At 40.1% G+C, this 129,231-nt stretch overlaps 3 protein-coding genes across 8 annotated transcripts; 1 reads left to right on the forward strand and 2 right to left on the reverse strand.

The window, feature by feature from the left end:
- Positions 1-8,339: 8,339 nt before the first annotated feature.
- Positions 8,340-29,146, reverse strand: CXHXorf58 (chromosome X CXorf58 homolog). Of its 2 annotated transcripts, XM_057719147.1 has the most exons (9): positions 29,039-29,146; positions 26,403-26,538; positions 25,301-25,397; positions 23,697-23,791; positions 23,155-23,266; positions 16,381-16,512; positions 11,583-11,812; positions 9,104-9,266; positions 8,340-8,554 (listed from the first exon to the last, which is right to left on the reverse strand). In XM_057719147.1, the coding sequence occupies exons 2-9, from the start codon at positions 26,516-26,518 to the stop codon at positions 8,378-8,380; spliced, it is 1,122 nt and encodes a 373-aa protein (XP_057575130.1). In that variant the 5' UTR covers positions 26,519-26,538; positions 29,039-29,146; the 3' UTR covers positions 8,340-8,377. The 2 variants fall into 2 exon arrangements, with proteins under 2 accessions (XP_057575130.1, XP_057575131.1); XM_057719148.1 differs by lacking the exons at positions 9,104-9,266; positions 11,583-11,812.
- A 187-nt stretch (positions 29,147-29,333) lies between these two features.
- Positions 29,334-114,678, forward strand: APOO (apolipoprotein O). 5 transcript variants are annotated; one of them, XM_057719151.1, is made up of 10 exons: positions 29,368-29,563; positions 50,237-50,344; positions 51,615-51,734; positions 53,831-53,896; positions 54,478-54,532; positions 57,541-57,636; positions 62,862-62,953; positions 66,337-66,417; positions 77,415-77,480; positions 80,917-81,164. In XM_057719151.1, exons 1-9 carry the CDS (start codon positions 29,555-29,557, stop codon positions 77,448-77,450), a joined length of 663 nt encoding a protein of 220 aa, XP_057575134.1. In that variant the 5' UTR covers positions 29,368-29,554; the 3' UTR covers positions 77,451-77,480; positions 80,917-81,164. The 5 variants fall into 5 exon arrangements, with proteins under 5 accessions (XP_057575136.1, XP_057575134.1, XP_057575132.1 ...); XM_057719153.1 differs by lacking the exon at positions 53,831-53,896 and having other exon boundaries at positions 29,334-29,563; positions 80,917-81,172; XM_057719149.1 differs by lacking the exons at positions 77,415-77,480; positions 80,917-81,164 and adding an exon at positions 114,001-114,678.
- Positions 114,679-119,416: 4,738 nt separating this feature from the next.
- SAT1 (spermidine/spermine N1-acetyltransferase 1) lies at positions 119,417-122,520 on the reverse strand. Its single transcript, XM_057719174.1, has 6 exons — positions 122,231-122,520; positions 121,953-122,004; positions 121,775-121,858; positions 120,204-120,305; positions 120,071-120,111; positions 119,417-119,942 (listed from the first exon to the last, which is right to left on the reverse strand). The coding sequence occupies exons 1-6, from the start codon at positions 122,294-122,296 to the stop codon at positions 119,772-119,774; spliced, it is 516 nt and encodes a 171-aa protein (XP_057575157.1). The 5' UTR covers positions 122,297-122,520; the 3' UTR covers positions 119,417-119,771.
- Positions 122,521-129,231: the final 6,711 nt, after the last annotated feature.

The following is a 129,231-nucleotide window of genomic DNA, read 5'->3' on the forward strand; positions in this document are numbered from 1 at the left end:
TCAGGTTGTGTTTGATTCTTTCTTAATATTCCATGATGGATTGGTATAATTTTTGGTATTTATTTTTTTAGTCTGGTTCATAACCATCAGTGGTATCTTCATTTTTAGAAGTTTCTCATATCTCTGCAAATGTTGCAGAATATACTTTGACAGGTTAATTTTAATGCCAAAGATTGTCAAAATTTAATATTACCAGGGAGAAATGAATATTCACTTTTCCAAAAATACAGAAGGAAATGACTTACTCTTGGAGAACTTTAAAAAATGATACATATGAATATTTTAAACTTAATGTCATTTCTATGAATCATAGCTGAATATAATACTGTAAATTTACAGAGTAGGGTTGAAATTTTTTGGTATTTGGGCAATCTTCATTCTCTCTTACCTTTCTGGTCCACAAATCTGAGCATTTCACCTTACTTCCAAGCAAAGATTGAATAACAGAGGTGAAGTAAATTCTTGTTACTAAAACTTCATTAATTTTATAAACATAATATACACATGTAAAAACGTTCACTAGTACACTACAAGAATAAGTCACAAAACTATTAAACTAAACCACATTTTAAATAATTTAGCCTAGTACTGTTTATGAACAGAAAGGCTTGATGTTTGATTTAAAGCAAATCAACAGTTCCTCAAGTCAATATTATTCCAGAAATAATTAGTATTAGCTAAGGAGACTGTATTATTGGTTCATCATGGGGAAAAGTTACAGAGAGCACCAAGTTATAGCATCTTATTATTGTGTCTTATTTTATTTTATTTTTAAAAATTTATTTATTTATTGGCTGTGTTGGGTCTTCATTGCTACACTTGGGCTTTCTGTAGTTGCGGCGAGTGGGGGCTACTCTTCACTGTGGTGCATGGCCTTCTCATTGAGGTGGCTTCTCTTGTTGCAGAGCATGGGCTCTAGGCACGTGGGCTTCAGTAGTTGTGGCGTGTGGGCTCAGTAGTTGTGGCTTGCAGGCTCTAGAGCACAGTCTCAGTAGTTGTGGTGCACAGGCTTAGTTGCTCCATGGCATGTGGGATCTTCCTGGAGCAGGGATCGAACCTGTGTCCCCTGCATTGGCAGGCAGATTCTTAACCACTGCGCCACCTAGGAAGCCCTACATGTATCTTAATTCTCTCCTTCTCAAAAGGGGTGCCTTCTTTCTTAATTCTCTTGCATCTCAACCCACAGCAAAACTTTTTAGGAAAAGAGATTCTCTCATCTTTATATATATGAATAGTGGCAGAATAGAGAGAGATGGGGTGCGGAGAGAGAATCAGATTTGGTTGATTTAAGCCCATACTCTATGATACTACTCTGCCTCCATGAAGTGGATAAACAAACATCAATACAGCACTCACCACTCAAAAAGAGAATGGCTGGAAAACAACCTGCCAATGCCTATCAACAGCTATAAAAATGTTTAAAATCTCTGATGTGGTAAGTAGTACCAACTCTCAACATTTCATCCTCAGGATGTAATTCAACAGAATTAAATGACAATGTGAAATTTCACTTATGAGAAAATGGTAGACTAAATATTCAGAAAAACCATCCCACTGCAAAAATCACAGAAACCCTAGATAAAATAAAATTTAAAAATCTTTTAAAAGGTATAGTTTAGGGACTTCCCTGGAGATCCAGTAGTTAAGACTTTGGGCTTCCACTGCAGGGGGTGGGGCTTGGATTCTATCCTTGGTTAGGGAACTAAGATCCCACATACTGCGAGATGTGGCGAAAAAAAAAAAAAAGGTATAGTTGAGTTTGTAAGAAAGAAAATCCTCAGGAGTGAAAAATAAAGAGGGAGTTACACACTAGCACATTTGTCATTCCCAGGAACCTAAAGTCTCAGGCTGTTTTTAAAAATATAAATTTATTTATTTATTTATTTATTTATTTATTTATTGCCTATCTTGGGTCTTTGTTGCTGCGAGCAGGCTTTCTCTAGTTGTGGCGAGTGGGGGCTACTCTTCGTTGTGGTGCGAAGGCTTCTCATTGCAGTGGCTTCTCTTGTTGTGGAGCACAGGCTCTAGGCACACGGGCTTCAGTAGTTGCAGCACGTGGGTTCAGTAGTTGTGGCTTGTGGGCTCTAGAGCACAGGCTCTGTAGTTGTGGCGCACGGACTTAGTTACTCCGTGGCATGTGGGATCTTCTGGGACCAGGAATCGAATCGGTGTCTCCTGCACTGGCAGGCAGATTTCCAACCACTGCGCCACCAGGGAAGTCCCCTCAGGTTTTAATTTTATTTATTTATTTATTTTTGGCCGCGTCACAGGACAGGCAGGATAGAACCCCTGCAGTGGAAGTGTGGAGTCTTAACCACTGGACCACTGGGGAAGTCCCTAAAGCCTCAGGTTTTAATGACCTCATGTAAGTAGGAGACAAGATCTTGGGCTCAGATAAGGTTGGAAATGAGACCTCTTCATAAAGCCAGACTCTAAAAAGACAGTGAGGTGAAGCAAAATGGAGATAGAAGAGAGAGAATGTGGGACAATCTTCCTCAGTATAACTGAAAAGCACAAAATGCAAAGAGAAAATCTTAAAAGTTTCGAGAGAGAAAAGAGAGAGCATCTAAAAGGCACAACAACTAGACTGGCAGCAAGAGGGGAACAATAATTTTAGATTGCTGAGAGAAAACCGTTGTCAATGTAGAATTTGATAACTACTGAAATTATGTATTTAAAAATAAGGGTGAAATGAGGACATTTTCAGAAAACCAAAAAACTGAGTTATCACCAAATGATGCTCATTTGGTGCTTTTAAGACTTTTTTGCTTTTATTCATCAGGATAAAGAAAAATTATTTCAGAAAAAAAAAGTCTGAGATTTATAAAACAACAATAATGTCTAATTTGGAGATTAAAAACAAGGTGGTGCTAAAATATTGGATATCAATAACTTTTAAGACAAAAGGATGGCGATTAGCATTCTAAGACCCTTGGATAAATTTGGAGAGGGGGTGGAGCTATTGATTTAGATTTAAAGTACACATGCTAAATTTTAGGAGTAATCACTAAGAATAGAAACAGAGTTATAACTTCCAAAATAATAGAGGGGAATTAAAAGGACAATCGGAAAGAAAACAGGAACTGGGAGAAAAGACAGAAAAATCAGGAGAGATACAAAAGAAAATGGTAAAGATAATTCCACATATCAACAATTAATTAAAATCACAAAGTGTAAATGGTCTAAACTCACCACTTAAAAGAAAGACACCCTCGGACTGGATTAAAACAAAAGAAAACAAAACAATCCATATATTTGCTGTTATCCTAGAGAAAATCTAAAACACAAAGACATGGTATATCAGAATAATTAATGTTAGCTGCTGTAGCAAACCACTCCTAATATCCCTGGTGCTTAACACAACAAAGTTTATTTCTTGCTCACATCACAGTTCATCAGGTCAGGATGCTGCTTTGACTGTTGCACCTTCAATCGGTGACATAAGAATCTAAGATCTTTCAATCCTGGTTCTACCATTTTGGAGTTTGTTTTTTTTTTTTGCCTTGAGCCATGTGAGCAGCAGAAAGAGTACATCGAAATGTTATACCATGTATAACATTTCAGGGGTCAAGCCTAGAAGGGTCGACCATTCCTCTGGTGGTCCCAACATAACTGTAAAAAGAGCTGGGAAATGTAGTCCTGTGTTCCCAGGAAGAGGAAATGGAATTAGTGAACGTCTAGCTAGTCTCTGACACATACAAATATTGAAAATAAGAAAAGATGCAAAAGGATATCCCAGGCAGACACTAACCAGAAGAATGTTAGAGTACTCTGTTCATAATGGACAAGTCTGCAAAGAAAACTGTATTATTAGGAATAAAGATAGTAACTATAATACGTAACAATAACAGATTCAATTCGCCAGGAAAAGATGCAATTTCTGAAATTATATATGTACCTAATGATATTTTAAAATAACATAAAGCAAAAATTCACAGACTTATGAGGAGAAACCAAAAAGTCCACCACCACTGTAGGATATAACATATATCTTTCTCAGTAACTGATGTCATACAGACCAAAAATTAGTAGCATAAGCACCACCACTGGTGGTGCAGTGGTTAAGAATCCACCTGCCAATGTAGGGGACACAGGTTTGAGCCCTGGTCCAGGAAGACCTCACATGCTATGGAGCAACTAAGCCTGTGTGCCACAACTACTGAGCCTGCACTCTAGAGCCCTCAAGCCACAAGTACTTAGCCCACATGCCACAACTACTGAAGCCCGTGCACCTAGAGCCCGTGCTCCGCAGCAAGAGAAGCCACCGCAATGAGAAGTCCACGCACTGCAACGAAGAGTAGCCCCTGCTCTCCACAACTACAGAAAGCCCACGTGCAGCAATGAAACGCAGCCAATAAAAATAAATTAATTAAATTATTTAAAAAATTAGTAGCATAGTACAGAAAATATAAATAATAAAATTAACAAGCTTGATGTAAAGGACATGTATAGAATGTTGGACCTGACATAACTATAGAGAATGTACATTTTTCTTAAGGGTATGAGAAAGACTTATAAAAACTGACCATATACTTGGCTATAAAGCCAGTTTCACCAAGTTTCCCAGAATTAGTATCATACAAATCATGTTCTCTGATTACAGTGCAATTGGGTTAAAAATAAAGAAGACCGTGTATGAAGATGTTTACTCTAGTGTTAATTACCTACAATAGTGAAAAATTAGAATCACTGAAATATCCAATGATATGGGTATAGTTAAGTAAATTATGCCTCATCAATCCAATGGGGTAACATGTGGCCATTAAAAATTATTTTTTTAAAAAACAGACTATGTTTAACATGTAATATTAAGTGAAAATTCAGAATCTATATCTTACTTATGATTACAACATGGTGAAAATGTGTGCATTTAGACAAATTAGAATGATATGAACAAATGAAAACAGTTGTTATAGTAATGAGATTACATGTAATTCTACTTAAAAAAATTTTTTTTTCATGTGGCTTGTGGGATCTTAGTTCCCTGAGCAGGGGTTGAACCCTGGCCCTCAGCAGTGAAAGCACAGAGTGCTAGACACTGGACCACCAGGGAATTCCCTAATTTTTTTTATTGTTTATATTTTGTGTTAGTTGCAGGTGTACAGCAAAGTGATTCAGTTATCCATTACAGGTTATTACAAAATATTGAATATAGTTCCCTGTGCTATACAGTAGGTCCTTGTTGTTTATTTTATATATAGTAGTGTGTATATGTTAATTCCAAACTCCTAATTTATTTTAAAATAGACTATGTTTAAGATAGATTCTAAATTTTCACTTAATATTATATGTGTTACTTATGATTACAACTACAGTAAGTTCTGTTTCAAGAGCATGTTTGTAAGTCTAATTTGCTCGTAAGTCCAACAGAGTTAGCCTAGGTACCCACGTAACATAATCAGCTATATAGTACTGTACTGTAATAGGTTTATGATACTTTTCACACAAATAATACATAAACAAACCAAAAATAAACAATTTTAATTGTACAGTACCTTGAAAAGTACAATAGTACAGTACAACAGCTGGCATACAGGGGCTGGCATCAAGTGAACAGGCAAGAAGAATTACTGACTGGAGGAGGGAGAGGAGGTGGGAGATGGTACAGCCGAAGGATTGTCAGCAGTAGGAGATGGAGGGCAAGCTGCTATTTCATTCACGCCTGATGTTGATGGCACAGGTTCTGGTTCCTTGCCAGATTCAATTCTATCTACCCTCTTGAAAAAACATCCAGTGATGTCTGGGTAGTAGCTCTATTTTTCTCATCATAGATGACACGGTAGCACTGGGTTGCATTCTGAACGGCTGTTGCAACCTTCGTGTACCATTCTATGTTCGGGTCCTGTGCCTCAAAAACTAACAGTGCCTCCTCAAATATAGAAAATTCCCTTGCTGTTTCATGTATCGTGAATCTCTTCGATTTTTCAGTTACTTCTTCCTCTTTTCTCTCTTCGTCCTTTCTCTAGGCCTCCAATTTCATCAGGTCTTCATTCGTAAGCTCCTCGTGTTGCACAGCAAGGAGCTCAGTGAAGTCGTCCGCTTGCAGATCTAGCTCTAGCTTCTTGCTGAGGGTCACTAAGTTGCTGAACACCTCTTTGGATTCCTCATCCACTTTCTCAAATCCACAAAAATCATGAACAAACTGTGGGCAAAATTCTTCCAAACCCCATTCATGGTGACAGCTGTAACTTTATGCCAAGCGAAGTCAATGTTTTTTATGGTCTTGTAGATATTATAGTCCTTCCAAATTGTTGCAAGGTTGTTCCTGATTCATCACTCGCCTTTACTTCCTGATGAAAAGTGTGATGTAAATAATATTTCTTGACAGTCGCTATAACTCCCTGGTCCATAGGTTGGATATGTGCAACCACTTGTAGAGGATGTATGCACATGACAATGTACACCAGACACGTGAACTAACTTACGTGACTGGACATGCGAATGCACATTCACACCTTTGAAAGTTCCCAACTTGAAGGTTTGTATGTAGGGAACTTACTGTATGTGAAAATATGTGTGCGTTTAGACAGATCAGAAAGATATGAGCAAATGAAAACAGTTGTTATATTATAGTGATGAGATTATATGTAATTCTACTTTAAAAGGATTTTTGTGATGTGGTTACATTGTTTAATGTGAGTTAAAAGAATCAATAGAAGACACATCTCTGTCTGGCAGCTGATGTTAGTTATGCCTTAATATCCATTATCCCTTTCTTTCCTAACAATAGAATTTTAGTGGGGTACATAACTGCCCAAAACAAGAGTACATTTCCCATCCTCCCCAGTAGCTAGGCAATATAATGGGACGGAGTCATAGCTAATAAGATATGAGAAGTGGGTGCCCTTAAATGTAAAGAGTCTGTCCTTCCTTTGACCTTTTCCTTCATCTTGTTATCTGAAATCTTCCTAAGTTTTGTTATTGCACATACTATGGGTGGACTAGATCTGATATGCATTTGATTAGATGAGGGACTGCTTGCCAATTTAATGAATGAGAATATGTGTGACTCATGAGGACAAATAATGTGTTTTCTATTCACCCAGTGTCCAGTGCAAGCTCTGAAAACAACAGAATTATCCATCCTATTTTCGGAAATCGAATGAGGATATATTAATATTGAATAGCACACATTTATGTTAAATATATTCTAGTGGGAATTACATACAGTTACTCCAATATTCTTTATCATTTAAAAGAATGTTTTAGTAGAGGATGAGATCCATTTATAGGCTGCTTTGCCTGAGTTAAACCAGGAATCAACCTCCACATTCTAAATGTTAAGCAAAATCAAAAATAGTATTTTTTAAATTCAATAAATAATGCACTTTGTTTAATTATTACAGCCTTAGGTAAGGTTTGATATAATCTAATAGCCTGGGTCACGAAAAATATCAATAATTTGTACTACACCAGGAATGAGAATTTATCAAGTTAAAAGGAAATTGATAAATATTACTCAAAACAGCTTTTGTACTTAAAAAAATACAAAGTACAACATTGAAGCAGATGCAACGTTCTGCCCCAGGTGCTTACAATGCTCAGTAATGATTAGGTATGCTACATCATGCCTACTGTAGCAACAGATTCATTATTATTTTTATTATAATTCAGAATAGGTCAATCACAAGCTGTTCTGCAAAAACATGCTACTAAAAAAAAAGACACTGGAGGCTGACTCAAGAACAGCCTTTTATTCTGTGAATTCTAATATTTATGCTAAGCATGGCCTGTTCAGATAATTTTTTTTAAATGAAGGGAAATCACAATTGAATAAAAGTTCCAGGGACAAAATACTCGCCATTTCTTGAACAAAACTGTATATAGCTAGTTTGAGGGCATCTAGTTGAAATAATTTATTTAGATTAAAATTCTATCATTAAAAAAATACATGTACTGGGACTTCCCTGGTGGCACAGTGGTTAAGAATCTGCCTGCCAATGCAGGTTCACAGGTTCGGTCCCTGGTCCGGGAAGATCCCACATGCCGTGGAGCAACTAAGCCCATGCACCATAACTACCGAGCCTGTGCTCTAGAGCCCACAAGCCACAACTACTGAGCCTGAGTGCCACAACTACTGAAGCCCGCATGCCTAGAGCCCGTGCTCTGCAGCAAGAGAAGCGACCGCAATGAGATGCCCACGCACCGCAACAAAGAGTAGCCCCACTCGTCGCAACTAGAGAAAGCCTGCGCACAGCAATGAAGACCCAACGCAGCCAAAAAATAATAAAGTTCAGAAAAAAGTACTTGTACCTATGGTAATACAAAAAGGGCGGGGCTTGTTTATATTTTGTTTTCCTTTAATGCACATACTCATCATTTATAGACACACAAGCAGATTGTTGAATAACTTGGTTTTCTGTCAATTAGCTGTGCATCAACATGATAGAGAATTATTAATATGCAAGTCTTGATACCAGGCAAATAATTCCTTTTCCTCTTTTTCCAATTCGTCATCTGGCATGAGTTCATTAACTTTCACAATGTCAAAAGATGGGGTGGAGAAAACAATCGTCTCTTTTTGCTTTGTACCTGGTGTGTCCATTTTTGGTTCCTAGGTAGAATTATAAATAAAAGTGGAAAGTGTTTTATATTTGGTTTTTACTATTTTACATTTTTATATTTGACCGTTCATACTTAGCCTCTTCTCAAAAAAATGTATAGCAGATTTTTTTTAAATTACAAAGCAAAACATGCATACATGTTCATTGTAAATACTCGTGCAATGTAATATATTGAAGCCCACTTTCCACACTATAGTTCTTAATAAGTGTAGCTAGAAACGACTTCCATTTTGAGAAAAACACTATTAGAGATGTGCTGAACCAACAGTGTCAACGTACAGAAACAATAGGGTTTTTTGCCAACTCATGCTGATGTGGAGCCAAAATGACTGGTATTTATCAGAATAGCTACTCATATTGTCTAAGAATTTTTAAAATGTGTTACCAAGAGGAATGTAGCTTTATACTATCCAAGGTATATACCAAATGTATGTGTTTCATCCTTGAACTTGTTGATTAGGAAAATTCTACTTAAGGAAGTAGAATTACTTAGTTTGAATATTGTCCGAAACAATGAATTCAGTACAAGTTAAACTTACAGTCCCTGCAGAAGCATTTTTTTCTTTAGCCATCTTATAAGCTTTTTTCATTTTTTCAACTTTCATTTGCGCTTGCTTGGATCGACGACCCAGATGTTTAATTTGACTTTGCTCTTGGTAGGGCCGATATAAAGGTTGAAGACTTGATAAAGATGAAGGGCACCTAGAAAATATTTGTAGTATAGATAGGAAAACTGCACAAAATAAAATTTAAATGTAAAGCAATTTCCAAATTTTATTAAAGCATCCTCTAGAAAATATATCATAAACCTCAGTGCTTGGAGCAATATTGCACATAAGATTTTAGGCCAAAGTTATAATTTCTGCTTGAGTTACACAGCATAGTTGTTTGCCACTTGTGAAGGTGTATAGATGATGTTTATGATGATGATAATGAAAATTATAAAAATGTGGTATCAATTTAAAATCAGTCTTCCTGGAAAATACAGTGTAGTAGCCATTTGAATCTTTAAAAATATATACTATATGCTAACACCAAAAAGTATTACATTTCACAATGGCTGAAACAAGTTGTTTTTATCAGTGTTGGGACCAGACATAGTAGGTGCCATGCTCATAGTTCCCTTAGCCATAAGGCACATTGGCCTCACTTAGCCTGAGAGCTTTCTTATGAAAACAAGAGCCCATGTTCAGGGAAAGTGCCCCCAAATTAATACCTCCCCTCCTAAGCTACCCTTAACCAGTGACTGATGGGTGTTGGTGTATAAATATCCCAACTCCCTTGCCCTCTGTGGGATAACTTGAGTTGTGTGTTCTACACTGGCTAGGACATTCCCAGGAGGGAATAAGCTCCAGTTACCCACAGTGACAACTTGCTTGCTAACATACACTGTTTTGGCTGCCTTCACTTCCCTGTTTCACTTCTCTACCCCCTCTCATCAGTGGTTCCTGGGATCACCTCCCAAATAAACTACTCATACTCAAATCCTTATCTCAGGGTTTACTTCTGGGAGATCCCAAACTAAGACTGCATTCAAAGGAGCCTTTAAGAAAGTACTTTTCCCTCTTCAGTTGATTTAGAATTTGGCTACTTATTTTGTTCTTTAAGTGACTCATTCTTGGATAATCAGTAGCGTAAGTCTGAATAGCAGGGAGACTACAGTTATATATGGTGGCAGAGAGAATTACATCATTTATTTGACCTTGGTGGTAATAGGGTTAAGTTCCATATTCAATGCTTATATGGATGAGCTGGAGAAAATCTATTGCATGATGACAGACTGCACCCTTCACCAGGCCATCTGTCTGGCAAATGTATAGCCTTGATCAGAAAATAAATGGACTAAATTATGTTATTGGGTCAGCACCCACTCATCTCTACTCCTGAAAAAAACCCAGCGTGTTTGCCTGACAGTGGGTCACCAGTGTCTTTTCATGTATTAAAGGAGTATTTTTCATTTCAAATATGACTGTGTGAAAATAGACTACCAACAGGTCCTCTTCAGTCTTATTATCTCTTTTTCTTAAGAAAAGAAGCTTAATTTGTAAATAAGATGGGCTAGGTGAGACTTGGTAATGGAAAGAGAAAAGGAATATAATTGGGGCAGTCATAGTCTGTCCATGTTGTTTCAGATCATAATACAGTCTATTTTGCTAGAACATGTTTTTCTATAATGTGAATTGGCTCACATGTTATTGGTAAAGAAGGGAATAATGTCACTGTAATTTATATGCAATTTATCCTTTGCAAAGGGAGCCAGAATAGCAAGACTAGAATTATAACCTTCAGTAGAAAAGGAAAAAGTTCTCCTCTGTGCAGCATGGGCAAAGGGAGCCCTTTTGGTTGCATTTATGAAAACAAGAATGAGCACCGGCTTAGTTGCTTCACGGCATGTGCTATCTTCCTGGGGAAGGAGTCATGGGAGGGAGCGGATATGGGATTATATGTATAAATACAGCTGATTCACTTTGGTGTACAGCAAAAACTGGCACCAACAGTGTAAAGCAATTATAGTCCAATAAAGAGCTTAAAAAAAAAAACAATGAGCACCAGCACCTAGGGCTCTCTCCCCAGAGAGGCACCCCCAACACACACAATCCACCCTTACTGCCCTCCACTGTACTCCCTGCCTTGAGTAGTTCATGGTTCTTGGCAGGTCACACTGCCTCTCACGTCCCCTTAAAAGGCCACCACATTGGCCCAGGGCTCTACTTCCATCTGCCCTGTCTTGGTGCCCACTACCTGCTCTAACTAAAGAGTCGCCAGCATTTTCACTCTATTGTACGTTTTTTATATTTGCTGTGGCGGCCTGTCTGGTGGTCCAAGTTATCTCCCCAGGTACCAATTGTCCTTTTTGTTAGTGCTCTGTTTACAAAGTTGCATAAGTTTTGAGCAATCTGCCCCAACCCCTTTTTCCCCTTATGCTCTGTTATTATCTTTCATGAGCTATTTGGCAGAACATGAACAATCTCCAGAGATGCCCCTAGTATTGCAACCCCAGTGAAGGATCACTTTTACCTAACTTGAGAAACAATCTGTAGCTGGTGCTGATGCATCTCTTCTGTTTTTGGTCTTTGTAATAGATACTTCATTTCTTTTTTTAGACGGTTTGAGATTATTCCAGACTCTGCATAATCAACTATGTCATACATTATCATTGTCCTGGGAATGTTTTCGAGGTTCAGTCTTCGCCAATAGTTATTTCTGCCACCAGAAGATGCAGGGATCTCATCCAGAAGACTGGAATACTATATGGAAAAAACAACTAAGCATGATTGGCTGTGGTGCTCTAGAATGTTTTTAGACACATTTCCCAAGGATCTACTCAAATGTTACTTCATCCAAAAAGCATTCCTTGATCCCATCTCTGAACAGTATTGGTATCTCTCTTCTATGACTCTTATTACTGACTACTTGATGTCCTAGCTATCTGTGTATGTTTCAGCTCCCCTACTGTGACAAGGTAGGATCCTTGTCACACAGTATCATGCACATAGTACTACACTCATTAAATATTTATTTAATGCATAAACACTAAATCTTTAATGCAATTATAACTCAGATAAATGAAACTCAGGATGGGCCTGAAAATTGAAAATAGCTATGTGATCTACATACGTGGCAATGCTTGTTCATGACATGCTTGCATCGAAAGGACGTTTGCACAAATCTTTTTTAGAAATAATTAGTTCACCTCTGGTGCTAAGTGGCGAATTTCACTATTTTCATTTGGAGTATTTGTAGAAATCCCACTTTTCTTTTTTTTAAATTTAAAATATCAAATTAGGAATTAAAAATGTAAATAATGTAAATCAATTCAACCTTATAAGTGTTCATTCAAGAGGTGGGACTAGGGCAGGAGGAGCTACAATCCTGGCATCCAGGGTATAACACACACATACTCTCTCTCTCTTGCACTCTCACACTGCACGTATACAAGCAGTCCTCCCTTTGTATCATTTAGGCATGCAAGAATTTCAATCACCACCATTTAGTCAAATAAGTTCAGTCCTTCAACAACACAGTTCAAATTTCAGTTACCACAGTATAACTGAGTTAAATGCATAAAGTATTAACTCTGCTGCTAGCTCTTCAGTCCATAGATTACTACAAAAATAACAGATGTGCATGGTGGTAGATGACAAATCATGTCAGTTCTTTCAAAGTGTGTCAGTGACTGGTCACTGTGGATCTGCTTTTTAATTCACACACAGACAGTAAAGTATGTAATTATGTTGTCTCTTTGTCTCCCAGTAATAAACCTGTGTGACATTTTACAAATAAAGACAATCAAAAGAGGGAAAAGTCCAACAAAGAAACAAAAAGTGGTAAAGCTGGAAGTGAAATTCAAATCAAATGTAAATAGAGTTCTAGAAGAAATAGGTGACCATGGGGATGTTGACACTGCCATCATTCAAGACACTGCAGCTAGGCTGCTAGAGGAACTTGGTGAAGGTGAACTTATCAACATACATGGGGAAAATGGCAGTGATGAAAAGGGTAAAGTTTTCTCAGAAGAAGTAATGTTGGCAAAAAAGGAACTTCATGTTAAAGGAGCTCTGAAATATTTCACAACATTTAAAGTACAAAGGATAGGGAAATCCTTGGCGGTCCAGTGGTTAGGACTTGGTGCTCTTACTGCCAGAGGCCTGGGTTCCATCCTTGGTCAGGGAACTAAGATCCGGCAAGCTGTGTGGTGCAGCCAAAAAAAGTACAAAGGATAAAATGTTGGCAGGTGATCGAAACTTAGAAAGAAGTATGACAGTTTGCCAAGGCGTAGAGAAGATGCTCACGCCCTATTGTAAATTATATGAGAACAAGAAGGGAAGCACTGTCTAAACTGCTCTTGATAAAATGATTTTTTTACAGATTTATTGAGATTCACACCTCATATAATTCACCCATCTAAAGTGTATAATTCAATAGTTTTTAGTATATTCACAGTTGATAAGCTGTTTACAAAGAAGTACAACATTTTAAATTCTGAATTTTTTTATATTTATTTTTATTTATTTATTTGGACTCTGCCAGGTTTTAGTTGAAGCACGCAGGATCTTCGTTGCGGCATGTGGGCTTCTTAGCTGTGGCATTCGAACACTTAGTTGCAGCATTTGGACTCTCAGTTGCAGCATGCATGTGGGATCTATTTCCCTGACCAGGGTTTGAATCTGGGCCCCCTGCATTAAGAGCCCGGAGTCTTACCCACTGGACCACCAGGGAAGTCCCAAATTGTGAATGTTTCTAGTGTTTTAAATTATAGGGTACTAAATAAATGTTTTGCTTTTTTTCATTTTCCTATATATTTATAACAGAGAGTAAGAGAGTTTTTAATGTTTTGATAAGATTTTTTAAAGGCACGGAACAATCACGATTTTTCCCACTAATGATTAAGTTTGCCCTGCAAGGTTTCCGCTTACATGGTCATTTTCATGGCCCTGCACTAACGTGCAAAGTGAGGACTGCCTGTGTATTTTATTTCTCGAGAGTAGAATGGTAAAATGGGTAAACATCTCGGTATTGTCAATGATTTGCTCTGTACTTATTAGCCACATGACCTTGGGTAAGTTTTAAAAATCTCATTAAGCTCCATTTTTCCAATCTGTTAAAGGGTCACATAATTTACAAACTTGAAGAGTAAAGGAGATAATAGGCATTTAAAGAGCTAAAAACAATGCTGTGCCCCTAAAGGGCTCAATAAATGTCAGCAGTCATCATATCTCTTTCAATACGCCTATCTGGGAACTTCTTTCTGTGGCACCAATTCTTGGCATAGTTACAATCTGCAAGTATGCCACCCATGTCCTTAGCAAAGAGAGTTGACATCCCCAAGCTCTACTTATTTCCAGGTTCAGTCCCCTAATCCTCTAGGTTAAAGCTCTAAAAGAAAGAAAACACAATTGGGAGTCGCTAAAGCACTGCATTAATTTCATATTTCACATGGAAGCAACTGAATGAACAGTTAAGGCCATTTTTATTATTATTATTATTATTATTAGCTAGAATTTTGGGATCCCTTGTTTCTTTAGAACCTATAAAACAAGGGTAATAATAGTACCTACTTCTTAGGGTTGTTATGAGAATAAAAGGAATTGGTATTACATCAGCATTTGCTATTATTACTACTCAGGTATCTAGTTTAAATTTCCTCATTTAGCACTGCTGTCTGAATAGTTATGCAAACCAGAAACCTAGAAGCCATGTTGGACACTTCCTTTAGCTTACCTCTCTGTCCTCAAGGCCCACTGCTTTTATTCTCTAATTATCTCTTGCATCTGCAGCCTCACAGCCCTAAACCAAGATACCACCATTTCTCCTAAAATATTGCTGGAACCTCCAAACTAGAAGGCTCTTGGTGTCCTTTAATCCCTTATCTATAATAGATTGTAGCCAGACGGATCTCTTCATGTATTAGATTAGATCACCTCATTTCCTGAAACACTGCACCAGCTTCTCATTGCACACAAAATCAAGGAAAAAAATAAATAGCTTACTATGGTCAAAAGCTCTGCATGATGATCTCTTACCAGCCCTCTAGCCTGACTGCATACCACACCTTCTGTGCTCTCCCTTCTCCAGGCCCACAAACCTGCTCTCGGGCCCTGTAGTTTGTCCTGCCACAGAGCCTTTCCCTGGGGTGCACCACCTGCTCAGCCATAGACTGAGGCTGTGACACATTGTTGATTGCCTGCCTATCAACCATTTCCCACTTCTCGCTTACTTATGGAGCCCTGATTTTTTTTCACATATGGAACAGACATATGCTCTGGGAAGGAAGGCCCTGGCACCTGAACCATGATTGTTCTAAGTTAATCATGGGGAAATGATCCCGTTTCCCTTTACAACGATTGGTTTAGGGGGAGCATGTGATCTAGTTCTGACCAATGGGACCTGAGAGGAAGTCTGTTGGGGGCTTCTGGGAAAGATTTTTCTTGAGATAAAGAGAAAAAGATGCTGACTCCTCTTCTTCCTGCCTTTGAATGTAGTTGAGAATGTGATAGTCATCTTGTTTCTATGTGAAGGAAGCTGAGAGGACTGTAGAGAAGCTGATCAAGAACACTGATGTCCTTGAGCTGTGGCACTAGCTATCCCAGGATGCACCCATCCAGGGACTTCCTAACATGGGACAATAAATGTCCTTTATTGTTTAAGCCTCTTATGGTTGCGGATATTCTGTTACTTGTAGCAGAAAGCATCGAAACAATAATAGAACCCTTCCTTACTAGGTCAAATCTCTGTCATGTACTCTTTTTAGTACCACATATTTACTTTTGATTTTTTGATTTTTTATTGAGATAAAATTCACATAATATAAAATTTAACATTTTAAAGTATAAAATTCAGTGGGTTTTTTTTTTTAGTAAATTCATGATATATATCACTACTAATTCCAGAAACGTTTCTATCACCCCTGAAAGAAACACCACATTTCTTACCTAACACTCCACAGACACAATAAGCAATATATCATATGATTCCATTAATATGAAACATCCAGAGTAGGCAAATTCAGAGAGATGGAAAGCAGATTAGTGGTTGATAGGGGCTAGAGTGATGGAGGAATGGGGAGTGACCGCTTAATGGATGTGAGGTTTCCTCTGGGGTGACAAAAAGGTTCTTAAACTAGGTGGTAGTGATGTTTGCACAACACTATGAATGTACTTAACGCCATTGAACTATACACTTTAAAACGGTACGTTTTATATTGTGTGTATTTTACCACAATAAACTAATGTATGATTCTTTCTTCCTGGAGGATAGGGTCACATGGCTTATTTTGCTGTTGTTTGTTTTCAATATCCAAATCTGAATTCCTTACTTGCATGTAATCTTGCAGAGTGACGATATCTATTTCATCAGTTATTCTGAACTTCTGGAAAAGACATTCATCTTCCATAATTTGATGATAAAATTTCTTTTTCCCCATTATTTTGCAAGCATCAACCACAGCCTATAAAGAGAAAAGAAAATACTTTCATAATAGTAGTATAATAGCAATAACTATCAGCACACAGTTTACATATTTTTGAGACAAATACATCAAATATTGTTCCTTTCTCTAGTAGCTTGCTATTCAATAAAAAGACCGTATTTACAAAAGAAGATTATACAGATTTTTAAACCACTTAAAATTTGTTTCCATAACCATATCTACATAGTTTTAAAATGTAGCTAGAGGAGTAGCTGAGTTGACAACCCTCAGAGGACCATAGTTTTGTTTTTTGTTTTTTCATCTGTTTTTTCCCCCTTAAAAAATATTATTTTCCTTTAAAAAACAGAACAAACCTCTAACATCATTCATGCTGTCAAGGCAGAGAAAGTTTATCTGGTTATTAAACAGGTTGCCCTAGGAACCGCAATGAAAGGTACTGGGGCCAGCTCTCTTTCATGTGGTAGTTGATATGTCGCCCCCAAATGGAAACATGTATGTTTCAGAGTGCTAAGACCTCCCTCTCCTTCAGGCTTTTTTCAGTAGCAAGAGTAGCAAACAAAGGTTTTTTTTTTTTTTCTCCCAAATGTCAACATTTTGTACTCAAGGAAAGCATCTGAGAGGGCAGAGACAGAAGAATCACAGAAAGCGTGGAGGCTTGAATCCAGTCTGGCTGTATTTACACCATACCCTTCCACATATACCTCTCCTTGTGCTAAGAGCTATACATAGACTGTGAATAGAGACTTAAGTGCTCCTCACCCTCCTTCCCAACCCCAAAAGTATGTGCTGACTCTTCTAATACATATTTATATTACATATCTGTGCTTCTGGCCACAAAGGTTATGCTTATATGAAGGGAGACTGGCATGGATGAAAACTCAAGCATCGTTTGATTCCAGATCAGTTTACTTTTTCCTTAGTATCTCAGAATGTGATACTGTGAAAGTATGGGAACTCTGTGCTTTAATGCTGATATAAGGCCATAGAATAGTGTTCAAGACAGGATTGAAACTCACTTAACACACAAAGTAATAGCAAGCCTTAATGTATTTCTTATTGTAATTCTCACTTCTGTTATCCAGAATATTTCCTATTTATTTCTTTATTTAAATTCCAAAGCTTAGAACATAGACACATAGGGAAAGTGAAAGAAAATATTCAAATGGTTGTAGTTTAATTCCTAATGCACTAAATCAAAGGGACGGAAACAGTTTGCTAAAAATGTGATGGAACCTTCCTTTAGGCAGATCATTTTTGCTTTCTGTTTCATTAGTTTCTTTAAACACTATGCATCTAAAGAAAAGGCAGTATTGCCACATATCCCCATTATGCTTTCTTGCAATTAATTTCCTGTGGGTTCTAACTAACCATCCCCACAGTGACACTAAAGGTAAAAGCAAACAGTTGTACACTGAACAGGTCTGAAAACCATATAATTTCTGCCTTGAGAATTTCTTTAGATATAACTATATTTTACTAGCTCAAGTTACTTAGAAAGGGTATTTCTTGTCAGTTCCTCCCTACTCTACTCCACTCAGCCACCACCACCAATCTCTCCAAGCCCCAGTTTCCTTATTCATAAAATGCCTCAGCTGTGTGGCTCAGGTGTGTCAAGCCCATCCCTGTCTCTCAGCCAAAAAATCCCCATGCCTGGCAGCACGGGGCAGGCTTGTTGCCCACTTGTAACACGGGTTTGAAAAAAGTTCGCCCTCCAATGGCCAAGATATTCTTTCTCAGACATTGGCCGTGTATGCCCAGATTCAGGAAAGTCCTTCTGGATAGGAAGGGATGGGAATAAAGAGCCCAGCCCCAGGAGAAAGGGAAGGCTGTAAACTAGGCAATGATTCCAGGAGAGCAGCCAATCAGACTAGGATTCAAGAGGCAGGTTCCATTCTTGGTGGGTGACTCAAAGGGTCAGAGGGGGGCATCTCTAAATTTAACACCTCCCCTGATAGCTAGCATCACTGTGGCCTAGGAGCCCCAATAGCCCTGTGGCTACTTGCTGGCCGAGATCCACAGCTGGGCTTGTCAAATGGAAATATGGAGAAGTGTTCAAATCTCAGTTCTGGCCCTGACAAGCCTCTCCAAGTTCCAGCTTCCACACAGGCAAAATGCGAATGACACATACATACCTCACCAGAGTTATCAGGGGGCCATATAAGAGGCGTGTCTAGCGGGGTTCCTGACTCAGAAGTGGTTAAGAGCATGGGCTCTGGAGTCAGGCTCACTGGGTCTTGATGTCAGTTTGTAGTTGTGAGACCTTAGGCAAGTTACTTAGTCTTTTTAAAATGAAGACAATAATGGAATCTATACTCTAGAGTTTATGAAAATTAAATGACAATGCACATAAAATGTTTAACATCATACTTGTTCGTGCTCAGTAAGGGCAGCTATCACTAACAATGTTTTTCCTTTTTACATTAATGCCCAGTCCTCAAAAAGAACAGGGATCTTCAATTTAAAATAACAATTGCTGGATGTTAATGTTTAAAAATTGGCAATTACCCAGAGGTGTCCACGTCATGAGGCAGGACACCTTTAGGACAGTGCTTGTCAGACTATATTGTGCCTACGATCACCTGGGGGTCTTATTAAAATGCAGAGGCTGATTTAGTGGGTGTGAGGTGGGGCCTGAGAGCGTGCATTTCTAATAAGCTCCAGGGGATGCCATTGCTGCAGGTCAGCAGACCACACTTTATTTTATTTTATTTTATTTTTTAAATATTTTTTGTTTTGTTTTTATATTTTTATATTTATCTTTGCAGACCACACTTTGAGTAGCAAGGCTTTAGAATATTCTAAATATAGTTGGTGGACTACTACAGTGACAACCTTCTTTAAAAAAGAATTGCCCTATATATATACAATGGAGTATTACTCAGCTATAAAAAGGGATGAGATGGAGCTATATGTCATGAGGTGGATAGACCTAGAGTCTGTCATACAGAGTGAAGTAAGTCAGAAAGAGAAAGACAAATACTGTATGCTAACTCACATATACGGAATCTAAAAATGGTACTGATGAACTCAGTGACAAGACAAGAACAAGGACGCAGATGCAGAGAATGGACTAGAGAACTCGAGGTTTGGGGGTTCGGGGGGTGAAGGGGAAGTTGAGACGAAGTGAGAGAGTAGCACAGACATATATATACTACATATATATACAACTGTAAAATAGATAGCCAGTGGGAAGTTGTTGTATAACAAAGGGAGTTCAACTCGAGGATGGAAGATGCCTTAGAGGAGTGGGACGGGGAGGATGGGGGGGACTCGAGGGAGGGTGGGGGGGGACTCGAGGGAGGGAGGGAATATGGGGATATGTGTATAAAAACAGATGACTGAACTTGGTGTACCCCCCACCAAAAAAAAAAAAAAAAAAAGAAAAAAGCATTGCCCTGAAAATAGATCATCGAAGTAGGTAACTGAAAAGAGATCTCTTTTTTATAGACATGGCTATTCAACTGTTTTAGCACCATTTAAACTGCCTTCACAACTCTGATGAAAATCAGTTGATGATATATGTGTGGGTCTATTTCTGAATTGCCTGTTCTGTTTCGTTGATCTACACGTTCTGTCTTTTTGCCATCACTACACCATCAGGATTACTGTAGCACTTTAAGTCTTGAAATCAGGTAGTGTAAATCGTCTAATTTCGTTCTTCTTCTCCAAAGTTGTTTAGGCTATTCTACATCCTTTCAGTTGTTTTTGCTCGTGTGCATGTGTGTGTGTGTGTGTGTGTGTGTGTGTAAATACATGAGAAATGCTGTTGCAAAATGATAAGGAAATGAAACTAGAACTGGATATAAGAACGAGGGAAAAGATGGAACAACAAAAAAGAATTGGTGAAACTCCCCTCCTTCATAAGTGAACTTAGATTAAACATCTGAATGGACTAAAACTGACTTATTTCTTTCACATTGAGAAATAAATAAACTTAGTAAAGTTGTATCAATTTGCTAAAGACACAGTGCCTACATTCAAAGAGCAAAAACATTGAGTGAACTTAGACTGAGAAAATTTCCATTTCTACAAGTTTTATATTAACTATGAATCCACATATTGCCAGAGTTTGTTTTAAAGCTGAACTAAAGGGGAAAAGGAACCCCAAACTGTTCTCTGCAAGTTGAGTATGTTCTGATCATTTAAAACCCCTTATAATGTTTAGTGAAAAACTCATGCTGAATAGTATAATCACATTTTAAAAATAAGAATGAAAAATTTAAAAATATATTTATGTGTGTATTTTTATGAGAAAAAAAATGAAGGATACGCAACAAACTATTAACAGTGATCACCCCAGGTGAATGAAAGTTTCAGCACAAAGAAGAAAGGCATAAAGGCATATTTTCCTTTTTTTTTTTAAATCTCTGTGCTATTTCCTTTTTTTCAATAGTTACTTTATAATTAAAATAAAATTTAAGTTATTATACAGCATTTTAATGCATTGTGGTATATACACAGTGTTTCCCAGTCATGGCCTCTACAGTTCTCATTTGCTCCAGCCTGGGCATAGCAGGGTGTGCCAGGAGCTGTCTTGGGAAAACTTCAGTTCCTAAAAAAGTCCCATTATGTAACCTCAGAAAAGCAACAACTGACGACATTTTATAGGGACAACTATAAGCCTATTCTGTAGATAAATGTGGCATGAATTTATCTCTGGAATGGAGAATAAGTATGAGGGTAAGTCAAAAATTATCTCCACTCCTGTTATATTAAAACTTCTGTTGGGCACACTGTCTTATCAGCACTTTCCGTTCAAGGCTACTGTGTCCACAGTCACTGCTGTGCAGGTGTGAACATGTCACAGCAGTTCATTTGTAACTGTGATGTGAGCAAAAATGGATGCCCCACTTGTGATTTGCACAAAAGAAGAGCAGTGTGCAGTGATTTGTGTGTGTGTGTTTGTGTGGCCTGAGGGTGCACCTGGTGCCATTATTTATCGAGGACTGTGTGCAGTATGGAGAAAGTGTTTTGTCGCGAAGAAGTGTGTATGAATGGATAGAGAAGTTCAAGGAAGGTCGCACAAATGTTAGCCATCAAGAAGGAGCTGGACACCCATCTACGTCCATGACTGATGACAAAATTGAGTGTATATGTGAAATGATTCTGTCGAATAGACAAGTGACGGTGGATTATGTTGCAAATTATTTGCAAATCAGCCATGGTTCTGCCTATGAAATAATCCATGACAGACTTAGGTTTTGAAAAGTTTGTGCTGAAACCTAAACTTCAGATTAAACGCAGAGGACTGCTATTCAAGGGTGTTGTGACCTTGCATAACAATGCACGTCCACACACTTCCGTCCACACACTTCCGCCCACACTGTCGACACTCTGAAAAAACTTCGTTTTGAGGTGTTAAAGCATCCTCCCTAGAGTCTGATCTTGCTCCATCGGACTTTCACCTGTTTGGTCCCCTGAAAGCAGCCTTATGAGGACCAAGATTCACTTCTGATGAAGAAGTGAAGACAGCGGTGCATTTGTGGCTCTCAGCTCAGCCTAAAACATTTTTTTAATGAGGGAACACTAAAGCTTGTTGACAGATGGACCAAGTGTATTGAAAAGCAAGGAGATTATGTTGAAAAATGATTTGTCTTTTCTAAAAGTTAATTAAACTAAATTCTACAGCCAGCATGTGAATAATTTTTGACTCACCCTCATATCTACTTTCGCACTTGAAGTTATTCTATACAAATGAACAAATATTAGTGTTTCTGAAACACCATAGCCCACATGAAATCACTAGTCCTTTTGATACATTTATGAAACCAAGCTAAATTTTCTCTGATATTGCTTGAGAAGACATAGAAAAGCAGTCTCTTTTTCTTTGCTAATATTCTTCAGAGCATACATGCTGCACATGCTGGATCTGGTCAGAAACTGCCAGGTTGTGTGGTCGTCTATCCTCAATACGTTCCATTACTGATGATTTCAGGTGGGCCATACTTTTCATGTAAAATATTTCCAGAAGGCTACAAAAGAATAATCTTTGATATACGGTTTATAAAAGGTTAAATAGGAACAAAATCTATGCTGTCGATCTTCGCTATTGAAAAGGCGGTACATGGATCAGCAGCAGTGGGAGCACCTGGGAGCTGGGTAAGAACACAGAATCTCAGGACCCACCCCAGATCTACTGAATCAGAACCTGCATTTTAATAAGATCCTCAGGTGAGTCCTATGCTGTAGACACAATTATGATGAATGTTCCTGAAAGTTAACAGTACAAGAACTCATGTAAAAAAGGATAAATATTTTAAAAGTTGCTTTTCAATACTCTAGCACACTTTTTCTAAACATGCTATCGGAATCAAGAAAACAATGATAAAATACCATTAAAACAAAATTGCATCAAATGTTCTGCATAATTAAAAAGCCCTGACCAATAGGCCACTGTAATTCATTATTAACAAACCAACATTTTCATACAAAGGAAACCGATGGATATTTTCTATGGCCTTATATAAGTAATACATTCCAAATATTTTTTTAGCTAATAAACGGAGACACTTTGAAACATGATGTTTAAAAAAAATACTACCTGCCTGCTGGGCTGTTTAATGGCAAAATAATGCAGTCTGTATACTTTGAATGCAATTCAGATACCACATAGATGTTAAGAAGCTAAATTAACACATACTCTACATCATGAAACATCACCTCACTTGACGGCTTTAATAAATTTTTTCCGCTGAAATACTTGTAACCGTGGCCTTCAGTGTGAAGAAAAATTTTAAACACGATGAAAGGTGGAAATGTTTCACCACTAAATCTGAAATAAAGACCAAAATTAGTCACCTGGCATCAGGTTTGGGGCTCAGTTGCTTCTCCCCCTTGTACTTAAGACCATTCCCATAGTTTCTCACATGCAGGGTAAAGGCTATACCAGAGCATAAAAAGAACTGGTAATGAAACGGATCACAGAGGATGAAAGAGTCACACTTTTGCATGTGTGCTCACAACTATTCTCATATAAACTGAACTGAACAAACTGAACACATCATGGGAGATGAGAGCTACTCTCAAGGCAACTTTTGGCTTGAGAGTCATGCCTCAATTTCTTCACATAATAAATGTAAACAAGAACAACACATTTACTTTGTAATTATAACTTGAGAAGTTATGACTTAAGAAAATAAACTTCTAAGATTTCTTCATATTAACTAAGTACTTCTTGAAATAAATCAGCATAAAAACATTACCTGAATCTAACTTTACACTTCATGCAAGGATCTTTAACAAGCTCAGCCTCTAAAGGGCTTACTTTCTTCAAAATTTCATGTGTCACGTGATGTTCCTGAAATAGATGATAGTGTTATAAACAGAATGCAGTACCCTGCCCAGGCACAATTTACTGAAAATAACAGAGGGGACATGGCAAAGTGAAAGTACATCAGACTCGGTGTTCTAAAGATCTGAGTTCTAGTCTTGGCTCCCCCACTTACCATCTGTGTAGCCTTGAGTTAGTTGCTTTATCCTTTTGGCCTCCAAGTTTGGGTATGTGTCCTTCCTTGAGATCCCAGGCACTGTTCTTTCCCTAAGACAGCACTTTTCACAATGTGTTGTAACTAACTATAAATATGTTTGTGTTTCTTACTAGACTGTAAGCTTCATGGAGGTAGGGGCAGTGTATTTCTTCTTTACCGTTGTATTCCTAGCACCTAGTACAGTGCCTGGAACACAGCAGGTGCTTAAGAAGTATTTGATGTTGAGTGAATCATTGTAAAATGAGGATGATAATAGAAATGTTACCAGATTTTAAGTGCCTTTTATATACCACATACTACGTTAGGTGCCTTATACACATAACCTCATTTAATCCTTACAACTCAGCAATATTATTTGAATATCATCATTCCCATTTTACAAATGAGCAGGCTGAGGCTCTGGGAGTGTCTGTAACTCATCCAAAGGCATAAAGGTAGTAAACAAAGAAGCCAGGATTGAAACTTAGATCTGTTTGATTCTAAAGCCCCCACTTTCCCCCCCATATGACCCTGCCCAACCTTTATTCCTATGACAATCACATAAAAATGTACATCAAAGGGCTTTTAAAATGACAAAGCATCATTAATATAAGGCAGTAACTTGAAGTGTTAGGATAACAGATTAAAAAAATAATTAATTTCCTTCTTTCTGTTACTAAAAGTCTAAAATTATGACAAACCAGCATTATGATAATTAAATACAAGTTTTATATATGAAGACAATAGACAATGGGCCTGAAAAGTCACGGGTTTACCTGGGTGGGTTTTCTCTGAGGTATTCTGCTTTTACTGACATCAGAAATGGGTCTGGGGACTTCCCTGGTGGCACAGAAGTTAAGAACCTGCCTGCCAATGCAGGGGACATGGGTTCGAGCCCTGGTCCGGGAAGATCCCACATGCCACAGAGCAACTAAGCCCGTGCACCAGAACTACCGAGCCTATGCTCTAGAGCCTGCAAGCCACAACTACTAAGTCCACGCGCCACAACTACTGAAGCCTGCATGCTTAAAGCCTGTGCTCCGCAACAAGAGAAGCCACCATAATAAGCCCGCGTACTGTAACAAAGAATAGCCCCTGCTTGCCACAACTAGAGAAAGCCCATGTGCAGTAACGAAGACCCAACACAGCAAATCAATCAATCTTTAAAAAAAAAAAATCCAGAAATATTCATTTAGGGTTAACCAAAGAAGAAATCCCACAACCCCATGCAATATTATTAGATTCAAATAGAAGAGATTTTAAAAGGTTATATAGTCTATCTTTAACACACTTTTTACCTAATTATATCTGTCAAAGCAAACAAAAAGCAAAATACATACCGCTGCACAAATTGTATGCTTAAGGAGCTGAAACATTGTTTTGTCAAGATAAGATAACCAAGCTCTCTGTATCCTGTGAGCTGAAATATCTTTATTTCTGAGAGGAAAAAAAAAAGAGCTTAAGATTTGTGAAGTAGTTTTCATTTTCCTAAAATCTTGGGGAACTCTGAATTTATGCTTCCTCCTCTTGCACCTCCCCATCCCCCACCCTAAGGCTGACCTAATGAGGAACATTTGGATGTGGTAATTAGAACTGGTCATCTGCAGAATCTAGTCAGAATGAGGATATGAAATACTTGAGAATATTTCCCTTGAGATTAAAAAAAAAATCCTGGCTAAAACTTTATCATAAAAAAATGTGCTTTCTAAAAACATCCATGACCTAAAATGATTCCATTATAGTTAGTTCTTAAAAACGCTCTCCAACTAGTTCAAGCACTAAGAAAATAGAATGTAGAATAGCTGAAGTTACAGAAGGCCCAATTTTCTTCTGGGAGTAGACGACCATGCCCTAGGAAAAGAAACTCCCTTCTCTGATCTATGTTTGAACCAGGCACATCCCAGTCAGACCAGAGCATTATTCTACCTATGATCATGTCCCAGCACTGGCAGATTTTAGGGATCTCACTTTCCAATAACTGCTCCCCCCAACCATATCATTACCCCTCACAGGGCTACATGCAAAGAGAGGCAGATACTCCTGGATAATGCCACAGTTGGCTGGCAAAGTGCAGACTGTAAGATGTAGAGTAGAAAAGGCCTGAAGTATGGAAATAAACCCTTGAATACTAGCTGATGCTATTTATTAGCTGTTTAACCTTCTGCAAATCACTTACCTTCTTCCAGTTGCTACTTCCTCACTGATAAAATGTAATAACAAGACTGCATTACAGTGTTGTGTCAGGATCAAAGAGATGTGTGTTAACATGCTTTGTCAATTATGAAATATAATCATAATTATTATTCAATTCAAAAGTAATTTAAAAACACACGAAAACCCTCTAATTTACAAAACAAGAAGTGTTTGATGTTAGCTGGGTAAATACCATACGGAAACTGTCCAGTTGTGGAAGATGATACAAGGTGAAAGATGGCTACTTACTGTTGTTTTCCCTTTGTCTTTACAGTATTTGACAAGTGTACTTTGTGACCTTTTCCCAAGCATGGATTATCTGATTTTGGGACACCATTCACTGATGTCTTCAGGGAATGACTCATTTTCCTCACAATGAAGTATTCTGAAAGTACATAAATTAAACATTTGAGGTCATAATCTATGTTATCATACTGTCTGGATGAGACAAGCCATATGATTGTTGCGCTAATTCCAGAACCCCTGAAAAAGGAAGGTTTCACAGATCTCTTAATGTTGCTTACATTCTTTGTGTACTACAAATATTACGAGGTATATGGGAAAGACAAGTGGATCTATCCATAGCCTTCTAACTGGTCTCCCTGTCTCCAGTCTCTTCATCCTCCACACTGTAGCTGGAGTTAATTTTTTAAAGCAATAATCGAATCTCATCATTCTTCAACTTAAAATCTTTCAGGGACACCTACTTTCCTCCAAGCTAAAGTCCAGACTCCTTAGAATTGCATTCAAGTCTTTTCACAATCTAGTTCCATTCTCTTTCTCAAATCTCAAAATATCAGCTTTCCACTAGCATCTCTATACTCTGTGAGAACAAGAACTTCTTGCCAAAATCAATGTTTTACAACTCTGTGCTGCTGATCATGCCATTTCCTCTATCTGGAATGACTTCCCTACCACCAGCAAACATCAATTCATCCTTCAAGACCCCAGCTAATTGATGCCTCTTCTCTGAAGTTTTCCACTGTCTTTTTTTTTTTTTTTTTTTTTTTTACGGAACTACTTACTACTGTCTCCAAGGTCCCATAATACTGTATATGTTTTTCCTTTACAGTATTTCTCATATTGCATCATAATTTGGTTTCTTGGCTGTCACCCCAACAAGCTTGTTGAAGGCAGGAGGCATCTTGCTAACTATGGAATCCCCAGTGTGTATAAGAGTGGAGGGTTTTTACACACTTTCTAAAAACTTTTTATCCTAGTTTTATCATGGAATAGCTGTGAGACTTCGGGCAAATCCCTTAACCTCTCAGTAGCTCAGTTCCCTCCCTGGTAAAATGAGAGGATGTGGGGTAAGTGATTTGATTCCACCTCTGATTTCCTATCCTTTGACACATTACTCCAGTTTGGAAGCAGCTGCCAAATTCTTAGTCACTGCTTAGTGTCTTGTACTAAACCAGGGCCTCTTTATCTTTTCTTTTGGTGCCATGGGCCCCTACAGACAAATTCCTTCTAAGAACTATGTTTTTTAAAATGCATAACATAATATATATGGGATTACAAAAGACTCCAATGATATTGAAATCATTGTTGAAATATTTTCAAAACCCAAATTATAGAAATGTCTTCTTTATGCATTAAATAATATGAGAGCTCTAATAATTACTGTACTTTTGAAGTGGTAATGAGTAGAAATGATATTTCAAGAAATCTGCTGTGAGTGTAATGTGATATGAAAATACTGTGCTTTCAATTGAAGACAAAGTCACAGGTGCTGCTGATACTACTGTGGTTTGTTACCTACACTATAATTGAAAGAAATGATAAAGTTCAGTTAGAGGTTAGTGAAAATAAAGTTGCAATTTTTCCCAAGTTCATGTACCCCCTAAACTAAGAATTTCTACCCTAATTTATCACTTATAAGTCACACTTTTATATACATATGACATTCCATTACTGATGCAGAGCCTTCAGGGTCTCCTTAATATTTCTCCTTAGGGATGGGAGTGGGGATGGCCTGGAATACACTCTTCCCTTGAGAAAGAGAAAAGCGGTCCTTAACATCCAGAAGCTGACCTGGCACTTGCAGCTGGGCTTTGGTGTTAACCCTAGCTTCCTAACACCACCGAACCGAGAGCAAAGCCCTGCTTCCTTGAACCTGCCCCAAATCACTCAACCAAGGCCCTAATCCTAGAGTAAATCTTTCTAACACTCTCTTACTGAGACGCCCCACTGTTTCCCAAGGTGTGTGTTTTCCTAGCAGCAACAAGAAATAAACCCAGCTTGTTCAACTACAGATGTGCTCCTAGTGGTCTTTGGCTGGAGGGCAGTGACACAGAACCACACAAATCCCCCAAATCTTCTGGATGCCTGCCTGGATGGGCTTACGCTTGCTATAGGGTTAGAATATGAAATTCAGAATGAAACATGAAACACAACCCCATTATGAGCCACTATAACAATTGTTTAGGTGAGATCACAGGCTTTAAAGGCTGACTACTTAGATTTGGATCCTGCCTTCCCACTTTCCTTCTGTGTGGCCCTGCACATATCACTTGTCTACGCCTCAGTTTCTTCATCTATTAGATGGGAAGTAATAATCGTGCCCACCTACTTGGGTTGTTAGAAAGAAAAGACGGCTACGTGTAAGGAGTTTAAGTCAGAGCCAGGCATATAGTAGACGCTGTTGGTGGTGGTTATTCTTGTTAATAACATAATTATTGTCATTATTACTTATTTCTACTAGGACTAAGGGACAAACGTTTGATTCTCAGTGAGGGACAGAAGCTTAAGTATTTTAAAAAGGAAAAAAAAAATGTCAGGTCTTTTGAGATTAAAGGACGTGGCAAATTAGTTTACATTTAAAATCTTAGAAATGTCCAGCCCAGAGTGAAAAAAAAAGAAAAAAACCCCACAAAACTAAAAACCTTTTGTGAGGTAAATCCAGGCCCCTGAGGTCGGCGGCTTGCGACTGAGAGGCTTTCCAAGCCTACCGAGGCCTGTCGAGCGCCCCCGTCCGGCGGCCCTCGCACGCAGGATTCTCAGCCCACGCCACCCGGCGCCCAATGGCAGCGACGAAAGCCGATTCCCAGCGCGGCCCAGGGCCGGGCGCCTCCCTCCTCGCGCCCCCGCGTGCCGCCCACACTGAGCTGGCGCTTTCCCGCCGCCTAGCAACCGCCGGCGCAGGGGCGGAGCCTCACGGAAGGCGGGGCTTGCGTTCTCTCACCGCCTGAGGCGCGACGCGCTGCGGCTCAACGACGCTGCTTCCAGCCCAGGCTTCCCAGCTGAGCCTTGGCCGGATTGAATTGGTTGTACCGCCGTCATCCGCACCGCGGCATTTGCGATCGGAAGAATCGGGCCCTAGCCGGCCGCCGTAGCCACCTCTCTGTAGTGGGCGGGGCCAAGGCTGGGGTGACCCCGCCGGAGCCGCCGCTGCCAGCGACATGTTCAAGGTGAGAGAGTGGAGCCGGGTCACAGCTGTCACCGCCCCCTCCCGGCCTCCCGGAGCCCTCCCCGCGCTTTCGTGGGCCTCTCCGGGGAGCAGGCCCGGCTCGCCCCGAGGTTTTTCCCGCCTCCGTGCCGGCTGCGTCCCGACCCCGCGGTTCATTCACTGGTCCGCGTGGAGCGTGCGGCTGCCGGGCGGAGGCGTGAGACCCGGGGGTGGGTGGGGCCCTTTGGGTTGTGCTCTTGTGAATAAAACACTTAAAAAAACAAAGTACCCCTCAAAGTATCCAACCTCCGGCTGGTGCCCTCTTGGGTTCGTGAGTAGGGTTAGGCCACCTCGGGGCACTGCGGGGTTCGGCTTTGGTCGCCTGACAAGGTCAGGTTTCAGGACGTGGTGTATGAATAGGAGAGGGTCACCTTCGAAAAAGCTGCTGCAGGAAGTCGGGGAGGCTGGCGTGGGAATGGCTGAGTGAGAGGGAGAAACTGGAACTTCTCTAGCCTTTCCAGTGAACATGATATAGTATGGATAGGTCGACCCCCTTCTTTACATTTTATGCACTCGTGTCCTTTGAAAGAAATAGACTTTTATAGTGAAGAGTGTTTTGAAAATCTGCATCTTAACATGGAGGCATTATTCTACTTTAAAAAAAAACGGATGATGTTTTCTATCATGAAAAACATCATAGGCTACTAAAAAGGACTCTACAAAATCAAGTCTTAAAGAAGCAGTGCACCCATAAAATAGTGCTAATGAAATCTGCACTACTCATTTAACTTTTATTGAGCTTCTGCAATGTGCTTTGGCTGCATTAGGACAGACTATAAAATCAGAACATGGTTTTGGCCTTCCAGTCCTGGCATTGCCACTTTCTAGCTGTGTCACCTTGGGCAAGTCACTTAACCTCTCTGAGCCTGTTTTCCTATTGGGGAAATGGGGGAAATAACATCTACCTCGTAGGGTGGTTATAAGGGATAAATAAGTTAGTATGTGCAAAGCACTTGGAAGAGGTCCTGGCACATAGAAGTGACATCCAAGTATTTGCTTTAATTTTGTTTTCAGGCAGCTCAGTTTAGTTAGGACAACAGATCCCATAAGCAACTTGTGTTCATTTGATAAATTTGTGTTGAACACCTATTATGTGCTAGGAGCTTGGCTCGTTTTAGGGTTGCAGCAAGAAAGGATATGCTGTCATAAGTTTATATGGTTATCAATGTACTGTGGTAGTAAAAAGGAGAGCAGGATCTGTCTTACCAGGGGTTTGCGGTTCTTGGCCCCTCAGAGGATCTGTGAATATAATTCAGGGGGTCCCTGAACTCTGATGGGAAAAAAACAATCTTTTTCACTAATCTTCCACTGCAGTTTAGCATTTCTTTCAGTTACACATCTAGGTAACTGTTTAAGTTATCTATTTCTGGATAATGACTTTAAAACAACAATGATTTATTATTTCTCACCATCTGTAGGTTGGCTGGGCAGTTCTGCTGGCATCTCCCAGTGGCTCAGTTCAGCTGGTGGCTAGACTATGAGGTGGCTTTACTCCCATATCTGTGGGCTTGGGACCCCTCAGTGTGGCTGTCTTGGGCTTCCTTACATGGTTACTGGGTTCCAAGAAGGCTAGTCCCGATGCATAAACACCTGCTTGCATCAAATTTGCTGATGTCAAAATGAGTCATGTGGCCAAGCCCAGAGTCAGTATGGTGGGGGACTACACAGAACATGGATATGAGGACATGTGGTTCATTGGGAGCAATTCATTTAATAAGCTACTGCAGCAGCAAACTACAGTAGTATTAGCAGTACCTGTCACCAGTTGAAGTCAACACGACCAATGCATGTCACAGAGATTTTCATATCCCATTATAGTTGTTGCAGATCTCTAAATATCATTTATGCTCATCTCTACATCAAAGTTATAGTAGTTATAAGACTCACTACTAGATCTTTTTATTTAATGAGGTGGTAAAGAAGCACATATTACTGTATCACGTTTGGGGTCTTAAAAACAATCATATTGCACTATAATTGGCATTTTATGCAATTAGTAGCATTATTTTGAGAAGGGGTCCATAGGGCTCACCAGACTGCCAAAAGAAGTCTGTGGTGCAAAAAAGGCAAGGAACCCCTGGGGACTTCAGGGGAGGCAAGTTTTGAGAGACATGAGTTCCTCAGGTGGCTGAGCTGGGGAACAGCAGCAGTGGTACTCCATTGGGGGAAGTGCCAGCAGCTCAGTTGTGCTGTGTCAAGGGAAAGATAAAGAGAGCTGAAATTGTCGAAACACATACTTTGAGTAGAAAAACTCACAACAAACCTTGATGGATACCAAAATGTAAGGAGGAAGAAGAGAGGAGGCCAGCGATTTTCGAGAAGCAACTTTTGATAAGTAGAAATAGGAGCACAAGAGTGATATTTAGAAAATTAAGGGAGGAAAGTTTCAAGGACAGGCTATGTTAGGATGCTTCCAGTTGGGAAAACCCAATTGCTTAAATAGTAAGGAAAATTATCTCGCAAAGTCCGGAAGAAGGGTGGACTCCAGTGGGTCACCAATGCCTTCAAGGTCCCCATCTCTTTTCTTGGCTCTCTGAAGTAAGATTGGTTCCCCTTGTGGCTGCAAGATGACTGCCAGGAACACACGCTTTCCCATCCAATAGAGCAAGAGAGCAGACAAAACTCCCAGGCTTGGATTACACTCTCCCTTCATTCTGATTGGAGCAGCGTAGGTCAGGTGTCTGCCCTGACCAATAGCCAGTGCCAGGGGAATGCCATGCCCTGACTGGCTTAGACTAAATAGGGTCAGCTCAGGATGGGGTCCCTTTACCTTAATCACCTGGGAAAGAAATGAATCCATGAACACAGTTGGGGAATGGAGACTGGATGTGCAATGACAACGTCTATTACAGAAACGTGTTAGATGGGTTTGGAGAAGTGTTCACTGATTTGGGCAATTTGATCGGGAGGCTTTCATAATGTTTATACATGTGGGTTTACTGATGGAAGTGAAAGCTAGATTAATATGGGTTGGTAACTGAAAGATGAGTAAATGGGGTTTGTAAGCTTGACTGTCAAGGGAAGGAGGGAGAATATAGTAACTAGAGGGACGTGTTTGGTCAAGATTCTAGAGTTGTTTTGTGGTTGTTCCAGTATTCAAGATTTGGCAATGTTTATGACCTCTGGAGCAATGTCAGGAGGGAACTTTTATAAAAGAATCCCTTAGCTTTGAAAAGGAGGAGAGATTGTCCCCTGAAGGGAAAGAAGGATGGCAGTAATTGTAGACTAGTGGTTCTCAACTGGATGGTACCACCTGCCTCAGGTATGTTTTAGAAACTTGGTTGGTTTTTCATGTCTTTAATTTAGTTGTGTTGAATATTCATATGCTAAAATATAATGCTTATGTCTTTCCTTTTTGTTCTCCATTGAGTTACTGTCAAATCAATATGCTGGTCTCCTTTTTTGGACTTATGTGTGTAGGTGGGTGATGAATTTTACTTCAAGATAGCAAGAGTTACTTAGAAAATTATTTGTCATAAAATGGCAGTGTCAGGTCTAGTAGGTGAGGACCAGTGTTTCTCAGGCTTTAATGTGCATGCAACTCTTGTTAAAATGCAGATTCTGATCCAGGAGGTCTGGGTGGGGGCCTCAGAGTCTTCATTTTTTAACAAGCTCCTGGGCGATGTAGATACTGCTCATCTTCTGTCATACTTTGAATAGCAAGAACTGAGGCAAATTGGTAGATGGATGGTTTCTTGTGTTTTCCAGGTGAGTGATTTTTATGAGCGTGATGGGATTTGGAAGAGGCATTGACCAAAGAACAAAAAAGATAAGTGACAGGCTTTGAGGGCTCTGCTGAGAACTGCTACTGGCCATCTGTCGTGATTGCAGCCTGGAGTGGGGATGAGCAAATGGTAGGGCTTAATCAGGTTTGAGAATTATCAGTTTGGGTCAACTAGGACTGGAGGACAGAAGAGTTGATAGTATAGGTGTTGGTGGAAAAAGTACAGTTTGTGTGGCTAGTTATGTGCTTATACAATGAAAATATTTAAACTCTAACCATTGTTTTGATTTAGCTATCCATCTTCAAGTCAGTAGGGGGCACTGGTGGATTACAAGACACATTTGAAAAGCTGCCCAGTATTTGCATTCTACTGCAGGAAGCAGCTTTTCCAGCTACAAGAAGCTTGAATATTGACTACATGCACCCAGTCTCCAGATTCATGTTATTAGATTTCATTCGTTGCACAAGTGTTTATCACAGTTCATCTATGGGCTGGGCACTCTGCCATACCTTGGCAGGTATAAATGAAAAGACCCATTTTTTCTTAGGAGAGAGTCCCCCAGTTTGGCCGCATATCAGAATTATTTGTGAGACAGTTTCCAAGGCCCTGCCCATGGGTCGGATTTAGTTTTTAAGTGAGGTCCAGGAACCTCTAGTTTTGAAAAAGCCCCCCAAGTGACTGTGAAACTTGGGTTTCAGGAGCTCACTTAGGTCATTAGTGGCAGAGACAGGAACAGTTCACTCAGATGCAGTGGGATAAGTGCTCTGATGTAAAAGGGTTGGGGAAATGTAGAGCAGTAGGTCTTTACCTCGACGGCACATTAGATTCACCCGGGTAGCTTTTATAAGTCCCTATGCCCAGACTGTATCCAGACCAATGCCATCAGAATCTCTGGGGTTGAGATCTAGGTATCTAGTTTATATGGCACGTAGCTAACCTTGAGAACTACCAACTTAGAGGAATGAGAATCAGCAGGGGGCATCAGGAGACTTGGTAGAGGAGAACATGCTTGTCCTGGCCTTTGAAGCTGAGCAGACAAGGTTCATAGGGCCTTCCAAGCAGAGCAGAAAAGCTCATTCAAGGACACAGAAGTGAGAGTTCAGTGCCAAGTTAAAACCTTGGGCTTCACCGTGTTACCTAGGGTGAGATACTAAAGTTCTCTGTAGCTATGTCTTCATCTGTAAAACAAGGATAAGACTAGTACCAACCTTAAATTGTTGCATGGATTAAATTAACTCAGACTCAAAGTTTAGCGCAGTGTTTGGTACAAAGTAAGTGCTCTGTAAACGTGAGCTGTTAATAACTTTTAGTTGGTGTCTTGTAGGAGGCTGCTACAGCAGTGTTATGATGGTGCACAGTCTTGGGACTTTAAGTATTTTTTAGTGTCAAATCTTGGTAGTTGATTGGTGTGGCAAAGTTTGGAATAGGAGAATTTAAGGATGCTGCCCAGGCTTTTGGCTTGGAAAATTGAGTGGCTGTTAGAACTATTGATTGAGATGGGAAAGTGGAAGAAGGCTGAGTTCGGTTTGAGGGGAGGTGATGACTTGCTTTTAAACAGGTTCGACTTGCAGAAGTATCTGTGGACATTAAGAGGTGGTAATCAGTTGACATGGAACCCAGGAGTGAGGAGTTTTCTTGAGAGAGATGTGGGCTGGAGATAAGAGGAATCAGATGCTTCAGGGGCCGGAAGATGGCCTAGTGAAAGCTGGTCTGTGTCACTTCCTTCCTGAAGGACAGAGATGTGACCTGTACTCAGAACTCACTGCTCAGAGGAGCCTGAGGTGACCGTATCCTTGGCTATGAGGCATTATTACCTTGTGTATTTTTTTTATTATTTATTTTTTATTTATTGACTGCATTGGGTCTTTGTTGCTGCGTGCGGGCTTTCTCTAGTTGCCGCGAGCACGGGCTACTCTTCGTTACGGTGTGAGGGCTTCTTACTGCAGTGGCTTCTCTTGTTGTGGAGCACGGGCTCTAGGCATGCAGGCTTCAGTAGTTGCGTTGCATGGGCTCAGTAGTTGTGGCTTGCAGGCTCTAGAGCGCAGGCTCAGAAGTGTGGTGCACGCAGCACGTGGGATCTTCCCAGCCTAGGGATCGAACCTGTGTCCCTTGTATTGGCAGGCAGATTCTTAACCACTGCGCCACCAGGGAAGTCCCCCCTCGTGTATTCTTTGTGGCTGTTTGGTCTTCATGTAATATCTTTATTGCTTATCTTTCTGAAATAAATTTTCTTATCACGAATAGTATGTTACTAGTACAAACTGTGGGAGAATTACACTGATAAAAGGAAAAGGAAACTCATCTTTAAATTGGAAAAGAAGTACTGTAACTTTATTTTACTTGAGTATTATTTTAAATGTCACATATTTTGAAAGATAATAAAGAATTTTTTTGCCCTTACAGTTAAAGCATCTCTGACGGAATGCTCCTTGAGGAATTATAGTTTGCGTCAGTTAATTTTCCCCAGTAATGCTTAAGTGGAAATTTATGGTTAGTGCATACAGCATGAAACTTTATGTGGATATTTTCAGGGGGAAAAAACTCAGTCTAGAGATATAGTTCAGAATTTGAAAGCTATTTGTTTTTCACTTTTGCTGAATTTTTCCTGATTTTTGCATGGCCTCATGCCAGTTTTATTAGAAAAACTTGAACAGTGCCAGTTTTTTTTTTTCAGATCTTTATTGGAGTATAATTGCTTTACATTGTTGTGCTGGTTTCTGCTGTACAACAAAGTGAATCAGCTGTATTTGTACATATATCCCCATATCACCTCTCTCCTGAGCCTCCCACCCACCCTCCCTATCGCATCCCTCTAGGTCATCACCAGTCTTCGCGTTGATCTCCCTGTGCTATGCAGCAGCTCCCCACTAGCCATCCATTTTACATTTGGTAGTGTATGTATGTCAATGCTACTCTCTCACTTCGTCCCAGCTTGCTTTCGGCTTTTGACTTGTTCCTGGTTCTATGTATTTGTTAGTTTAGTTTTTAGTGCATATTTTTGTATGTGGGTTTGTTTATTGGCTTGGTTGCTCTCTTGTTTTCTCTCTCTCTTTCTCTTTTTCTCCTCTCTTTTTTTTTTTTGTGAGTGCATGTGTTTACATATCTTTGTGTGATTTGGTCTGTTTAGTTTTGCTTTTACCATTTGCCTTGGGGTTTTGTCTGTTCTGTTTCTTCCTTTCTTCCTTTCCTTCTTTATTTCTTTTTTTTTTTTTCTTCCCTTCTGTGCTGTGCAGCTTGCAGGGTCTTGGTGCCCCTGTTGGAGGTCGGACCAGCTTCTTAATGTAGTGGGTTTTAAAACTTGTGTTCATTGTACACTAAAACTTGTAGAAGGAAGAATTTAGAGCAAGGGTTGTAGAGTTTTCTTTATGCCGAAAGCCTATAACTTTGAATAGTAAGCTGTATTTTCATGATAATACCATTAGAGACAGTAAGTTGTATTTTGAATGAATATTATTTTAAAGGCACTTTAAATACAGTCACCCTTTGTCTTCCTACTTCATTCTAACTCTTTGAAGCAACACAGTGTGTTTTGTTCAAAGCCCACACTGGCTCCAACTTAAGGACGTCTTTGTTTGGTTGGGTGAGGATGAGGAGCCCTCTGTGGGAGCTAGAGGTAGGTTTGCAAGTGCACGTTCATTGCTTTAGTTGGGAGGGATATCTAGTGGTTTCTTTTTTTCAGATGTTCCTGTTCATTCCTTTGAACAGTCTTTCTAAATAGGATATATGAAAAAATAAAGGTTCGTTTTTCTTTTCCCCTCCATTCCATAGACATCAGTCTTGTGAAACAACAGCCTGCTTTTCTTTGTGCTTCCTGAAATGAATCTCCCCTCCCATTAGAGGTGCTGCTTCCTGTGTCATATTATGACATGGGTTAAACTGGTGAGTGAGTAAGTAAGCACCAAGTGATACGAGGACTCCAACAAGTTTCCTGAATCGTCTGTTGATGGCTTACCTCACTTGGCAAATATTGACTCTGAGCCTGTTTGTGGAGTCACATCGTTCGGGAGCACTGTTAAAAGTTGCTGTGTTTAGTCCAAATATTGACTTTTCATGTTTTTGTTCCTTATTTTTTCGCAGAGATTTTCATTATGAATCCAGATTGTTATCAGCTGAATTGAGCCTTGCACATGGTCTTTTTTTCCAAAAGAATTTTGTAGTTTCCTTTTCCTTAAAGAAGGAGAAGCCTGTAACTAAGATGAGGTTGAAGGCAGTTGTTTTCAGTGAGTTCAGCATTCTCTGTGCACACAGTGGTCTGTTAGGAAACGAAACTTGGGTCTAGATAGACTTTACTTTGACAGAATACCTCTTCCTCTTAGAAAGTAGAATTTTTTTTTAGTTGTTTGGAAATGTAGAAGCACTTGAAAAGCAAATCTTAAAATAAATGTTCCCCTGTGATTTTTTTTTTCCTGCCTATATTTCCTTAACTTAGAAAAGATTGAATGGATCTTGGGATGCCATTCCAAGAGAGAAAAGAAATACATATATATTTTGGAGTTTTAGGTCAGCACTGTTAAGTTTCTGTTTGAATGAGGAAGTTCAAAATGAATTTGCAACATGGTAAATTATATGTCATCTGTGTTCCAAGTCTGTGAAACCAGTACAGCCCAACCAGATGACTCAAAACCTGCCTGAACGAACAATTATCTCACTCTTTGGCTTTGAGATTTCCTTCCTGTTTATCAGACAAGTTTAAATTATTATTTTTTTGCATGAATTAAACAAAATCCAATCATTATTTTTAAAGATGAAACAATTGCAAATGAAACATACTTGCTTTGCTGACCTAATTTTGTGGTGAATTCTGCCCTCCAGAGATAAAATGGAAGCTGGTTTTCTCTTAAAAAAAAAAAGATAATGGTAATCTTGAAAACAGCCTCAGTTTTTTTTTCTTCACTTATCTCATTAGATCACAGTGTCTTTATAGTGGATGAGAAAGAACTAGGAAATATCAGTTACCCCAATACAGAATTACAGAATTGAAAGTTTCTCATAAGATAGTTCTATGTTTGGCATAGTTGGAAGATAGTTTTTCTTTTCGTTGGTTAAAGTCTGAACTCTTAAAATATTGGCTTCATAATTCCTTCACTATGAAACAGATTGAAATGATTGTGGTTTGTCTTGTTGTTGAAGTGTAAGTGCTCCCAGATTCATACATCCAAATGAGTGCCTGTCAAAACAGTCGTTATTGAGAGGACAGATTTAATTATCTTGTCAATACATCTCTTCCAAACACGCCATCACTGATCAATATATTTATTCCAGAAATATCACCCCTGATCAAAACATTTTGTCTCTTTTCATTTGGAGTTACAGTCATACTCTCTGGCAGATTCTTTTTTTTTTAACAGATAATAAATAGCATATATTTAGAGTGTACAATTTGGTATCCCAATCTCCCAATTCATTCCCCCCCCAACCCTCCCCGCTTTCCCCACTTGGTGTCCATATGTTTGTTCTCTACATCTGAGTATCATCAAGAGCCAGCTATTTTTGTTTCTTGCATGTTACAAAACAAATTAATATTCATTGCAAAAACTTCAGGAAATTCGGTTAATACTAAGGAATCACCCTTAATCCTACCACCTGTAGATAACCACTGTTAACATCTTTCTCGGACTCATTTCTGGGCGTACTTATATAGACATCCTCAGTTTGACATTTTCAAAAACCTCACAAATCCTCCCCCCCCCACCTTTTAAAAACAATCTAATTTATCTCATTTTCTAATCTGCTTTTATTTCAAATATATTGAGACTGATTTTCTTATAGGCTTAAAATTTGATGTGAAGACATTTAGAAATGGAAGCTGTATGATCACATATTAAAAGTAAATTTACTTTATTAATTTATTATATGTATAGTTACAATGAGTTCTGATATGATCTGTCAAGGTTACTACTTTGGAGAGAAAATACTGTACTTACTTTTGAGGAGGAGGAGGCATACTGTTTATTTTTTTTTTCTGGCTGCATATTTTTTTTAAGTTCCATAGTTTTTAATTATGGTGATAAACCCCATATAACATACAAGTTACCATCTTAACCATTTTTAAGTGTACAGTTCAGTTGTGTTACATATACTCACATTGTTGTGGAAAAGATCTCCAGAACTTTTTCATCTTGCAAAACTGAAACTCTGTACCCCTTAAACAACAACTCCCCATTTTCTCCTCCCCCGCAGCTTCTGGTAACCATCAGTCTACTTTCTGTTTCTATGAATTTGGCTACTTTAGACACTTCATGTAGATGAAATCGTATAGTATTTGTCCTCTTTGACTGACTTATTTCAGTTAACATAATATCCTGGAGGTTCTATATAATATTCCATTGTATGTATATACATTTTGTTTATCCATTCATCTGTCCATGGACACTTGGGTGACTTTTCACCTTTTGGCTGTTGTGAATAATGCTGCTGTGAACATGAGTGTGCAAATATATCCTTGAGACCCTGCTTTCAGTTCTTTTGGGTGTATACTCAGAAGAGGAATTGCTGGATCATATGGTAACTCTATTTTTAATTTTTTGAAGAACCTCCATATTGTTTTCCATAGTGATTGCACCATTTTATAATCCCACCAACAGTGCACAAGGGTTCTAGTTTCTCTATATCTTCTACAACACTTGTTTTCAGGTTTTTTTTTCTTGATAGTAGCCATCCTGAGGGATATGAGGTGAGAAAATACCTATTTTAAAAATTGTGTAAGTAATGCTGAAATATCTTGTAAAAAGTCAAACAGTACAGTTATGTTAATTATCTGTTTCCCATCATCTGCTTCCCTCTAATCCTCTTCTCAGAGAAGGCCTCAGTTACCAGTTTGGTGTGTGGCCCTCCAGGTTAGAAAGGATTGCTGTAGAAAATGTAGGTACTGTACTGAATGCTCATTATGGGGGGAGGCATATTCTTCTGAAGTTTGGAGATTATGGACTCATTTGGTTTCTCTGTATTAATTCAGTTTATGACACATTACTAAGGGCAGCAGTGCAGCCTGATTTGCGCAAAATTGTTGATTGTTTTTAACATTATGTTTTATCCTAAATTTCTTTACATAATTTATTTTTTGTTGTATGTTCTTTTTTTAGAACAAGAATAACCTTAAAAGTGTTGTCAGTTTTCATAGTACTTTAAAAAAATCCCTATCAGATTTTTACCTCTTAAACAATTGAAAAGAATCAAAAGTATTTCGTTTTTAAGTGAAAAATGCTTTCAGATGGAAATTTTTGCTGAAAAGGTTGATTGCAGATCAAAGAAGCAGTGTAACATTTAGGGAAAAAAATACATAATTGTGCCTCATTTCCTGTAAATAGAGGAATATCTAATTTTAAATGGCATTTACTTTTAAAATATCCCCAAGTGCATTTATTTTCCACCCACGGTGATAGGTGTAAGAATGATGTTATGCAATAACTTTGGAAATATCTGTACATTTTGGTGTACAGGTTATGTGACAGCTAGTTATATAATAGCTAAAATGCAGTAATTAAGACATTAGATTTATTTATGCAGGTTTTGATACCAAGTTAGAGTAGATTATCTTTGAAACCCCATCTGATCTTGATATTAAAAGGGAGCTTGTGGATTGAGAATGTTGATATGTAGCACTCATGGTTTATGGTTGCCTATGTTTACTCCATCTGGAGATTGTAGCTACTTATGAGTGTAGCTGAAAAGATTGTAGTGTGTCACAAATCATCCTCATGTTCCAAAGCTTTGTTTCTTTTGTTATTGCTCTTTACAGAGACTGTTCCTAGTGACACTGAGTCTTAACATCAATCTGTTGGGTGACTTTGCTTAAAAAAGGAAGGCAGGAAGGCAGGCAGAAAGGCATAAACTTTGTTGATTCTGCCTTCTCTCTATAGTCATTTCCCAGAATTTCCAGTTGTGGTACATTATTCCTTTCTCTGTGTTACTCTTGTCCTTTGTCTAGTAATGCACTTGTCACAAGTGGTGTAATTATCCGTTTATCCGCTTTATTAGATTGTGGAGGCAGGGGCCACATCTTATTGTCTTGGAAGTCTATTTTCATTCTTTCATTAAAGAGTTGCTTTGATGTTGTCCTTTGTGTGGCTTGTAAGGCTATTAAATGAGATAGGGAAACCCAGAGAAAAAGAGATTTTTGGAGAAAGAGAATTCATTATGAGGTAGCATTTGAAAAACCTGGTGAAGATGTCCATGCGGAGTTAGACACACAAGCCTGAGCCTTAGGGAGTGGCCAGGCCTGGGAATACTGGTTTGGGTATCAATAGCATAGGATGGGAGTTGAAGACTTAACTTTAAGTGAAATTGCTCTGGAGTGAGAAGAGGAGAGCGTCAAGTACTACTCTGACTCATCAACCTTGAAGAGATGTGCAGACAGAGGAAGAGAAGGCCCAAAGAGAGACCGAAGGAGTGCCCTACAAAGCTTATAGAATGGAGCTAGAGTAGAACCTTGGAAACCAAAGGAAGAGAGAGTTTGAAGATGGTGGAGTTGTCACTAGTTTCAGGGTACAACCGAGATGCCAGATGTCCATTGGAGTTTAGTTACTGGGAGCCATTGGTGGCCTTGGGAAGGCCAGTTTTAGATATCTTGAGTAGTGAGGGGAGAAGAGAATAAAGCAGAGAAACCAGGCAGAATCTATCTTTCTAACTTTGTGTTGACGTATAACATACATACAGGAAAAGTGCACAAATCACAAGGAATTTTTGCAAACTGACCATACTAGTATATCTTGCATCCGAGAAGACTTCAGGGCCCTTCTAGTCACTTCCCAGCTTGCTAAGGATATGTACTATTCTGCCTTCTAACCAGTCTTTTTTAAAAAATAACTTTGTCAGTGGAGGGAGATAGAAGGATAGGGTGATAGTTAGAAAGGGGACTAGGGGTAGAGGGTATTGTCTGTGTTGTGTTTAAGATGGGAAAGATTTTCTTGAATGTAAATAAATCCCATAATTTCTCTAGTGGTTGGCCAGTCACTGTTTCTTTTTATGTTTAGGACAATTTTCATTTCATTCTTTCAAATGTTTTTAAAAGTAAGTACGATTGAGTGTTTATACAAACTTAAGTTGAATAACTGTTCCCCAAGCATCTGCTTTTGGAATAGTGGTTTTCTAAACTTGACTGATTGTGGGAATATATTCTTGGGACTCTCTTAGGTTTACTGAATCAGATACTCTGGGGGAAGGCATTAGAATCTGTGCTTCTAAAGAACTCCCCAGGTGATTCTGAAACTTTTAATGTTACACAGTCCTGGAAAGTGAGGCTTACGTTTTATCAAAAAGGAAACTGGTATATGTATGTATATATTTAAAATTTATTTTATTGAAGTATAGCTGATTTGCAATTTATTAGGAAACTAGTATATATTTTTAGTGGAAGGTCTAATAAAATAATAGATCTGTAATTGTGGAAGAATAAAAGTATACCCTTTTTAAAAAAAATATTTATTTATTTGCACCAGGTCTTAGTTGCGGCTCCAGGGCTCCTTAGTTGAGGCACATGAACTCTTAGTTGCAACATGCATGTAGGATCTAGTTCCCTGACCAGGGATCGAACCCAGGCCCCCTGCATTGGGAGCACAGAGTCTTATCCACTGCACCACCAGAGAAGCCTCGAGTATACCCTTCTTAATAATGAGAGAAACTATACTGGGTTTTCCATAAAGTTGCTAAAGAAAGCAAATTGTCAGGATTTTGATCCCCACCATTCCTGAGCGTCATTGAATAATTCTGAGGGTGGCTTATTCAGCTTGAGATTTTTATTTGTCCTTAAAGCAGTTTTACTGGGACACAATCAGGAGGTGGTCCTGGAGCTAGAGTTCTCGGCAGTACACTTTTATTTGCAAAACAAGGACAGTTTAGCCTTCTGGGTACCCATTATAAAGAGTGTGACCTCACCAGATTCATATCTTAGTTAACTGTGTACAAGAATCTGCCCTTGCTCCTAGAGCTGAAGGCTAAACTCAATCTTATGCCTGACTCTTAAAAACAATTTTTTTAAAGTTGTAACCTGTGTCTTTTTGATTAAACTCATAAGCTTCCTGGAAACTCTGTAAGGGCAGGGACCATGTCTGCTTAAGTGTTGTGTCCTGTTTAGCATGGTACCTGATGTGGAATAGGTATCTAATAAATGTTTGTTTTTGAAATAAAATTCTCATTGACCTCTTATAATTGTTATGTATAACCCTGCTTCCCTAGTCAGATTTGTTTTGTTCTCCAGTGGAGAGTGTAAGAAGCGAAAGCCTTTTAGGCAGTGGTGGTCTACTCCTTTACAACACTTCTTGTTAGGGCCCCATCCAACCAACTGCCAATCCTGGTGCTCAGTTTCCATTGATAGTTAAGCGCTCTGAGGACTCAACAAAAGTGGAGAGACAAAGAGAGTCCAAAGGTCTAAGATGGCAAATATACCTTGATAGGCAGAGTATGTAAGGTGTCTTACTGGGGAATATAATCAGACAGAAAGAAAGAGTGTTTAACCACAGCAGCCAGGGAACTCAGTGACATGCCCTTTGAGGTTTGCAGAGCTCAGGGTCACCAACTCGCCTATTTGCCCTATGACTGTGGGTCTCTTACAGCTATATTTAAAACTTCAAACAAGTCAATATGTTGGGGTCCTTAATTTGAGACCCTCAGCTAGCTGAATTCCCAGAGGGGCATCTTGTGACTGAAGGGCACACTCCAGAGGATAGGCTGGATCTAAAGCAGTGCAGCCTTTGGCTCTAGTTAGTCTGTAGCTGTAGCTTAACACTCATTGAAGATACAGCTCTTAACAGGGTGGGCTTCACTTTGATCTAGCAAGCCACACTCATCTAATCCAAAGTAGAGAATGTTTAATCAGCTCTTGGAAGGTGCACATGTGCCTAGTTTCTGAGCCAAGCCAGCTGCCCTGGGTGGAGAGTGAGCTTGGCAAACAAGGATTCTCCAGGACTGTCACTTGGGACCGTGAGTACTCAGGCCATTGGTACACACAGTCTAGAGGTTCCAGCCCCTCATCCGAAGAGGTCCAGGGGAGATCGCACTTCCCAAGAGGTATTTTCAGTCTAGTTGTACCATAATGGGTCAGGACCCCTCATGGAGAGAGAACGCCTTTGTGTTCGTGTCTCACAAGGCAACCCAAGGAGAAAAGGTGATAAAGCCAGAGCTTTAATGATTATGACCCAGTTGGTTAAATCTTCCTTCAGGACCTCTACTTCCAGATTCATATTCTTTTTCTTTCTTGGGGAGACAAAAGATTGAAGAAGATTCTTCTTTGCCCCCTTTATTGCCCTTACACTTTCCTGGGGTGATCTCTGCCCATTTTAACAGACTTTCCTTCTTAAATTCTGATAGTGAATGGGTTAACCTGGATAATCAATATGAGCTGTAATGAATTTGATAGCCACCTGGTAGGGGCCTGGCATTGAGAATCCCCATTTGTGATAAAATCTGGTCAAGGCAGGGTGGGGTAGTCTCTCACTAAGAGGAGCTCTCTTTGATGCCAAAAAAGAAAATGAACCACCCAAGATGCTGGTTAGTGCATCCGTGTGAGGCTTGTCTGCCTGTGGCTCTTTTACCCAGGCTCTTCCTGTGAGTTTCCATTACACAGATCAATACCACCTGGATCCTTACCATGGTCAGGTGTGTGGCTGACTCCTTCCTAAGAATGACCCTTGACCTGCAGTTCCCACCCATATTTTGGCATAAATGGTTTAGGAGTGTGTGTGGATTTTGTTTTGACATATAATTTACATACAGTGAGATGCACAGATTGTACATTATACAGATTGTACAACAATTTGAATTTTGACAAATGTATACACCTTCTGTAACTCACATCCAGTCAAGATATAGATCATTTGTGTCACTGTAGAAAGTTCCCTTGTGCTCCTTCTCAGTAAGTCTATCCCATGAAAGCTTCACCTCCCAGGCATTGACTATTGTGATTTTTATCACTGTGTATTAGTGATTTTAAAACATAAAGATTTTCTTAAAATTTAGATGGCGAGAGATAACAGAAAATAATATTTATTCAAGTAAATTGATGCTTCTCAAGGCGGGAGGATGCCCCCCAGGAGACTTTTGTCAGTGTGTAGACTCATTTTTGACTTACGACTGGGAGGGGTTGCTACTGGCATCTAGTGGGTAGAGGCCAGGGATGCCACTAAGCCTCCTACAGTGCACAGGATGGCCTCCCAACAGCGAACGATCCAGCTCAAAATGTCAACAGTGCTGAGATTGAGAAACCCTGAAGTAAACCTCTGCAGAGAGAACTGTGGCCCTGAGGAGTGTTAATCTCTGATTCTCCCAGATCTCCAGGGATGAGGTTTATTTGTTTTGTTTTGTTTTTATTTGTTGAGAGCCTGCAGGAAACTGAAAGGGCAACTGCAGGAGGGAGCTTTCTTGAGTGCTGCCACCCTTGTGGCCACAGTTCTTGTGGAATGGGAGTGAGGGTGGGCTTGGTCTGGGAGAGACTAACGGGAGAAGAGGGAGATGAAGAAAACAACTTGGTCAGTAAAAGGGCAGGCTTAGCATAATATTAAAACTAGAAAAATGGACAAGAGGGAAAAATAAAGTACAAATTAATGACGTCTAAAGTACAAGCAGCAAAATAAACAGGGGAGACTACATCAAACTAAAAAACCTCTGCACAGCAAAAGAAACCATCAACAAAGTGAAAAGACAACCTACAGAATGGAAAAAAAAATTTGCACACCATATATCTGATAAGGGGTTAATACCTAAAATATGCAAAGAACACATACAACTCAATAGCAAAAAAAACCCAAATAACCCAAGCAAAAAATGGGCAAAGGACCTGAATAGAGATTTCTCCAAATAAGATATACAAAAGGCCAGAAGGTACATAAAAGATGTTTAGCATCACAAGTCATTAGGAAAATACAAATTAAAACCACTAATAAGATGCTGCATCACTCCTATTACAATGGCCATCATCAAAAAAAAACAGATGAATGCTGGCATGTATGTGGAGAAGAGAGAACCCTGGTGCACTGTTGGTGGGATTATAAATTGGTGTAGCTACTATGGAAAACAGTATGGAGATTCTTAAAAAAAATTAAAAATAGAACTACCATATGATCCAGTAATTCCACTTCTGGGAATATATCAAAAGGAAACAAAAACACTAACTTCAAAAGGTATCTGCACCTGCATGTTCATAACAGTGTTATTTCCAATAGCCAAGACAAGGAAACCGTCTAAGTGTCCATTGATGGATGAGTTAATAAAGAAATACATATATATATACACAATGGAATATTGTTCAGCCATTAAAAAGGAAGAAATCCATTTGTGACAACACGAATGGACCTTGAAGGTATTATGCTAAGTGAAATAAGTCAGGCAGAGAAAGACAAATACTGTATGATCTCACTTATATATGGAATCTAAAAAGAGGCAAATAAAAAATCCAAACTCATAGAAGAAGAGGTCAGACTTCTGGTTACCATAGCTGGAGTGTGAGGGGAGGGAGAATTGGAGGAAGGTGGTCAAAAGGTACAAAACTTCAGTTATAAATAAGTATTAGGCATGTGATGTACAACATGATGACTATAGATAACATAGATATTGTACAGATACTGTATAGATAAGACAGATATTGTAACACATTATAACACAGATATTGTAGATATTGTACAGATAACACAGATACTGTACAGATATTGCTGTACATTATATAGGAAAGTTGTTAAGAGTATTAATCCTGAGTTCTCATCACAAGGAGAAATTTTTTTTTCTTTTATTCTTTATTTTTTTATTGTATGTATATATGAGAAGAATGGACCTTAGCTGAACCTGTTGTGGTAATTGTTCCACAATATATGTAAATCAAACCATCATGTTGTACACCTTAAATTTATACAGTGATGTGTGTCAGTTATTTCTCAATAGAACTGAAAAATGCATTAAAAAATCCAACAAAATATTAAAGTTAAAAAGTAAATGAGTTGAGATTGAAAATAAAAGATGAAAATGAATGAGAATAATCATTAACATAAAAGTGGAAATCTGAATTAAAACAGTAAAGGCTGTGAGATGAAAAATGAAATATGTGAAAAGTATGTAGGATTAAAGATTAAAAGCAGAAATCAAGAATTTTAAAAGTCAACACAAGGCATATCAAATGAGGATGAAATACGGGACAACATGAACGCAAAATGCTTGGATGGGGAAGTGAGAGAAGGGGTAGGGCACCAGCTATTGCCAGTAAGAAAAGGAATCTGAAACAGAGTTGGGGCGGGGCCAGTCAGCTGGCTCAGTGGAAAGTCCCCATTTTAAGCAGTGTTGTCAGTAGATTGTGGACCAACCCAGAAGGCAGAGAACACTGAATTGGCACCTCCAGATACAGCAGCCTAATAGGCCCTCTCCTGGGAAGTAGGCAGGGACCACACTGACTGTCAGCAGTGGCTCACTAACCTTTATCTTGGAAGCAAAAGAAATTAGTGACAATATTGCCTGGAAATTAGTATCTTTCAAGTATTCTACTTAATGCATCAGGGTGTGTTAATTATTTTTAAACCAGTTTAAGTAATAACCATTCCTTCTTTTAAAAATAGCTTCTACACTGAAAAGACAGTATGGCCAACAGAAGTTTTAATATAACTGGAGTGCGGATAATTTTTGACTCATTTTCATAAAATTTTCTCCTGAAAACATCTATCAGACGGCCTGTTCTGGCAATTTTCCCCAGTGCTGAGTGCCTCATTCCTGATCTCCACTTTGAATTCCTCACAGGGTTTGTTGAAGGTCACTGACTGCAGTGACTAATGACCAGATCCTTGTAGAGCCTGATGGCAAGCAACAGTTTTGGGTTGGCATTCACCCCAATGACCTTTTAAACCTTCTAACATCCAAAGCAAGGTTCATTTAAGTGTCTCTAAGTAAAACATACCAATGGCATACTCTTAAACAAAATGCATCCCGAATCCCATGTGCTTTTTAAAATTGTGTTCTTGTCCACAAATGATCAGGCTTGAATGCTATGAACATCCAATGTAGGCTTGAGTTTTGCCATTATCAGCCAATACACTAATAAATCTCCACCTGGTTTCAACTAAAGTTTATAAAACTAAAACTAAAAAAAAAAAAAAAGCTTCTAGCTCTTTATTTGCCTCTAAAATATGGGAATTTCCTTTTTTTGTGCGTAACTCCAGGCATACATTTCAATAGACCTTTTTAGGTTTTATCTAGCATTATATATTTTGTGAATATTACAGAGTAGCCTAGTCTTTCACATTACAGGCACTGCAAATCTGAGGAATATAATTTCCGTGATGCTAAATCATGCCTAAGTAGTTAGAACAAGTCATCCACTCATTTTTTGCCTCTCTTCTGTCCATTCATGCAGGCAATAAACAGTTCTTGAGCATTTCTTATGTGTTAGCCACAATGATAGACACGAGGAATACAGGGGAAGACACAGTCGGATCCTGAAAGGGCTTCCAGTTTGGGAGGGAGAACTTGATAGACTAAATAAATGGATGAATAAGAAAAGAAAAGCAATAAATCTCTATGCTCTTAGGCAATTGTGCAGAAAGGTGAAGCAAGTATAGAACATTCTAGGCAGAGAAACCAACGTGTGAACCCATGAAGCTGGGAAGCAGCATGGGAGAAATGTAGGGAGTTCAAGCTTTATGGGAAAAGGCAGAGTGACAGGTGAAGTTAAGAAGGTGGTTAGGATCAGATCATAAATGGGCCTTGTTTGGCTCACATAAAAGTCCTAGGGAAAAAAAAAGTCCTAGGTAATGAATACCAAAGAATCTCAAAGAGGGACAGAAGATATTCAGGTTTGCAGTTCAGAAAGATTCATTCTTTTGTAGTGTGGTGGTTCAAGTCATCAGAGGGTCAGGTGAACAGTTAGAATTAAGCTGTTGAAACAATCCAGGAAAGAAACAAGGGCCCAAGGGAAGATTGTACAGGAGAAGATAAAGAGGAGAGAGTGAATTAAGTTCATTTAATAGGCAGAATTAACAGGACTTAATGACCAATAGGATGGGGGGAGGGTGGAGATGACCAGAGTTTCTGACTGGGTTGTCTAGTTGGATGGTGGCACCAGTCCTGAGAGAGGGGGCATTTCTTGGGGAAAGATGCAAGATGGTCAAGTGCTGTGTATTAATTTTTTTAATGTATTATTTTTAAAAAAGCTTTCTTGATTCCACAGCACACATTCACCTGTCAGGCCTAGTACAGACTTGGAGGCACAGACACGATCCTGATGAATTGGTTTGGGGTGGGCTTGCTGTAGGGAAATGGAAATGTCTAGAAGCAATAGGATAAGTGAGTTGGGAGCTGGGCTGGAGCTACATTTCTAGGGGTCACTGGCTTCGTGCTGAAGCCATGGGCATGAGTGACCCAGTCAGAGAGAGCAAGGTACAGAAAGAGACTGAGTTCAGGAACTGAGATTGAGGGAGAGCAGTTCTGGGTGGGGATGGAAAGGGAGAGCTGCTGAAAGTTTGATTATCAGAATTATCGGAAGAATCTTCACTCTGTTCAGTGAATCACTAGGTGAGAGCTTTAAAAACACCTTCCCTTGTTGTTATTGGTGTGTGTGTGTGTGTGTGTGAGAGAGAGAGAGGGAAATATCAAAACTATTTTATAGTTTTAAATACATTCCATAGCATTTTCTCTATTCTAAAAGCATGCGTGCACACACATGTATGTCTGTGTGTGTGTGTGTTTTATTTTCCTTGAAAGGCTAAGTAGAAAACTCAGAAACTACTGGCTTGGAAATGAAGATGAAGGTGACCTGGAATTTTTATTCCATGAGAACATGTTTTTTAGGTTTTGACTTCCATAACATTTCAAGAATACATTTATTTCTCATAGTGCACAATAAACCTTTCAGGTCAGGAGTGGCTGAGGTTGCACATGTGCCCATGGTGTGCACCTCAGTTTGTAGAATTGAGAGATGGCTTAAGATTGCTTCTGTGTTTCAGGTAATTCAGAGGTCCGTGGGGCCGGTCAGCCTGAGTCTGCTCACCTTCAAAGTCTATGCATCATCAAAAAAGGACTCACCTCACAAAGCTGCTGTGAAGGTTAATGAGGTAACATGTAATATATTTTGAATATCTGATTTGGTTACTATGGGAAACATACAAATTGAATATCAGGAAGATATGACAATTCAGAAGATATTTAAAAGGAGGAAATATATTTCCTTACAGTTTTTTTGTGGGGAGTTGCTAAACTATGGCTTTTTCAACTTTAATTAATGGTACTTAGCTAAGGGCATAATTAAGGAATATATCCTAGATTTTTAGTGGGGAATCTGCTCTGTCCCAGTAGATTGTAAGCACAAGTCACTTCTAAGTGATCTGCCCGCTTCTAGACTGCTTATCAGGCTCAGACAGCATTTCACATTTTTTCCTCTCCTAAGAAATTAAAGACCAGGGCTCATCTCGCTTCTTGGCTGGATTAGAGGGTCATAAGTAGATGCTTAATAAGTGCTAAATAAATAAAACAAGAAGTCATCTCTCCATTGTTGATGTTCTTTTTTTTTTTTTTTGGCACACGGGCTTAGTTGCTCCATGGCATGTGGGATCTTCCTGGAGCTGGGATCGAACCCGTGACCTCTGCATTGGCAGGCAGATTCTTAACCACTGCACCACCTAGGAAGCCCTCCATTGTTTATGTTCTTTTTGTCTATACTTCCCACTGATTATTTTAGATATTTGGTTTCTTTTGACTTTGAGTAAAGTGTCATAAAGATCTACCTTCAGTTTTGATCAGGGTTACTTGAATGGTGTTTACCTAAAGCTAAATAGCTTGGTTTTTTGCTCTTTACTCTCTTCTTCTCAGGCCTTGTGACAGTGGCATCTTTGAGGGTGAAGAAGGCAGCCAGTGGTGGCTGTGAAACGTTTCCTCTCAGGGTGGGGAACAAACCTGCTGTCCTGCTTTGATTAGCACTAGGCTGATAATTAGAACTAAGCCACATGCTCTTCAGTTACTCTCAAGCTTTTTTTTCTATCTCGCCTCCCACCTATCCTTTAGAGTAATAGAATCCTTTTTCCAAACTAAATCTAAGATGAAATAACAAATACCAATATATAAAATGGGTAAAAGGGGGATGCTTTGTCTACTACGAGTAGGATTGGAGGAGGCTAGGATACCTCATAACCCTGCTCTCTTGTCCTTTTCCTTATTGATTAAGGTGCAAAGATCGTCTGAAGCAAGGTTCAGGGTACATGTAACCCTTAGTCACTATAGCTCATGAATTATTAGAAATATGATGCTTACAAATTTGATAATTGATTGTTATTTCATTACTGTATACACTTCTTAATTTCTTTTTATTTTGTTTTACAATCTTTAAAGCTTTCACTCTACTCCGTTCCTGAGGGTCAGTCTAAATATGTGGAAGAGCCAAGGACCCAACTTGAAGAAAGCATCTCCCATCTCCGACATTATTGTGAACCATATACAAGTTGGTGTCAGGTACAGCTGTTCTGAAAATGGAACGAATGCATTTCTGTTTAGAGTCAGTAGTGAAAAGTCTATATTGGCTGCATGTTTTCAGAAAAAGGCACAATAAAGGGCCCCAACTTAAGAGTGCCTAACTTCAAAATGTTCGTCAGTGCCATCTCTGGAGAGGAGCAGAGAGCCCTAGCTTCCTGGTGGCAGCTGTTGCCATAGCGGCAGAGAGAGTTTCCCTCCACTGGGCAGTGTGTGTCATGTTGACTAGAAAGCAGAGGCCCATGGTACCTTTTTTTTTTTCCTGGCTAGGCTGTTCGGCTTGCAGAATCTTAGTTCCCCAACTAAGGCTTGAACCTGGGCCATAGCAGTGAAAGCACTGAGTTCTAACCATTGGACTGCCAGGGAATCCCCCATGGAGCCTATTTTATTGGTTGCAGCTATGAAAACATTATTGTCCACCAGGGGAGGATATGGTGCTGGAACTTTACTAGAAGGAAAAGGGTACAATGTAAACATTTATATCAAAATTAGGAAGTTTCTCACCCAGCAGAGATTCTACAAGTTAGTACCACTTTAAACAGCAATGGGTACAGAGCATTTTGAATATTACAGTAGGAAGGTGGCTAACTAAAAGAGGGTGAAATTGCATACTTGAGTACTGAACTGTTTCCCTTAGTGATCGAAGATCTGCATATACAGACTGACTTTTACTGCTCAGGTTTTAGATCAGGCATTTGTCATTATGTTCATGAAAGCATGTCTACAGTTTTTAACATTGGAAACTGAAGTTTACAGTCTACAGAATGTTTTCTTGGGCTTTGATATGTATGTTTGCCGTACTTAATCTTTTTTTTTTTTTTTTAAAGAAAAAATTGATTTTTTTAAAATTTATTTTTGGCTGTGTTGAGGTTTCGTTGCTGTACACGGGCTTTCTCTAGTTGTGGTGAGTGGGGGCTACTCTTCATTTTGGTGCACGGGCTCCTCATTGCGATGACTTCTCTTGTTGCACAGCACAGGCTCTAGGCACACGGGCTTCAGTAGTTGCAGCATATGGGCTCAATAGTTGTGGCGCACGGGCTTAGTTGCTCCATGGCATGTGGGATCTTCCCGGACAAGGGATCAAACCCATGTCCCCTGCATTGGCAGGCGGATTCTTAACCACTGCACCACCTAGGAAGTCCACCATACTTGATCTTGATTTTGGAAATTGATGACAATGTAAAAGAATGTAGATGTGTGTGACGTGGCCTAGATTTACTTTGCTTGAAATTTATAAACTCAATTTTCATCCAGAACTTGTTTTGAAATTTTTAATTTCCACTGTCTGTGCCAGTGCTTAAATTTTGTTCACCAATTTAGAAAGACAATATTAAGCATAAATTAGGCCATTATACTACAGTATCATAACTATATTATTGAGTTATGAAATACCTAAAGACTTTATACATAATGTGTTATAACACAGACTTTATTCTCTTGTTCTAGAAGATTTTTAAACTATCTGCTGGTGGTTAAGATAAGGTCAACACAGTTGCAAATATTTTTGTATCATGTAGGCATGACTGCTGTTATTTCTCTCTTGCTCTTTTTTTTTGTGGTTATAAAAGCACCTTGTCTCTACTTTTCAACCTAAGGTTGCTTTTTGTTTTTTATGTTTTCATCTGTGCGTGATGCTTAGTGCAGCAAAATGCCTCAGAATAGTTATCAACATGTTTATTTGTACTACTTATAAGTAAAAAAGCTTTTTTTTGTGATTATACTGGTTTTATTTCCCTATAGATTGAAGTCTTCATGAATGAAAATATTTCTCATTCCTGGCTCCATTTTCAGGCCTCCAAGTTCTAGTCCCTTTCTTCAAGAACTGATTTAATTTTTCTTCATAGTAAACAGATTATGCTAGCAAAAGAAGTGGCCAGTCAGTCTAGACATTAATCTGTAGTTTTTCTTTTTTTATATGCAGAAAAAACTAATAATGGATTTTAATGAAGCAGTACTCAGTTTTTTTTAATGTTCTTTATGTCCTCCCCCAAATTCAGCATTTATTATTTAAGGCCATTTAACAGTATTAGGATAAGTTTCTCTGACTTCAACTGAATAAAAATAAATCTTTTTCCAAGGGGCAGTCGGTTCTGATATCTTCTGATACCCACATATCTCTTTTCCCATCTATACACTTCTTAAAGGTGGGTACCTTCTGGCTTGTCCCTTGCTTTCTTTAGGATCATGATGTTCAGGTGCAGAGCCTTTTTATTGTTGTTGTTAAGAATGTTAGTACTTCATTTGCTCAGGATTGGGGTAAATGTTTCTCCAAACCTGGAGATAGACTCCTTTGTCCCATTAAAGCTGGTCATTCCTGCTTCAGATGGGCAGTTTTCAGATATAGGCTCGAAAATCATGGCAAATCAACAAATAGACTTAATAGGAAAGATTTAATCTCACAGGGAAAGGATTTCCACTTTATCAAGGGGATTGGTTTTTTTTCATCCTCTTCAATTTCAATAGAAGAACAAAAAGCCTGGGTTGTTGAAACCACTCTACTTGAAATCTTTGCTTCCTGTGGCAATAATAAGCCATTCTGCTGAGCCATTTGTGGTGAAGGGGAAGTTACAAAAGAAAAAACAACACAAAAACACCAGATAGGCAGTATATCTCTTTGTTCAAAAAGTACTAATAACATGATAATTGATTCAGTAAAGACAAATATATTTATTGTTACTTTCTAATCAGCAAATCCTATTCATTCTTTTTTTTTTCATCTTTTAAGGAAATGTACTCCCAAACTAAGCCCAAGATGCAAAGTTTCGTTCAACGGGGGTTAGGTAAGTTGATTTTTAATTAGGCATAATCAGTTTGTTTGATATTGGATTATTTAACTGGGATTCCATGGGTGGGCTCCAGGAGATCTGTGAATTCCTTAACATTGTATATAGAATTTTAGAGCTATTTGGATTTTTCTGCAAAGAGGATCTATTTTTTTTTCATCAGATTCCAGAGAATTAGAGTCCCCAAACACTCAGGTAAGTCTCTTCAAGATCATTAAGATTGTTGGCCTAGCAGGTGCAGATACGCTGGATTTTCTTTCTTTAAATCTATTTCCAGGTGCAGTGTCCTAACATCCATAGGTTTTCAGAATCAGGATAGCTCATTGGCACAGCTATTAACACACATTATAGAAGTTTAGAGAGAGGAAGAAACTGGGCTGGTGTGCCTAGGAAAGGCTTTATTGCATAATTCATAGTGTTCTTACACGTTTTCATTTATTTTTTATCACCTTCAATTGTTTTTCACATTCGCTTAACACACACACTCATAAACTGGTTTCAGTCTGTGTTCTAACTAATATCAGGAACTGATAAATTAATAGACATTGATCATATTTCATTCCCCTTATTGGGGATCTCAGCCAGTCATCCTTATTTTTACAAGTGTTTGTTTCCATGACAGAATAAAATAAACATGAGTATAATTTATTTCTTTGTGAAGATTATCATAGAGTGTTGATGCACTGATACCCCTGAGACTACTATATAAGTAAATTCTTCATCTGAAGATAGACATATTAGTAGCTTATCAGTTCTTTAAATTATTCATGTATATTAATTAATATCTTAATTTTATAAACACTTATTTAGTGCTTATTATGTGTCAGGAACTAGTCTAAGTGCTTTGAAATTATTAATTTATGTAGAATCCTCATAACAACCCTGGAAGTTAGGTACTCTGTTACCTTCATTTTTTACCTGTGGAAGCTAAAGAACTTCTGATCTTTTATCTATATGTGTGACTAAGGTGTCTCTTCATTGTCACCTATCATTTCCCATTGATCCACAGCAGTAGGCACTATTTGTAGTGTGTCTTTTTTTTCTTCTCTTGGACTCATAGTTACTGCAAAGACTCTTAAAAAGAAACTTTCCGTTATGAGTTGCATTGTTGTTTGCCAAGGCAACCAGTCCATTTCCCAGCAGTCACAGCCAAGACATGTTACTAGAAGCTGAGCTTCAGCTTTAGTGCAGTCTTATAGCATATCTTCTTTCCCATTTCTTTGTGATTTTTCCCACTTTGGCTCAGCTCACCAAGGCATCTGGGTGTCCTTCTATCACCTGCTCTGTGTGCTTGTCTAGAATTGAAAATACCATTATGGTAGGCAAAAATAAAGGGAAGCAGAAAATTGCCTCAAATGATCCGGACAAGAGGATGAAAAGCTAAAACCAGGTTAAAGGCAAAATAAGTAAAAGCCCAGACAAACAACACAAGCCCTACAGTAGTTTTTAAAATGATCACCACATTTCCCAAAGAAACCAAGAAAAGAAAAACTGGCACGTCTAGTATTATCTAGAGGAGAGAATTATTGAGTATTCCAGTTAGTTCAGTTCCAGTTACATTTAAGTCACCATCATGGCAGGCATTGAAGACAGAGGCTGATTTAAGACAGTGGTCACAGCCACTGAGGTGCATATAATAAAGTGTTCAATACTAGCACGGATCCAGAGACAGTCGTAGACCACCATCAAAGGTACAGAGGAAAGAGACTAGTTTAAGAGAGAGTGGGGAGATGGGAGCAGTCAGGGAAGGAGTTCTGAGATGAGTTTTGAAGAAACAGCCACAACAAAACATGGGGGTGGGAATTGGGCAGCATTCTACACAGAGGGTACAGCAAGACCAAGGCTTGGAGTGGTGACTCAGTGTTGCATGTGTCGGGAACCAGAAACAGATAGGGAGTGCTGAAGATGAGGTTGAGAGACCTGTAGGCTTTTCAAGTCATAACCTACCTGAAATCCCTTTGTTAATTTATCCAGTATCTATCAACTCCTAGCACAGTTTCAAATAAGTATCTGTTGAGTGCACATCCATTGTTTACCACTGGGGGAAAATGACATAGAAATCTAAGCAGTCTACCGTTAAGGAGCAGATATTCTCTTTGAGGAGACATAAAATACACCTTGAATAATTAAACACAAGGGCTATACAATTAGGCATCAAATGACAGTACAGAAAATAAATATGATGGGACTTTAGAGGAGAAAGAGAGGTGTGGGCTGATGGGTGTAGGGAAGGCTTTTCTGAGGAGGTAGGACTTAAGCTGGCTCTTATTTGGTGGCATTGGCTCAGTGGAGAGGAGAGGAGTCATCATGCGAATAAGGTCATAAGGCATGGTCGGGGGTGGCAAGGAGGCTCACGTGTTGCATTTATTTGTATTTATTTTTTATCTGTCAACAGTGACTATTTCCTGCAAAATACTTGCGCTACAAGTTTCCTTCATTATCCAGATTTATTCTTGTCTTGAGTCTAAATAGTGAATTCAGATGGCAAAAGATACATTTTTTTCCTGAGGCTAATGTATTTGGTTCCTGAGTTTTAGAGAGTAAGCAGCAAAGCTTCAGATAGCAACAGATCTATCCAAAGATTTATCCAAATTTATTCTATTTCTGTGTTTGGATAGCAAGAGATTCCTGTATTTGTCTTTCTCCCCTTATGAATAATTGATTCAGGTCTGTTGCCTTCAGGAATATGAAGGCAGTCTAACATTACTTTATTGTTGCAGTGTCATCAGACTAAAAGTATTTGAAAATTGGATACTTGCTACGTGGCTAGTAAATCATGTTTATCTCTCATACAAAAAGGACTTGTTGAAAAGAAGCATATTAACAGAAAGCAAAGAATACATTATTTGAAAAGCATTTGCTACTACATATACTAGTTATATATGACTTTGTTTTGTTCTTTTTGTTTATTTTTACTTATTTTAAATTAAAATATAGTTGATGTACATGTTTTGTTTCGTAATGAGCAATTTATGGAATTGTTTCTTGGTCTGATTCTATTATAGACAACTATGAATATCTCCAAAATGCACCTCCTGGATTTTTTCCAAGACTTGGTGTTATTGGTTTTGCTGGAGTTGTTGGACTCCTTTTGGCTAGAGGTAGGTACAATTTTGTAGTTTTTTAAAAACAGTTCATAAGGGAGAGATAAAATATACATTTGATTCTTTCTTTTCACTTACCAGTTTTTGAAATAATGGGTTGGTTCCTGAATGTGGCCTTCTTTGTGTATAATTGATATGGTTGTTTTCTCTAGTATATTTGATTTTAAACATATATAGAAATTGTAAAAAAAAATAAAGTGGAAGAAATTATATACTTTTGGTTAAAAAAAGAAATTAGTTATCCTTCACAGGCACATTTACTTGGTCAAATTCCTGTTGCTCTTTGGTACAGAAAGAGTGAACTTTCGCTAACCAAGATCTGTCACACCTGAGAAACTGTTTCTAAAGGTTTCACTATTAAGATCAGGCTATTAATCCTAGTAACAGTGATTTCATGGAAAGTTTATTAATTTCTTGATGTCTTGTAGCTTCGGTCAGTGATGATAAAAAACTTTAAAAATTAAAAGCTAACAAATATCAACTTAAAGATATTACTACAGCTCACTGCTGGATTACAAAACATTTATAGGACAGGATGATAAAATACTTCACTATAAGGGGATGAATTTGTTATGAACTACTTGAAGTTTTACTGATTGTAAAACTCAGACTTCACAAAAATTCCTAAATTACAAAGATTATGAACCCTGTAATCAGGTCCCCATAAAAGATAACTATAGAGACTAGTTTGGTAATCATTTCTCATTATTAAAAACCTTCCTATACATGCCTTAACCATTCTTTTAGAATCTGGAAGAATGCTGCCCTAGTGCCACTTCCCCAGTCTGTGGAATGAACTCCCGTTGTAGTTTCTGTGTCTTCCTCCCATATTGTGCAGAATATATAAGAATTAAATGCAGAGTTTATTTTTACTAATCAGCTTGGGCAGTAGTTCAGCCAGCTTTTTGTCCCAAACTTCTACCTCCTTCTGTAAAGCTGTCTAGAAAAGCATTCCTATCTTATTTAGACAGTGTTTAGAATTTATGAAGATCCCAAAGCCAGGGTGTTGGAATTTGACTGCGTGTTAGGGAGCCAGGAATGTGGAATCAGGCGAGATTAGCTTCTTCCTTCCCTTTCCATGGGTAGAGTATGTGGAGCAGTTTTACAGCCCTAAAGAGAGCTCCCTGTGTCATGCATGAGCTTTACACTGTGTTTATCTCTTGCACATCCACTAGGGTGGCCGTCCTGAGGATGACTGGGGACTGTGATCTCCTGGGGAGAACAACAGCAGAAGGACACCCACTATTGCGGGTCCTTTGCCTTTGTTTTTGTTTGCTAGTTTGTTTATATGTTCCTTTCTCTTCCTCCTTTTCCTGAGAGGGCTTAGTTATATTAAAATAATTTAAAACCTTAATTCTTTTTCGGAAAAGTATATATGCACACATACTCATGCACACACATACCAAACAACAGATCTTTTCCTGTGGGTGCAGGGGTGCAGGGGCCTGAGGTAAACAAGGTTGGGGAGGGAGGCCCCTAAGCAATATGAGTAGGAGGGTAGGTACATTTATGGGTGGTCAGAGTGGTTTTCAGGCCCCTCCAGGTCCACTATGCTGGCAGCAGTATGATGGGCTCAGAAGGTCCCTCCTGGTGGGATTTCTTTTCTTCTTTTTTTTTTCAGTCTAATATTTTATTTATTTTAATTTTATTTTTTAATAAAAATTATATGTATTTAAGGTGTACAACATGGTGTTTTGATATATGTATACACAGGGAAATGATTACTAGAGTTGAGCTGATTAATATATCTTCTCATATAGTTACCTTTTTCGTGATGAGAGCACCTGAAATCTCCTCTCTTAGTAAATGTCCAGGGTTCAGTATTATTAACTGTAGTCATCATGCTGTACATTAGCTCTCTAGACTTATTCATCCTATGTAGCTGCACCTTTGTACCCTTCGCCCAGTATCTCCCCATTTCTCCTACCTCCCCACTCCTGATAACCACCCTTCTACTCTCTGCTTCTGTATATTTGACTTTTTTGGATTCTACAGATCAGTGAGATCATGTGCTGTTTTTTCTTTCTCTGTCTGGCTTACTTCACTTAGCATAATATCCTCCAGGTTCATCCATATTTTTGCACATGGTAGAATGTCCTTCTTTTTAAAGGGTGAATAATATTCCCTTACAAATATATATCACAATTTCTTTATCCATTCCTCCATGGGAAGACAGTTTGTTTTCATGCCTTGGCTATTGTGAATAATGCTGCAATGAACATGGGTTACTTCAAGGTACTGATTTCATTTCCTTTGGGTATATACCCAGAAGAGGGATTGCTGAATCATATGGGTAGGTTTCTTGAGCATTCAGCAGATAATGGTGATGAGGGTGGTCAGGACTGTGGTGATGACAAGAGGTACCGCTCTGGAAGAGAGACGAGTGGATGATCATTCACAGGAGGTGGGCCCAGCCAGGCCACTCGAGGGTGGCAGGTGGTTGTTTCCCACTGTTTTTGCCTTCTGGTGGCTCCCTCCAGCACTGGCAGCCAGTGGTTCCCTTCTGGCAATGCTGACAGTTACAGTTTACAGCACTGGCTTCTTGGGAGGTGTGGTTGTGGAGATAGGCAGGGAGACAAGGGATTGTACTTTCTTCCAGAAGTTCTTGGCCCCCAGCTCATTGTGTGAACCAGTAGGAGCTGAAGCCCAAGAGCTGCTGCCTATCATCTTTCCCTAGAGGAGTGAAAATGGCTGGTTGGAGGGTTTGCTGTCCTTCACCTGGTCCTTACCTTCATGAACGGCCCAGGCGCTTGAAGCTTCAGGTGTTCAGGTGGGATCCTAGGTGTGTAAAAGGCTTTTCTCAGTCAAGGCAGTAGGACACGGAGAGAAACATTATTAAGAGTCTAAATTGATAGTATTTGTATTCTCTTCTGTAACCCCAGTTCCATTTTTGGGGATTTGTCTGTTTAAAGTTTAAGACCGATAAACAGCACTTACATTCTTCTTTGTAAGTGTGAGTAACATGCATCGCACTAGCATCTATATGCGTCCCATCTCAAAAACGCTGTGCCTCTGAGTGGAGACTGTTTCTTGTGTCAGGTCCATTTCTAGTGTATTCTCCTCTTTTACCCTCTACCAGTTTCCTTAACCTCATTCTCAAATTTCTCTCAGCTTTTCATCCTTCTGTCTGTTCTGTTCATTTCCCCTTTCCCAGGGCTCTATGTGTTCTCCCAGTCTAGACTAAGACTCAGTCAACATAGCTGTTGTTTTGGGACATGGCTCTATGCTCTCTTGGGTTTGACCCCCTTTGCGTGGGTTCTATGTAGTCTTCTCCTAGATTTGCTGCTGTGTTGTTGAACTACATGCTTTAGTCACTTTCAAAAAAGCCTGTGTTGGAGGTAAACTTTCTAAGTTTTTGCAAGGCTGAAAATACTCATACCTAGTGATAGTTTGGTTGGTCGTAGAGTTTGTTCTCCATCAAAACTTTGAAGGCTGCATCTTCTAGCATCCAGCATTACAGGAGTGAGAGTCAACGACCAGTGTGCATAATTGTTCCTTCTGAAGTGATTCTTTTTTTTTTTGGAAGCTTTGAGGATCTTCTCTTGGTCTTCAGTTTTCTGAACCTCCATGGTGCTGTGACTACATATAGATGTTTTCATTCCTTGGTTGGGCATTTTCGTGACTTGCAGCCTTCAGCTGTAGAAAGATGTATATCTTGTATTTATTTGAAAATTTCCTCTCATTCTTTTTCTCTCCTGAACTTGAATTAATTTGTGATTGAGCTATTTAAACTGACCCCATATGTGTCTTATATTTTCTTGGTGATTTTATTCCTTTTGAATTATTTTACTTTGGTCATCTCCAAGAGCTCTTTTCTGCTTCTCTTTCACAGAACTCGTTTTTCTTTTAATGCAGTAACTTCTTGAATTTATTGATGCTACTTAATAACAGATTTAGTTTTGTTTTTAAGTTCTTCTGTTTCCTTTGGGGTCATTTTTCCTTCTTGCTTGTCTTGATCTTCTCTTTTATGTTGCAGGCTTTCCTCAGCTTTCCTTGGTTGTACAGTCATGTTGAAGAACAAGGTGATTGAAACTCTGATAAGAACTTTTTGTGTATAGATGGGGCTTGCTGGCAAGCGGGTTCTCCCTCGGGGTGAGCCGAAAGGGAACCGACCTTAGATGAGGGGGTGACAGTGCCCACCTGAGGAAGTCTTGACTCTCTGCAGTAACATACACCTGCGCTCACACCAGCTATCTCGGTTCTCAGCAGCAAATCCATGGCATTTCTTTAGAGATATCCTGCCCCCCTTTTAAGATTTTGTCTGGAGAGACGCACAGGCAGTTTTGCAGTGGCATGGCAGGGAGGAAGGAGAGGCTCACCTGGTGCGTGCACAGGACTTGTATTTGTCCCCCTGTCTTGATCCTTGGTTGCCCTCTCCACCCTCCACAGTACATGCTGTCTCTGGGCGGCTGGGGGCATTCTGCTCCCTCCTCTGCTGTGGCGCCTCCTCAGGACTTAAAGGCTGTGTGTCCCTTGCTCCCATCCACTCTCCATTTTCTGAAATGTGGTTGACACTTCTTAATAGCGAGTAGCCCCTCCATACACTTTCTCTTCGCCGTGGATTTATTATCTGTATTTTATTCTTTTACTGTTATTTTTGTGGGGTATTGGAAAGGAGAGGAGAGGAATGCTTGCATTCAGTATGTAAATAGGAAGCCAGTTTACTATAAAGAAATATAAACCTTAGAAACCAAAATAACATGTGGTTTTCTTTTCAAAACAATCTTTTTTTTCCCGTTCCCTTAGAAATAGTGGTTCTCTTGAGAACATTGTATTGATGAAAAAAGCCAGGTGCAAAGGACTACATATTATATAATTCCATTTATACGAAATGTCCAGAGTAGGCAAATCCATAGAGCTAGAAAGCAGATTAATGGTTTTCTAGGGCTGGGAGGTGATGGAGGAATTGGGAGGTGACTGCTAACGGATATGGAGTTTCTTTTTGGGTGATCAATTCTAAAATTGATCGTGGTGATGGCTGCACACCTGTGTAAGTACACTAAAAGGCATTGAATGCTACAATTTAAGTGGGTGAGTTGTGTGAATTATATCTTCCTAAAGCAATGAAAATGTGGTGGTCCTTTTTGGTGCATATGATGTTAGGCACATTCTCTGTCAGTCTAAGACCAAAGAAGTCTTACTCAATGTTAGATGTACAAGGCAAACTGTGATGGTAAAGATAATGAATCCTCTGATGGTGTCCACAACCTTTTATTTAATAGGTTCAAAAATAAAGAAGCTGTTGTATCCACCTGGTTTCATGGGATTAGCTGCCTCACTTTATTATCCACAACAAGCCATCGTGTTTGTCCAGGTAAGTTAGATCCAATAAGCTGCCATGGCCCTTGTTCTTGCTTATGTATGTATGTGTTTACTGCTTAATTTAATTTTATTTTGCAGCCTTTCTAACACCAAACTAAAAATTGTCTACACATATAAATGAACGACAACAAATTTAAATGTTTTTTTTCCGCTATGTACCTCAGTTCTGGCCCTCCTTCCAATGTCAGTATTCAGAGAATGCATGCTAATTTGAATATTAATCCAAAAAATTTAATATGCCTTTTTTTTGCATAGTTACATGGAAACCTAGAGACTCAAATTCCAAAGCTGATAGTTACAGGTCATTCTCAGTTTGCGCGTATCTGGTCACAACCTGCCCTCCTTGGAGTTGCAGGCAGCGGCCTGTGCTCTGGCCCTCTGCAGCGTCTCCCTCGTCCTGGTGCCAGCCTTACTCTCCTTGCTGGGCACTTCAGGGAGTGCAGTCCCTTCTGCTGGGAACGCCCTTCTCAAGGCTGTCAGTTGGCTGCTCATTTTCCTACCCTTCAGGCCTCAGCTTGATGGCATCCTGGCAAGTAGAACACAGTGGCAGGAACATGAGTAAAGCCGATGCCTTAGTCACCTCGAGCTACCATAACAAAATACCACAGACTGTGAGGCTTAAATTACAGAGATTTATTTTCTCACAGTTCTGGAGGCTGGAAGTCCAAGATCAAGGTGTCAGCAAGATTGGTTTCTCCTGAGGCCTCTCTCCTTGGCTTGCAGACGGCCATCTTCTCCCTGTGTCCTCACATAGTCTTGTCACTGTGCTCGCACTCCCCTGGTGTAGCATCCTTGTCTTATAATGACACCAGTTAGATTGGTTTAGAGCTCTACCCTTATGACATCACTTGACCTTAATTGCCTCTTAAAGGCCCTGTCTCCAAATACAGTCACATTGTGGGTTAGGCTTCAGTATATGAATTTTGGGGGACACAATTAAGTCCATAACAGCTGGACCAGCAGTTCTCAGAGTGTAGTCCCTGGACCAGCAGCAGCAGGATCAGCTGGGAACTTGTTAGAAATGGAAATTTTCAGGTCCTAACCCAGACCTCCTGACTCAGAAACTCTCAGGGTTAGGGCCAGCAATCTGTGTTTTAGCAAGCCCTCCGGGGGATTTTTGGCAAGCCCGTAATATTTGAGAACCGCTGATGAAGACTGCACTCCCTCAGGGCAGTGGTATCTGGAAAACAGGCAAGAGCAAGGCAGACTCGAGGTTTTGAAGTCCTAGACAGCTTCTGGAGACAACGACTCATTTGCCAGAATTGCCATGTGACACTGAGACTTGGTCCTAGGAGGAATAGCAGTGCCATCACTGGAATTGGGCCCTGAGGGCTCTGAGCCAAACTGACCTGACACTGTGCCCCCTGGACTCCTCGTGATAGGATTGAGTCTAGATTCCTGGATGGTGCTGCAGTTGTAGGTGGGAGCCCAGTGGCTCCAGCTGTGGGAAATTGTTGGCTTTGGTGGCAAATATGAGTAAGATCTTTGTAGCATGGGCTTGACATTGCTTATAGCAGTCCTGGAGACAGACAGTTACTGATCCTCTGCCCGCTTCAGCCCCAGCTCTGGAACAGTGAATCATATCTGCCTGCCCTAGATCATAAAAATAATCAAACATCATCTCAGTCTGTTATGGTTTAAATAGTAAATTCGCTGCTGGTTGAGAAGCATATGTGGCTGCCCTCTGAGTAGAGGTTTTTTTTTTATCTTACATGCCACAGCATATGTTGCACTAATTTTTTTGTATTCACAACCAAGATAGTAGCATGCAAATCTGAGTTGTATTCTAATTTATTTTTAAAGTCAGTGGGAAGGAGTTTTGTCTTTTATTTTCTACCTAGAGTAAGCCAGAACAAAGCAATTAACTATTTTCCCTTGATATAAAACATTAGTAATCTATTTGGGATGATGAAAAAGTTCTGAAAACAGATGATGGTGATGGTTGCATAGCACTGTGAATGTAATTAATGCCACTGAACTGTATACCTAAAAGTGGTTACAATGGTAAATGTTGTATTATGTGTACTTGCCACAATAAAACAAAACAAACATCAGTGACTGGAAGAGAATTTCTAATACTGTTTTAGTGTCATTTAGTTCCCGTTTCACAGTTTCTTTTCTACTTCCTCTTCTTGTTGTTTTTTTTCCTTTTATGAATACCATGACCTTGGACAAGCCACTTACTCACTTATGTTCTGTTTTCTGTTCAGTAGTGTTTGGAGAAAAGTACTGTAAGAAAACCTTTAAAGCGATGGTGAATATTATTTTTCTCTCAGAAATTTAAAACACTGAAAATAGTGCTGTACTCTTGATATGTCTACCGATGGGTCTGAGAATCATATCACATCATGTATTTTAAGAACAGTTGAAGCAACTGGAAGAATGTGACTTCTAAGAAACTAGCATGTTGCAGCAACCACTGGATTTACTAGCACTGTGATCTTGGACCTGTCACTTGACCTCTGAATATTTCCTTACAATCTTTGCCTACTTAGCACATGGGGTTGTTATACAGAATAGAGATAAATCATGTGAATGTGCTTTGTAAAGTAAAATGCCATATATAGACAAATTATTATAAAAATTAGGAAGAGAATAACTGATTTCAGAAAATCAAAGTACTGTCATTTAGAAGAGTAATCAATATTGTTATAAGTAGCAACAATGAATACCAATTCTTGGAAGCATTTTTATTTAAGAAAGCTCAATACTTAAAAAAAAGTTTCCAACAATGAAAGCCAGCAGGCCAAAGGTGGACAAGCGCATTTTAAGGTAGTGAGCTCACTGACCCCAAAATATTCTCTGACCCTGGGGTCTACCTCTCAGGATGTTGCAGAAAGGATTTTGGAGCAGGAGGCAAAATCCCTATAGGAAACTCAAAGACTTGATGTTTTGAGGGATCTGGGAAGACTGAGAGCATCTTTACTGGGCTCAAATTTTTTTTTATTACTTAGCCCCTAAAATGAATGAATGATTTTCAGCTTGATTTTCAGACTTGGTTGGCTGTTACGTGCTACATGTGACAGGTATAAGCCTTCTTTCTTGTCTGATTTTCAGGAGTTTCCCATGTCAGCAGTGATCTACATTTTTTTCCTTGAAATTGTGAAAGTTTGAAATATACACCTATAATTTATGGCAAATTATTTTAAACAGTAACTATACACGGGTAAACTATTTTTCTTCTAATGCTATCATTATTACTATCTTTTATTTGCTTGCATTGTACAGTTTTAATGAGTATGTCCCAAGATTCCTGTGGTTGTTGTCTGCTTAAATACAGTTCTTTTGGGAACAGGACAACAGAAAACAGAAAATTCTCTTCCTTAAGCACTTCATGTATGGAATAGCACTGGATCTTTTATCTTTTGTTTCAAGGTCAGTGGGGAGAAATTATATGACTGGGGTTTACGAGGATACATAGTCGTAGAAGATTTGTGGAAGGAGAACTCTCAAAAGGTGAGAAAGATCTTTTTCATTATCTTCCTTTTGGTTTGAATATGTGATTTTTCTCGGGTTTTATAAAATTCTTGATAACCCTATTGCTCGCTCTTGCTTCTTCTGTTTGTATTTTCTTATTCTTCTAGCTCAGATTCTCTGGTGGCCTTTATTAGAGGAGCAATAGAACTTCTTTGCATTTGATTATTTTCAGCAGGGCTGAATAAGTGGGGACCATAAAATGCTTAGTCTTAGACCATAATTTCCACTGTATTGTATTTACAGTTTGCTCTAAGTGTTGCGTATTATCTGAAAGTTTATCAAAACTAGATTCAAAGGGAACATGCTATGCTCCCAGCAAAAGACAACTAACTGAGACTCCTCCTCTTGCTATTTTCCTCATCATAAGCTTCATTCTTCGCTTTATCAGTGCTGCGTCTGTTCACCCCAGCCCTTGGGCCCAGTTAAGGGCGCATACGGGACCAGCCACCAATTACAGGCCATCTGTGCTGACTGGTGGACGAGCGGCAGAGGGGAAGAGGTTGTGGAATTATAAGGACGTCATTTTTTGTTTCTTCTTGCAGCCACTTAGCTGATTAAGTGTTGCCCATGTTTGTTGGAACATTCTCTCTTTCCTCTGATAAGGAAGAGTGAATATAGAACAGGGCACCATGTCTCCTCCAAGCACTCAGAGGCACAGCTCGATAAGGAAGAATTAGGGTTCTTATTATTAACATACCTTCTATATCATAGAACACTTTTTGACTCCTGTCATCTCAAATCAAAATACTCTTAAAAAATATAAATACCTATCTCAAAATTCAGATCCAGGATTTCAAACTGGAATTTGGAAGTAACATTATAGAATAAATTATAAGCCCTCCTCATTAGTTATAAAAATAATCTTCCAGTGAAATCTTAAGACTAATTTTTGTACTGGTGATTTCTAAAGGAATTAGTCTCTCTTGAGCCTGTTTAAACTAGCTCTTGAGTAGGAAGTTCTGTATTAATATCAAGGGCCCTTTGGCAATCCCTTTTAAAGAATAAACACTCAGTTTTATTTTCATTTCTCTGACATTTTCTTTGGAAGCTTTCTTTCCTGTTTAAAACATTCCTTAAGTCCACACTGAGTTTAATATGGGAAAGGAAATAGAATGTCAGGAAAGCTATACCCAGCCTTAGAAAGAAATGTGGAAAATGAAACTCTGCTTCAGTTCTGAGTGTTCACTGTGGTGTCAGTGAAGAACCGATGCACACGAAAGCCATGGCGGGAGTGGGGGGTGGGTCCCCTGGGAGCCTCTGAGCGCTGACTGTGGTGTCAGGCAGACACGCGCACACCAGTGGGACTGTGGTTGGAATGCATGCTAAGCAGGCCAGCATTTTATGGTAATTTGAAAACGTTGGATATTAAAGCTACTCGTATTTACATGCAGATCTTTGGGGAGTGAGATAGTAAAGATGCCTAATTAGCCTGGAGTTGGTCTGCATATCTTCTCTGGTCTTCTTGCTATGCCCTTGCCCTCTTGAGCGTCACTGAGAGTTTAGTGTTCTTCCATTCGTTTACTCTCAGAGCACCTGACAGCTACTTGGTGTGAATAGAAGGTAATAAAAGGGATGTTGACTACTTAAACATTTAGCACAAGTTCTAAATGAAAAGTATCAGAAGGCCCTGTTAATTCAAGATTTGATATACTTACGGACTTCCTAGGTGGCGCAGTGGTAAAGAATCCGCCTGCCCATGCAGGGGACACGGGTTCGAGCCCTGCCCTGGGAAGATTCCACATGCCGCGGAGCAACTAAACCCATGTGCCACAACTGTTGAGCCTGTGCTCTGGAACCCGTTCCACAACTACTGAGCCCATGTGCCACAACTATTGAAGCCCACGTGCCTAGGGCCCATGCTCCACAACAAGAGAAGCCACTACAATGAGGAGCCTGAGCACCACAATAAAGAGTAGCCCCTGGTCGCAGCAACTAGAGAAAGCCCGTGTGCAGCAACGAAGACCCAACGCAACCAATAAATAAATAAAATAATTAATTAATTAAAAAAAGATTTGATATACTTAGATTTTGGGAATTATTTGATAGTGAAATGCCATTTTTTATTGATTTCCCTGCCCCCCTCTTGTTGAATTTTGTGGGTTTTAGTATCTTTTGTTTGTTTTTGCTTTATTAGTGAGAGCAAGATTTAAGCTACTCTGGAACAGGAGTCTTTTGGGGCCCAGGAGCTCTTTGAAGGGAATTGGGAAACAGTTCATGGAGGAGATTTTTGTTTGTTTCTTAGAGTGTTTGGAAATTGGTTTTTAAGTCAGGCTTCAATTACTAGTCTCAGTTAGGTACAGTCTGATTCATAATTGTTTGTACTATAATAATGTAACAGATGGACATACTTTTGGTTGTAAATAGTCAAAGAAATTTGTGGACATTGTGTTTAAAATGGGGCCCTGAAATTTTAAGTGGTATGAATGATGTTCAGTTCTCAATTATATTCTTTCCCATGGAGCTGTATTACTCTCAGAAACCCTAAGTAAGTCTGTGGTGGTTTTTGCTCTGCCACATCCCTTTGCCTTTTAGGAATTAATTCTAAATGTTTGCTCTGAGTTTTCTGCTGATGAAGTTAGGATGAGGTGTCTGCTTCAGCTAAAAGTTGAACTTCACTGTTCTTTGCCAGAACTGTGACGCAAAGATGTGTGTGTCCAGAAATATTGTCATCACAGTGAGTCTTGGTTTTTTTTTCCCTTTTTTTTTGAGATAAAAGAACATATAAAATATGTCATCAAATATAATATGTATAATTTAAAATAACTGTGTATATATGTATATTTATAGTTTAAAATCCAGCAATATAATGACCATACATATACCAAGCAACCATCCACCTTTAAAAATAGGAAATTACCAGTGTCTTTCAAGTTCTTCCTTGGTCTCCCCAGAGAGAGCCACTGTCCAGAATTTTGTGCTTTTCATTCCCTTGTTTTTCTTTAAACTTTTAGTTTAACCACATACAGATTTATTCTAAAATACTGTAGTTGAGCTTGCCTGGTTTTTGTCTTTATAATATAAATATCAAATATACATGTAAATAAATACATAGTTTGTCCAGATGGAGCCTTATTATATGTATTATTTTGCAAGTTGTTTTGTTCCCTAAACATTGTGCTTATGGGCTGTGTATGGCTGTAGTTTATTAGTTTACACTGCTGTGGAATATTTCTTTTTGGGAAAATACCCATGTTGATGACTAGTTGGGTGGTTTTCAGTATATTGTTGTTGCACACACAGCTGTGAGCATATTTTTGTACATGTGCCATGGTTTATTAAGAGTTTTTCTAGGCTGGGATTCCTAGTTCATAGGGTCTGCACATCAATTTTACTAGATGACAAGTTTTCCATTTTTGCCAGTCTGGTGCCTTTAAATAGTTTTCCACTGGTGTGTGTGTGTGTGTGTGTGTGTGTGTGTTTACTTTGCTCCCCAATTTTTATTTTGAAAAAAAATTTCAAAACTACAGAACAGTTACAGGAATAGTATAATGAATATACCCTTCATTTAGATTCACCAATTAACGTTTTGTCTATCTTTCTACACGTGCTCAGGCGCTCACACTCATGTGTGTGTTATTTTTCGGAACCATTTAAGAGTTAGTTGTAGATACTGCACTTTCTACCCATATCTAATTCAGCATGTATTTCCAAAGAACATAGTCATTTCTTGATATAATCACAACACCATTATCATGCTCAGGAAAGTTGGCATTTCATTGTTTACATAAACATTATCTAATATACAGTCCATAGTCAAATTTCTTCATTTGCCCCAATAATGTGCTTTCCTTCAACAATTTTTTTATAGCTGAGTGAGTTATTATAAGGTGCACACCCTTGTGGTTACATTGTGTTTAAATTTGTTCATCTAGAACAAAAAAACAGAATTTTGCCAGCCTCCCCAGAAGCCCTTCCAGAAGCCTTTCAATGTAGCTCACCCCAATCACATTCCTCTCTTTTCATCCAAAACTACCTACTGTCATGACTTCTATAGTAGGAAGTAACTTCCCTGTCTTTCTTAATGGCTTTATCACCTAAGTATTTATCCCTGTCACTTTAGTCTTGCCCGTTGTTATCTCTGACTTTATATTCCTTTGAAGTCTTTTTTTCCCCTTTTAAGTCACTTTTAATCTACTACTACTTTTAATGGTTCCCCTTCCATCCTCTTATTTTCCTTACACTGTGTCTGTTAAAGAATGGCATATTGGACCTGTAGAGTTTCCAACAGTTTGGGTTTTGCTGATTGCACATTTACGGTGCAGTTGAACATGTTCCTCTCTTCTCTGCATTTCCTGTAGATTGGCTGCTGGATCCAGAGGCTGCCTAATCAAGTTCATGTTTGATCCCATTGGCAAGGCTGTAGGTCTATGAGGCACCGAAGTTTTTGCTTCACTTTACCATTTTGCTGTTAGTGGCTGTTGAGGCTCAATGCCTAGACCCACTGATTCACTGGGAGTTGGAAAATGGTGATATTCTATTTCTGTCATTTCATTTTCACGTAATAGCTAGAACACTTTAATAAGGAACTACTTCCCCTCATATACTATTTAGTTACTCAGTTATAGGAAAAATAGGGTAAATGCTCAATTTTTTTCTTATTTATCTGATTTTCAAAATAATAAATTGGTTCCCTCTCATCCTCAGAAGGTCGCCAGTTAGTTTTGTTTGTTGTTTTTTTTTTTAAGAATCATTTAGAATTTGTAGATTTAAACATATTTGGGGTTTTTTATTTATTTATTTATGTATTGGCTGTGTTGGGTCTTCGTTGCTGCATGGGCTTTCTCTACTTGGAGAGAGCGGGGGCTACTCTTCGTTGTGGTGCATGGGCTTCTCATTGAGGTGGCTTCTCTTGTGGAGCATGGGTTCTAGATTTGTGGGCTTCAGTAGTTGTGGCACGTGGGCTCAATAGTTGAGGCTCACAGGCTCTAGAGCACAGGCTCAGTAGTTGTGGCACAGGGGCTTAGTTGCTCGAACCCATGTCCCCTGCATTGGCAGGCAGATTCCCAACCACTGCACCACCAGGGAAGCCCCATATTTGGGTTTGAATGCTTTGTAATTCTTATCCTTGTTGGAGTTCAGATTGTTCCATTTTGGCTAGTAGAAGTTGGCTCTGCGTCCTTTTGACATGACGCAAGGACTCTGAAATAGTTTCCTCGCTGTCTGGCATGTCAAAATAGTCCCAGAATTTCTCATTGTTGTTTTAATGTACGTTCCTTTGATTTCTAATGAGGTTGAGCGTCTTTTCACATGTTTATTGGTTTCTTTTGAAATGCCTGTTCATGTCTTTTGGCCATTTTTTATATGGGTCATTAGTTCCTTTCTTAATGATTTATAAGAGTTCTTTTTTTTTGGGGGGGGGTACACCAAGTTCAATCATCTGTTTTTATACACATATCCCCATATTCCCTCCCTTCCTTGAAAGAGTTCTTTATTTTTTCCTGGATACTAATATTTTTGGTCACATGTTTGTGGATGTCTTCTCCCAGTTTGAGGCTTGTCTTTTCAGTTTTGGTGTCTTTTGATGATCAGAAGTTCTTAATGTGGTTGATTCATAGATCTTTTCCATTATGGTTTTCACTCTTTGACTGTAGGTGCTTAATAAAAGCATGAAACTATTTATTGATTCTCCATTGCTAATCTGAAGCCCTTTCAGAATAGTCCCAGCTCAAAGTCTGAGTTTCAGAGATGGCGGCCAGTTGTGGGCATTAGGCCCCAGGGTCACAGATAGCTCTTTTGGAGTTGTATTCTAAATTAGCCAAACACAGCAGTGTGTTTCCGTGAAAGTCATGTTTAATTTTCACTACGTTTTTTTAAAATGTGGCAAGTTACGATCAAAGAATTGTAAAATGACTGTTGAAGACCAACAATAACTAAAAAGAAAAATCTTAATAATTCTTTGATGGTAAGGAAAATAGAAATATAAACCTGTTACTAACATGAAAACTGAGCAGAACTTCTAAAGCTGAGCCATTGCTGGCTCAGCAGAAAAATGAAAGGGAAGCAGCAGCCATCATCCTGAGTAAATGTGTCCTGCTTTCTCTTCCTCCATTCGAAATTCCTCAGCTTTCTAAACACACTCAAGTGTAGCTATAAGTTATGTGATTTTAAAATGATCGTCTTTGAAATAAGGCAGTCACAGAAGGTGAAATACTGTATGATTCCACTTATATGAAGTATCTAAAATAGTCAAATTTATAGAAGCAGAGAGTAGAATGGTGGTTGCCAAGGGCTGGGGGGAGGGGAAAATGGGGAGTTGCTAATCAATGGGTATAAAGTTTCAGTTATGCAAGATGAATAATTCTAGAGATCTGCTGTACAACATAGTGCCTGTAGTTAACGTGCCTGTATTGTACACTTAAAAAAATTTGTCAGGAAGGCAGATCTCATGTTAAATGTTCTTACCACAATAAAATAAAAATAAAAATAAGGACAATGTGGTGGGTTTTCTGTAAAGCTAAATTTGTTCTGAATTTGTGCTCTTTCTCGTTTTTGCTGTTTAAAATTCTAAGAAAGAGGTGCTAGGCAATGATTTTTCATTTTTCTTTATTTTCTTTATTTATTTATTTATTTAATTTATTGGCTGTGTTGGGTCTTCGTTGCTGCACACGGACTTTCTCTAGTTGTGGCAAGCAGGGGCTACTCTTCATTGTGGTGCACAAGCTCCTCATTGTAGTGGCTTCTCTTGTTGCGGAGCACAGGCTCTAGGCGCGTGGGCTTCAATAGTTGCGGCACACGGGCTCAGTAGTTGTGGCTCATGGGCTCCAGTTGCTCCGTGGCATGTGGAATCTTCCCAGAGCAGGGCTCGAACCTGTGTCCCCTGCCTTGGTAGGCAGATTCTTAACCACTGTGCCACCTAGGAAGTCCATTTTTCTTTTTTTTTTTTTTTTTAAACATCACTACTTAACAAAATAAAAAGTAAGAAATCCTGGGGAAAAAAAGTCTCCTTTTTCGAAAGGCATACACTTTTGGTATCAGAAAAGGTAGACAAGGCAAATGGCCTGGTGGCCAAGAGTGGGCTCCAGAGTGGGTGCACTGGGCTCTTCCCCTACTCCCACCCCACCCCCATCTCAACAAGCCTTGAAACTTTGGGAAATTGCTCTGGTCCTCTGAGAAATGGGGGTAGTACCTCAAGGGGCTGTTTCGAGGATTAAGTGAGTTTATCTATGTGATAAGCAGAGAAAATGGACAGACTTTAGACATGGTAGCCATGATAGATGTCATGTGACATCTGCACAGGAGAAAGTAACATCTCCTGATGGAAAATGGAGCCATAGGGTTTATTATAGTCATTAGTCAAAAGTCCTCCTATCTGTTTTAGTTTCCTATTGCTGCCATAACAAATGACCACAAATTTACTGGCGGAAAGTAATACAAATTTATTATCTTAGACTCTGTAGGTCAGGAGTCCGGTGCTAAATCAAGGTGTCAGCAGAGCTGCATTCCTCCATTTCTGGAGGTTCCAGGGGAGAATCAGCTTCCTGCTCATTCAGCTTGTTGACAGAAGTTAGTTTTTTGGTGGTTATAGGACCAAGGTCTGCTTTGCTGGCTGTCAGCTGAGGGCAGTTCCCAGCTTCTAGAGGCAGCAGCATTCCTTAACTCCCAGCCCTCTTCCTCCATCTTCCAAGCCAGCCACTGCAGATGAGTCCTTTTCACATCCCATTTCTTCAACCCTGTCTTCTGTCCCCTTACACTATAGGAACCCATATGATTCGATGGGGCCCACCCAGATAATCCAAGATAATCTCCCTACTGTAAGGTCAGCTGGTTAGCAACCTTAACTCCAATGCCACCATAATTCTCCTTTGCTGTGTACGGTAACACAGTCACAGGTTCCAGGGTTAGGATGCAAACATCTTTGGGGGGGCCGTTATTCTGCCTGCCACATCCAGTGAACTGGAATTTCATTGGGGTCTTTAACAGTTCATTTATCCTTACTTTTTATTTCCTTATCAAAAAAGTTAAGTAATCCAGGACATAGAATAGCTAATGTTTATTGAGCACCTGCTGTGAGCTTGGCCCTAGGTGCTAAAGTGTTTGTTCAGAAAGCCTCTGTGAGGCAGGTTCTATTATTATCTCCATGTTATAAATGAGGAAACTGCATTTTGGAGTGGAGTTAAGTAATTGATTAAAATAATTCAACTGGTGAGGGGCTCTGACATTTCAGTGGGTTGCTATACCTCAAAGGTTTGGCTAGAAATCCCCCTTCATATGACAGGGCATACTAATTAGAAATGAATGTTTTGATTAAAACAAATGTTTCGATTTTGCTAATAGAAATTATTATTCATGTTTGTGGACATGGTAAGAAAATAAAATGTCTACTGTAGCTTAGCCAGGTTGACAAATAAAACTAACCATCCCAGTGCAGTGCTGTTTAGCTTATTCCTCTAGCCCTTTGCATCCAATATGACAGGCACCAGCTATGGACTACATGGTGTAGCTAATCTGAACTGAGGTGTGCCATAAGCACAAATTCACAGCAAATTTAGAAGATATGCTACAAATAAAAAGATTGTAAACTATCTCATAATTTTAATGTCGACTGATGTTATATTGATTACTTGTTGAAATAATAGTGTTTTAGATGTGTTGGGTTAAATAAAATGTGTCAATCACTTAAAGAAAAAACAATGAAACCCAATATATACTGAAATTTGATGATAAGGGGAATGGTCGCATTGTAAAATATTTTAAATAAAACTGTCTGAAAATGCAAAAAAATTTGATTTCTGGCTTGTGCTAAGTAACAAACTGTCTTTTGAAGTCAGAATGTTGTTTTTGCTGAGATCACGATGGTTTCTGCCAAGAGAGATCTGATTTGTAATAGGGTGGATGGGCTCAATACTTCATTAGTGAGATATTTGACTGTCATGTTTTGTTATACATAAGTGATATGTAGTCAAACAAGAAAAATATCCTAGCAACAGAGTTGTTTTCTTCAACCAGAAGAATGTTTTTATGTGCTCATTTTCTTAATGTCCAAAAGATAAAAAGCTTATGAATTTAGCATCTTATATTTTTGAGATTGAGTTACTGGCAAATATAGGTAGTAGAATATATAAGAATATCACTAGAAGAACTTGGCAAGCGTTATGTTAAGGTAATTCAGACCTAAAATACATTTAACTAGGTAGGGAACCACATGGTTTTTATGACAGACCCAATTGTTGGACATGGTTATCTCACTTGCACTCATAAGCCTGTTTTTATCTCTTCTTCATTAATTACATACCCAAACTTTTTTTTAAACACTCATCAGATCTCTGGGTTCTACCTCATTCCGTTTGTTTATTCAAGAGATGTTTGAATAATGTATGCTAGGAGGTCCTAGGGATATTGTGCCCTCATGAAATATATATATTAGCGAAGGATTCAGACATGAAAGAATTACACAAATCAGGAAGTGCATGAATGCTATCAATGTGAATAAAAGGTTCTCATCTGAATCAAAGGGGAAAGCCTTGATCTAAAGGATGAATAGCATTTAGCCAGGCAAAAATTGGGATTGACCAATCTAAGTCAAGGGATTTATTTTGCAAAGGTCTTATCCCAGGAAAGAGCTTGGCAAGTTGGAAGAGCAACAGCAAGAAGGCATCTGGGGTGTGTGTGTGTGTGTGTGTGTGTGTGTGTGTGTGTGTGTGTGTGTGTGTGTGTGTATGTGTGTGTGAAAGTGGCTCTGGAGGAATAGAGTAAGGCGTACAGGTGCTGAGTCCTATAGAGCTCTGTTCAGAGCAACAAGTAGACCTGGGTATTGTATAATGATCCACCAAGCAATATGTATGGCCTTGTTCCCCAGAACTCCATCATCAAGTGAATGTGGTATGTAGATAGGGTGACCATATAATTTATCATCCAAACCAGGATACTCTTGAGAGTGAAAGGGGGCACTATTAATTATGCTGGGACAATGGGTATAAACCAGTATGTGTAACTTGGGCAAGCCAGGATGTGTGATCACTATGCTTAGAGACGGGTTCTCAGCTACTTCAGTAAACCTGAAGTTGCCTAGAAACCATGCTCTGAAATTACAGGGTTAGGCATGTGTTCCTGCTTTTCTCACTTTCCCCCCTCCTTCACCCATGGATAACTCTGAGAGAAGGCCACCAGGAGAACCTGCACCAAGTCTAGAGCACAGAATCATAGCCCCATTGCCCACCCAACTGCAGCCTAGTGTTTTTCAGATTGCCATCTCCTGAGAGCTCAGATCCTTGTTGTACATCAGGTCTTATTAACATGTTTTCAGAATTAAAGTCTTAGAAACATATGGGAAATAAAGTAAGGCCTTAAACATTTAGCACGTGAACTTTTCCCAATAGAACCTTTCCTCCATCACTTCTCATGGATGACATGACCTAATTATATGTTCCCAGATGGCAGCCGGGGCGGAATGGGTGTGGTCTGATTATAACCTCTTTAAGAGTAAACATGTTTTGTGATTTGGCCCCTACGGTGGATGATATACAGAGCGGAGTGCCCACAGGAAGCAGTCCCATAGGTGTAAAACCTTCTTTTTTTTTTTTTTTTTTAGTTTCACATCATGATGACTATTCTTTATTTTATTTAATTTTATTTTATTTTATTGGAGTATAGTTGATTTACAATGTTGTGTTTCAGGTGTACAGCAAAGTGATTCAGTAACCTTCTTTAACAGTGACAGTGGCATGAAGTAGTAAAGAAATCTTTTAACTAAAATGATTGGATTTTTTTTTTATGAATCAGCTGTTGGCCGAATCTGTGTAGTGAGGATTAATGGAGCTTTATTTCCTGTTCTCCTCTGTGCCTGAGTCACTTTCTACAGCAGGGCCCTCAGGGAGCCCTCGTAATTCCTTCAGTTTACCAAGACATGGGTCACTTTGCATCAGGTAATATTCAGTTAAATAGTGAAGATGTGTACTTTGAGACAGTCTACTATTTCTTTAGAAATTTTACTATTTCTTTTCAAACTGCATTAATATTCTTACTTTCTATTTTACAAGCCGGGAAATGTGAAGAGTTCACCCGGAAATAAGTAGAATACTCCATGCTCTGCCCACTTTAATCAGGTAAAGAACAAGAAAATTCTGTGATTATTTTTAGCATTATTAGCACCAATTGAAATGACTTGTCTTTAATTTAATTTGATTAATTATAGCCATTTCAGCTTTGTGTGGAAACATAAGGGTCAGGATGATATTTCATTCCATCTTTAATTTCTGGGCTTAAGTGCCATGACTTATTTAATTGTGTTTGTTCCTGAGAAGTACCTGGGTTTTTTAGACAAGCTAGAACTCGACAGTTGGGATTTGTCTGCAGACCTGTTACAAACAATTATTTCTTATGCTTATTTTTTTTCAGACAGCATTTTGCTATAGTAAGCACACTTGTATTCATCTAATAATCATTCAATAAACATTTGCTGAATGCACGACTATTGTAGAGAAGCTCAAGATTATATAGAGTAAGTGACATAGGGAATTCATAGGTATAATTGTCTTTCTTTGAAGATTGAGTAACTTGAATCTAGAGAAATTTAGGATGATATCTGATAAAGTCAGACAATCAGTGTGATTTCTACTGGTCTCATACTCAGTTCACTATTTGCTTTCATTCATATGTTCAATATTTACTCATTGAGTACTTGCTAAGTACAAAACACTAGTTATATTAATATTATTTTGTGTATATATTAAAAATTATATAATAGCACTTAGGATTTCCTGGTAATTAGATTATTTTGAATTTGGAAATAGTCTGAGAATATTCAGCTACAGGAAAATGGCTTAATTATGGTATGTCCATAAGGAGGAATGTTATTATGTTTCAATAATATTTAATTGCATGGGAACGTATGCACAGTTATTAAATGAAAAAAAAAGCTAGTGCGATACATTTTTAGAGAGGATAATGACCAGGAAATACAACAAAAAATTTAAGTATTTATCTTTGGATAGTAGGGTTATGGGCGATTTTTATATTTTTTTCTTCTATAAAATGTGTATTTTTAAATTTTTTGCAATGAATATGAATTTTCTTTATAATAGAAATTTGTTTAAAAAATTAGTGTTACGTTTTTCGTAAGTCATGGCTACTATTTAAAACTCACGAAAGCTCTGGGTTTGTGGTTTTTCTTTCTCAAGTTGTCTCCATGTTTTCAGAGACCTGAGAGTCATATAATCTTAGAATTTGAAAAGGATCATCTGGCCCAACACCCAGCCTCAAGCATAAATTCTCTGTTAGCCCTGTGTGTTCCCACATTTCACCTCCACTGATAGGAAAAGCACCCCACAGGGCAGCCATCTTTGGGCAGTTGTAATTTTTAGGAAGCTGTTTCTTATACTAAGCAAAAATATGTCTCCTTGTAACTCCTACAGAATGGTCTGATCTTGCCTTAGCGGTCACAGAAAATAAACCCAGATCCTCTTTCGCATCACAGCCCTTCATATAGTAACCCCAAGTCAGCATTTCTCAAATTTTGTTGTACAAATTACCTGGGAAGCTTGTTAAAAAGCAGAGGCTTAGGGCCCACCCCAGAATTGGTGTCTGGAGAGTGGGGCCAGATGTGCATCAGATGTGCTGTTAGAAGGGCAATTAGCATCCAGGAAGCCACACATGTCCTTCAGAGACTTTACACTCAATATGGTTATATTTTTGTACAGGGGCAATGAGCCCCAGAATAAAGGGAAACTATGTATATATCCATTTAGTTTTTTCAGAAATATTTTGGGCCAGAGTTCAGCTTACTGTATACACAGCCTTGATTTCATTTTTAATTTTTTTATTTTAGCTCTTTTTTTTTGGAGACAATTTTTAATTATAAAAGCAACGCATATTTGTTGTAAAGAATTTTTTTAGATAAATATTTTTAAAGCTTGTCTTAAAAAAAAAAAAAAAAAGCTTGTCCTGTCCTGCATTCCTTTCCCAGAGGTAATTTCTGTTAATAGCTTGGTACATCATTCCAGACTTTTTTCTCTATGTGTAACACACACACACACACACACACACACACACACACACGTATTCATACATGCGCTTGGATTTTTGATAGAATGAGATCATATTCCTTGTACTGTTTTGCAAGTACACTGAAAGCTCCATGCAGGCACATATTGCAATTTTATTGTCATACCTAAAGAAATTAACACCGATTCCTTAACATCATCTAATATTCAGATAGTTTGCAGATTTCCCTGATTGTCTCATTAATAACTTTTTACAGTTGTTTTGTTTGAGTAAGGATCCAAACAAGATCTGCCCATTGTATTTGACTGATGAGTCTCTTAAGTCCTTTTAATTTTTTTTTACAAAGATATAAACTGTCTTTATTTTCAGATGTTTTAAGTCTCTTTTAAACTGTAATAGTTCCTTCTCCCTCATTTTCCTTTTACCATTTAGTTGTTGAAAAACCAGGCTTATTTGTCCTTTAGAATTTCCCATGTTCTGGCTGTGGCTGAGTGCATTCATTTAGTGTCGTTCTGTTTATCTCTTGGTTCCTCTCCTTTCTGTATTTCCTGTAAACTGGTAGTTGGATCTGAAGGCTTAATCAGATTTAGGTTCAATTTTTTGGTAAGAATACTTTGTAGAAAATGTTATGTTTATCTATGTTGGAAGAATGAATTAACTTGTTTTTTCACTTACTTTGTTATGTACATCTTTCCCTGTTGGTACTTATAGATCTATCTCACTCCTCCTCTAGCTGCTTAATAATTTCCTAGTATGGGCTATCATGATCTATTGAATCCTTATTAATATTGATTGTTGGCAGTTTGTAGGTTTTTTTTTTTTACAATGCAGTAAATCTCTTGAATTCTTAGAGAAGTTCAAAACAGATTAATGAACTGAGAGAGAAAGGTAAGCTAGTGGTTTACATGCTTAAGAATTTTTAGTTTTATGTTAAAAGATCAAGTGAGTCGTCACTGGCCTCTGAAATATTTATGAACCTCTAATTGCTAAGTAGATTCATTACATATTAGGAAAAAGGCAATCTGGAGAAGAGTTGGTTTGTCTTTGGTGTCTTTGGATTTGATGTGTTTCATTCCAGAAAAGAATGATTGATGGGGTGATGTGAGGAAAGGTATGCACCAGGCTAGCAATGATATAGTCATACTCTCCTCCAACAGATGGATGGAAATGTAGTTGTTTGGTTTTCAGAAGGGGAGCCATGTAGTGCGAGCTGTGCCATTTAAGCGTTTAGTTTTCATTTATTCACCCATCCATCTGTTTAATTATCTCAGATACACAGCTAGTTGAGAATCTACATGTAGTATTGATGTAACACAAAACCTTTATGGTTTTTGGTGTACCCATTTATAAAATGGGAATGATTACAGTTTTCTCTAACGAGGAGCACAGTTCATTGTGCTCCTCACGTTCATGTAATGGAAATGTAAGCATTTGATGTGATTTCTCTATTTAAACCTAAAGAATTTTCAAAATGCGAAATCTTAGAGCTTTTTTTATTTGGGGGGGCACTGTTTATTTATGTTTTTCTTTTTCTTTTAGTTATAGGTAAACATTGGAAACTCCATACGGTAAACCAGTATTTCTACAGAAAAATGGCAGAGAAGTCAGTATTGAATGTAGTAAATTGGCATTCTTCTTCAGGAAAAACTCTACTAGGCCTCTGTTATCTTGGGTGATGCCGTACTCCAAGTGGACTAATCTGAAATTCTTTCACCTAGAGATAATGTATAAGCCTTAGAACTCCTCGTTCTCATGTTGTTATTTATGTACATGATTAAAATTCTAAGTTAAAAAAAAGTTGTGCTGCTTTTTTATTCTGATATTATTTATTGAGTGGCAGTTTAAGTGTTTCTGGTGTCCCTGTGTGTGTGTGTATGTATGTATGTATGGTGTGTCTCTGAGTATATGTGTTTGTGTGCGTGGTATGCATGTGTGCATGGTGTGTGTAAGTTAAAACCATTCACTTTTCTTCTTAGCATCAGCTGGCAGTCTCCAGAGGTCGAGTTGAGAGGAGTGGCTCTGGAGCTGAGACACGTTGCTTCGATAGCCAGCACAAGGAACAAAACTTGTAATAGTTTGCCTGACCCTGATGAGAAGATATACAAAAGAAAACAATGACCGTGACCCCTTGTGTGCCATTGCCTCCCCGCTTGTACAGATCTTCCGGTTCTTGACTGCCAGTGGGAGATGCGTAATGACCTAGTCTGTCCTCTGCCAGTGGAGGAATGGTATGTGGTTGTGTGTGTTGGTTCTCTGTATGAAGGCCTTGCATTTGCCTTCAAGGCTTCTAAATGCACAGCTCATTTTTTTAAAAATTTATTTGTTTATTTATTTATTTATTGGCTGTGTTGGGTCTTCGTTGCTGCACATGGGCTTTCTCTAGTTGCGGTGAGTGGGGCAGGGGCTACTCTTTGTTGTGGTGCGTGGGCTTATTGCCATGGCTTCTCTTGTTGCAGAGCACGGGCTCTAGGCACGCGGGCTTCAGTAGTTGCGGCACATGGGCTCAATAGTTGTGGCTCATGGGCTTAGTTGCTCGGTAGTTGTGGCTCACAGGCTTAGTTGTGGCTCTCAGGCTCAGTAGTTGTGGCGCACAGGCTTAGTTGCTCCACGGCATGTGGGATCTTCCTGGGGCAGGGATCGAACCCATGTCCCCTGCATTGGCAGGTGGATTCTTAACCACTGCGCCACCTAGGAAGTCCAACGCACAGCTCATTGAACTCCGTCTTCCTGTTGCTGATGGGAACAGCAGGAGTCTCTTTTGACTTGTCAGCAGCCAAGAAGGATGACGTGGGAAACTATATGAAAGGGGATTGAGAATTTCCAAATTTCAGTCAGACTTGAAAATTATGTCATCTTGGTATTCTTGTAGCGTCAATTTAATTCCTGAATTGTTGACCTTCCGGAACTGATAGCAGTTGGTAAGATAGCAATACACAAATGTAACATGAACATGTTCATGTTAAATACATTTGATAGAGCCAAGATGACAGAAATGGTGCCAGCATTGTTACTGGATTAATGAACTGAAGCATATTTGTCTCTAGAATAATCCCCCTAGTGACCCAGAAATCTTTTATTTCCTTTTATACTGAAATACTTTCGTGTTACTCTACCAGTCAACCACATATATTAAAGCTGTGCCTAAACTATAATATCTCAGCATAAATATACTGTGATTGTTTCAGGCTTTTCCCATTGGCTTGGCTTCCTATGTCACCTCTAGAAAGTAAAGAATCCACAGGTCTCCTTGTTCTTGATCTGGAGAAGATGAAGGAATGGCCCCCACCATAGTGTGCTCTGGAGGTCATCAATCAAAAGGTGTCTCAGAGTCTCCTAACTGGAAGATATTACTTCCATTTTTAACACTTTAGTCGTGTTGAAACATTGCCTTAAAACCTCTTAACTCCTCCAAGAAGGACGGGTCTCACAGAGCTGGCACGCAGTAGTAGTCTGGCCCATATTTAGGATAATGAGGGAATCACCTCCCACCCAGGGTAACTCAGTTGCTTTTATACTATGATCTTTCCCTTTCATGGTTGTTTGTATCCAGTGCTGCCTTTTTTGTTTTTTGTTTTTTTTGTATTTAATACTTTTTGCATGCCTTCCATGAACTTTGAACTGTAGGGAATATAAAATTTGCATATTATAATATCTTGCATTTCCCTAGCTCTTTATACTTTTCGAAGTGCTATTTTGCATGTTTCCTTTTTGGCTTCTTTCCTGACCTCAGTGCATTTGGACTCTGTTTTTCTCTGTCCTGAGGTAATACTCTCTACTTACATTTACACTCTTTATTCTGTTTCTTATGACCATTTTTTCTTATAATAAGACTGACTCTCAATCCAATTTATCTCTAACTTAATCAGGATAGTTCTATTTGAATAACTTGAGAGCTTTGGAGGGAACGTTCTCTACCATACAGAGTGATTTTAAGCTTCTGTGAAGAGACAGATGTGGCATGTTCTGTTCTGTAATAATGTGTCCTCTAAGAAAGATTGCTTTGTCAAAAATCAAGATTTAAAAGCAGTTGTTTCAGTGGGGAAGAAAGGGACTAGTGGCGCTGAAGAATGCCTTCATCGATCTTATCACCTATATCACGCCTTGGGACAGAGTCACAATTTAAGTAGTTGCGAGAATCGAGGCCAGCTGAGGGGCCACCCACCCAGGCAGTGGAGCAGCAGGTGCCTGGGCCGCTGGGTCAGCAGCTTTTGTGCTAAGGGCAGTGCTGGATCCCAGCCCAGCAGGGGCCCATGTGATTCCCAGTGCTTCCCTAATGGATCCACAGCATTAGATCTAAATGGCTCAAAGAAGATTCAGAATGTATGTAAAATGCCTGTGTTCACGTACAGAGATAGAAAAATGCAACTTGCTTGTGGCTAAATAGCAAATCTGTGACAGTTAAAATTAGGCCAGATAATGAGTAATGATGATTTTCATTAGTTTAAAGGTAAAATTCAGAATGCTTGAGTTCAGCCAAAACAAAGAGAAACCGAGATTATGTTTTCCTCATTGTCCAATCTTGATGAACGCACTTTGCACAATTTCTTGGAAAAGGCCGGGTGTTTAAAGGAACATTTTCCTCTGTGACCAGCACTATTCATGATTACTTATATGACTGAGGAATTTACCATGAGTGTAGGTTTTCACTTTTTAATTCTTTGCACCCACCCAAGGTAATGCAAAAACCACTGTCAGAGGGAGCAGCAGTATATTTGTGGGACTAAACAGGCTTAATCCGAGGCTTAATTTTAAATAAAAGTAAATATTTACAGTCATGGTTTTGTTCACCACTGGTTGAAAGAAACTTGCTTGAGGTTTTGGTTTTCACACCCCGCCCCCCACCTCCTGTCTGATGTTCTGTTTCCCTTCTGAGAGGTTCAGATTTCTAGTCAATAATTAGCCAGCACATAGTTCTAAAGGTACAATTAGGTCAAACTCCAGATATAGCTGAAGTTCAGGCTTATTTAAGTTTATGAAATGATAGCCAAGCACATTTCTCAGTGGGAGAAAAGTTTGTTTTCATAAACAAGTGTTTTCACTATTTCACATTTTGTTCACATTTTGTTCAGTGCTGAGTCACCTGTATTTCACATTAAAGGGCCTTTATCTTCTTAATCAGCTCTAGAGCTTAGCTGTTTGACTTTAGTTCTGACTCTTGAATGCAAAAGAAAAGCGAATGAAATGACTCTTCTCCCTGCCCACCCTCCCACCTGTGAAGTAGTCTTCAGACTCAGCATTGGCAAAACCAGCCTGTAAACTCTCTCTCCTTTCAGGTACAACCCTGAAGGTACACACTGAAGACTCCCTTCAGTGCTGGCCTGTCTTGGGAGTGTACAGGACAGGTGGAACAAAAAACAAAAGGCAAAGATGGAGGAAAATACAGGATGCAAAATCTGCTCCCCACACTCAAAAGTGAAGTCATTAGTGAGCCCTTTAAATGCTTATTCGACACAATATTGGAATTTGTTAGTGACCCCAGTTTTGAGTGTGGTTGAAGGGATGATTTTAAATACTTTCGTTCACTGCAGGGAAAATATCAGCTTTTAAGTATCAGCCATCTCATCTTCCATGTCTTTTCTAAATTATGAGAAAATGGCTTTCGGGTAATGATAGAGTCTGTGCACGTACATTACTTTCTCCTGAAACCCCAGGAAGACAAGAGGAAAGGGATTAAGATGGCACTAGCATACAAGCAAAGGTTGGGGAGAGGGTGGCAATAGGACTCCTGTTTTTTGCAGCAGACTTAGTGGAACTGTTTGACTCTTGAAACCCTGTACCCAAATAAAAATAACCAAAACGTTTAAAAACAAATTCTAAGAAAAGCAAGGAAGTTAACATTAAAAGTCTCATATTTACTTTGTAAACTTTGGTTCCATGTGTCCAATGTAAACTGGTTCCATGTGTCCAATAGCGCCCTTTCTGTAATGGATGCAGTAGCATACATTTCTCCCCATTTTTTAAAGTTTGAGAAGGTTATGCCGTGTCTTTGTATCTATGGCATTTTGTGGGTCATATCTCTGATTCATTTTCTGAACCCTTTCTTAGGAATGCAACCGTCTATTGCAACATTGCTCAAGAGGGAGCTGTGTGCATTTGGGGGCATGTTCTCTGGAACAGGAAGTCTGTTGTTTTCGTGAAGAGAAGCAGAAACTGTTTAGTGTATGGTTAGCCTTGCTGAGGCTCTTGAGAACCGGAAGTGGCCACAGTGCTTCCAGGGCCTTCCCCGCTTCATGCACCCCACTTGCCTCCTGTTGGTGAGGGTGGAGAGGAAGAATGTGCCTCCTTTCCGCACCTCCCCTCTATCCTGTCAAGCAAACATGGCACTGTTTTTTACTCCTCACTTTGTGTTACTGGCTCTCTGTGGCCCCACTGACCTAAAGAGGCTTAACTTATTACTGATAGATTTCTTTGTGCGGTTGCTGTTACCCCTTGGCACATCTTCCGTTCTTGTTACTTGTTTCTAGGCAGGATGTGAGGTTTAGGGAAAGCTTGCACCTTCGCAAACCCTTTTTACCTTGTTTGTACACCTGTTGAATTCACCATCACGCTTCAGTTCTGAAGAACTGAATTTCCAGACATAAAAATCTATTCTCTCTAAACTCCTGGATCACTTTCTAGATTTCTTATGGCTTCATGCATGTTCTACCCTTGTTAGCTCACACCCGATCTCTAGTGGACTGTAATCTCCTTGAGGCCCAGGGCAAGTATCTTTCTTCTTTGTGTTCCCAGTGCTGACGTAATGTACTGATGTATACATTGCAAAATGTGTGTTGAGTGAACTCTTTAAAGTTCAAAATTGCGTTGATTTTGTCTTAGTCGAGCCTTTGAGGGTACCCCTAGGCATTGGATTTGTTTTATCACCACCAACCTGAGAGTGTGTGTCCCTGTGTTTCAGACTTCCAAATCTACAAACAGAGGACACTGGGCTAGGTACTCTGTAAAGGCCTTCAATCCCTGTAACTTTTTCTCCTTAGATTTATTAAGCATTGAGTGCATGGTCTAGACATTTTGTTTTCATAAGCAGGGAGGAGAAATACAGTTTACAATTCAGATGCAAAGACAAAGCAAGTACACAAAACAATCAGAATAATTACAGAGGAGCATCATTATAACATAGAAATTAACTATCTAATAGATAGTAATTCCGTGTATTAGTCTTGTGCAAAGCAGCACCCAAGGGTATTTGTCTAAAACATGAACGTAATGTACCTAGGCAGTGGTTTTACACTTTTTGTGTACACTAAGTTTTTTAGAGAAGGAAGAAGAGTAATCAGAGGAAACAAGCCTGGCAAAACAGAGGACGTTGAATGGATGATTTTACTTTTACTGCATTAGGACCTAACTTGTCCTCTCTTTGTGTGATCACTGTTTCCCTTGGGACACTTTCTGTAGTAAGTTCAACAGGAGTTAGCCCAGGGTTGGGCTTTTGAGGCACCCTTGTTGTATTCTAGCTAATTCCTTAATGTTATTGTATATGGACAAGATGTAATGTCTCATTACTTTCAGTATGAACAGGAATTTAAATGTCTGGCTAAGAGTAGTACCAGTTGAGATCCTGCAGGTCATGCTTTAATAAATAGATATGTTTAATTTAAAATTAATATCCATTTGCATAGTAAGGTATGCCACTGTCCTTTAAAAATTTCTTAGCTTAAACATGCACCATACAATATCTACTGTTGTAATATACTTTTAAAAAATTCATTAATAGTGTAAACTTCATCTCACTAAAATGATGACAAAATCTGAATATTAGTAGACACCAGGGGCTTCCCTGGTGGTGCAGTGGTTAAGAATCTGCCTGCAGGGGACACGGGTTCGATCCCTGGGCTGGGAAGATCCCACATGCCTCGGAGCAACTAAGCCCGTGCGCCACAACTACTGAGCCCACGTGCCTAGAGCCTGTGCTCCACAACCAAGAGAAGCCACCGCAATGAGAAGCCCTTTGCGCCACAACAAAGAGTAGCCCCCGCTCACCGCAACTAGAGAAAGCCCATGTGCAGCAATGAAGACCCAATGCAGTCAAAAATTTAAAAAGAAAATATTTTTTAAAAAAAGAATATTAGTAGACACCAAATTTGAATGCTTCCTTAAATTTCAAATTAGTGCTTGAGTGAATGCCATGGCCTCTGTGCATAAGAGAGTTAGCATAGCAGGCCTGAGACTGCCATCTTTAGAAAGACCTGTTTTCAAGGTTGGCCCTTAGGAAACTCAGCTTCTCAGAAGTTCCCCAAGCTGATAAAGGCTGGGGCACCAGACTGTGCTCTCTCAGGTCAGGTAGATTATTTGTGCAAACGATGTGATTTATGGCAAACACCTGATTTCCTTCTGGGGATTGTGAATTTTGGTTGTTGCTAGGCAGAGGCTGCCTCTCTGACCAGCCCCCAATAAAAACTGAGTGCTGAGTCTCTGTAATGGGTTTCCCTACGGCAGAAGCATTGCACATGTGTGGCTGCAGTTTTTCTGCTGGAGAAAGGAAGGTGCTCGTGTATCCCTCCTAGGCTGGAAGGGAGAGAGCCTCTGAAGCTTGTGTGTGCACTTCTCCAGATTCTACCCTTGTCTTTTTCCTTTGCTGGTCTTGTTTTCTAGCCTTTGTCGTGATAAACCTAAGCCACGAGGACAACTGTATGCTGTCCTGTGACTCATCTCAGGGAATTGCTGAATGTGTGGGTAATCTTGGGGACCCGCAAAACAGCATGTTGAGATGGTATTTGTTTTATTTATGTTGTGCGGTCTTCCCCTCTGCTTTCATGGAAAAACATAAATAAAAGGACTATTATATTTACATTAAATATTTCCAGGTCACAAAACATTAAAAAACAGTTTTTATTCGCCTTCCTCAAGCAAAGAGAAAGTAGCTTTTGAAAGCCACCGAAAACTCTAAGCTCCCTTGTTTAGACCAAATTAGTGATTGGATTTTTTTTCTGATTCTTACAATAGAGTCTTTCTTCCTTCCCTCACGCTATGGAGGCAAGCTGTTTGGGCTGGTTCATAAGTAAATAGGTCATAAACTGCACTCCATTCAAAAGTGACATACTTATGAAAGCATTTATTTGTCCTACAGAGAGAGCACTAGTTCATTTCAAATATTGTTCTCAGCCTAGATCAGAATGCTAAAGAGCACACATTGCACATTTTGTTTTAAACACAGTAGTTTGTTTGTTTTTCGATGGTGCCATAAATATTTCCCTGAGAAAGCACTACCAAATAGGTAAGACTTTTAGACTGTGTGGGATCACAGACCTAAGTGTAAGAGCTAAAAAACAGAACTCTCAGAAGATGACATAGGAGTAAATCTTGGTAAAGGAGTAAATCATGACCTTGGGTTGGGCAATGGTTCCTTTTTACAACACCAAAAGTACAAGTGACAGAATAGATAAATTGGGCTATCTCAAAATTTAAAAACTTCAGTGCTATAAACAATACTATAAGAAAAGTAAAAGAGAACCCATTGAGTGTGGAAAATATCTGTAAGACATATATCTGATAAGAGACGGTGTCCAGATACATGAAGAACTTTTACAACTAAACAATAGAAAGACAAATAACCCAACTAAAACTAGGCAAAGGATTGGAACAGACATTTTTCCAAAGGAGGTATACAAATGGCCAATAAATACATGAAAAAGATGTTCAACATCCTTAGTCATTAGGGCAATACAAATGAAGACCATAATGAGATACCACATCACATCTACTAGGATGGTTATAATAATTTAAAAAAAGGCAGACAATAACAAGCATTGATGAGAATGTGGAGAAAACAGTCCAGTAGTTCCTCAAAATATTGAGCCTTGAGTTTTCATATGACCCAGAAATTCCATTCCTAGGTATATACCCAAGAGAAATAAAAACATGATCCTTATGAAAACTTGTACACAAATGTCCATAGCATCATTATTCATAATAGCCAAACAGTGGAAACAGCTGAATGTTCATCAACAGAAGAATGGATAAACAAAATGTATTTTCACACAATGAAATATTATTCAGCCATGGAAAGGAATGATGTATTGATAAATGCTACATCAATGACACTTTAAAACCGTATGCTAAGGGACTTCCCTGGTGGTGCGGTGGTTAAGAATCCACCTGCCAATTCAGGGGACACGGGTTTGATCCCTGGTCCAGGAAGATCCCACATGCTGCAGAGCAGCTAAGCCCGTGCACCACAGCTACTGAGCCTGCGCTCTAGAGCCTGTGAGCCACAACTACTGAAGCCTGTGTTCTGCAACAAGAGAAGCCACTGCAATGAGAACCGCATGCACAACAATGAAGAGTAGCCCCAACTCGCCACAACTAGAGAAAGCCCACAGAGAGCAATGAAGACCCAATGCAGCCAAAAATTAAAATAAATTAATAAATCTTTTAAAAGTAAGCCTTGTGCTAAGTGAAAGAAACTAGTCACGTATTGTATTGTAAGACCATATATTGTGGGACCTCCCTGGTGGTCCAGTGGTAAAGAAACCGCCTTCCAATGCTGGGGACACAGGTTTGATCCCTGGTCAGGGAACTAAAATCCCACATGTCGTGGGGCAACTAAGCCTGCATGCCACAACTACTGAGCTCATGTGCCTCAACTAGAGAGCCTGCATGCTGCAAACTACAGAGCCCTGCACTCTGGAACCTGTCTACCACAACTAGAGAAGAGAAAAACCCGCATGCCAGAACTAGAGAGAAGCCCACGCACCGCATCAAAAGATCCCACAGCCTCAACGAAGATCCCCCATGAGATCCTGTGTGCCACGACTAAGAGCTGATGTAGCCAAAAAAAAAAAAAAAAAAAGACCACATATTGTATGATTCCATTTATTTGAAATGTCTAGAATAGGCAAATCCATAGAGACAGAAAGTAGATTAGTGGTTGCTTAGGGCTGTGGAGGGTGGGAGTGGAGTTGAGTGTTATCAATCAGGGTTCAACTAAAACAGAACAAGTAGGAGATATATATTGAAAGATTTATTGCAAAGAATTTGGTTAGGCCATTGTGGGGGTTAGCTAGGCAAATCCAAAATCCAATAGGGCACAGCGTCAGGAAGGACAGGCTGGAACTCCCAGGTATGAGCTGAAGCTATAGTACATAAGTGGAATTTCTTCTTCAGAGAAACCTCAATTCTGCTTTTAGGCCTTTCAACTGATTGAATCAGGCCCACTTAGATTAAAGTCGACTGATTATGGATTTTAATCACACCTACAAAATAACTTTCACAGTAGTACCTAGGTTAGTGTTTGGACGCCTAGGGACTGTAGCCTAGCCAAGTCGATACATAAAAGTGACCATCATGGGCAGGGGCATGGAGAGGAAGTGACTGCTAATGGTTTTCTTTTTGAGGTGATGAAAATGTTTTTACATTGTGGTGATGGTTGCACAACTCTGAATGTATGGAAAACTATTGAATTGTACACTTTAAATGGGTGTATTATACAGTTTGTGAATTATATGTCCATAAAGATGTTTTTAAAAAGACTGTGTATGTATTTGCATACCAGTGTTCATAGCAACACTATTCACAATAGCCAGGAGGTGGAAGCAACCCAAATGCCCATCGACAGATGAATAAAATGTAATATAACCATAAGTGGAATATTACTCAGCCTTAAGAGGGAAGGAAATCTAAAATCCCCCCAAATTTTTTTAAATGGAAAGAAATCCTGTCAACATGCTACAATGTGGATGAAACTTGAAGACATTATTCTAATTGAAATGTCAGTCACAAAAGGACAAATACTGTGTGATTCCACTGATATGGTGTCTAAAGTACAGTAGTCCCCCCTTATCCATGGTTTTGCTTTCTGCAGTTTCAGTGACCCAGTTTCATGACTTGGTTACCCATAGTCAACCAAGTTCCCAATAGATTAAATGGAAAATTCCAGAAATAAATGATTTGTAAGTTTTAAATTACCATTATGAGTAGGGTGATGAAATCTTGCGCCATCCCACTTGGCACATATAAAAGTTATGTTTATATTGTCGTTTTTTAAAGTGTGCAATAGCATTTTGTCTAAAAAAGCAATGTACATGCCTTAATTAAAAACACTGTTACTAAAAAATGCTGACCATCATCAGCCTTCAGCAAGTCATCCTCTTTTTGTAATAGTAACATCAAAGATCACAGATCACCATAACAAATATAATAATAATGAAGTTTGAAGTACTGCAAGAATTACCAAAATATGACAGAGACACAAAATGAGCAAATGTTTGGAAAAATTGCACCAAAAAACTTGCTTGACACAGGGGTGCCACAAACCTTCAATTTGTAAAAAATGCAGTATCTACAAGGTACAATAAAGTGCAGTAAAATGACGTATGCCTGTATGTATGTAGGGTTTGGTACTATCTGTGGTTTCAGGCACCCACTGGGGTCTTGGAACAATGTATTGCCCATGGTTAAGGGGGCATTTCTATAGTCAAATTCACAGAAACAGAAAGAATGGTAGTTGCCAGGAGCTAGGGTGATGGGGGAAATGGGGAGTTCTTATTTAATGGGTACAGTTTTAGATTTGCAAAATGAAAAAGTTCAAAATGGAAAAGCTCTTTTGCATAGCAGTGTAAATATACTGAACACTACTGAACTTAAAAATAGCATATTTAGAAATGGTTAAGATGGTAAGTTTTGTGGTTTTTTTTAAATTTATGTATTTATTTATTTATTTATTTTATTGGCTGTGTTGGGTCTTTGTTGCTGCACATGGGCTTTCTCTAGTTGCGGCGCGTGGGGGCTACTCTTCGTTGTGGTGCGCAGGCTCCTCATTGTGGTGGCCTCTCTTGTTGCAGAACATGGGCTCTAGGCACGTGGGCTTCAGTAGTTGCAGCACGCAGGCTCAATAGTTGTGGCTCACAAGCTCTAGAGCGCAGGCTCAATAGTTGTGGCACACGGGCTTAGTTGTTCTGCAGCATGTGGAATCTTCCTGGGGCAGGGATTGAATCTGTGTCCCGTGCATTGGCAGGCGGATTCCTAACCACTGCACCACCTAGGAAGTCCCTTATGTTGTTTTTTTAATCACAATTTTTAAAATGAAAAAAAAAAAAGACTTTGTGTCCTGCGTTGCCCGAGCAACACCCCTATTACCTGAACTCTGCCCCAACACCCTGCTCTGTCTCACCGTGTTGTACATAGTCTCTGAAATGAAAATGAGGGAATTTCTCAAAATGTAATAAAAATATATTTAGGGAGTTCAAGTGATATTGGCTCTATTATTTCTATTTGAGGCTTATTTAGTTTTATTAACCCATTTCTAGGAAGCCGATATTTAGAGATCGTGAGTTTACATGATAAAATTTGTTTACATTTATTCTTTCCAATTAAGTAAGACAACTGCTAAAAGCAGCTAAAAATCTGGTCTTGAATGATAGAAATGTGGCTGCCTGTCCTTTGTCTAAGTTTGTTGGATTGCTGGGGATGGGGTCCTGTTCAGGGGAGTGATGTAGAACCCAGACCCGTGGTACCTGCCTGACTGTGTATGCTGTGGTATTCTGATACTGTCTGACCCCAGTTTCAGGCTGCCAGTGGGGAAGAAGAGCAGCCCACAATGAACGGTTGAATCAGGAAGTATCCCACTTCCTGGTTTACCTCTTTTATCTTTAAGATCTATTGCCAGTTGTCACAGTAGACAGATTCACTGAGAGGGAGGGGCAGCTGGACCTGGTGAGGCCAAGCAGTCTGGGCCCAGTGGTTCTCAATCAGGTGATTCTGCCCCCCCCCCCCAGGTGACACTTGACAATGTCTGGAGACATTTCCGGTTGTCTCAGCTTAGGAGAGTGGGTGCTATTTTGTGGGCAGAGACTAGGGATGCTACTGAACTTCCTCCAACGCACAGGACAGTCTCACAACAAAGAATGATCCATCCCCAAATGTCAGTAGTGCTGGGCGTGAGCAGCCCTCCCCTGGATCTTTGCAAGGCTAGCTCCTTGACATCCAGGTCTTGACTTAAATCGATCTTTGGTTGAGTGGGTTGCAATCACCCAGTGTAAGGTAGTTTTATTTTTTATTTTCCTCGCACTATCGCTATATTTTGTTTGTCTATCTTTTGTCTATACCATCAATGAATGAAATGGATTTAACTTGCTCTAGTAACTTGGCCTCCTCCCTGCTTCCCAAGGCATGCCAGCTCCTCTTTCTTAATCCTAAAGCCCCTGGTCCTTTCCTGCCTCCCCAACTCCTCCTCCTACCATGGTGGGAATCGGGGAGGAGTGAAATTCCTGGGGGAAGCAGACCTGCAGGGCTCAGGGGAAGTCTCTGGAGCATGTGCCATCAGGGAGAGGAAGGACTCATGGGAAATAAAAAAGCCAAATGGCAAAGGGTAGGATGGGGAAGTCTGAGTCTGCCTGGCCATACAACTTGTTTGAGTGGGAAAGAAAGGAACTAATACTTATTGAGTGCCTTCTTAGTGAAGGGCAAAATAATCTTATTGAATCCTTTTAATAATTCTGAGATGAGGACACTCAAGTCTGACATAAGTCCACACAACTAGCAAGTGGCAGAGTTGAGATTTAAATCAAGAATTGTGTGATTCCATATATACAATGGAATATTACCCGTAAAAAGGAACGAAATTGGGACATTTGTAGAGACGTGGATGAACCTAGAGACTGTCATACAGAGTGAAGTGAGTCAGAAAGAGAAAAACAAATATTGTATAGTAACACATGTATGCAGAATATAGAAAAATGGTACAAATCAACCCGTTTGCAAGACAGAAGTAGAGACACAGATGTACAGAACAAACATATAGACACCAAATGGGCAAAGCAGGGGCGGGGTGGGGGGTGTTGGGGTGGGATAAATTGGGAGATTGGGATTGCCATATATCCATTACTAATAAGAAAAAAATATCAAACTGTACACTTTAAATATATGCAGTTTATTGTATGTCAATTGTAGCTCAATAAAATTTCTTAAAAAAAAAATTTGTGTGATTCGAAAGGCCCAGCTTGTTGTTAAATCCTTTGGGGAGACTAGATAAGATGGGTCCTGTCCTTAAAAGAGCTTCTAATCTGCTGGTGGCGGGCAGGTAGGCCCACAAATTAGCGCATGAAAGTTGTAGGTGTGACCTCTTCACCAGCTTGAAGGTACAAGTGTTATTTCCCTGTAATCAAGTTAATTCCCCAGACGCCCACATACCCAAACTAGTAGCCAATCCCAGTATTGCAATCTCTCGCTCAACCCCCCACCCACCCACCAAATTGTATTCAAGAATCCCAGGGGCTCACTTAGGTCTGAATCAGTCAGTCTTAAATGAAAGATAGACACATGACCATTAACCACTTGGTCATTACTGAAATTAGACATTGCAAGGGGTTGAATGGTGGCCTAAGATTACCACTCTTTATATTCCGGCAGCGGATTTGTACTCATGGACTCGGCCTTTGTGCCACAGAGAGTCCTCATGCCAAGATTGTTCCAGCCTCAGGCCCCTACCACCAAATCTGCTCTGATCAAATATGGCCACAGCAGTATTTCTGGTTCCACATGTTCTTACAGAACCTGGCCGTGCCTCCCACCAAAGGAGGAATCTAATTCTTCTCTTTTTGAGTATGGGCCGAACTTAGTGATTTCCTCATATCAAATTGAATGCAGCAGAAATGAGCTGAATGACTTTTGAGGTTAGGTCAGAAAAAGCGATGTGACTTCCACCTGGTTGCCCTGCTAGGCTCACCGTCAGAACCCGGACACCATGCTGTGAGGAAGCCCAGGTCACATGGAGAGCCCACGTGTAGGTGTTCCACTGTTGGTTCCCGCTACGATCTTAGCAGAGAGCCAGCATCAACTGTCAGACCTGCGACTGAGCTAGCCTTCAGGGCTTCCAGCCAAGACACAGTAGAGCAGCAACCCCCTGTCCCTGCTGAGCTGTGATGGAATTGATAACTCACAGAATCCATGAGCATAAATAAACAGTTGTTTTTCTGCTTCCAAGTTTGGGGGTAGTTTGTTTCGCCACCATTGCAATGGGAACCCCACATATCACCTGTGAGAGTTTCGTTCCTGCCATCTTTGTTGTTCTCAGAGGCCTAGTCAAGGTCAACCTGTAATCATTCTGATGCCTCCTAGGGAGAATTCATCTGTTTCACCTCTATTTTGACATAATGTTTGTCATATTGAAGCTACTTGTGTCTGTCTCCCAGGTTGACTGTGAGCCGTCTTGGAGGACGGGCCCACGTTCTATTCTCTCTCTCCACTGGCACCTAATGTGTGGCAAGCCTAGCAGCTCCTTTTGTACTCACCACATGAAGCATAGACTCAAAATTCAACCCCTTTGTATAGTATCAGATAACTTCAGTGGCTTTATGTACACATGTATGTATCTTTAAGTACAATTCCTATATCTATCCATACAGTGAAACATAATTTAGCCCTAGAAGGAGTAAAATTCTGACATATGCTACCACATGCATGAGCCTTGAAGATGTTATGCTAAGTGAAATAAGCCAGACACAAAAGGACAAATGCTGTATGATTTTACTTATATGAGGCACCTAGAGCAGTCACATTCATAGAGACAGAAAGTTGGCTGGTGATTGTTGAGCACTGCAGAGAGGGGAATGGGGGCTTAGAGTTTACTGAGAAGAGAGTTTCAGGTGGGGAAGGTGAAAAGAGTTCTGTGGATGGATGGATGGTTGTGATGGTAGCACAACAATGTGAATGTATTTATTGACACTGAACTGTATGCTTAAGAATGGTTAAAATGGTAAATTTTATATTATATTAATTTTACAACTTAAAAAAAAGATTTCTATATAACCTGTTGTTTCTGAACATCACCAAGATATGAGACCCATACCACAAATTCAGCCCTGGAAGAAGCAATAGAGATGCCTTCTGGGCAGTTTCATCTTTTTCCTTGCAAGCCTTCCATTGAAAGAGCCACACAAGAGAAGTCACATGCAAACAGTGGGAGCCTCTTCCCTTTCCCATCATGTAGGGCTCAGAGCCTTTGGGTTGAAAGTTCAGCGTGTGATCCTCCCCATGTGCTTTCCATTTCTGTGGCTTCGGCTCTGCCAACAGATTCTAACTTGGCAAAGCTCATAAGGTACATGTCTCACCCTCCACATGCTCTTTGTGGTGACCCTGGACTTGGTAACGCCAGTTCTGAAGTGGAGTGCCTAACATGCCTGACTCCTTGGCTTGAAGGAAAGAACATTGATCCAGGAGCTAAAAGGCCTGGATTCATGTCCTAGGCCTGCGCCTCACTGCCTGTGTGGCCTCATAAGTCGTTTTCCAACCATGTTCCACTCTCACTCTCCCTAAGTGACAAATGCATTCTGAATTATACACCCATAGAATGTGTGCTTGCCTACCCTTCTCCCTGGATGAAGACTATTAGTCATTCATTCTCATTGTAAATCAATTTAATCAGATTGCAAGAGGGTGTTGGACAGTTTTGCTGTATGGAAAAGGCAGGCCTAGAAGAGGTCAGGACGCAAAGAGGCCAAGGGGAATCTTTGGTAAGTACCATGGCTCTGCACTGCCTTCTAGCAACAGGGAAGAGGAGTCAGAAGCCAGAAGACTGCCAGTCAAATTAAACTATCTTTGCGGTAATACAGGAATATATCATGAAAACAAAGGGGTACTTTTGTGAGGTCGAGGACTGGCACCCTCACTAAACTGAGTTTGATGTGTCAAGTAGAGAAAGGGGAGGGTCTGAGACCTCTCCCTTAGTTCTTTATTTTCTGAGATCACAGCTCTTAGGATTGGGTTCAGCCTAAAGCCAGTGGCTAAAAATACAGTTTATTTCTCAAGTAAAAGAACCTTGAAAGTAAGCAGTCTAAGGGCTGGTGTGACAGCTTCATGGTCATTGGGACTAAGGCTCCCTTCAGCTTTCCACTCTGCCATCCCTAGGGTAGAGTCTTCATTTTTATGGTCTAAAATGGCTGCCGGAGCTCCAGCCATCACATCATAGTTCCAAGCAGCAGAATAGAAGAAGAGAGGATGGTGCACATGCCACCTCCCTTCCAAGACATCCCAGAACTTCCACCATTACTTCAGCTTCCTTGTTGACTATAGCTTAATCTAGCTACAATGGAGTCTGACAAATGTCTTTTAGCTGAGAAGCAATATGCCAAGTGAAAAACTGGGATTCTCTTAATTTGAGAGAGAATTGGAGAGTAGATGTTTGGTAGGCAGCTAGGACCTGCACCGCAACAGCCTAAAAGGCAACAGCGGACATGGTCACTAGGAAACCCAGTTCATTCAGCCACACATTCCCTTAGCATTTATTGAGCTGTCATAATGCAACAACCACTTTTACATGAAAACTTTTAGCTCCTTTTTATGTGTAGAAAGATACCAAATTTGTCTGTCCTATTCATTCAACAAAATTTCCTGAAAGCCAGCAAATGGCAGCATAGCACTGGAGAGGAAGAGATGAATAAGATACAGCTTTTGTGCCTTCCCACACTTCATCAGTACTGCTCCTGCAGCGGAGATTTGTGCCACCTACCCCAGCTCTCCACTCTCATGCTGAAAACAGCTGTGACCCACTGCAGAAGGGGAAATATTGTGGGGGAAGAGAGGAGGTCATGACATTTTAGGCAACACTGAGAACCCAGAAAATATGGAATGCAGTGTGAATATCTATTGTTTCAAACTGAAGAGAGCTGTTTCCCTTGAAAGGGAAAAAGTTAAATTTAGTACTAAGAATAAAGCAAGAGAAACATCGGCCCAGTGCCTTCAGCTGAGAAATGAATTTCATTAGAGTCACAGTTATTGTCTATTGTCCCCATTGGTTGTTCTAGTAGGGCTGAGATCTGATTTCCACTTCAATTCTCACAGTTGGCATTATTATTTCCCTTTGTGTAACTTTCAGGAAAAAATTCAATATGAATCAGATTTTGTTTTTAGTTCCCACCAAAGAGAGACTTTTTTTTAATACAATGAGAACAGACTCAGACTTAGAACAAAATACTTACATCACAATGGAATACCTTTTCGAAGTACTGTTGAGTCCTCTGCCTTTTATTGTTTCAGAGTCTGTAATTGCACAGGACTGTTCCTGTCCTAATTTAGAACGGAGTGCACCTGCTGCCTGAACCCTTTGACTTCCTTTAGCTCAGCCTTCCTCTTTTAGGTTTTTTTTCCCTCGTGATATTTACAAACCCGAGATTTATTACTGGATGCTTCCCAGTCAAAGAAACATGCAAAACTCTCCAACTTCAAGGGACCACCCAATTTCCTGATTCCCAGTCTTTCTTGTTCTTACAGGTGACATTTCAATCTTCAGCCTTCTCAGATTTGATCCACCGGTGATCACATCGTCTTCCAAATTTTCTTCCCTTAGGTTACCGAGATTCTGTTTCTGATGTTTGAAACCAAGATTTAAAAAAAATTGTCATAAAAACCACATAACATAAAATTTACCATCTTAACCATTTTAAAGTGTACAGTTTAGTAGTAGTAAATATATTTCACAGTGATGTGAAAAAGATCTCCAGAACTTTTTCATCCTGCAAAACTAAAACTCTATACTGTCGGGAAGGAAGAAATTTTCCTCTGCCCTCCTGGGTTCTTCTGGCTGGTCTAAGAATTAAATTGACATGAGACAAATTAATAGGAGAAAAGCAAACAAAAGTTTAATGATGTATGCATGGGAGAGACCCAGGGAAACTAAGTCACTCCCCAACATGGCCTAAGCCCTCACCTTGAATACCATCTTCAGCTAAAGACAAAAGAGCATGTTGGAGGTAGTGGTTTGGGACTTCAAAAGAGAGGAAGGCAATTCACATTGAAGATGGAACCATAAGCAAATGTTTCATAAACAATGTTTGCTGGGCCAGACAGAGACAGTGGGGTACATAGTAGACTCTGTATCTTTAGGCCCTGCTGAGTCTCCTTCATCACACCTCGCCCATGTTCTTTGCAGAGATCTCTGGTGATAGCCCTATTCGGGGAACAGGCCCTTTACCTAAATTCTTTCAGGCAGTTAGGGGGCAGGTCAGAGGTTCTTCCCGAGTCTTGGGCCTTGGTTGTTTTCAGCTCAACATAAGCCACATGCTGAAGAGACACATTTTAGGATGGCAAGTTTTGCTCCCCTATAATACCCATTAAATGACAGTTCCCTATGTCTCCCTCCCCACAACCCCTAGAAACCACCATTCTGCTGTTTCCATGAATTTTACTAGATAGATACCTCACATAAATGAAATAGTATAATATTTGTCTTTAGTGAGTGGCTTCTTCCACTTAGCATAGTAGCCTCAAGGTTCATCCACGTTGTAGCATGTGACAGATTCCTTTTCTTTTTAATGCTGAATAATATTCCACTGTATGTACGTACCGCATTTTGTTAATCTGTTCGTACATCTATATGGACATCTGGGTTGCTTCTGCCTCTGGGCTATTGTGAATAATGTTGCTATGAACGTGAGTGTACAGATACCTCTTGGAGACCCTGCTTTCAACCCGTTCAGATAAATACCCAGAAGTGGGATTGCTGGATCATGTGGTAGTTCTATTTTTAACTTTTTGAGGAACTTCCATACTGTTTTCCTCTTTCTTTTTTAACCCAGAGATATGTAAATCTGAATCTCTTTGCAGATTCAGAAGTGCACTTCAAGGAAATAACCAATGTTTTTGGCAGACAAGAAAACAAAGTGGAGCAGGATTTATATCACATCGAAATGATCAAAATGAAGTTGTAATGTAGTCACAGCAGTGACCATTTCATTTGGAGATCAGGCTTGAAAATGTAGCTTCATTTCAATCTGATTTTCACTTCTTTGTACTATTTTTTTTTGTTGTTGTTGTTGTTTTTGTTTTGTGGCACACGGGGTTAGTTGCTCCATGGCATGTGGGATCTTCCTGGAGCAGGGATCGAACCTGTGTCCCCTGCATTGGCAGGTGGATTCTTAACCACTGCGCCACCTAGGAAGCCCCTTTGTACTATTTTTTACCTCCTCTCATTAAACCTTATTTTCCTTTACTAGAATGAGTTCTCCGAGATAAAGAGGAGTTAGAGATCACTTTTTTTTTTTCTCACCTAGCTCTGTTTAATTGTTAGACAGGTGAAATAAAACTAGACAGAGACTAAAGCCCCTGCATGTGCAACATTACATAAATATTTTTATAGCTAAAGTTACATGAGCTTTTGGTCAGATGGAGGTAGCAATAAGTTTGATGTCAAGCACCTTCACACCAGATTTCTCTGATTGTTGTTAAAATACACACACACATGCAGGGCCCCATCTGTTAAACAGTCTAACTTTGAACATTTTGGGGGTTCAAACTCATCCTAAGTGGCGGTAAGCAAACCCCGCATGACAGTTGCCAGTCATGGAAGTTTCCCTTTATCCCCTTTCCTCCCAGACATCTGAAAGAATGGGAAAATTAAAAGGTGATTTTTGTTTTGTTTTGTTTTGTTTTTCTTTTTTAATTTGGCCACACTGAGTGGCTTGCAGGATCTTAGTTCCCTGACCAGGGATTGAACCTGCACCCTCAGCTGTGAAAGTGTGGAGTCCTAACCACTGGACCCCCAGGGAATTCCCTAAAAGGTTTTTTTTTTATTAACTTTTATTGGAGTGTGGTTGCTTTACAATGTTGTGTTAGCCTCCACTGCACAACGAAATGAACCTGCCACACACATACAGATCTCCCCTCCCTTTTGGGATTCCCTCCCATTTAGGTCACCACAGTGCATTACGTAGAGTTCCCTGTGCTATACAGTAAGTTCCCATCTGTTGTCTATTTTATACATAGTATCAATAATGTATATGTGTCAATCCCAGTCTCCCAATTCCTCCCACCCCAACCCTTTCCCCTTTGGTATCCATACATTTGTTCTCTACATCTGTGTCTCTAGCTCTGCTTTGCAAATAAGATCATCTATATTATTTTTTCTAGATTCCATATATATGCATTAATATATGATATTTGTTTTTCTCTTTCTGACTTAGTTCACTCTGTTTGACACTTTCTACATCCATCTACGTCTCTACAAATGACCCAATTTTGTTCCTTTTTATGGCTAATATTCCATCGTATATATGTACCACATCTTCTTTATCCATTCCTCTGCTGATGGACATTTAGGCTGCTTCCATGTCCTGGCTATTGTAAATAGTGCTGCAGTGGACATTGCGGTGCATGTGTCTTTTTGCTTTTTTTAAAAAAACGAATTTATTTATTTATTTACTGGCTGCATTGGGTCTTTGTTACTGTGTGTGGGCTTTCTCTAGTTGCAGCGAGTGGAGGCTACGCTTTGTTGCAGTGGCTTCTCTTGCTGTGGAGCACAGGGTCTAGGCATGTGGGCCTCAGTAGTTGTGGTGTGCCGTCCTCAGTAGTTGTGGCAAGCAGGCTCAATAATTGTGGCTTGCAGGCTCTAGAGTGCAGGCTCAATAGTTGTGGTGCACGGGCTTAGCTGCTCCTCAGCATGTGGGATCTTCCCGGACCAGGGCTCGAACAGGTGTCCCCTGAATTCGCAGGCGGATTCTTAACCACTGCACCACCAGGGAAGTCCCCTGCATGTGTCTTTTTGGATTATGGTTTTCTCTGGGTATATGCCCAGTAGTGGAATTGCTGGGTCATATGGTAGTTCTATTTTCAGCTTTTAAAGGAACCTCCATACTGTTCTCCATAGTGGCTGTACCAGTTTACATTCCCACCAACAGTGCAGGAGAGTTCCCTTTTCTCCACACCCTCTCCAGCATTTATTGCTTGTAGATTTTGTGATGATGGCCATTCTTACTAGTGTGAGGTGGTACCTCATTGTAGGTTTTTTTTTAATTATTAATTTTATTAATTTATTTATTTTTGGCTGCATTGGGTCTTTGTTGCTGTGCGTAGGCTTTCTCTAGTTGCTGCGAGTGGGGGCTACTCTTCGTTGCAGTGCATGGGCTTCTCATTTTGGTGGCTTCTCTTGTTATGGAGCAAGGGCTCTAGGTGAGCGGGCTTCGGTAGTTCTGGTGTGCAGCCTCAGTAGTTGTGGCTCGTGGGCTCTAGAGCACAGTCTCAGTAGTTGTGGCACACGGGCTTAGTTGCTCTGCGGCATGTGGGATCTTCCTGGACCAGGGCTCGAACCCGGGTCCCCTGCATTGGCAAGCGGATTCTTAACCACTGAACCACCAGGGAAGCCCCGTCATTGTAGTTCTGATTTTCATTTCTCTAATAATTAGTGATGTTGAGCATCTTTTCATGTGTTTGTTGGCCATCTGTATGTCTTTTTCGTAGAAATGTCTATTTAGGTCTTCTGCCCATTTTTGGACTGGGTTGTTTGGTTTTTTTGATATTGAGCTGTATGAGCTGCCCTAAAAGGGTTTTTTGATGCCCAGATTTCTTAGAGTAGAAACTCTCTGAGGATACACCTGGGGTGAAGCGTGCTAAGCTGAGGGGGATGGAATCAGGACTATGGATTCCATCTACCTCAAGAAATTCCCTGAGACTTCCCTGGTTCTCCAGTGGTTAAGACTGCATGCTCCCAGTGCAGGGCGCCCAGGTTCGATCCCTGGTCAGGGAAGTAGATCCCACATGTCACAGCTAAAGATTCTGCATGGGTAACTAAGACCTGGAGCAGCCAAATAAATTTTTTTTTTAAAGAAATTCCCTTCTTTCTCTGAGCAGCTGTCTTGCTTTCTAAGCAATTTTGAGGACAGTGGTTCCTGCCCTTAACCACACATTTGAATCAACTGGGGTGATTTTAAAAAGTCCGATGTCCAGGCTGCACTCAGACCAATGACATCAGGTTCTCCAGGGTGGGTGAGCAGGGGGAACCCAGTCATCAGTACTTTGTAAGACTCCCCAAGGCTGGGAATCACTGTGCCGAAGAGAAAAAGCAGATTGCTACTGCTTTCCTCTCAGCGCCATGATTTATAAGTTTACCATTTTTATTAAAACACAACACACAAACTTTCTTTTCAAAGTTGAAGTACCATATAATCTGTGATATTTATGGTCTGAAAAATATAAGAGCAAGTATCCTTCAAGGATGATTCTCCCTACAAGAAAGAACAAATGGCTAGTGTGTACGTACTGCAAGTCAGTAGATCTCCAAATTAATTTCCATTGAAAATCATGTTTCCATCTTATGACTGTTTTCCCTAGCTGTGACTTATGTTTTATATCTCGCATTTGTATAGAACTTTGTACTTTTCAGAGAGCTCCAGGTCTGCTCTTCCTTGGGGTGTCCGCTTGTGGGTTCCCACACTATTTGCTTCTTGTGGTTCTAGTGAGTATTGAATGCTTGTGACTCACTGGAATGTTTACCCTTTTAATTCTTTTTCACAGCAGCCTCCTGGTCTCCTTCTAGCTTTGATGTTAACTGGCTAACACTGTGGTTCATTTCCTGTTATTTGCAACTTTGGAATTAAAAGCATAAATGAAGTCAAAGAAATGAAAGGCTCAGGTCAGCTATCTTGTTAAGGGTCACAGCTGCGGTTCTGGAAGGTCCCAGTCCAACAACTGGCTTGTCCTCCCTCCCTCCATTCCCCAAATGTAGGCCTCTCCTGCAGAGACAGTTATTCAGTTTGGCCAAAGGCGCTCTCAGAAAATGTGTTATCTTCACGAGTGGTTAGTTTTTTCTCTGCTGAATCACATGTTTTGTTGCTTGGGAAATGCATTTGATGAAACTGAAGTGGATAATTTGTCCAGTTTATTCAGTTTGTAAGTCCTGGTCTTTGAATGTCTTTTATCCCTGAGATACCAGGAACAACAAGGTGGTGCAAGTTTGCTTGTTGGTTGGGGGGAGGGGGTAAAGAGGAGGCGTTATGGGCAGTTTGTTTTCTTATACAGAATTCGGAGTCAGAGGTACTTGCATTCATTGTAATTTATAACTCAGTTCAAAATTCCAAGGTCAGAAACTTGAACATGCACCTCACAGGTTGGGTGTGCAGATTGAATGAAATAATGTAAGTTCTGCACGGTAAATGCTGTTTTTTATGCAGCCACCTAATGTGCTCACCTATTAGAAAAGCATTCTGGTTTTAGTATACTTTCTGTCATAAGCAAAGAATTTAACAAATCTTATGATTTACCCTACTACATGCCAGGCTTGTTTCTTGGGGGAGAAAAAAAAAGAACATAACATGACCTGTTACCGAACCATTTAGGACCTAGGTGGGGAGAAGACCCACCCCCGTGGGGTAGATTCAAGAATATGAGACAATCTATAAACGGGGCGGGGCTGCGATTCGCGGGGAGACTGATCCCCATGGGCTGGGGTAGAGTATGAGCTGAGAGTTTAAGGCGAGGAGGAACATCTCAAACCCAGCGCTTGGCTCCGGTTCCCACAGGCCTCGGTACATCTCACAGCAGGTGCTCCCTCAAGGCTAGGAAGGTGGCAGCCAACAGCCCCTGGCCACAGCCTCCAGCCTGTGAACTAGTGGCATCTGTGGAGGCTGGGTACCCCTAGTCCTGAGCCAAGTCCTGGGGTGATGGGAGCTTAGAGAGGAGCAGGGCATCCTGACTGATAATCTTACCAGGACACCGGGACCATGTAGGTGGAAGGGGAGTTCTGGTGATGAACAGCAGGAGGGAGGTGGGGAGTGGGCTGGGCGAAAACTAGAGCCTTTGCAGGCCGTAATATTTGCACTTTTGTTTTGTTTTTGCTTTCTAGACAGAAAACTAAAAATCTGGACCGTTCCATAAAAAAACCAGAAACCAAACAACCTTACATATAGTCCTCCTGTATTGTCTACAGGATGCTGGTGATACATTAAGGTCACTGTCATACGGACGCCTATACATACACTTCAAAAAATGTTCAATATGGTACTTGCCTCGCCTGCCAGTCAGCACAATTTCTCTGATTTCTCACAACCCCTCTTTTTTTTCTTCTTGCTTTTTCCCTGCTCACAAATCATGTGATTCTATTTTTAAATGCTGTCTTTTTCTCCTCATCTTCCTTATCCTGTAGACTTTTCACTATATCCTCTTTTGGACTTTTTCTAAAACAAAACACTAATAATGAGAAACTTTCCAAAACGTTGCTAGGATGTTTGTATGCGGTGTATACTGAGAGAATTGGGGCTCTTGTCCCTGGAGCCACCCCAGGATTCAAGCTGAGAGTCCAGGTAGCAGAGTATAGAGTGTGATGATGATATGATTCTATTTTACAAGAAGAAAGAAGTTAGGTGTGAATCCAACAGCACCAGCCACAAAAGCTTCAAAAATGATGTTCCGTATAAATACTCACATTAAAAGAATTTTTTTCAAGCAGAATAAATAATCCCTTTCTAAATCTTTAAATAATCGTGAAGACTTATTCGAGATACTATTTCCCCAAACAGGCATAAATGTGTTACATATTTTTCTTGGTTTGTTTTCAGTGCTCAGATAGTAAAGGCAAAAGTTTATCTGAGTTTTGAAGATACTATTTCCTTAACAGGAAATGAAACTGCCAATGTTCCAAAAAGTGGACAAAATGCCTCATTTGATGAAGAAATCATGCTGATTCACCAGAAGAAAATGGTCTTAATCGCAATCAACTGAACATTTGTGTGCAAGAGTTTTTAAAATTAAGTTGCCTTAAAAAATCAAATTGCTTTAGAGACGAAGTCATGTCCTGGTGTGATTCACAATTTAAAATGTATTTTAAGAATTTCTGACTTACGTGCTGATTAGGAAGCATGAACACCACAAACCCTTTAACACTTTGGGATAGGCTGCTTGGAGTTGGGAGTGAAAAGAGAAGTCACGAGAAAATTTCAAGAGCAAAGCAACGTCAGGCCATATATACTACCTTTTATTTGTTTGAGAGTCTACATTTTTTGGTGAACTGTTTATATTTTTGCTTTAACCCAATTAGAAAGTTGCGTAGCTCTACACATTGTCACAGGTTTGTTTTGTTTTAATAACTACTTTGTTAGCTGATTATTTTGTTCACCTTACAGTCTTCCAAATAACTTCTAAAACTATAGCTGGTAATTTTTCCAATATGTGATTTATCACTTTGCTCACCTTATACCCATGACTTTTTCTATAAGAGTAATTGGAAAGTAACATACTAGAATTCCCAGGCTTCTTTACCACTGAGAGTTCCCTTGTGATACATCCCAGCCAATGAAGTGTAGATGGAAGTGATTAGAGATGGCTTTCTACAGAATTGTTTTAAAAGGCCAAGCTGTTTAAGGACAGGCTGTGTATTTTACCCTCTGCCTTCCCGCTTTCCTTATGTAGAGAGTGGACACATTGCTTGGAGGTGCCAGAAGTGACATTTAAGCTGATTGCTGAGGAAGGGTAGGAGTCTCTAATTTGGTGAAGGGGAATGGAGATCTTCAAAGAAGGATGGTGCCCTGCCAAGAAATAATATAGTACAGAATTTTTAAAGGATTGGATATTGGATGTGTCTATCTTGAAATCATTAAAAGCCTGCTCAGTGGGTGAGGGGCTAGTCTAGCTCCAGGGGCAGAGTTAAGGCCACATATGGGTGAATAGAAACAACAAAGAGACAATTTTCGACTCCCAGGTAGCTGGACTTTTTCACAAATGGAGCTTTCCAAAAATGCTTAGAGCTAGCATGTAGGATAGTAACTTCCCCATCACTGAATGTGTTCAAACAGATGCTGACTGGCGCCCACCCACGAAGAGTAGAAGTGGGAGTCCCGTGTTCATGCAGTGATTGTACGAGTGCGAGTCAAAATTTATCTGCACTCCGGTTATATTAAAACGTCTATAAATGCTACAGCCAGAGTGCGGATAATTTTTGACTCACCCTCGTACTATTTCGGTTTTGTTCAAGTGTTTCTGTTCAAAAGAATTTTGAACAACTGTGTACTCCTCCACGTATTTTGCCTTTTAAAAATGGGATTTTCAAAATTTCTCTTGCACATTGTGAATTTACATTTTATATTGGTAAAATCATAGGTTAAATAGTTGCAAAGAACATGATTTCTGACGTACTGTACATTATGCACACACGGTAAATCTATTTTTATTGCTTTGAAATCTCAGCACAGCTCATTTAGCTCATTCAGGTAATGGAAAGTGCCTGCTCTACACCTAATGGCACAGCCAGTCCTCATTGTCAAACCAATCAGCCAAAGCAAACTAACTTTTAAAGAATTGTGCAAAATATTAACCCTCTCCCTGCTCACCAACCAAGAGTGGACCTAAAACTGACATGATTCTTGCCATTATGAGCTTGTGTTCTAATGAGAGAGACAGATCTTAAAGAATTTCACAGATAAACAGCAAGTCCCAATTAGGAAGACTGCAGTGAAGGAGGTGTTAGCGGAATGCATACTAGAAGGTGGTCTGGGAGGACTTCCCTGAGGAAGTGACATTTAAGTGGAGAGTTGAAGAAGAGTAAGAGTTAATTAGGTGAAAGGGAATAGAAATCCTTAAAGAAAATCTGACTTTATTTTTCAATTCAAATAAACGTTAAATATGATCTCACTTCTACTTCTCATGCTTAGATAAAGCAGTTTGTCACCTGGATAAAATAAGGTGCCGTTCCTCTCAATTTGTTTTTTAACCAAATGATCTCTTTTTCACATCTTGAGACAGAAAATTGTCCCAAATGTCTAATGGAATTTACAGTCTCTTCTGGGAGGTAATAAACAATCATGATAAAATGCTGGAGCCAGCAATCTTGTGGAAATGTCTGGCTGTTCCCCTACCTCTACCGCCGCCCTGAGCCAACTCACTGCTGACACTCTTTAACCAGTAGTTCCTTTACTGTACCACTTAGAGCTCTACCAAGAGAGGCTCTTTGAATTGGCTTGCTGTGGAGCCTCTTTCTTTGTGGAGTTTGAAATATAAACCTTGGTTTGTGTTCCTAAGCAATCTGAGACGCTGGTGAAGGGGAACAGACTATCCTCCCCCAAACATGCCTCTTTGGCATGAGGATTATTTTAGGCTGATTATTTTTAAGAATTAGCAGACACAGGAGAAGCTCTGAAAATCAAGTAGAAATTACCCTTTTGTAAGAGACTTTTACACTTAGAAATATCCACCTGTAAGGGTGTCCCCCCTCTGTACCGGGAAAAAGAAATGTCTAAGTCTCTAGACTCTCTTATCAATGGAGAAGGCAACCGCTTAAATCTGCCATACCCTTGTTTACTGTGCTTTTCCTGGTAACCATCTGTAACTGGCTCCCCTCTCCCCCAACATCTTTCTTTTGTCTTTAGCTAGAGATGGTATTGAAGGTGGTGGCTTGGGCTGTTTTGGAGAATTACTCAGTTTTCCTGGGTATACAGGAGGCAGACATGTTAAACTTCTGTTCGTTTATCTCCTGTTAATCTTTTATTACAAGCGGATCTCAGCCAAGAACCTAGAAGGGTAGAGAAAAAATCATTTTTCCTCCTTGACTCTGGCTTAACTCTCAGGGAACTCCTCCCTCAGGAGCTATACATTGCTGAATTATTGCTTGGTTTGGTGCCCAGAGGTTTTTCCACTTTGAGATAACATGCTCTGCTAACACTCAGGGTAGATGAGGGATACACCTGTTTGTATTCGAGTGCGAGAAGCACTATTGTGAAAGGGGAGAAAAAGTACATATGGAATTTGAGGTTTGGAAAGCAAGTTTCTAAAACTCAGTCATCTGGAAAGTTCTCACATACCTCAAATGGCAAATATTTCCCACTTTGAAGGCCTTGAACTAGAAGACTCTGTGCCTGGGGCAGAGGTTTATGTAAATGACTGTAGAGAGTGATTTATCAGAGATCATGTCAAGAGATTATTCTCAGGGTTTGGGTCGAGTATCCTCAAAGCCCACTCTTCTCAGTGGCTACTTTGGGGACACAGTGATTATTATTCCGTGGTCATTGTTGCAGAAAGATCATGTGCTTTAGCTTCTGAAATGCAGGCCTTGATGAAGTAAACTGGAAAAAAACCAGAATCTATTCTGTTTCTCTCTTGTGTTGGGGCATATGAAGTTCGTTTTAAAAACGAAGTCTCAATTGTTATTTGACCCAAAAGATTGTGTATTTTTTCATTGGAAAAAATAATATTTGGGGTTTTGTCTTATCACTTGTAAATGTTAAAATTTCACTTCCTTTCTCAATCCAAATCTCATTCTTTCCTACAAGCCATTACCAGGAAATGCCTAGGTTTTAAAATATACACTTTGCTTTTTCCCATTGAGTTCTAGTTAGAAAGAATAATAAACTGCATGAAATTCAAACCTAGGACAATACACCCAGCAAAATACTAACACAATAACCTGGGTTGCAAAACTTGTTTAGCAAGTTTCAGCTGGAGGTTAATTAAAACCTGCTTGGAAACCTCTTCAAACACAGACAGGAATGCAAACTACACACACCACCACCTAGATTCTTCCCTCGGGAGCTTCCTCCTCCCACTTCCCCGGATTTCGGTGGGAACATTTCCAGAGAGTTCCATCTGGTCGGGGCCCAGTGTCTATGACCAATAGGATTCGGCTTCTCCCATCCCAGGGGAGGAGCAGTAGGACGGTGGGTAGGCAGCGCCTGCCCCACCCCCTTAGCAATTATAACAAACAGCCTGCTACCCCACTCCTTAAGCTTTTTTTTTTTTTTTTTGCACAAAATTAATGTTTATTCCACCTTTGTGTCATATTCCTGGATCCTTCACCAATGTTACATGAGGAAAAAAACAAAAGCAAAACAAATGAGAAACTTAAATCAGAATCACTAATGTTATCAAGCAGGGAAACGAATAAATTAAAGTCTAGCAGCCACCAGCAAGAGTACAGCACAGACAATGCCGTAAAAAGAAACAAAGAAAATTGCTAGAAAACTGTATGCATCATACTCTCTCAAACCAGCAAAATATGCTCCTGCATACAATGGATCATAAACAGAATTGTTCTCTTGTAAGGTATAGAAATGCAAATTCTTTTTTTTTTTAATATTGTAGATGGGTCAAATGTGTTTGTAATGGTTAATTCTATTAAGCTATTACAGAGTGGGCCAGGAACACATTTATGGATTCTGGGGACGATGTGCACTGTATTTCTTTGATTGGGATAGTGGACACTCTAGCCAAAATTTAAAAAAAAAAAAAAGAACACAGAAGTACAAGACAAAGGCGAATGAGACTTCTCTTATATCTTAGCAACATTTAGATGGAAATCAAATTTAAATGCAGTCCACTCTGCTTTTGAAGAGGCTTTGGTTCAGCCCCCAAATCTCGATTGCTTGATGCAGTCTCCTATGAGAATACTCAGAAGGTGTCTTCTTAAACAACAAACCTATTTTTAGTGGTGGAGCCGCTCTTAGTAGCTGTGTCTGCATGGGACTGATAACCAATCACTATCTTTGGAGGAAGTCCTAACCTTTCCTTGTATACCCTCCCTATATGACTCCTTAAGCTTTTAGCTCCTCTGGGAGGTGGAGTGGGGACTGAGGGATTGTAAGAATTTCCTCCGGTGTTTCATGTTTTAAGTCAACCTGTTTCAAGATACAGAGGAGTTAAGTGATGTTGTTCTGGATAAGACAAGAGCACAGAGAGAGGTCAAAGGCAGAACAGGAAAAGGTAGAAATGCTGCCTGACATTTGACCTGCCTGTAAGAGACCATTGAGCTGGCTAAACGTTCTGGACTATTAGCTGTATATTCTTTGAGAAGCTCCTCAGGGTTACCGCTATTATTTCTTCTGTCCAGGCTTGTTTAGAGGGATTGTCAGCTAACACGCCGTTGGTGGATATACATCTGTGAGATGTGCAGGAAACAAGGCCGGGGTGTAATTATAACATAGCGCTGTAACAACATTGCACAAGACTGCCTCAGTACTAGCTGCCAGAGTACACAGCCACCAGCTCACTGACAGGCATTGGAAGGGTGATTAGTGTTGGATCACGTCCTGGAATCAGGCTTGAAGCCAGAGAAACTGGAAAATGATTTTTGTTTTTCAACTCCATGGAGGCCTGTGTGGAAAATTTAGGAGAGCGAAATTTAGGATTTTTGTTTCTAGTAACAGAACTCGTATATAATTTGAGGAAGAGAAAGTGAAGTGGGATGGTTCCTGAATCACTTGCCTTGCCTTGAAGCTGGTCCTCTGTGGAAAAGTCGAATTTTCTTGCAGAGCTGGCTGGGAAATGTTGTGACAGGGAGCAGCTGATCACAATCCCACTTTCCCCCTGGCTCTGCCACACCTAATCTAAGTACAGGCAAGACCTTTTCCAGGTGACGAAGAAACAGTCTGCATCCCAAAGCACCTCCAGTATTAATGACTCAAGGCCACTGAGTATGGTTATAATAGACAGTGAGCTGTGGTTTGTGAGGTGTGTCTGGGGCCCAGCTGTCCAGTTCAAATCTCAACCCCATTGCCTTCTGGCTGTATAACACAGAACAAGTTGTTTCACCCCCTACATCCTACCTGCCTCATACACAAAAGGATGGCTTTGTTTTAAGGATTAAATGACATAATCCATGTATAACACGTGGAATGTAGGAAGTGCTCTATAATTATCAGCTTTTTTTTTTTTCCCGGTTCAATTCTGACTCTCAAAATGGATGCCTGCTGCAGGTAAAGCATGACATTAGAATTGATTCTCTTTCTCACTTTCCCCCCTAAACTGAGGCTGGTTGATTCCATTTATTTAGTGAATGTATGTTAAGTGCCTACTGCATACCATGTGTGGAATGAGACCCTGAGGATATAAAGATCATGGGACACGCTCCCTGTTCCTGGGATGTTGACTGTCAAGGAGGTAAACATTTTTGCTCACACTCATGCCCAAAGCATAAACAAATAAGTAAATCCGTGGTCAAAGACTGTGGATCAGCTGCATCGTGAAGGGCCAGGTGTGTGGTGGAGAAAGCTCACGTCTATGGAGGCACAGACCCGGCTGACAGCCAGGACCCACACCCCCTGCGGTGAATCCAAGTTGCTCGTCCTCTCTAAGTCTCATCTTTGAAAGTGTCCTCATCTTTGAAATGGGCCTGATTCAGTGGTGTGCTGAAAGCTGCTCCTACTGCCTTGGGAGAGCTTCCTGTTAAATATTTAGGAATTTTGCAAGTCAGTTGTTGAAGCCTTTGGTAGCTTGAAATCAGCCTTGGTGGAAGTATTTACACCCTGTTAATCAGCAAATTCTACAAATCAAGGCTTCTCCCTAACCCCAGCTGGGTCACTGGCACACCACAGGAACATGTGAGGGGAGGCAAAACTCGACCTTTACCCTCTTGCGGTTTTTGGCTGGGCCTGAGAATTGACATAAAACAGATTAACAGGAGAAAGGCACACAAATTGAATGAATATATTTTACAGTGACACGGGAGCCCTCATAAGGAAATGAACATCCAAAGAGGCGGCAAAACCTAAATGCTCTTTTTTTTAAAATAAATTTATTATTTATTTATTTATTTATTCCTTTATTGGCTGTGTTGGGTCTTTGTTGTTGTGTGCGGGCTTTCTCTAGTTGCAGTGAGCGGGGGCTGCTCTTTGTTGTGGTGCGGGGGCTTCTCATTGCAGTGGCTTCTCTTGCTGCAGAGCACAGGCTCTAGGCACGTGGGCTTTCAGTAGTTGTGGCACATGGGCTCAATAGTTGTGGTTCACGGGCTCTAGAACACAGGCTCAGTAGTTGTGGTGCATGGGCTTAGTTGCTCCGCAGCATGCGGGATCTTCCCAGACCAGGGATTGAACCCGTGTCCCCTGCATTGGCAGGCGGATTCTTAACTACTGCACCACCAGGGAAGTCCCCTAAATGCTCTTCTAACAGATTGGACAAAGAGGGTGATTGTGGAAAGGTAACTGAAATCTATATAGGTTGGGACTTCCTAGGTGGCACAGTGGTTAAGAATCTGCCTGCTATTAACACATATATGCAGAATATAGAAAAATGGTACAGATCAACTGCTTTGCAAGGCAGAAATAGAGACACAGATGTAAAGAACAAACATATGGACACCAAGTGGGGAAAGCGGGGAGGATTGGGGGGGAATGAATTGGGAGATTGGGATTGCCATATATCTATCACTAATAAGAAAAATAATACCAAATTGTACACTCTAAGTATATACAGTTTATTGTATGTTAACTGTATCTCAAAAAAAGTTCTTAAAATAAAAAAAAGAATCTGCATGCTAATGCAGCAGACATGGGTTCAATCCCTGGTCCAGGAAGATCCCGCATGCTGCGGAGCAACTAAGCCAGTGTGCCACAATTACTGAGCCTGCACTCTAGAGCCCATGCTCTGTAAAAAGAGAAGCCACCACAATGAGGAGCCCGCACACCACAATGAAGAGTAGCCCTGCTTGCTGCAGCTAGAGAAAGCCCGTGAGCAGAAACCAAGACACAATGCGGCCAAATAAATAAATTTATTTATTTATTTAAAAAGGAAGAAAGAAATATATGGGAGGCTAAAGGCAGACCTTGACTCCCAGTCGAAGAATGTTTCTTTTCTCCTGGTACAGGGAAGGCATCTTTCACTTGGAAGTGTTATCTCCTGTTTTCAGAAGGAAAAGGGGAGATTAGAATGCTCTTCTGGCATCTGCTGTTTTTCAAGTACCTTTAGTGCAAAACAATCCTTATGCCAAAGTGCCATATTTTGGGGTGACATATTTTGCCACTGTTATTATGAAGATTAATGAAATAAAATCATGGTATCTGGCACATAGTAGATGCTCAACATAGGGTTACTCTAAGTATATCATATATACAACATATTAATCATGTACATCTTGTACTTCCGTATTCATAATCTTATTTAGTCCTCATTAGCAACTCCGAGGTAGTTTATTTTTAGTCCTGTAAATGAAGTTTATTTTTATTCCCACAGATGAAGAAGAGCCAAGATCGAATTCAGTTTCCTTTGATTCCAAGTGGAGTGTTCTTTCCACCAGACCGAAACTGCCTCTGGACGGACCATGTTGCTCTGCAAACAAGGATCATTGTCATTGTGGATCTAGCTATTTTGTAACCACTTTTGTTGTTTTCATTATTGATTCAGTAGATGGAAGAAAGCAGGATAAGTTCCAAGGTGGTAGAAGACAGCCCTGGGCCACAGCTGGTGGAAGGCTCCCTGAGCTAAGCTGGAGGTGAATGCCACCAGTCTGCTGTGCCCGTTTCATTGTCAAAACAGAGCTGTGAACACTGCTTGCTCCCAGTAAATATTGCTTCCCTGGAAAGCTCAGAAGCTCATAATTACATAACCATTGCTGTCAGGTCTGGGGTAGGAAATGTACAAGATGAACCTGGGACATCTTAAAAGCGAGGAAGCTAACAAAGAAAGGCTTCTGGGGTCATGTCCAAAGGATTCTGACCCCAACTTGAAGAAGCTCTCACTGGACAATTAGAGCAATCAGAGCTTCAATCAGAAAAATAATGGCAATGAATTAAGACACAGGAAATGTTTAAAGTCCAAGAGTTAATAAAGATACTTGGAGGGGGGAACCTAATTAGAAGATGCTGGGGAAGCCAGTTCATTCTTTTGAAACCTAGTACATAAAAAGAATCAAGCATGTGTCCTTTTGAATTATGATTTTCTCAGGGTATATGCCCAGTAGTGAAATTGCTGGGTCATATGGTAATTCTATTTTTAGTTTTTTAAGGAACCTCCATGCTGTTCTCCACAGTGGCTGTACCCCAGTGTTCACTGCAATGTTATTTACAATAGCCAGATCATGGAAGCAACCTAAATGTCCATCAATGTGTGAATGGATAAAGAAGATGTGGTACTCAGCCATAAAAAGGAACGAAATTGGGTCATTTGTAGAGCTGTGGATGGACCTAGAGTCTGTCATACAGAGTGAAGTAAGTCAGAAAGACGAAAACAAATATCGTATATTAACGCATACATATAGAATATATAAAAATGGTACAGATGAACCTCCAGAGCAGGAATAGAGACACAGATGTAGAGAATGGACATGAAGACACAGCAGGGGAAAGGGGAGGGTGGGACGAATTGGGAGATTAAGATTGACATATACAGACTACCATGTGTAAAATAGATAGCTAGTGGGAACCTGCTCAGCTCGGTGGTCTGTGATGACCTAGATGGGTGGGATGGCGGTGGGTGGGAGGGAGGTCCAAGAGGGAGGGGATGAGTGTATATATATAGCTGATTCACTTTGTTGTATAGCACATTGCATACACTTCATTGTATAACACAACATTGTAAAGCAATTATACTCCAATTTAAAAAATAAATCAGTAAAAATAAAAGGAATCGAGCATGTATCCTACCTCTGTTGGGTGAAGTGTACTTCATGGCAATGAAATACAAGATAGGCGAAAGTTCTCTTTATAGAAGTATTTTAGCTAAGAAATGAAGAAGGAATGATACAGTATCACATTTTGAAACTCCTAATGAATCAGTGCACCTAAGTATTGACATCAACGGCTGCTAGCATCACAAAAAGAGACAACCAAACATTATACGCCTCTTGATGGAAAAAAAAGACATATTATCTATGAAATATTCTTGCTGAAAAATTAAGCCTAAATTTGATCAAATTGGGGCTCAATCAGTAAAGTCTTACCTCTAATGCCATTGGCCTTTTTTTTAACCAATCAGAAACAGGCAGTGTTGCGTTCTGGTCACAACAGTGTTTCTCAAACTCGAGTAACACAGACCTGTTTTAAAGGAAAGAATCCTCACAGCGCCCCCGTGGTGATTGAAATTATTCTTTCTGCAGATGTACAACTAGATGTGAACATTTTACATTCATGGCTCCTATACAACTGTGAGACCATATACATTTACAAGTCAAATACAAACAAAACTGCCAAATGAATAAAATTGAAATGGGCAACACTGATTTAATGTGAGGGAAGATGTTTTGCTGAAATGAAGTTGCTGCTTGCAAAGGAGCATGGTACTGATGGCTGTTTTAGGTTTCAGCACTGTATGCAGTTGGCTGACACAGTTCTCCCACCATTTTTCTCTAAAAACTCTCTAGGAGGTTCTCCCTCGTGCAGTGTGATGTGACTTCACTTGTTCGTTGCTTGGCAAGAATTCACTGTTAATGACGTGGTGCCAAGGTGAGCAGGATAAGCACAGGCTGAAATGATTGTACTCACATTTGTGACTAGGGTTCGGTTACAAGGTGATTAGATCAGTGGCAATCAACCCTGGCTCCACTTTCAAATGCACAGTAAGATATAGTCAAATTAAGATTCTCTCAGGGTGGGGCATTAGTATTTCTTAAAAGCTTTCTCAGTGATCCTAATGTGCAGCCAGTACTAAGAACTACTGATTTCAATGATCTAGAAAATGCTTATACAGTTGGCCCTCCCTTATCTGCGAGTTCTGTATCCGCAGATTCAAGTAACAGCGGATGGAAAATATTCAGAAAAAAAAAATTCCAGAATCACCCTCAGAAGCTGAGGGACAGCTGTACTACTTATTCTCTAGAGTTTAATCCAAAAGAAACACCAGATTCAATCGTTCTTATGGAGAATATGGCAGTGAACCCCCAGGGGTTTGAGAAATTTGGTTTGGAGTTTGATTCCCAGGCCTAGTTGTGTGGCCTTAGGCAGCTTAACCTCTCTGAGGGTTAGTTTCTCATTTTAAAAAGAAACTAATAATAGCATCTACCTCACAGGATGTTTGTGAGAATTAGATGACATACTGACTATACAAAGTGCTAAACGTAATGGTTCCTGGTGAGGACTTACTAAACATTAGCTCTTATTAACTATTATGTTGATAACCACATGGAAGCTACTAAAACATTTGCTGGGCAGATGCGAGCCACGAGAAAGAAAGAGGTGATGGGGGACGAGGGTGCTGGGAGAACCTTGCGAGGAAAGGCATTTGCCGGCCTTTGCTAGATGAGGCATAAAAGGCGATGATGGCAGGGGTTGGGGGTGGAGGTGCAGCGGACTCAATAAGGGTGTGGGCCTGTTAGTCTGGGTTGTGGGTGACAGCTGACTAGCTTGAAGCCCAGACCGGCAGCACAAAGAAAAGAGATTAGAATAAAGCAGAGTCACCCTGAGATGGCAATCCACAGGAAGAGATGATGACGTGAAGAGGCAAAGTAAACAGAATCCTGGGAGCAGACATGGCCACCTGCAGACTCGGAACAGCAGGCCAGGCTGCTGAGCAGCCACTTGCCTCAAGGAGCAGAGATAAGTGCCATCATTCTAGGCCTTGCTGGGGGACACACAGGACTGGGTAGAGTGGGTGTAGACATTAATAAATGCTTGTGTATTTCTGTGGAAAAAAAAACTCCACTTTCTTTCCCTAGAAAACCTGCTTGGTGGAATCTAAGCAGTTGATGACCTTGGGCTCTGGTTTGGAGCATGACAGACGGTGCCTCTACTGTTGACCCTGTAATCAGATTGGTGGCAGGATGTCTTGTAAGCATATGTGTGGGCAAACCCAGCTACTTCCTGTTTTAATACTGTCAAAAATTTTGATTTTATGATTCCTTTAAGGGAGATAATAAACTTAGCAAATAAGAGTTATTTTTTTTAACTACACAGAAAACCCCAAAATATTCTTATGTAATAATTGGCAGGTTCTTAGGCCTGAAATACTATTCTTCCCAAATGATTATGTCAGGCATAATCTTTTAGTAAAATAGTAATTTTAAAGTTATCTTTACTGAGATGTTGCTTACCTGGACTTCCCCCACCCTCACCCCCTTTTCCAGGTTATCATTGTTTATTATTTCCTTTCATATAATTTCCCCAGAACATGTTTTCTTACTTGCCTGGTGATTTCAAGCTTTATGGATTTGTTTTTATAGTTCAGTTTTTAAAGAAGTGTCTTTGTAACAGAGTTGAACAGTCAGTCCTCTCATGCTGTGGTGTTTCAGCTTCTAAGCTTTAAACTTAAGGGACTTCTTTAAAGTGGACACAAAAACTTCATAAAAGCTTTCATGGTGACAACACTGGGCCTTTAGGGCTAAGCTCTAAGAAGTATGAGAAAACAAAGAGTTACATTGTAACTCGCCTGGTTAATCTAATTTATTCACATATTTAACCACAGTCAGCATGTAGTTGTTTTCCTCAAAGAGGCCCACTTTCCAAAACACAATTTTCAAAATGTCTTCTTTCCCCACAAAGCTCCTTGTGTTTAGTTAACCCTTTCTATGCTTGCCAGCATTTCTCTCCTATAGTTACTTGCCTGTCTAGTAGGATTCTGGTTGAGAATGGACTCAGTCTGCTTTCCTGACATGCTCTCTGAGCTCTCTGAGCTCTAAATCCCAAAGCTCTCCTGTTAAACACAGTACAGGATCCTGCTTGTTTACATGGCTGCCTTCAAATTTAAGAAGCCACAAAAGACACTGAAACCAAGGGATGCAGGACAGAATCCCCCTTTAAGTGAAGAGTGAGAAGCCCAGTATTTCTTTCCTGGAGAACATGGCAAGAAGATGCAGAATACTGCTTTTCAGTTATCTGATGACTTCTTTTGGAAAACATTAACCTTGGAAATCAGTACAGTGGTTATTAACTACCATTTTCACTATTGTGGGAATTAGTGGGTTTAGGGATTTAGGTCAACATCATGAGTAATTGACATTACTCATGTTCACCTATCTAAAACTGTCTCCTCCTCAGCCCTCTTTGAGAGTTTCATTTTCAGTTCAGGAGAAAGCTTTTATGTACTTCTCCCTCCACCCCCAGCAGTTTTAAGTGCTCCCATTGTTTCTCCACATAGAAGCCTGTTGTTATCACACCAGAAACTTGGTCTCCAAATAGGATGCTAATTTCCCTGACTGGTACCTGGGTCCAACTCCAGCTTTTTAGTTTACAAAATTCGTGTAAAAATGTGGAATTTTTGTTACTGCCTGACTAGCAAAGTGATCTACTTTCTCTTCAGAATAGTATTTCGTGTGGGATGAGGTTGTTGTGGGCAAAATGTTTCTTCCCTGCAATTTCCAGGGTTTCAGAATCCCATTTCCACACCTTTTACTGGTGTAACAAATGGGCTTTTTCATTGTGGGCCTGTTTCTAAGCTCTTGAAAATTCTGTTGGATTCAGTGTACAGTGTCATCAACATAAAGTCATATTTTATATGTTGCTACATATAAAACCTTGAGATTCAACTGGCTTCTTTCAGACCCTGGGAATACCAGCACAACACAGCTCCTGACCGGTCATAAGACACTTTAAACTGGGTTAAAAACTCGTTTTAAAAAATTGTAAAGTTATCATGTTTCTTGGGCACTTGTATTTTGCACTCAACAGCAAGAAAAATGTCTAAGAAATAAAGGATCACTAAAAATGCTTACGCCAAACAATTAAATCACAAAGGGTAGTTTATTAAAAAAGAATCAAAACAGAAACTCTAAGTACCAGTGTGTACATTGTACACATTTAAATGACTCACAAGAATGAAGTTTTTTTCATAGACATTATCATACCACCTTGTTGTTTATCAAAAGATGTTCAAGAGAAATCTGACTCCAATCTGCATACAACATTGCCATCTTAAACTGACCTTATTATTTCAAACATGCAACAACGCCACTGGTAATAAAGCTTTGGAATGGGTGCTCATTCTATTATTTCACTACAAATAGGACAGAAAGCAAGATAAGTTGAGAATTTGTTCTAAAATAGAATGGAAGCTGTCACTGTCTACACCAGCACTCCTCACTCCTCTGCTGCCATCTTTAGCAAGTACTCCTTGTCGATCTTGAAGAGTCTCCATCCCTCTTCGCTGGACAGATCAGAAGCACCTCTTCTTTTGTAGAAGTTGATAGATGGTTCATTCCACTCTGCTACCAAGAAGTGCATGCTGCTGCAGCGACACTTCATGGCAACCTGTCACACGGGAGAGGAAAACACAAATTAAGTGCCATTTCACCTGCTTTCCCAGACCCAATTTTGATTTAGTCATTGAAATAATCCAGAAACCCTTACAAATTTGGAAACCAAACACCAAGACATACCTGGCTTAGATTCTTCAGAATTTCTGATCCTATGCCAAAGCCTAAAAGAAAGAGAAGTACCATTTACAAGGTGATTTTAAGGATTTCCAGCCCTCATTTCTCTTTAGAGCAGTCCCCCTGAACTCAACCATACCTCTATAATCACTCATCACGAAGAAGTCCTCAAGATACAACAGTTTGCCAATCCATGGGTCATACGTAAAATAGTACATGGCAAAACCAACAATGCTGTGTCCTGTAATAAGAGTATCACGTGAGTTATGGATGAAAAATAATCCGTTAAAGTTGTAGCTGCAAAATCAGAAGCCTATCATAAGTTTTAAAAAAATATACATGCATGTATTATAGAAATAAGTAACCAGTGGACCAGACTGTCTCCTGGCTTTTATGGTAGTGCAATCCAGGCCACTGTTGGGTGATCTCACTGTTCTTAGAACGTGTATTTGCAAAAAGCACACATTAGAGCTAGCTGAAGCCAGGCTAAAACTGTGGACTGGGCGCTCTGCAATCTGCTCGATCTCACACTCAGGAAGTGAGAATGCTTTCATTACTTGCCAGAGTGAAAGTGCTATGGTCTTAAACTAAACACACACATTATTCACATCCTATCAATATACTGGTATCTTGACTTGGGAATAAGTCAGGTTTACACGGCAGTTCAGAATGGTAAGTATTTGTAGTTTAGAAACTCTGCTTCCTTAAGGTCAGGACATCAGGCCAAAAGAGCAACGTTTAATTTCAGAACTTGCCTTCCAATTCACACATTTTCAATTTGCTCTCCCCAGTGTTTAAGCCAGAAGAAGCAGAGGTACCAGGTATGATGTAACATTCACATAACTCTGGAAAGTACCTCATCCCTTATGTTTTCTGTTCATTTTTTCTAGCATGAGGAAATGACCTCAGAAAAAAACGTACACCCCCCCCCACCCCGCCCCTGCCCAACAACTTCCCCTTCAGCTCTGTCTTCTAACCATTAGACAAGGACCAGAAAGGAACAAAAAAACAACAAAGACAAAAACAAAGGGAAAAGAAAAAAAAACCTGACTCCCTCTTTACAGGTGTCTGTAATTCCAATTGGAGGCAAAGGTTTCAAATTAAACTTTCTAGCCATTTTATAGTCCTTTGCAAACAGGAAGCGAGTACAATGGAGTTTCTGATCTACCGTGTTTTAAGTGTGTGATAACAGGGCCTTACCTCATTTATCATGATCATCTACTTTATTGTGTAAAGGATCTTTTAGTTACCTCCCCGCCCATCCATGTACACGGAAGGGCCATGTACATGGCGAAGCTAGAGACTGTAACCTGAAGATTGGGACAAATTAAAGAAAAAAATGTAATTTAACACAAATACAAAAAAGGTTACGTTAGGGTCAAACAAGAACCATTTATGAAACTGAATTACAACAACTTTATACCTAACTTCTCCAGGTCTCCACAGCACTCTGATACTTACTTAAATCAGCTCAAACTCTTGCGCAGCTCCGCGGCACTGATACTTAGCTCTTTTAACCCGCCCTATTAGTAAGTGCAGCACATCTATTTTTTTTTTTTTCCTCAGAAGTTTGAACACTGGCTGGCTATTATTTCTGGCCAACTTCTCAGTAAGTAACTTCAGCCTGTGTTGTCAGTGCTTCTACAGAGCAGACACTACGTCTTACACAACACTCGGTCTCTCCGGCTTCTGGAAGGGGAGGGAGATTACCTTCCGGAGTCAGGTGCTCCTTGGGCACTTCTGCAACCAGGCAGTGGTAGAAGGGGTGCTCTCCGAAACCATCCTCTAGCAGATCTGCAAGAAGGGGCAGCAGGGACAGACAGTGTTGGCCTCGGTGAAGGTGGCAGGCACCGGACGCTCGTCCCCCGCCCTGCCACTGATGCGTTACCTTTTTCAGTTAACATTACTTGCTCTTCCATATATTCGTATTTAGCCAATTCCTGGGTTGATGCACAAAGGAGAAAGGAAGACAAGCAGAAAATTAAGTGAGGTCCCGGCTCGGCCAGCTCGGGGGAATGGGGTGGGCGGGGCGAGGATACGTTCCCAGAGGCTCGCCCGGAGCGGCGCGGGCGGGCTGGGGCTGGGGGAGGCGGGCGGAGAATGCGGGACCTGCCGGAGACAAGGACCCCACGCCCCGCCCTGGGAGGAGCCCGTGCCTCCCGCTACCTTGATCAGCCGCAGGATGTCACTGCAGTCGGCAGCAGTGGCCGGGCGGATCACGAATTTAGCCATTTTCGTCTTTTGCTTTTCTTCCCTTTGCGGACCAGGCCCCTGTACTTGAACAGCAGGAGGAGGTGGTTCCTCATTCGTCTCCCGGGAGCGTCCTCTTCCCAGTCAGGATGGCACCATGACCCGGCGAACCTCGGCGATCGAAGTAAGAGCACTAGCTGACTGAATCTGCAGCCGCGCGCTCGGGCCGCCGGGCTCCGCTTTTTAGCGTGAAGGAGCCCCGCCCCGGGCCGTGAGACGGAGGCGCCTCGTCCAATGAGGCGCCTCGTCCAATGAGGCCGCGACCGCCCCCTCTTCCGGGCGCCTCCTCCTCTTCCGGGCGCCCGTGTGAACCCGGCCCGCGCGGGCGGGGGCGCGGGCGGCGAGGCGCGAGGCGGGGCTCTCTGGCGGCGCCCTCTAGCGGCCCCTGGCGGAACCTTCCCGAAAGCCCGACCTGGGAGCCTACGCGTCCCCTAGTAATCTTTGCAAAAAGGAAGAGAGGGGTTCCCCTTTGGGCCCTGGACCAGTGACTTTGCTGTATCTTCCTCGGAGAGACCTGGCTTTGGGCGATGGGGGGATGAGGGGATTAGAGTAGCGGCTCTCATAGGGTGGTCTGAGGGGCCCTGTGGTCCCAAGATCCTTTCAAAACTAGTTTCATAGTAATAGTAGGATTTCGTTTGCTTTTCTTACTCTCGCTGGAATTTTCCAGAGGAGAACTGATGTGTGATGACGTCATCGCTCTCATGACTAAAGGAATGTGTGCTTGTATGTTCTTGTATTTTCTAGAATTTCCTAAGGTAAGCTATTTGGATTCCTCAATAATTTCCCCCCCATTTGCTGGTAAATTTTAGAGTTAACAGAATATTTTCTTTCTTACTTTTCCCCTTATTTTTTCTTAAATCTCTGACCTTCCTTGTGGAAACACATTCCATCTGGCTGAGGTACACTCCTCCATACTTCCATTTAGTGAAGGTGTGTTCTTGTAAAATTCTCTTTTGCTTGTCTAAATATGTCTTTAATTCATCTTAAAGTTCTTGAAGGATTTATTTCGATGTTAGTGAATTTGAGGTTGGAAGTTCTTTTTTTTCAGTATATTGATGATATGTGACTATATTCTGGCTTCCATTGCTGTTGAAAGTTGTTATATCCCCTACTTGCTCATTCCCTGTGTTTCTCCCCTGCCTTCAAACTTTATTTTGAACCAATTATAAATTTACAGCATGTGTGATGATATCATTGCTCTGGTGACTTAAGGGAATGTGTGCTTGTGTATTCTCATGTTTTCTAGAATTTTTGAAGGCAAGCTTTTTGGATTTTTCAATAATTTTTAAATGTCATGGGAGTAAAATGTTTGAGAACAGTTGGATTAGAGTGTAGCTCTTCCTGGATTATACCCACTGGAGCAAGTACTCAAGCCTCTTGCAGATAGAGGTGTTTTTTTTGTTTTGTTTAAAAAAAACCACCTTCCCAGACAGGCCCTCTGAGGGCCCTGCTTTGGCTGCCCTGCCTGGGTTCCGGAATGAGTCAAAGAGAAAGCATAAAAGGGGCCTGCAGTGTTTTGAGTCTGTAGGTTGGATTATCACCAAATGACCGCCCCCCGCCCCCCCCCCCCCCCCCGCCTTTCCCGCAACATTCAACAAGCAATTCTCTGCCTTTGCTCGCAATATCCTGTTTGTAGAAAAGAAAGCAAAAGTAGCTCCTCTGTTACCCTTCCCATCCTCTGGGGATATCATGCATAGTGAGTCATTGTGAGAGTTTATGAAATGTGTTTCTCAAAGATCTTTAAAAATAGCATTGATTCTCATCTGCCTAAGCCACTTCAGGTAACGTCTCTCCTGATACCGTTGCACATGGATGAATACATAGGCCCTTCCTTCCTCTGCTTTGTTTTCTCTTGTGGGCGGACCCAGGAGAGCATGTTACAGAGTTAGTGCAAACAGTAAGTTAGAATTCTGTGACTAAGCACTAATAATAGCTGCCTCCTTGAAGCAGAAAACAAGGACGTTTTCAGTGTGGGCTGCTTAGAATAACGATTGTTTCATTAAAATGCAGTATAAGTTTTTTCTGTCTTTCCGGTTTAAGTTTCATGCTCTTATGCTTCACTTTGCCGTTATGACAAGGCGAGCCCATTCTGAAAAACAGGTGGCTAAAAAAAGCTCATTGTGATTGTGTTTTTGCACATGTAGAAGCTTAGAACCCTAAGAAACGTGAACTGTCTTTGTGAATTGTTAGGTTTTTCCATTGTCAGGAATAGAGAGATGCTGTGGATGACCAACACTACCCCCTCTTGATACTGGAATTTAAATTTAAAACCGCCTAAAAGAGGTTAACTGCCCGGCATTTGGAAAGCATTTATTTGGTTAATGAGTCAACAAATCAACAATTATTTATTGACTCATGCTAGGTACTTGGGGGTTATAAAGGAGGACTAAGTTTTGAAACGAGCCCTCAGGGCATACAGTTTAGAGATATGTTTGTAATTTACAACAGAATTTCATCTTTGTGAGGAAGATAATTCCTATAACCGAAGCGGTCTGAGTAAGGGGAGACTAGGAGGAAAGGAAAAGGCCAAGGGACGTGGTGGGTGTTTTACATTCATTTTCTCATTTATTATCAACTGTCCTGTGAAATAGCTAATGTTAGCCACATCTTTGCAACAGAGAAAACCAGAGGCTTGGAGGGCTAGGAAATTGCCACAGCCAGGATATGGTAGAGTTAGGAAGGAAGGAATTCTATTGAATTCCGTGCCAAAGTGAAGCTGTCCAACTTGCCCTATGAAACTGTTATGGGAGCTTCCTAGGTGGCACAGTGGTTAAGAATCCACCTGCCAATGCAGGGGGCACAGGTTTGATCCCTGCCCCAGGAAGATCTCACATGCCATGGAGCAACTAATCCCGTGTGCCACAACTATTGAGCCTGTACCCTAGAGCCTGTGAGCCACAACTACTGAGCCTGCGTTCTAGAGCCTGTGAGCGACAACTATTGAGCGCATGTGCCACAACTACTGAAGCCCATGTGCCTAGAGCCCATGCTCCGCAACAAGAGAAGCCACCACAATGAGGAGCCCGCACACCACAACAAAGAGTAGACCCCACTTGCTGCAACTAGAGAAAGCCCGTGTGCAGCAATGAAGACCCAACACAGCCAATTAAATAAATGAATTAATTTTTTTAAAAAGGGCCTTTTTCTTTAAAAAAACTATTATGGAAGATGTCATGTTTTTTTTTTCCTGTTTATAAAAATAATGCATATTGATTAAGAAAAGTGGAGAAGTGCAGAAATACAAAAAGTTAATAAAAATAATCCCTATTAGTAGGTCGATTTCCTTCCAGTCTTTTTTTTTTAATATTTATTTACTTTATTTCTTTCATTTTTTATTTTTGGCCGTATCTGGTCTTAGTTGCGATGCGCAGGCTTCTCTCTAGTTGAGGCGCACGTGGGCTCTAGAGTGTGTGGGCTCAGTAGTTATAGCGTGCAGACTTAGCTGCCCTGCAGCATTTGGGATCTTAGTTCCTTGACCAGGGATTGAACCCCTGTCCCCTGCATTGGCAGGTGGACTCTCAACCACTGCACCACCAGGGAAGTCCCTACATTTCTTTTTCAGAAATTATAATTTAGGACATGGAAAGCTGTTTCATCTTTGGGGTAGACCATCAAAAGTGTAAGACTTCTGTTTGTAAATGTAAATTATTACATGACTTTAGGCCACAGTTAAAAGAGCCTGGTCAGCAATAAGTGAGGTATTAATCAGGCTTCTTGTTTGCAAGTGATGGTACCCTGTTCTAACTAGCTTAGGCAAAAACTGAATTCACTGCTCACTGCAGGAAGCACAGGTATGTCAGGAACCAGGACCTTGTAGTACCTTCTGCCATTTTTCAGGCAACTTCATAATTCTGTCTTTCCAAAACTTTTTATCTTTTTAAGCAAAGAACTGTACCAGGTGCCTTTTACAGTCTTCCAGGGAATTGAAACTTTTTCCATTAAGAGAATTTTTTAAAGGCTGAAATGAGTGGAAATCCAAAGGTGCAATGTCTGGTGAATATGGCAGGTGAATCAGAACTTCCCAGCCAAGCTGTAACAGTTTTTGCCTGGTCATCAAATAAACATGTGGTCTTGCGTTACCCTGATGGAAGATTATACGTCTTCTGTTGACTAATTCTGGATGCTTTTCATCAAGTGCTGTTTTCATTTGGTCTAATTGGGAGCAGTACTTGTTGGAATTAATTGTTTGGTTTTCTGGAAGGAGCTCATAATAGAGGACTCCCTTGCAATCCCACCACCTACACACAGCATCACCTTTGGATGAAGACCGGCCTTTGGTGTGGTTGGTGGGGGTTCATTTTGCTTGCCCCACGATCTCTTCCATTCCACGTTATTGTACAGTATGCACTTTTCATCACCCGTCACAATTTGTTTTAAAAAACAGAATGATTTTGTTACATTTAAGTAGAGAATCGCATGCGGAAATATGGTCTAGAAGGTTTTTTGCTTAACTTATGTGGAACCCAAACATCAAAGCAATTCACATAGCCAGGCTGGTGCAAATGATTTTCAGTGCTTGATTTGGATATTTTAAGTATGTCGGCTATCTCCCGCGTGGTATAACACCGATTGTTCTCAATGTCTTGATTTGATCGCTATCACCTTCAACTGGTCTACCTGACCACGGAGCATCTCCAGCACGAAACTTCACAAACCACTTCTGACACATTCGATCAGTCACAGCACCTTCTCCACACTCTGCACAAATCTTTTTTTGCATTTCAGTTGCTTTTTTACCTTTTTTGAAATAATAAAGCATAATATGCCAAAAATGTTGCTTTCTCCTTCCATCTTCAATATTAAAATGGCTGCATGAAAACTCACCAATTTTGATGTCTTTTTTTTAAATGCATGCTGATATGACAACTGGCACATACAATCTAAACAAAACTGTTTCAAATGAAGTTAAAGACAACTAAGTGCTACTAGAGCCATCTTACGGAAAAAAACAAACGAACCTTTTGGCCAGCTCAATATATTGAGTGAGAGAGAAGATCACAGCTTGTGATGGACAGATATTTGGTTCCCAGAACATCACTTTCTGCTTTTGAAAAATTAATTTCCTCCTACACCCAACTAGATGGTATTTCTTGGTCAGGAGGCTGCTAATCAGAGTATGCCACTCCCTTGGTCAATATTGTGACCCAAGCCATGCCAATACGAGTCTTTTCTCACTGGCACCAAGGAAGTCCTTTCCTTTCTGCTGACACATCTGGGAAGATATGGAGGGCTGAGACAATGAATTTGACTTGCAGGAAAAGAATGACCACCTTTGGGTTTCTGGCTCTGCATAGCCACAGCTGGGATGGCCTATATCCTCACAACCACCACTGTTGCCTCCTTTTGACCATCTCACCTCCCCCCTCCCCGACACCACCGCACTACACACACTTGTAAGGAAAAAGAGAGCCAAGTGGTCAGAAAGTGTCTATTGCACTCACCACAAAAAGAAGTGGAGATAAGATGTTCCTTGACCAGAGATGGAGATTGGGGGTGGTAAATGTTGTTTGGGAACATGCAGAAATGGGGTGATTATATATTTTTTAAATTAATTAATTAATTGACTTATTTATTGACTGCACTGGGTCTTTGTTGCTGTGTGCAGGCTCTAGTTGCGGCGAGTGGGGCTACTCTTCATCGTGGTGCACTGGCTTCTCATTGCTGTGGCTTCTCTTGTTGCAGAGCACAGGCTCTAGGCATGCGAGCTTCAGTAGTTGTGGCATGAGGGCTCAATAGTTGTGGCTCACGCGCTCTAGAGCGCAGGCTCAGTAGTTGTGGCACATGGGCTTAGTTGCCCCGTGGCATGTGGGATCTTCCCTTAAAAGGGATCAAACCTGTGTCCCCTGCATTGGCAGGTGAATTCTTAACCACTGAGCCACCAGGGAAGCTCAGGGGTGATTATATTTTAATTTTCAGGGACGTGTCCAGTTGTGCTCATTTCTGACCTTTGCCACGAGGAATACCTACTGCAAACCAAAGAATGAAAAGCTGTTAGCAGTAGACTGGAGCAGAAGCATTCTCCTGCTGTAAGGAGCCATCCCAAGCTGCCCCTATCTATTTATAAGATGAAATCTATTTGCCCTCCTAGGCTAAATCCATCCCAGCTGTTACTATTGCTCTCCATGGGGTTCTTGTTGAGGATCATAAAAAATCGTGGTAGAGAGAGACCACTGAGACCCTATGGTTGAAGTTTAAGAGATACGATCATGCCTCCTTTCTTCCTGTCTAGTGCTCCTTGTGAGGAAGCCTGAACATTGGCAATTGTACTAAATCCGCAGAGATTGCCCCCTGGAAACCAGACATAGAGGCTGAGTGACTTTTAGGCAAAGACATGGATGTATATCAAAGCTAAGACTGGTCTTGTTGGCCCAATGGCCTTTGTTGTCCACCCTGAACACTTTTTATTTCAAGGTTCTACAGCAGAAAGGTAGTTATTTGAAAGTAAGCTGTATTATACCATCTGTTTTGTATTAGTTATCTATTGCCACATAAATTACCACAAACTTAGTGGCTTAAATTACATGCAATTATTATCGTGGTTTCTGTGGTTTGGAAGTTCAGGAATGGCTTAGCTGGGTCCTTTGCTCAGGGTGTCAGCCAGGCTGCATTCTCATGTGGAAGCGTGACCAAGGAAGAATCCACTTGCAAGCTCAAGTCGTGGGCATTGGTAGAATTCATGGCCATTTACTTCATCAAGCCAGCAGGGAGAGTGTCTAGAGTAGTCTGCTAGCAAGATAGTCATTTTTTACTGTGAAAAAAACCCACAAAACATAAAATGTATTACCTTAGCCACTTTAGAGTATATAATACAGTGTTAACTGTATGCATATTGTTGTGTACTAGATCTCTAGAACTTTTTGGTCTTGCAAAACAGAAACTCTCTACCCATTGAACAACTCCATTTCCCCTTCCCCTAG

This window comes from Hippopotamus amphibius, chromosome X (genome assembly GCF_030028045.1).
Source record: "Hippopotamus amphibius kiboko isolate mHipAmp2 chromosome X, mHipAmp2.hap2, whole genome shotgun sequence".
NCBI lineage: Eukaryota > Metazoa > Chordata > Mammalia > Artiodactyla > Hippopotamidae > Hippopotamus > Hippopotamus amphibius.

Excerpts from the sequence above, each read along its gene's own strand:
- CXHXorf58 (XM_057719147.1), bottom strand. The coding sequence starts at position 26,518 with ATGAGTCATTCCCTGAAGACATCAGTGAATGGTGTCCCAAAATCAGAT. Across the intron at positions 23,267-23,696 it reads AAGTGTAAAGTTAGATTCAG|ATTTAGTGGTGAAACATTTC; the intron begins GTAATGTTTTTA and ends TCTTTATTTCAG. Across the intron at positions 16,513-23,154 it reads TATTAAAGCCGTCAAGTGAG|GCTGTGGTTGATGCTTGCAA; the intron begins GTGATGTTTCAT and ends TTCTCTTTATAG.
- APOO (XM_057719149.1), top strand. Across the intron at positions 53,897-54,477 it reads CATCTATACACTTCTTAAAG|GAAATGTACTCCCAAACTAA; the intron begins GTGGGTACCTTC and ends TCATCTTTTAAG. Across the intron at positions 62,954-66,336 it reads AAGCCATCGTGTTTGTCCAG|GTCAGTGGGGAGAAATTATA; the intron begins GTAAGTTAGATC and ends TTTTGTTTCAAG.
- SAT1 (XM_057719174.1), bottom strand. The coding sequence starts at position 122,296 with ATGGCTAAATTCGTGATCCGCCCGGCCACTGCTGCCGACTGCAGTGAC. Across the intron at positions 122,005-122,230 it reads ACATCCTGCGGCTGATCAAG|GAATTGGCTAAATACGAATA; the intron begins GTAGCGGGAGGC and ends GCATCAACCCAG. Across the intron at positions 120,112-120,203 it reads CGTGATGAGTGATTATAGAG|GCTTTGGCATAGGATCAGAA; the intron begins GTATGGTTGAGT and ends TCTTTCTTTTAG.